Source organism: Siphateles boraxobius, unplaced genomic scaffold, assembly GCF_051911475.1.
Source record: "Siphateles boraxobius isolate OS27281-9 unplaced genomic scaffold, OSU_SipBor_1 12, whole genome shotgun sequence".
In the NCBI taxonomy this organism is placed as follows: Eukaryota; Metazoa; Chordata; class Actinopteri; order Cypriniformes; family Leuciscidae; genus Siphateles; species Siphateles boraxobius.
Genome location: NW_027508722.1, coordinates 831749 through 975927, shown reverse-complemented (window position 1 = coordinate 975927; position 144179 = coordinate 831749). Strand labels below are relative to the sequence as shown.

Below are 144179 nucleotides of genomic sequence, written 5' to 3'. Positions count from 1 at the left end.
GCTGCCTTTGTCTTGCTAGTTAGGGTTTAAAAGAAACTTAATTATTTCCCTGCCAGTATTTTCTAAAAAAGTTGACAGCCAGCACAAGCATAATTTTTTTTTTTTTTTAAGTATAGTCGTTCAACCACGTTGGTTGATGTCACGCAGGAGTTGGAATAATAACTACTTTTAATTAATCTATTTGAGATCGAATTAATGCTAGATCTTTTGCTATTAATTACTGACATGGCATCTGAGGACTATTTCTCATTTTTCTCAGTTATGTTGTTTTATTATCAGATTAAATCATAGGCTCGTTCTTAGGTAGCCTACTAGAACACTCAGCCACGCACTTGAATCATCCTCCATGTTGTAATTAATTTATTTTATACTGTATTGGAAAGAGAAGAAGTAGCATGTTGATCTGCCAGTCGCGGGCTTTTCATGTAAAGACTCTCCTCATATTTTTGAATAATGGTGCATATAAAACTTAATGGCCATCAGATCTTTATGAAAGTTCTCATTGTTGTTACAGATTAAATGTGACACGGGTAAGATTAAATACATATTTTATATCAGGTTAAATGTTTAGTATTTATCATAATAAATCGTAATAAATCACTCAAACCCCTTTATCTAAACCTCTCTACTTAACAGTTGGTCATGCACATCTGCCAAGTTTGTAGACTTTAACACTTTTTATTCGTGTTTGTAGTTCTGAACTGAATCCTCCAAAGCGCAATGGGTTATGGCCAATATTAGCTATGATAAGTGGCACGGATCTGCACTTTGAAAATCTACAGCAAATATTAAACGATCAAATATTAGTATGATACTCTTTTTTATCATACTATGCTTTGGGACACACTTTTTCCAATCTCACGTACTATTTAGGATGGATAGTATGGACATCAGGACGCAGATTAGTGTCATAATGACGGAAAATCTAGTCAGCGGAGGGGAAAGAGATATTTAGTAATATGATCGATTTGACTGAACTGACACCATCGGATAAGAACAAAACTTGAACTGAATTGAGTTGGATGATGACATTGCCTATTCTCTTCTGTAGAGCAGCTTTATGGCTGAATCAAATTTGTTTCATAATTGACGATTTGCAACTTCAACACTGTTCTTGAACTAAATGGAATCAACACTGACTTGAGCAGAACAAACTTGACCACAACAAACTCGACAAGAAACGTGTGTTGTTTCTAAGAGTTGCATGACAAAATGAAAGCAATATGTGTTCTAGAATCGGCTTAAAATATCAAATGTTCCTCTGACTGGAAAGATTCATTGCCTAAAGCTAAAAAGTCACTATGTGATTTTATGCTAAATATTTAAACTCAGACTGGCTCTGATTTTATGTCGACTCATCCAGACTGTATATGGGCCAAAAGTTGTATAGTATATTCCATCCTTAAGTCAGCTGGCATATTCAATCTGGGCCTGGTAATGACAAAGTGATTGACTGTAAACTTGTTGGTGCACTTAGCTGGTTATATTTGCATATTACCTTACACTGAGCGCATACTATCAGTGTTAGTGTAAACAAATGTAACCCTTTTTATATGCAATCAATGTGTTATTGAATGTATCTTATCATTTGATACACCATTGCCTGCTATATGTCCTGAGGAAATTCCTCTGGTCAGAGGAGGTCAAAAGACTGTAAAATGTCTCTGCAAATTCAATCATTCTCAGCAGTTTGCTGAGCTACACGACAACTTAATTAAACGAACACATTCAGATCCTCTGAAGAAAAACGTGTGTGCAGAATCGATCGTCTTACAAGGGCAGTGCTAGGACTTACAAAGACATCTCCCTAATAAAACCCAACTAAATGGGGAAAGCAGAAAGCTTGAAATGGCGAGACATATTGACGGCGTATTGATGACCTGGGTTATGAGGTCGCAGTGATTTCCCTGGGAAGACAGTGCTAAAGGTTAAACTATCCCTATTAATTGCTCCATCAGGGCATTTATTTATGGTCACGGCTACCTTGAACTGTGTATATAAAGGTGTTGATGTGGACATGTGAAGCTGTACGTGTTCTGATGTCGGCGGGAGTTACTACAACAAAGCTTTTGTTTGTCGGTTCTCTGCAGCTGAAAGTGCCATGAATATCCCGGGAGGCAGAGAGAGGCAACAGCCGTTAGAAACCTCTGTAGATTTGGTTCTCCATGAATAATATCACAGTGGGACTTTGCAATAGCACAAGCGTTGCATTTGCACATAAATGCACCTCTCTCATGAGAACCCTTACACAACCCAGCAAGTGCACGGCACCCTGAGTTTGTTTACTTCCAGTGATAGACGACCACCCACGGCCACTGAGTGTGGATTTTTATGTATATATAGAAATATATGGGGGAAAAATATGCATCTATAATATCACTGTGAAAACAGAGCAGATAGAGATAGGAGCAATGAGAAAATTCTGCTAGAGCATGACCTTCAATTTATACGCTCATAAAAACATTGCAAATAACACAGTGATTGCATAAACGAGTTAAATTGAGGGGTGTGTGTGTGTGTGTGTGTGTGTGTGTGTGTGTGTGTGTGTGTGTGTGTGTGTGTGTGTGTGTGTGTGTGTGTGTGTGTGTGTGTGTGTGTGTGTTCAATTAATTATTAAAGGATCATGAAGATGATCAAATGGAAGATGATAAAACACAATCTAGGGTAAAATTACTCTAAATGCTCTAGTTTTTTTTAAATAAGTACTAATAAAAAATGCAAAAAGCTGTGTATCTTTACAGAATGGCCTGCTTCTAGTCAACATTTTTCATTTCTAAACGTATGCTTAATTTATGGATACACAAAAATTAGCATAAATGATATCCAAAATCGTATGTTTTTAATCTGAAACAAGTTTATTCCCTATAAATGCCAATAAATCCTTGCCAATAAATGTAGTTTAATGAACATAAAAGATGCAGCAAATGTCAGAATCCATCAATGAGTGCAATTTTAATGCATATTAAAACACTTCAACTGGGTTTAATTCATTAAAAATGTTGACTCTGAAGTCATGTGTATATTTCAACAGAATTCGGCGATGTGGCTCTTGTGGAAAATGTGCCTGTTGCAACATTTCTGACAAATGATATGACATTGCTTCTTGGACATTTAGCGACACTTTCAAAGTGAATTGTGCCTAAAATGCTGTACTAGTTGAGCCACCAAGTTTACCATGTCAGAAAAGCCAAACATGTCAAGCACATGTCAAAATGCATTACATTTTAAAGCATGCATTAAACATGCTCTGAGGTCATAGCATAATATTATGCAAAGAACCACATGAGAATAAGTCTTTATTATTTAATCAATTAATAATCTGCCCTTCTAATCATAATTTGTGTGAAAAGGAATAAACGTTGTTGCTGTTTTACTGTCTCTAGTGTTCATTTCAACTGGAAACTGCAGTGAATCGAATATATACAGCAGGTACATTTTTGGAGTTTGGCGTTTGGCAGGTGCATTTTAGATAAATGAAGCTATGTTGAAGTTGTTTACGAGATGATGCAGTAAAGTGTCAGAGAGTTTTGTGAGATTTACCTAGTACCTAGTCTTTGCAAATAATTTATCTATGCTTGCTCAGTGCATTGAGGACTACAGTACATATTGCAAATATTTATTTTATTATAGTAATTTTTTAGTAACATAATTATGCATGGAGTGAATAACCTCTGGATAGTAGGATTGGTTTGGGAATATGTGTGTTTTGTGGCCATCGGCCAATCAGCATTGACTCCAGAGTGATTCGGCATATGGCTTTTACAGCTCAGGTAGCTCAAAAACGTTTATGGTCCCACAAGGCAGAATTCAGCAGGAGTACTGCAATTGAGATAAACTGAAATGCTAATGGTGTTTTCTCTCCAGGTATTGTAGAGCTCATTGATTAAAAAATAAAAAAATAAAAAAATTGGTCACAATATGCAGCTAATTTTGAATGGATGTCAATGAAAAAAAATGTGTTATACAGAAAGTAATATCTGCATCTACCAGCAGATGTTAACTGTCTGCACTAACCAGCCAAACCTTGACCTTCTGGGTAGGAATTAATTATACACCTCGGGCCTTATTTATAAAACACAAGCAGGACTGATTTCTTTGTAAATTATTCATAAATCCATTTCTATTGAACTGAACGCATCAATTTACGTTCGTCCTGCTTGTGTTTCATGAATGAGGCCACTCTGTGCTCTTTATTTTGTTCTAGTAGCACTAAAAAGCTTCCTGTCTTTGTTATTTCACTTCACTTCCCCAAAGCAAGAACGATTTTGGAAATTGCAAATTCACTTTATTCCAATTTGAACACATGGCATGTTATAATCACGACTTCCAAACTCCCCGGAGCACTTACAGTGTGGCAGCATCTCAAAGCATCATCACATAAATGTCAGAGCATTCAAAAGACAAAATCTGACCTTGAGGTAGCGATGGCCTCTACTGTACGCTCAACATCATAGATTGGCTTCACAGTCCATTAGAATTAATCTCTCCGCATTTTTGTCGAGACCTACTTGTTTGACACCTCCTCCCTGCAAACGTCCTGTATCCTTCCTTTCCTCTAACCCCTCCTTCACTATTATCAGCCTATTTCAATCTGTATTCTACTACTGTACACATGCAAGTCCTTGACTATTTTCCTCGGGAATATTACGTTTTCAGATTCAGAGCCCATTTCTTTCTTCCCCTCTCAAGGACGAGGAGCAGTCTGCCACCCGCCCCTCTCTGCGCTCCTGAAAGCATCCTGTGTTTGCTGCTTTACTCAATCTTGTGTTTGATTGTCAACAGCAGCAGGTCTATTCTCCGTTCTCAGATGTAAGATATCAAAATGTGCTCATTCATATGCTTAGTCTGCCACCATTTTGTTAGCCAAATGCTGCAAATGTGAAAATAAAATAAAAAAGACCACAGTTTCTCAGTATTGCTTCTGGTCTCTATTAAATCAGGGCATTAAAAACACCCAGAGCAATCCAAAAAATGTGGATAATGATGATTTTTGGTTTACTGCTTTACTGTTGGACACATGGTGGCTCGGTGGGCAGCACTGTCACGTCACAGCTGCAATGTCTCTGGTTTGAGTCCTGGCTTTGATTTCATACGTTTTTAGCTTACTGTTAAGATAAATTACTAAAACCTCTCTTTAAACTTTTTCTATAAAGTCTCGTCTCTATCAAGCCTCGTATGGTAAAGCAAAGGCATGGCACAACAACAGGTGACATCATTTTAACTATTTCTTAACTATTCATTCTTACAAATTGTAGAGCTGAATATATTCCTCAAGCGTAATCATTTTACCACAAATACTACTACTAATAATAATTTAGTTTATTATAAATATTTTTATTAAGTTAACAATTAACTACAAACCAAAATATGAAACCTATGCTACCGTTCAAATGTGAAAGGGTTACTACGACCTTTATTTTCATTTCTTTTTTAAAGAAATTAATACTTTTATTTTGCAAGGATGCACTAAATTGATCATACTTGACAGAAATCCTTTGTAACTTTCTATTCATCAAAGAATCCTGAAAAAAATGCATCACGGTTTCCACAAACATATGAAGCAGCACAACTGTTTTAAACATTGATAATAATAAGAAATGTTTATTGAGCAGTATTAGTTTCCATTTGAGGGAACTCAATGCTGCGTCAGTTGCTGACGCTGTGGGCACGTGTAAAAACACGCCGATTCATTGGCAGAGGCAGTCATGTGACCCTGGCATGAATATAAAGGCACGCCTATGATAGATGTGATAGAACAGCTTCTTTGTCTTCATGAAGCACTCTGTGTGTTATTAGTCTTATTTATCATTGTCTGTCCCAACAATTATATAAGATAAAGCAAGCAACCCTACATTTAGAAAGTGTGCATCGTTCATGCAATTAAAAACGAAAGGAAAAAAAATACAATGAGCCTCATTTATGAAACGAACGTATAACAGAAAAATGGGCGTTTCCACGCAAAACAATCAATATGGACGTGAGCGGTAGCTACGATCAAATCTCACATCAGGTCTCAGCTCGTGTACTCAAGTTTTTGAGTTAGCGTGAACTTGCGTGCAGCATAGTAAATCTGCTGGAGAATTTAAATGAGATTATTTTGTTCATTTAGATTATCTTCCTGACCAAAGACCGCAGCTCAATTGGTCATTAACCATTAAGATTAGAATGTCAAATAAAAAATAAATAAAAATAGAATAGATGGGTGTCTGTGACCCCTTTTTTCCCAGGACTTTATATTTATATGCTCTAATAGCATAAACAACAGAACATGAAGATTCTCACACATCATGGACCTGCAGCGCATAAGTGGTTGAAGATATTCCCACTTCCATATGTATAGGGCTTTGAGTACCTAGAAAAGCGCTATATAAATGTAACGAATGATTCTGTAAACCGATAAAAACAGAAATTAAGTAAATAAAAGGAATAAAATCAATAGGACAACACAAAATATATTTCACTTAAATAATTAACAGATTAACACAATAAGTGCAACTAGTAAAGGCTATACGCTTGTTTGTGAAAATCTAGCGCTGTTACAAATGGTGGTGCTAAGAAATACGCACAATGAGGAATAACTTTGAAAGGAAGACTTTACTAAACAAACACACTGAAACTTGGAGAAACTCTGGTGAAAAACACAACCACACATTAACCGACAATGAGGGAAGACAAGGTGAGTGTTTTATAGTGCTGTTGATGAGGGAGATTGCTGACAAGGAGGGTTATATTCCCGCATATGTGGCTGATCTGATCGGGGATAAAGGAGAAGGGGGAAACTTTTCTCCTTGATGCCACAATGTCACTCTCTGGCCTTTTCAGCACTGTCATTCATTTAGTTGGTGAGAGGTTTAGAGAGGCGAAAGTCCAGTCTTCTCACTGCATCCAGGGTCCGTCTTCCCCCTTAGCTCCCTCTGACTCACAGCCAGGGACCAGTTCCTGGCATGAGGGTCAGAAGGTGAGCGTGGCAGCCTGGAGTCCCCCTCAAGAGAGTCAGGGATCAAGGCGGTGCATCCAGAGGAGGCCTAGGCAGGACCTTAAAGAGGTAATTTCGGCAGGTCTGAGGACCTGAAGCCATGAGGTCCTGAATTGGATTGCATCAAGTGAGAGTGTTGGGACATAAGATTTAAGGGATTAAGTGAAAGAAATAGGTTTACAAAAAGAGAAGGGTGAACAAGGGTTTGAAACAATGGAGATGGTTGAAAATCGGTGATTGTGATTCACTCTATTGCCTGTTTTGCCTGTTGGTAAAGGCACATGGTTCTTCCCATAGGGGTAGTGGGTGTTTGATCAGGACTTAGCCACTCATACTCAAATTGATCAAGCTATCCATGTAGAGCTCAAGGAGATTTCACAGACCGGAGCCAAAGAGCAACCATCAGCCTAAGTGTTAAGGAGCATTACATTACAGAGTTGGACTAGGTCATTATGTGTAACCCACTCTTTCTGGGGCTCCCTCTGGTTCACATCATCGAAGGCAGAAACAATGTGCTTCCCCTGTGAACTGGCGGTAAAGGTATTCGAGAGAAGAGCAACTCCAGTTTTAAAATAAAGAACTGGAATGAGAGTGTCAACTCGGCCCCTGGAGGTCTGCGAGGATTAGTAGCGGGGTTGTAGTGGTCGAGTCGCTGTAGGCTTCCCATTCCCTTGTATGTCGTTTCCTCCGCAGAAAGCATCCTTGGTGTTGTACCTTTGCTATCCTCCTTCTAGGAGGAATGGTGTTGAGCAGGCTTTTGACAGTGTAGAAGAGATAGACTAAGGGTGTCCAACTTCCTAACCTGCCTAAAGAACTAGAGGTTGAAGTGCAGGTATGGCTGCATGCCCCCCTCTTGGGTTGATTTCTAAACGAACACAGTGCTGAGTTCCCTCGAAAAGGGAACATCTCAGGGTTACGTATGTAGCCAGGTTCCCTGAAACAGGGATGATATGCTGTGTCGACTTGCCAAACTTCAGGCATACCTGCACATCTTCCTTCCGTCAAATTAAAGTTGAGGATGATCTTTACAGTCATACCCAGAGCCATATAGAGTGAGAGTTGCGACAACTCCATAGACTTCAATGGAAAGTTTTTTTTTTACCGCAATGGCGGCCCGCGGAGCCTCTCAATAGTTCCCGGAAGTAGCAGCACCGCCGTAGAGTTACAGCAGACGAGACCGTTTGTGATGCACTTTTAAAAGGTAAGATGTTTGGTGGCTCAGTGGTTCATGTAGGTTGTCTACAAACCGAAAGGTTTGTGGTTCGATCCCCTGTTCCACCTGACCATGTGTCGAGGTGTCCATGAGCAAGACACCTAACCCCAGCTGCTCCCGACGAGCTGAGTGGCACCTTGCATGGCAGACACCGCCGTCGGTGAATGGGTGAATGAGAGGCATATATGTAAAGTGCTTTGGTGGCCATTGTGTCTGTGAAAGCGCTATAAAAATGCAGTCCATTTACATCTGAATCAAATTAACTTATGTATTAAAGCATGCTAGTTGATTATTGCTCTCTAAATTAGTAGTTTTAGGGGACGTTATCGGGTAAAATAAAGGTCATTGGATAAAGTTAATACCGCATAACAAACCACGAACAGCCTATTAATGGTTAAACCCGTTCTATTAATGCATGCTTATCCTTTGTTGTGTAATAAGAGGGAAAGACTTCTAAACAGGGGTTAAATATAACATTGGGGAGTGTGATAGTTGTAATTGATAAAATGAGAATATCGGTTTCATTCCATATTAAATGTGCAATAACCGGGAAAAAATCCTTATTTTAGATTTCATATTTGAGTAAGCAAAAGCGTATGGTTGGAGTTTACTTTATCTCTTTCAACACAAGAAGCACAAAGGGGATTCAGTGGATCCTGAAGACTCCTGCACTGACGCTGTACCCTCACCTTCAGTCTCAGATCCTTTGATTTAGCAAGACTTTACTTGATCCTTATTTTTAATAAACATTAAACTTCCCAGTGTTGGTCTTTGTGAAAAAGTGCAGATACACACAAGTATGATTAGCACAAAATGTTTAGTTCTATTTAGATTGCTCCTGACTTGCATATTTCTGCTCTCTGTGTCGGACAGTACAAGAACAACATAGAGGAAAGGACAGACAACATGCCTGACGTGCAGTTTATTAGACATTTATAAATCCCTTTGTGCTAAATCAGTGCAAAAGGGTATATAGTGTATTTTCAAATGCAAAAGTGCAAAAGTGTATTTTCAAAATGTTTTTTCATCAAAACTGATGTAATGTATATTTTTGTGTCATGAACAATGTATTTAAACAAGTTTCAGTTGTGAACATTTCTAAGTGTTTAAATTCACCTGAAAGTGTACCAACCTACTCATACTTGAAAGCAGTTTTTACCAGTATTTGATAGAGATCTACAAGGATCGTTAAGGCTCCTCTGGACAATGCATTATCATGCATACTGTAATTACTATAATAAGAGAGCCATGTTTGCAGTTGTGCCATTCTGACATGCAAATTGCTTGACAAAAGGTTTTCAATTATCTCAACAGCTATAAATCTACTGAAATGTATAAAATGTGTTTATATGAACGGTTAAAATGATGCCATAGAATTTCATTTTCATTTTTTTATTCTTAAAACACCATTTAAATTAGTATTTTAGTCTGTTCATTTGTGCGGACAGTTGCACAACCTGACATTTTGGGGGGGTTTAAGATATACCAGGACTATAAAATATATTATGTATTCATTTATATTGTAATAAGTGCATAAGCATATTGTAAACATTAAGATGAATGCAATTTTACATTTTACTTGTTTGCAATGGCTTTTTAAGACAATCACCTGTTTCCTGCAAGTCTCCTGTCCTTGTGAAACCATAGTGAACATTACGTGATAACCCTTAAATAACATACACGTTTAAGAACACAAAAATACATCAAAACAACTGCAAAACGGTCTTTAACCAAGGTAAAGTTAGCCAGAAAATATGTTAACAAAGGCAGGCAACGCTGGTTGACCACAATAAACATTAAATATTAGCAGATTTTTATCTTTTAAACACAATATTGCTGTAACTACATACACATACTACATCCAAATGTCAATGTATTATATACAAATTGTAAACCAACGCATTTATTGACTACAAACTACCAAAAATCAGAGTTCTGCTCTCTAACTCCATCGATTTAAATTGGCGCCGAAGCACTGCCTGGAACTATCTGAGGTCTACGCGAATCACGTGACAACCAAGCTTTTAGAACTTCCGTTGTCGCAACTCTCTCTCTATATGGCTCTGGTCATACTGACACACTGAGTGATGTCACATGACAGCCTCGGCCAATGAATTGGTATGTTTTTTACACGTGCTTCAGACACTGGCACACGCCGAAGGTATTCCCATAGTGTTAGCAACTGACGCAGCATCTCGTTCCCTTCTCAGGGAACCAGGTTACTTACATAAGCCTGAGTCATTTTTATTGTATATTTTATCAAGTATATGCAGCCTTGGTAAGCATAAGAGACTTCTTTCAAAAACATAAAAAAAAATAACTTTGGACTCCTTGTTTTATAGAAAGTGCCTACTGATCTAAGTTTGTTCCTCTGCTTCTGCATGAGAATATCTCATGAAGCCAGATCGGATCATTGTCTTGGAATTATTTATATAAATCCCCCTCCCCACAGAACATATTGTAGAAAACATGCTGGCCACTATGGATCGGCAAAACAACTTCTTATACAGTCTGTGTGCATATCTAGATAAAGCAAAGCCTGCTCCAGCCTGTGCTGTCAGTGCAACCCAGTCTTCTGTTCGGGTTACTGCTGGTTTTGACAGAAACCAGCAAGCAGTTTCTCTTGACTTCTCATTATTATTCTTATCTTCCCCTTCAAGAGCTGAAGGCAGTACTGTGTTGATGATTTCACCTGACAGAAAAGACAAAATTGGGGTTGACAAAATACAGCTGCTTTAAAGGATTAGTTTTGACTCAGTGCATAAGTGCAATGTATAATTGATGTCCTAACGTACAAAAGCACGCATATGAGCGATACCTTTTTTTCTGAAATCTTACTTTATAAGTTCTCAAAACTTAAACTATTATTTATTTTAAATATTTAGTGTGTAATGCATTCAATGCGTACATTCTGAATTAAATGTGTTTAATATGTATTTATTACTGATATTTATGACATTTATAAGTTGGATTTCTGTTAATGCACACTAATAGACTACATAATGCTAATTCATTTCTTTACTTTTATCATATGAAATTAATTTCCAGTATATAAACTATATTTTTGTACAGTCACATTTTAATGTGAAAGGGACATTTTTAGTGGGAAGTTTGGAAAAGGTAATTGAAATTAACTTAATATTGTGTTTTTGTGTTCTATTTTCTTTTTTCGAACAATATCTGTTGTTCTTTTCTTATTGCAAATTAAAAGAAAAATCATGTTCTCAATAAATTAAAAATCCATGTCCCAGCTTAAAGGGAAATGCATAGTGGAAATAAATAACAGTAAAATGAAATGATAAAAATGTAAAAGACTACTCATGTGAACAAAGGTAATCAACATTTCTACTAGTATATAATGTGAAAAAAAAAAAAATAAACCTTCCAGATTCAAGAACTTCTCCATACAGTTGTTCTGCTTTGTGCTTTTGACAGCAGAAAGGCATTATTACTGATTTATATTATATTATAATTTAAAATGGCAGGGGGTAATGTCACCACTCACCTCAGGATGTGGGCAGGAGACTGAAGCAGAAATGAGCAAGTCATTAAGCATGTCAAATCAAATCAACCCTGAAAGGAGGCATTATGTTCCCTAATGGAGATTTAAACCTCCAGCCGTCAGCAGTTCGTACAGCTATTTTACCTGGGCTCACCAGACTCCTTCCAGCCAAAGAACTTGTGGCATTTCCAGCCTCATTCTGCTGTTTCGCATTACTGGAGAAGCCAAGCAAAGGCAAACAGGCTCTGGTCTAGTGCCACACACCTCCCTCAAATACCCACATTTGTTTATTTAGTGTATTTCGGTCTTGTAAATACCAACCCTCCAGGCAAAGAAGCAAACCTACAACTAATTTTTCTTAACAAAAAAAGCATTTGGCATTTTGATTGATTTTGCTTTGAACTGATGAATCAGGGAATAGTGTTTTCTTGATATTCTCATTATAAACCTCAAACGCTCAGCATCCCTTCTAGTCTGTGGCTGTTTGCCTCTGTAGATCAAACTTCTCTTCCAAAACAGCATGACGGAAACTAAGATTCTTACTGTTCAATTATTTGTTTGTGATTACGCCATGTTAAAATGTCAATAAGTTACAGAGAGCCAAGCAAGCAGTCGTTTTAATGTGCTGTGTCTCATTGGAAGCTCATCAGAATGATAATTAAACACGTGATTGGAACGACATTATGAGGGCATAACAAACCCGTCCTTAAGCCTCAGATTACCATGATGGGTTCGATGAATCAAAGCGAGTTTATTACTTTGCATAACTTTGAAACCAGAACTTAAGCCAGTGTATACATCTATGTATTGATTTGTACTCCGCACTTTACCTTTCCTCTGTTGTCACAGTCCCTTATTCAAATCATCATTCACCTTCATTTGCCCTGAATTGAGGGTTAATGCCGATGAAAGCTCTCTAATTATCACCCTGTGCCACACATCAATCATGTTTCCCACAGACCTTGCAAAGCAACTGTGATGGAGGCGAGGAGAATCCATTTGACCTGTCCAAGAGTGAATTAATTATCCTATTACTCCTCTCCAACTGACTGTGCTGCCTTGATAACTTCAAAGCTGTTTACAACTGAATATCTCCTCCAAGATAACAAAAGACCTCTCTGCTTCATAATCACCCTGCAGACTGGCCAACCTGCGTCAGATCTTCCTTGTGCTGTTTTCAGGATACTCTGGGCATCAAAGATGAAAGAGAAATCGACAAAAATGTTTTTAGAGGAATAGTTCAGCCAACCATTATCAGTCGGTCACCCTTTACTCACCTTAATGTGGTTTCAAACCCATATGACTTTCTATCTCTCTTTTTGATCGAAAAATGACATTTAGCAGGACGTTTTGGTTGTTCTTTTCCATACGGTGAAAGTAAGTGGGGACTGCTGAGCTCAAAATAACAACAATCACCATAGAAATAACATAAAACAGACGATTGGTGAAACAGACTGAATTTAAGCTATCATTATGCATAATAATACATTCAGTTTAATGGCTCAGCTATTTGAAAGGTAAATGTATCGCACCGTTGTGTGCAAAACATGTCTGTTTTATGTCATTTCTATGGTGATTTTTGTTATTTTTTTAGCTCAGATTTCACTCAGAGCTCACAAGTTAGTAAGTAATAGTACTCAGTTGAATGTGCTAGTTCAATTTTAGCTAAGCAGTAACTAGTATTTTTTATACCTCCCAGATAACTAGTATATACAGGTTAATAAATAACATGAATAACGCATCATTTATAATAAAAGGTAACGGTAACCAGCTAGTAATGACTCAAGTTTTACTAAATCCTTCTAAAGGAACTATTAATTATTTGGATCAGTATTCTAAAGTTGAAAACACGATAACTCCCAAATATTGACTGAAGTCATTGTAAGCTTTTGAAATTTTTGTAAGATTTTGAATAGTAATTCCTTCCGATGGATTTGGTAACACTTTAGTCATTACTAGTGTGTTCCCATGATATTCACTTTAGAATACTGAACCAAATAATTAGTTCCTTTAAAAAGATGTAGTAACACTTGAGTCATTACTATCCAAAACCTTACAAAAACCTCAAAAGCTTACAATGTCTTCAGTCAATATTAGGTAGATGTCAGGCTTTTCACTCTAGAATACTGGTCCAAATTATTAGCAGTTCTTTTAGAAGGATGTAGTAACACTTGAGTTATTACTAATGGGTTACCATTACCTTATAGTATACATTATGCATTATTAATATTAATTTTAAACCTGTATATAGTAGTTCTTAGTAGTCCTCAGTGAGGTATGAAAAACAGTAGTTACTGATTAGCTAATAATGAACTACCACATTCAACTGAGCACTATTACTTACTAATTTGTTAATCAGAGTTTCTTGTTAGTTAATAGTAGTTACTAGAATATAAATAGTGCGTTACTCAATTGTTCCTAACAAATGAAAACGACTCGGTTACTAACGTAACCTCGGTTCCCTGAGAGGAGGGAACGAGTATTGCGTAAGTAGCTTACGCTATGGGAAAACTCCTTTTCTCGAGAATATTGAAGTCTTTATGTAAAACGCATTGCAGCTGCACAGCTGACAGCAATGAACGAAGGAAGCTCGGTCATTGGCTGTGCTGCGGCAACTTGCTCGAACCAATGACGGGGCGACTCTGAATGCGCAACCAATGAGCGCGCTTCGCGCCCGTGCGCGTCAGAGCTCGCCAAGATGGGCGTGGCCAAGAGCTATTTATTGGGCGCCCCGTCATGAGAGTTCTTTAGGTTAAAACGACTGAAGCGAACTAACCAAGCACAAGCACGGCAGCTTACGCAATACTCGTTCCCTCCTCTCAGGGAACCGAGGTTACGTTAGTAACCGAGTCGTTCCCTTTCGAGAGGTCTCTCCTATTGCGTAAGTAGCTTACGCTATGGGAACACCATGCAAAACGCCCGTGCGTGCTGAACTTCGCCTTATGATAGCCAGAGGCAGGTGCCTGAGCTGAAAAGTAAAGTTATCATCCAACTAGCTGGCAGAGGCGAGCTTTATATGTGGGAAAAATACAGAGCGGCTAGAAGGCGCTCAGTGTGACACAAGCACATACATAATCTAGATTCGAACTCGTAGTTCAACTAGTATTATGCTGATAGTACATTGGAATGCAATGTCGGGACCTGTAGGTTGTAGAACCTGATAAATGTGGACGGTGAGGCCCAGCCTGCCGCCGCACAAATATCCTCGATCGGTATCCCGCTCGACCATGCCCAGGAAGAAGCCACACTCCTGGTGGAGTGTGCTTTGACTCCCCAGGGGCATTGAAGTCCCTTAGCTTCATAAGCCAGCGCTATAGAAATAGCCAGCGCTATAGACGACACTACCGTCATGTTGTCCGTTCGGACCAGGACGTGTTCGTTTTTTTAGATGTGGAAGCAGGGCTCTGAGAGCCAAAGCGACCGCTTTCATCTCCAGACAGTTTATGTGTAGGCACTTCTCCGGGTTTGACCAAAAGCCGGAGACAGGCCTGCCCTCGTAAAGGGCCCCCCAACCTATTTTGGAGGCATCTGTCGTCATCATCTTTCTCCTTGTGTTCACACCCAGACTCATGCCTGACTGGTACCAGTCGGCGGCTTTCCAGTGCGTCAGGGCTTTTATACAGCCGTGGTTCGCTCTGATTAAAAAGTGGCCCGAATGCCACGCGTGAGTAGGGACGCGGCTCTTGAGCCAGCGTTGGAGAGGGCGCATATGCAACAATCCAAGCTGGAGTACGGCCGATGCTGAGGCCATGAGGCTGAGCATCTTCTGAAACCGCTTGACGGGGGCGCGCGCGCCCGCCCTGAATGATGTTGCAAGGCGCCGGATGGTGAGAGCGCGCTCTGATGAGAGCATCGAGTCATTTGCATCGAGTCTAGAACTATTCCCAGGAAAGAAATCCTCTGGCTGGGAGATAGTATGCTTTTTGCAAAATTGATTCTTAGACCCAGGCATTCTAAATGGCTGATAATCCAAGATCTGTGTGTTATTAACTGACTCTCTGATTGTGCTAGGACCAGCCAATCGTCGAGATAATTCAGTATTCGCACTCCCCTTCGTCTCAAGGGGGAAAGTGCTGCGTCCATACATTTCGTGAATGTACGGGGAGCCAGGGACAGGCCGAACGGAAGTACTGTGTACTGGTAAGACTGTCCCTCGAAAGCGAATCTCAGAAACGGCCTGTGATGAGGCGCTATTGGAATGTGAAAGTAAGCATCTTTCAGATCCACTGAGAGAAACCAATCTCCTGGGCGTACTTGCGCGAGGATATGCTTGGTTGTTAACATTCTGAACGAGCGAATCATTAGTGCTTTGTTCAGGTGTCTGAGATCTAGGATGGGGCGGAGACCACCATCCTTTTTCGGGACGACAAAATTGCGGCTGTAAAAACCTGCCTTGCTCATAGAGGGGGGAACAGTTTCCACAGCGCCCTTTTCTATTAGTTTGCGCACCTCGGTGCGTAGAACCTGTGAACACTCCTTTCTCACTTTCGTCTCGACCACAGTCGTAAAACGTGGTGGTCTGCGAGCGAACTGGAGCGAGTATCCGTGCTTTACTATATTCAATACCCATTTCGGCATATCTGGAATGTTTTCCCATGCCGCTGCGTGTACAGATATGGGCTGAATACAGGCTAGGGGCGGGCCGCTGTGACGTAGGGACCCGGCCAGCGAATCGCCTGAGCTCGTAGCTCTCAGAGGCGCGGGCGCGCGCTGAGCAGCTGAGTGAATGGGCGCGTGTGTGCTTACAACAGCGCGCGCTATGTCTGTAAAACTCGCAGCCTGAGCTGGGGTTGTGTTTGACACTGTAAGGACAGTGTTTATAAGTGGGGGTGCATAAACAGTGGTAGGAACACGCGTCACTTTTATAATGTTTCCCGCTTTTACTGGGGATGAATTCATAACTGTGTGAACAGTGCTTGTATGTAGTGGTGCGTACATGACCGTAGGCACGTGATCTACATTCATGGGGCGCGCAGCCTGAGCTGGGAATGAATTTGGCACTGTTTTGACAGTATCTGGGAATGCACACTTTCTGGACATGTGAACCCTTAGTGACACAGGCAGAAAAAGACTCTTTTTGTGTTTTCTGTGCGTCGCCGTAAAAACGGCGTTTGTTTGCAGGTGAGCGAGCTCTGTGACTGGCCCATTGACTGCTGTATGGACATTTCCAGCCGCCTGTAAGGGGACTGGGTAATGTTTGAGCTTTTGCAGAGAGAGTGGTCCGGCTTTTGCGAGACACGCACTCTCTCTTCTCATTCCTGTGGCTAGGACGGCTTTCGAGGCTCAGGGTTCAGCACAATCTTGGGCCGAGGACCCCGTCGCTCAGGAGGCGGCTTGCGTTTGTGGGAGCGCGAGCGGCGTCGAGCGTCAGCATGAGGCGCGGGCTGAGAGGCGGTGGGAGCTGTTCTAGCCCGCTGCGGCTGTGGCGGTCTCTGTCTGCTCTGCGATGAGCTGGAGCGCTTGGGCAGGAAATGGTGCATAGCTTGTGAAGCGTTCTGGGCCTCAGTGAAGCGTTCGGCGAAACCTTTAACCGCCGGTCCAAACAGCCCGCTGGTGGAGATAGGCGCGTCGAGAAACGGCGCCTTATCCGCGTCCTTCATCTCCGTCAGAGTCAGCCACAGATGGCGCTCGAGAACAGTCAAATTAGCCATGGCGCGGCCAATAGACTGGGCGGTGACCTTCGTGGCTCGCAGAGCCATATCAGTTGCGCCGCGTAGGTCCTTAAAGGCTTCGGGTTCGGGGCCAGACTCGTCCATAGAGCGGAGAAGCTTAGCTTGGAACACTTGATGTACCGCCATTGAGTGAAGCGCTGATGCAGCTTGGCCGGCGGCGGCGCGACCGGCGAGAGCAGAAGTAGTGCGGCAGGGCTTCGAGGGGTGGGAAGCTTTGGCTTTCCATCCGGTGGTGGAGGGCGGGCAGAGATGATTAGCCACGGCCTCCTCCTCCTGTGAGCGGTGCTTTTTCTTAGTGCGCGGCTCAAACAGAGGGGTGGGGGCGATGGGCTCGCTCACGGCGAAAGCGGCGAGGCGAGCCCGCAGTGCGGAGAGACCCAGGTCATCACATTCCGGGCATCCGCCCTTGGTCAAAGCAGCTTCTGCGTGGTCCCGGCCCAGGCAGCGAGCGCAGATGATGTGACGATCCCCGTCCGGGAGAAGGTCTCTGCACGACGCGCAGGAAGGCATTTGAAACAACGCCTCAGAAAATTACTCTTTTACAAGTGTCGCGGGGCAAACAGATGTAAAGATACTTGCGTGTGTGGCACGCCGGATGGCTCAGTAGGATGGCGTTCGAAGGCGGCTGAAGGTGCCGACGTCCTCGTATCAATCCCGCTGGTATGCTTTTCGACGGCGGCGAAGGCTTCAATAATCCGGAGGATCCAGCGAAGAAGGTGTTCGCTGAAGGAGATTAAATCTAAAGAACTCTCATGACGGGGCGCCCAATAAATAGCTCTTGGCCACGCCCATCTTGGCGGGCTCTGACGCGCGCGGGCGCGAAGCGCGCTCATTGGTCGCGCATTCAGAGTCGCCCCGTCATTGGTTCGAGCAAGTTGCCGCAGCACAGCCAATGACCGAGCTTCCTTCGTTCATTGCTGTCAGCTGTGCAGCTGCAATGCGTTTTACATAAAGACTTCAATATTCTCGAGAAAAGGAGTTTTCCCATAGCGTAAGCTACTTACGCAATAGGAGAGACCTCTCGAAAGGGAACTAACTTTATCGCGCCTCTATCGGTCGGGAGCATTTCTGTTGTGTTGTGGATTATTTCCGTTGTGTTGTAAATTATTTCTGTTGTGTTGTGGATTATTTCTGTTGTGTTATGGATTATTTCTGTTGTGTTGTGCACTACTGGACAACAAATTGTCTTAACAATTAGTTAATAGTCATGTGCCTCAACAAGTAAAGTTATAACATAATGATACCTGTGCAAATCATTAGTTAATGATTAATTAAAGCAGACAACTGGAAGTTGAAGTACATTGCTTTGACCTATTGTGATAATTAACACATTAATTTACACTATTAGTTAATAAAATATGTTATTAAGGAATTAATACACAATGACACATTTAAATAATTGCATTTAATGTATTACTTAATCTATTAATCATATAGACTCTTTATTAGTTGCTGATGCATTTATAAATCATTAATGGTTTAGTTCTTCATGAGTCATACATTAACTCATGATTATCTGTGCATTAGTTAAACATGAATTAATGCATATTACTGCACCCGTATTGTAAAGTTAACACTGGTCCAACACTGGTCCATATGGCTTGGTCCAGCGGAATTTCCATTCAAGACATTTGTGAGGCAGCAGGCTGGCCTCTTCGTCCACATTTGTTAGGTTTTATAACCTGGAAGTTCCCGCCTTGCAGGCTAGACTTCTGTCAGTGTGAGCGGTGTGTATATCCTGCCCAGATTATCATGCGCAGACTACTCTCACGTGACGTTAGCTCTCCTGGTTGAGCTGCACTGTATGGTGAATAGTTATATGGACCGGCGACGCTGCTCTGTATAGCCTGTATGTGTTTATAACATGTGCTGACCCGCATTGCTGGCCACCTGTTTCCCATTTATCTATGTTCCCCGGGAATCCCTGGGACTCATGAAGTGGAGGCTGGGCACGCACGCCGTTGACAATGGGTTCCTGTAGCGTAAGACAACTTACTCAATACGAGAGAACCTCTCGTAAGAGAACGTACTCGGTTAAATACTTAACCTCGGTTCTCTCTAGAAGAGGGAACAAGTATTGCGTAACCCGACCGTGCAGGTGCCACGAGCGATTTTCACTTCAGCTGATGAAATCAGTGACGCAGCCTCCCATTTTGGCGGGCTATGACGCGTAGAGGGCGCGACGTCACGCGCAAGGCTCAGTGGTAGGCTGCAGCAGTTGCCGCAGGGCAGCCAATGAGCACGCAAGATGGCCTGCTCTAGGTCTGCTGGCTGCTGCACTGTGTTGACAATAAATGCAAAATTAAGGATAATTTTTGGCTTCAATATCTCAAGAAAAGATTACTTTACCATAGCGTAAGCTAACTTACGCAATACGAGAGAACCTCTCGTAAGAGAACTCATCTTTCACAGCTTCGTTGAGTTTATAATCGCACTCCTGCAAACTACTGTTGTTGTTGTTGTTGTTGTTGTTGTTGTTTTTATTATTATTAATACTGAAAGAGTTGTCAGAAGCTTAATAGTGTTGACACTGAAGTCATGTGACCATGGTGAAGTTCATTTTTTAGCCTAATTTAGCTTTTTAATTTTGACGATTGTATTTAGGCTTCAAAATTCATCAAGTTGTGTTAATTTGTAAAGGTCATCATGATGAATAAAACATATAAGTATCAACTTTTGTTGGTCAGAGCTTATTTTCTGCAATAATCCAAAAGCCAATAAAATAAAATAAAGTTTTTGTTAAGAGAAACGGGATGATGCGAAGTTACAGGTTGGACTATAAAAATACGTCATTATTGGATCATTCTATTGGCAGACATTCCATTTATGGATAAACTATTCCTTTATGATCCAAATACAGTGGATTAAAAACACACCCCTGTTAAAACAGCTGTTTTTGTGATGTAAAATTAAATAATTCCCATTTTCAATGGGAAAGTGCCCAAGCAACAATCGCTCGGCAAGATTGACCAGCAACATTGTTCAAAAAGTTGCCCTGTGTATCATCACCTTTAGGTCATTTAAGTTGATTAACTAATTTATACGCATTATAGAAATGCTATGTTGTATAGTTCAGAAATAATAGGATATTTTATAAATAAATAAGGGGGAGGGGATTGTTGGAATTAAACTGCTGTAGGGTTTGAGCTACTTGTTGTGATGCGGCTTTGACCCATTGTGTGACCTCTGACCTCCACACAGCTGAGGGTGTCCGGCAGACATATCTTCCTCTGGTCTATAATAATTTAAGAGCATCAAAGTCTTTCATATGACATTTCTGCCCTGCACAACAAATCTCCCTCTGTGTTTCTGTTGTAAAAAAAAAACACATAAAACAGAGAAAATTTGTGTTTTATAAGGACCACAGAAGAGATCCCCCTTTTGTATAGATCTCTGTACAGTTTGAAACATCTTCCATAATTTGTTCTAGGACACCGCAGTTACACTGTATCATGAAACAAAAGCTGCTAAGTAAATGGATTTGTACTCCCAACTAAATGAACTCATCATGAATATGATTATGAATAATGCATGAATGCATTTAAGTGTTTCCCTGACATTAGTCACATCATTCTTAGTGATTCAGGTGACTGGCTCAAAATAATTGTGTCCAGTGGCTTTTACGTGGAAGCTAGTTAAGGTGGCAAGACAGGTACATTTTCAACATTGATAATAATAAAATGATTTTATACGTGGAGTTTGGAGTGTCTATTAGCCATCAAAATCAAAATTTGTTTATATTTACAAAACACAATTAAGTAACTTTGAAAATCCTTTCTTTGTACATTTGTCATTTATTGCATTTAACATAATGTCCAAACTTTTCTGGATTTGGTATAATAATGGCATTATACATGTATTCCCTATCTCTGTTGAAAAGAGCCTATTACTGTTCACTTTCGAGGGAACTCAACGCTGTGTCATAACATTGATGCTATAGGAACACTCCTTGTGTTACCGGTGTCTGAAGCATGTGTGAAAACAAGCCAATTGATTGGCAGATGGCAGCCCTATAACATCACATGGAGCGCCCGTGACTATAAAAGGGAGCCTGCCTTAGATGTCATAAGGCTTTTTAACTTCAGGATTTGCTTGTCTTAGTGTGTGTGTGTGTGTGTGTGTGTGTGTGTGTGTGTGTGTGTGTGTGTGTGTGTGTGTGTGTGTGTGTGCTGTCCGCTCTTGAGAGAGCTGTATATGCACGCACTGCGATGAGTCGTACTGGCGAAGGGCTGCTCTCGCATGATTCTTTTCTTGAGGGATTTAGTAGCTATACACTCTTTCCGTGTTTAATATTGTGCAATAATAATAATAATAATATTTCCTTACATTTATATAGCACTTTTCTGGGTACTCAAAGCGCTTCACATATGGAAGGGGGAATCTCCTCAACCACCACCGATGTGCAGCATCACCTGGATGATGCGACGGCAGCCATATTGCGCCAGAACGCCCACCACACACCAGCTTACCGGTGGAGAGGAGACAGTGATGAAGCCAATCATGACATGGGGATGATGAGGAGGCCGTGATGGACAGAGGCCAAGGGGCAAATTTGGCCAGGATGCCGGGGTTATACCCCTACTCTTTTTCAAAGGACATCCTAGGATTTTGAAGGACCATAGAGAGTCAGGACCTTAGTTTAACTTCTTCCAGCAGCAACCTGGTTTTCTCAGGAGTCTCCCATCCAGGTACTAACCAGGCTCAACCCTGCTTAGCTTCAGTGGGCAACCAGTCTTGGGCTACAGGGTGATATGGCTGCTGGCATCGGTAAGGAAAGATGGGCAATTCCGTTTCTCGAGTCTCACTTTCTCATATGCCACTTCTCCTTAATAAATACAGAGATGGAAGGGTATGATCCTTGAATATTTGCATATAAGGGTTGCTAGACATAGCTTAAAGAAGGTGGGCTACTCCGCTTTCTGCGTCCCACTTTATCAGCTGTTGTCTCTCCAGTGTGGACATAGTAGATCTATGTAACACGTTTTATAAGCACCGTGAGGAGTATGAAGACAGAGTATACAAGTTGCATCGCACTATGGCGGCTCACTCTCTATCTTCCTCGCTAGAGCTATGGGAATAGGCCACCATTAGCATATGAGGCTAAGGGTTAGAGCTTGGCCCTGCCCAAACATTTTTTGGGTGTTAAAGTGGGGTTTAGGCTCCTTTGGGTATGCGTTTCTGTTAATAATGCCCTTCCTCAAGGGGTTACAGTGATGAGCCTGAATGGACTTTCCAGTCCTTGTTTTTTGGTGCTAGATTACAATGATTGTTTGTTTTTGTTTGTTTGTTTATTTAAAAGGGACCATGTGCAATTAATAACATAAATGTAAACATTTGATGCATTACACCAGAGTTAGCCTTAGGCTAATTTACATCTGCTGTCCCCAGGTACAAATAAATACAAATACATAGAGTACAGATTAAAATATCAAAATTATTCAAGAATATGCGGCATATCAAACATAAAACATCAAACATTGTTCTAGAGCATATAACATGTACTTAATGCCCCTCACTGACACGCACACACACACACGCGCACACACACACACACACACACACACACACACACACACACACACACACACACACACACACACACACACACACACGCATACACACACACCATAATCACAACATACAGTGGTATGCCCACACACTGCCCCTTCTCAACCCTTACGGCAACCCTACAATAAAGATGTAAATGTGACTAGAGAAAAAGTAATATTACCCACTAACAAGTTAGTGGATGCATTGTTGTGAAAGTTTTAAATGTTTTTTTTTTTTTATATTATCTTTAAAGGCCCCAAACAAGTCACAAGCTTTTATATTATCTGGAATTGTATTCCATTGTATCGCAGCTTTGATTGAAAAGGCTGCCTGCCCAAATGCTGAATAGCGAAAGGGTACAGTGCAGCTATATACGGAAACTATTCTAGTGGTCCTCACAGAGCCACGATACCAAACACACTCACGCAAACAGGTGGGGGCCAGACCTTTTAAGATTTTATAAACTGTGCACAGTGGCGACATGCCCATTCAAAGTGAGGGGGCACGTGCCCCCTCAGATTTTTCCTCCCTGATATTTTTTTTGCCACAACTTTATTCCTATTATGCTCCATAATTACCAGAGCCTATAACGACTCAAATGTATTCTTCTGGATGTGTAATAAATCGGTCAGCATCAGCCCGCCCCTTTTTCCTAATATGGTGTCTGTGTATATCAAATCTAAAGCGCTACGCTTTAATAATCTTTGATGTGTATGTACAAGCAACTCACTCGCTGGCAATGTTTTACAGATGGTCTTGAAGTGGTAAGTGGGCAAAACAACAAATCAGCATTTAATTAGTTATCGGATGATATTAAAAGGTAGTGGGATGTTTTGTGGTTGACCTGGAAATTTTAACTTGATGAAAAAGTTATGGATTTGATATATTAGCTGCGAATTCAGTGCATTAACTTAAGTTGTGTCAGTGTAACGTTATCGATAGCTAGCCTAGTCTAACAGTAAACTAGTTGGCTAACGTTACTGCCTGCCATACAAAGCCAATAAGCCATAGTAGCCTAGGTTAAATGTACAAGTTACAAGTTACTAGCTTTTCTGTTAAATCATAAATTACTCTTTACAAGTTCCTAATTTAAAATATAATAATGAGCAGTATAACTACATTATTTCAATGATTTCACTAAAGTAATGTTACATATTACATTTCATTTGACTACTTTTTTACATTTCTGTCAAATATTAACCATTTTCAAATAAACGGGGTAGTGTTAACCTTATTCAGCACTGAAATCTGTCAAACTTCTTTCAAAGTCCTTCATCACATATTAATATTAAAATAACTTAATTTCAGAGCACCACAAAGTCAGATCTCAGCACCTACATTACATTTACATTTATTCATTTAGCTGACGCTTTTATCCAAAGCGACTTACAATTGCTATATTTCAGAGGTCGCACGCCTCTAGAGCAACTAGGGGTTAAGTGTCTTGCTCAGGGACACATTGGTATCTCGCAGTGAATCCGAACCCGGGTCTCTCACACCAAAGGCATGTGTCTTATCCACTGCACCATCACCACCCCATTTATGTACCTTTATGTACCTTTAATTTTAAGATCGTTCTTCGGTCACATACCAATTTAAAATCATAACATAAAAACTGCAATGGTACTGTTTTTAAAATCATGTGTAGTAGGCCTAAGTGTACAGTAAGTGTGTGTGTAAACATGCTTTAATGAAGTAGACTTCAAAAGCTTTTGAATTTGAGCTTACAGTTCTTTCATCAACCTGTCTTTTACATAAACTTACAAAATAGATACTTTAACTTAGTCCTCAGATAGAGGAGGGTTGCTAGCTCCGTAAAGGTATTTCTGTCCCTCCCAAACTGCATTGAAATAAAAAAAAAAAATTCAGGGGGAGAAACCCCCTGACCCCTCCCAACATGATCCATATCACCCGTCAGAAAACAATTGCAACGTCTCAGATTGTGCCCCCCCAGAATTTTGGCTTGCATGATGCCCCTGACTGTGCATAAATTTGAGAATATTCTAAAATTTTCAAAAGTTAGTAGATTGTACTTATGTAGTATGTCACAGTGATGGTGCCTGAGTGAATTTTTGTCAAGAATTTTCAGGCCCTGTTTGTACAGGGATTCTAAGGGCCTAATTGTTGTTTGGCTAGCCTGCCCCCAGCAGGTGATACAATATGCGATATGTGAGAAGATAAGGGCATGTAAAAATATCTTAGCAGCCTCTATTGATAGAGAGGATCTAATCTGTCTATATTTAGAGATATTTAATTTCAGTAACATTCTCAATCTGTTCACCTTTAAAGCAGATGTGTACGTCTAGGATGTTTAGTTTTGTTTTAGAGAAGAACATGCCTTTCGTCTTACCTATATTCATGGTAAGGCAGGATTGGTCTAACCACTCGGCCACTCCAACCAAGCCGTTGGTTAATTTAGTAGCAGCTTGTTGAGCTGATGTTGCGTGGGTGTACAAGACTGTATCATTAGCATAAAGTTGTACCTCTACATCGTGACAGTGCTGAGGTAGGTTATTAATGTACAAACTAAAGAGTAGTGGGCCTAACACAGATCCTTGAGGTACACCCGTGGTCATAACATCATCTGTTATCTTGTTTCGAACTGTGAGCCGAATATCCTCGGGATAATGGTGAGCTCTCCCTATTAAATTATTAATACTTTTCCATATTTGGCTACTATTACCGTTAGCATCTTTCAAAAGTTTGAGAAAAAATTGTGACTCGGCCAATCTCAATTCATTAACCACTTTGTTTCTCAAGCCTTTGCAAACCAAAATGTCTGCATCTCTTTTAGTCTTGATGGACTTTTTTAAAGCAGCATCTCTACTCTTCATCAGTTTCCATAAATTTCCACTGAACCAAGGCAGATTGACCTTGTTTCTGTTTTTTCTCTTAATTGTAACAGTGAATTTATCTCTGACAACATTAATTTTTGATGTAAATAACTGACAGCTCTGCTCCAGATTCTCAGAAGATAAAACATCTCCCCAATCCAAGTTATGTATCTATGTATCAAATGTCTCCTGTTTACATTTAGGTATACATAGAGCATTATTGCGGCAGGATGATGTATTATTCTTAAATCTATTTTTAGTTAATTTCCTTGCCACCAGAGTTAAGTTGTGGTCAGATAAACCAGTGATAAGATTGTAACTTTTTGTTATCCTTTCTGGTTTATTTAAAAAAAAAGGTCAAGTTGTGTACTTGAGCTTTTTGTGATTCTAGTTGGGCCTTTTATCAGCTGTTCTAAATGGAATTGATCTGTAATTACTTTTAACTTTCTCCTCTTTAACTTGTCTTCCCAGTTAAGATTAAAATCCCCCAAGAGAATAATATCTTTATTATGGTCACATTCTTTAAGAATGTCAATAAGTTCTGTATAAAATTGGCAGTTGGGGGTCTGTAGAGGCCTATAATAATAAATGACATTATCTGGGACAAGACGACTTTTAGTGCAACATACTCAAGGGAGATAGCTGGCTTAAAAAACATACGTTCGCATTTGATAGAGTCTTTTACATACATAAGTACCCCGCCCCCTTTTCCCATAGTCCTGTCTCGCCTAAAGCATTGAAAACCATTCATTGTAAATAAATTGATGGGAGTAGATTGTTGAGGCCATGTTTCAGATATACACAAGAAGTCCAAGTTTGAATTCGCTAATAGATGAGTCAACTGTTCGGTTTTGGAGATGATACTTCGGATGTTTATGTGACCACCCAAAAGCCCTCTTGGTTCCCGATTCGGGTCCCAAACGACCTTTGCATTATTAACAGTTTGAAAAGTTTTATAAGCGATATGTTTTTTAACAGCAGGATTGATGTATCCAACATCATTAGGAGCAGAAGTTTCAGGCTGACAATTCCCCGTTAGCACCGCCGTTGTACTGGCTAGCTTGTCAAAAACCAGGGCCGAGGCGTCTACTTCAGTTAAGGGGATACTCGGTACGGGTATTCCACAAAAACTCACCACCTCGGATGTTTTCGTCACAGTCGCCGCCGAAGAGCGTTTAGCACCACTGGCCTGTGATGCACTCCGAGTGACCACCGGTCCCGGGTTGAGTTGTACGTCCCCGGATAGTAGCAGTAGGAGGATTAGCACGCTGTGGACCTTCCGCACTGGTGAGGTAAATCCTCGCTGTTTTTTATGGTTAAAATGATCAATCGAGGCACAACCATTACGTAGAACAAATGAGTAGATGGCATAGAGTCCAGCCAGGTTGTGATGGTAGGAATTAGTCCGAATGATTGTGACACAGTTTGAGTGCAAAAGCCAGTGTTCTCCCATCCCAGTCACCAGTTCCACTTGTGTCTTCCAAGACAGGTAGACTCGTAGTAGTGGAGAACCGACCATGGTAAACAGCAACAAAGTTATAAACAGCACGTTGTAGATTTTCTGCCAAGTCGCGGTTTTGTTGTGCGAAAGCAGGTAGCATTGTTTTCGTGCCGTCGCCATTAGTGTGTGTGGGAAACACTGAAACAAATGGGAAGGTACACAAGAAACACGTAACTTGTAAAAGATTGTGCATCTCTTCACAGCTCAGTGAGGCAGGAACTTTCCAGCATGGCGAGTGGGTATTAACGATTGTGTTGTGTATCCCATTGTGTAAACGTTATGACACAGCGTTGAAATCCCTCAAAAGGTAACGTCTTGGTTATAAATATAACCCTGGTTCCCTGAGAGGGAACGAGACCCTGCTTCTCGCTGCCACAATTCAAGCATGCCTACACGTCTCCTTCAGACAACAAGCTGACGACGTCTAAGGCAGGCTCCCTTTTATACTCACGGGCGCTCCTTGTGACGTCATAGGGCTGCCATCTGCCAATCAATTTTCATGACATTATGACACAGCATCTCGTTCCCGAACCAGGGCTATATTCAAAACCTATACATTTATACAGACTTGGTTAGCATAAGAGACTTCTTTCAAAACATTGCTCTCAACATTATATTTAATTTTTAGGTAACCAATCACTTTAAACTTTAAATTAACTGGCCCTACAACATTCATTCTACACAAAATAATTAAAACCAGTGGTAACATCGAGAGTACACATGAAAGTGAGATTCTGTGACATTGAGTTGGAGGTATAGACTGACCTGATCAATATGTGAAGCAAACAGCAAAGCCCTTCAGAGGAATTCACAGCACAATATAAAGGGGGAAGTAGTGCGCAGCAGCCAGAGTAAAGAGTGCAATGCATCTGAGCCAATGTCAAACAGAGGTGAAGGGAATTCAAACTCACAAGCACATTTAACGCTTTGACACGCTGACCTGTAGACTCTGTGAAGCACTGATGTGTATTCATGAGTGATAGCAAGCCAAAGAGCTAGGAGAAAACTGTGATAATACATACATTTAAGAGCAACTACGCACACTCACATAGCAGTAAACCATTTCAATTATTTCACTGAAGTAGAAGAAAAATATGTAAATGTATACACACATACAGTTAAACACTGTTTATATGTACATATAGAGAACACATGTTGATTTATACTGCTGTTCACTTATTACGTGTGGGCTGACCTTGAATCTCATGCCCTCGGCTGCTGCATTTTACTCTGATCTAAAGGCCACGGGTCAACATGAATACAGTTTACACCCACAGAAAGACTCACCTCTGCTTTTCACTGGGATCTGAATCAGTGGTTCTCAAACGGTTTTACATCTGAAATCAAGTGGTCACCCAATACAGTAGCCAAATTGTTTATTGTATGGAATTTGCTACTTTCACCAAATGGGCAACCAATGTTTATTCATATAAATACAAGTTCACCAGTGTGGAGGTGGGAGAAGGGGACAGGATCCTATTGGGATTTATGCTTTAGTCGTCACTTAAACATTCACAATAGTGAGGAATAGTTTTTAGTATCACGAGTAATGAATAATACAAACATATAGTCACCTTTGGGGATTTTTAAAATATGTATTTGAAGAATATAATGATAATGAAAGTTGAAGCCGAACCGTCATTTTAGATTGAATATATCATGCAGGCTTAGCCTCCTACAGGGAAGCAAGGTCATGGACAAATCTCTCAGTGTGACTGATATAAATGGAACATATCTGTGTGTAGCATGTGTGTCCTAAACAAACAACCACTTTATTGGCTTCCATTAGTTGCATTTATAAAAAAAAAAAGAAATAAAAAAAGTTTTGAGTGAGATTTGTGTGTGAAGTGACCCTTGTTTAAATAAAAATGTGAGAATGTAAATTACTAGATGACAGAAGAAGATAGTATGGCAAAACATTCCAACAGCATGTCAAAAGCAATTCATGTAAGAGAGCGCACTCTGCATATTAAATGCTCTTTAAAACTATACAATCTGGCAATGCTTATTCTCGGCACCATCGTCCTCCCAGCTGCATGCGGGGAGAAGCAAGAGAATTAATGAGCGAGAGCAGCTCCTGTAACAAGAATGCCACAACATGTTACAACTGTTGTCCGATCCTGGTAACCGCCTGTGAGCACTGCAGTATGTGTGCTTTAGGGCATTGCTGTGAGGAGAGCCTGTGGACCTGCTGCTGGCTTGCTGTTTGTGGATATTTGTTTTGCATTAACATCGTAATTAACAACATAATTCAAATGAACTTTTAAAAACAATACATATTCTGTAGGTATATATAGAACTGGAAACCACTGAATTATGCTACATTAAATGCTATATATGCTACTTTTCTGTCATAATCCTTTGTTAACAAACAAGTATTCATTACTTCAATTAGCTCATTGTTTCTGCCTTAAATTATTACATAGTTTAAATGCATTTTTTGCATAAATTATTAAATTGTTAGTATATTTTTAGCTGTGACTTGTATATGTGCATTTCTGAAATACATAACTTAGACAGTAACCTCTGATAAACAGATCACTCTGTTGTAGATTGTAATGTGGACTCGATGAAATGATGTGTATTGTAAAAAGTGCCATACAAATAAATGTGAATTGAATGTAAATTAAATTCAACATGCAATGTTTTGAGGTCAAATGACAAATGTAGTTAAGTCATGTGATAAGCATACTAGTTTAAAATGTTTATATTGTTGAATAATGCCTTGGAAAATGTCACCAAAACCTCTTGTTTGTAGTTGAAGACTAGAATCACCCCTGATGTAGAAATTGTAACAAACTTGGCTTACAACTTAAGTAAACCAGTAGTCACTTAAGAGTTCAGGGCACACACAAGGCATGAATGAATAAAGGGAAAAACTGTATCAATGCTTGAAATCAGACAAAGAAAGGCATAAACAGATTACCCAACAAAGTATATTGATAACACAGCTATCAAATCAAGAAAAATAACACTTATCCCAAAGTCCTTGATCAAATAGTCCATGTGTGAGGACTATTATCCGGGTTTATGAATCCTTAGTCCTTGCGCCCCAGAAATGAACCACAAATATCCAGCAAAATTGATAATAATCCTCCAAATGTGATGCACAGGCAAAAATACCAAAAACAACCCAAGTCTTCTCTTTAACTTTGATGGGTCATCAATCCATAAATGTCCCCCAAGGAGAAGGCTAAAAAGCACCCATATCTTTGGTTCAAAACAGGTATATCTCCTTTCCTCTCCCCAAATGGCTTCCTCTTATAAGGTGCCCTCCTATCAAAATAAAAGTCCATTTTGCCAACTACAGGATGTTTCTACACCAAACATAAAGGTCCCACATACAAAAGACAAAACTTCAACTAGGGCCTGAAATCACTTAAATCATACCTTTACTTATTTTACAATGCTTTATCCACCTTTACATTTGTAAAACAAAGTATTACTAAAATAGTGTATTTTTCTTAGCCCTAATATAGAAGTGTCACAGAAGTGTTGCAAATCGAAACTCTGCCAGCCACATGTCCCACTCTCGGTGGTTCTCTCCCACATAAGAAGCCATCATGGTCTTCAAGGTCCTGTTCACTCTTTCAGTGAGGTTGGTCTGTGGGTGGTAACTGGTAGTTAATTTTTGAGTTACTCCCCAGTTTCTGCACAAATCAACCAAGAGCTGGCTGAGGAATTGTGGGCCTCGATCTGATAGGATGTACTTCGGGACACCCCAACGAGTGAAGATGTCGTCCTTTAAGATTCGACATATGCGTGGAGTCTTACTGTCTCTCAAAGGAAAAAGCTCAACCCATTTAGTAAAGTAGTCCACCACTACCAAAAGAAAGATATTGCCCTTTTTACTTTTAGGGAACGGTCCCATGAGGTCAAAACCAAGCATGTGACCAGGCTCATTCACCTCAGTCGATTGGAGGAAACCCAGAGGTTTTGAATTGGAAGGCTTGTATTGCTGACACACAACACACTCTTTAACATGTTGCCACACATCCTTTCTGACTTCGGGCCACCATGCCACCTCCAAAATTTTCAAAAGGGTCTTCATCTTCCCGAGATGAGCTCCTAAAGGATTGTTGTGAAAGTAGTCGATGAAAGGGAGGACAAGGGATTTTGGCACCACCAGCTGGTATTTGGCACCACCAGCGTACGGTATAACTCTGTATAACACGCCCTGCTGAATATCCCATCTTATCCGATCAATTTGTTCATTCTTCACTTCTACTTTACCCATCAACTCCTTTACCTGCTCGTCTTGGTCTTGAGCTTCTGCTATCTCAGCCAGAGAGGATGGCAACTCAAAGTTCCATGAGAAGGTTCTCTTTGCTACACAGGCAGCCACAATTGCTTGATCTTGGATTGACCTAGATAGGGCATCAGGTACCACGTTCATTCTACCTTTCCTATACTGAACTTGGAATTGGAATCGTTGTAGCCTCAGGGTCCATCTGGTGAGTCTGGATGTGGTCTTTGGAGCGTTAAAGGCCCACGTCAATGCTGCATGATCCGTGTAAACTACAAAGGGTACCCCCTCCAGGTAGTGGTGCCATTTTTCTACTGCCCAAACAACAGCTAGGCACTCTTTCTCCGAGGTTGAATAATTTAGTTCGGCTCCCCTTAGACTTCTCGAAGCATAAGCGATAACAAATTCTTCATTATCAATCTTTTGCGCGAGTACTGCTCCAAGTCCGATGGCACTGGCATCAGTTTGTACTTGAAATGAATGAAGAAAATTTGGTTGGGCCAGCACAGGGGCTTGTTGTAGGGCTACTTTCAGACTCTCCACACTCTGCTGACATTCTTTGGTCCAAGCCCAGGAAACATTTTTCCGCTGCAAATTATACAAGGGGGCAGCAAGCTCAGCAAAATGAGAAATGAACTTGTGGTACCATCCTATCAGGCCTACAAACCTCTGCAAGGAAAGAAGATTATGAGGTATGGGATAGTTGGAAATAGCAGCTGTCTTTTCCGGATCCACTTCCACCCCTTTTCCTGAGACTACATGGCCCAAGAATTTTAGCTCAGTCTTGAGAAAATGGCATTTCTTCAAATTCAAGGTCAAATTGGCCCTTTGAAGTCTACAAAGGACCGCTTCAAGATCCTGAAGATGCTGCTGTTCAGACGGAGAGTATACAATAATATCATCGATGTATACAAAACAGATGCTGCCTTTCAACCCCTCCAATACCCTCTCCATGAGACGCTGGAAAGAAGCTCCTGCATTTTTCAGACCAAACGGCATTGTCAAAAAATGATATAGGCCAAAGAGGGTGACAAAAGCAGTTTTTTCCTGGCTACTCTTCTCCATCTCCACCTGCCAGTACCCTGATTTCAAATCCAGCGTGCTGAAATATTTTGCTCCATGCATGGATTCTAGAATATCATGGATGAGGGGCATTGGATAAGCATCTTGAGGCGTTTTAGCATTTAAACGCCTATAATCAACACAGAACCGTAGGCTTTGATCAGGTTTAGGCACCAGTACCACTGGGGATGCCCAAGGAGATTGTGAACGCTCAATAATGCCATCTTGGAGCATCCTTTCAATCTCTTCCCGAATTATATCCTTCTTTAGAGGTGAGACACGATAGGCTTTGCACCTAACTGGGAGGTCATCTGTGGTTATGATCTGGTGGGTGGTTAGGTTTGTCTTCCCCAGCTTGTTGGAACAGACAGAAGCCCATGCATGCAACAGCTGTTGTATTACCTGAGGATAGCTCTGTATCAGATCATCCTTCAATGAAGATTCCACCACCGTTACTGACTCAGGTACTCCAGCCTCTAATGGCAGTGCCATAAACACATTGATAACCTGTTCCTCCTGCTGGCTCCATAATTCTTCCCCAAGGGGCTGGCAGAGAAAAGGAAACACAGTCATCCGTCCATTAATACACAGTTCATAACTATGTTCTCCCACATGTAAACGTACTCCCGTTTGACTTAAAAAATCCAGGCCTAATATAAGGGGAAAGCAAGCTGTTGGTCTGCCATCACATAAGTGTCAACTGTCCACATCATTCCATGCCACTCGTAGGTCACATGGACTCTGCCTTCTGAGGTTTGGGCCTTCCCATCCGCTAGCATGAAAGTCCTGTTGAAATGTTTCCTCAGTTGCTCACCTGGCTTAGCCAACACTTCCCACAGCTGTCTCTGCATTAAAGTGAATGTGGAACCAGTGTCTAGGATAGCTTCCACTAGCTTGCCCCGAATTCCCAAAACCGCTCGCAGCAACGGAGGGGTGGTAGCCTGCACTAAAGCTAGATGTTGAGTTGGTCCAGACAGGGGTTTGGAGACATTGACATGACGGGCTGTTGGATTCTTTTTCCCTTTTTCATTAGCTTTTATCTGATTTATTTTGGCCCAATATTCTCTTTTGGAATTGAGGTCTCTTTCCACCAATGACCCAACCTTGACCAATTGTTCCACTGTATGCACAGCACCCCTTAAGCTTCCTGCCAGAGAAGGGTTACAGTTATTTAGGATTCTTCTCACCACTTCTTCCTCAGGAAGATCAGTCTTCCACTTTAAGCATAATGCCCTGTAGTCATAAGCAAAATCTCTGATGCATTGATCGGGACCCTGGATCATAGCTTTAAGTTGTTCCTCTACCTCCGTGAGATAGTCAGTGGGAAGGAATGCTCCCAAAAAGGCTCCTTTAAACTCGTCCCAGTTATGGATCTTATTTCTTTCTGCCAGCCACCAACTCCTGGCAGGTCCAGAGAGAACAGCATTTAGGGTGGCTACAAGTTCGATGTCTGACAAGTGTCTGAGTGTCAAAAAAATTTCACATCGCTCCACAAACTCCACTACATCACTGGTTTCTCTGGTTTCTCCAAAACTAGGGAATTCTAAATGAATTGGGGGTTTGGGATAGGAAGCAGTTGGTATAGTTGAATGCATTCTCTCACTGTTTGAAGTGGCAGCCCCAAAGGAAAAACGGGTCATTGGAGTGCTGGTTTTCCTAATACGGTCAACTTCCTTTCGCCACTTTTCATCCCTTCTTTGAAGACAGTCTATAACTCCATTTTCTAGCTTAGCCAAAGAGCTTTGCATGAAATTTTCAATGTCATCGAACCGTTGATTCACCACATCTCTGAACACAGCTTCACGGTTCACGGCACTCTCACAGGATGTTCGAAGACCACCTTTCAAGGTTTCCATTTCAGCACGTAATTCTTGGACTGATTGAGAGAGATCTGATATTACTAAATCTGTTCCTCCAATCTCATTTCTTAACGGATTTACAACAGGCTGAGCCTCATCATCACTCTCTTCAGCTTGGCTGTCAATATACATTTCCCCCAACAGTGAGCTTATCTCTATTACAGATCCTGGATTCCTGTATACATTTCCAGGTGGAGCAGGATTGAAAGGAAGGGACTCAGCTACACCCACATCATCTACTGGAATTAACTCTGCCTCTGAATTAGAATTACCAGTTTCCATTGTAAGTATAAAACACTGTTTGACCAAAATGGGAAATAACAAATCAGATTACACAGTTAAATCAATTCATTTCATTACCACCATACACATGAGTGTTCCCCGTACGGGCCACCATCTGTAACAAACTTGGCTTACAACTTAAGTAAACCAGTAGTCACTTAAGAGTTCAGGGCACACACAAGGCATGAATGAATAAAGGGAAAAACTGTATCAATGCTTGAAATCAGACAAAGAAAGGCATAAACATATTACCCAACAAAGTTGATAACACAGCAATCAAATCAAGAAAAATAACACTTATCCCAAAGTCCTTGATCAAATAGTCCATGTGTGAGGAGTATTGTCCGGGTTTATGAATCCTTAGTCCTTGCGCCCCAGAAATGAACCACAAATATCCAGCAAAATTGATAATAATCCTCCAAATGTGATGCACAGGCAAAAATACCAAAAACAACCCAAGTCTTCTCTTTAACCTCGATGGGTCATCAATCCATAATGTCCCCCAAGGAGAAGGCTAAAAAGCACCCATATCTTTGGTTCAAAACAGGTATATCTCCTTTCCTCTCCCCAAATGGCTTCCTCTTATAAGGTGCCCTCCTATCAAAATAAAAGTCCATTTTGCCAACTACAGGATGTTTCTACACCAAACATAAAGGTCCCACATACAAAAGACAAAACTTCAACTAGGGCCTGAAATCACTTAAATCATACCTTTACTTATTTTACAATGCTTTATCCACCTTCACATTTGTAAAACAAAGTATTACTAAAATAGTGTATTTTTCTTAGCCCTAATATAGAAGTGTCACAGAGTCATTGAGTTATGCATAGCTACTGGTCCCAGTAGGAGGGAAACGAGGTACAACACGTGACTATGGACTATTGTGCTCTTGCGCCATTCATGAAGACACCTTTAGTTGCATGCCGCCGTGTGTAGACCTACCTGCCCAAAACATATGATTTCTCTTGTTCAGTCCAGCTGTTCACCGAGCCTCTGACTGTGAGGGGAGCATTCCCACCTTCTGGATCCAATTGGCAAAATCGAACAAACGTGTGTAGTGGCAGCACAAATATCTTCCACAGACACCCCTCTAAACAATGGCCATGGCGTCACCCTTTACTTTTAGATGCTATAGAAATAGCCTCCACAATCCAATGAGAAAGACACTGTTTCAATGGCGGCTTCCCACGGACTGGAGTTGGCATGCAGAAAGCTGGTAAGAAGAGTGAACAGACTGATTAAAGTATCTGTGTTAAACTCCTGTCTTAAAGACCTGCCATCAGATGAGCCCATAGAGACCACAGTTCCAGCTGAGGTGTGCAGATGAGTAATGTTTCTGAAACAGTCTTATAATGATTTCATAGTTAAAATACATTCTCGTAATGTTAAGAGGAAACATTCTAAGAAAAAACATTGCTGGGACGTCCTGTGATGGATTTTTTAATTAATCATAACTAACATTTCTTTCCCTTGCAGGAATAACATTCATATTCTTTGAAAACCTAAATGTTTCCAGACACTTTGGTCAAAGTCAGTCAGTCAGTGAATCATCTCTGAATATAACAAAAGGGGAAATGAAACTAGACAGATGTGTAAATATATAAACTCATGACTTTAAGTAACAAAGCTTCTACCTGGTAACAGAAGGGTTTGCTGAATTGTGCATTTAAAGAACCAATCTTATTGTAGGAAAATAATGTAATGAATTATGCCATTCTCCTATTGTATAAAACCGCTGTATTGTTTTTGCTGGAGGGATTCTCTCTGAAACTGGCCTGAGATCCTCCAGCCGTGAGTAAAGGATATTCTAAGGCATTGTCTGGAGACTGTCTGGTTACTGCTGCACATCAGGTTATAGGACACCGTATCTTGAGTGAAAACGTTCTTATAACAACATTTTCTGGAACGTTCTCACAACGTTATTTTTACTTGATGAACATTCTCATAACAGGGGGAGAAAACGTTCTTAGAACAACATTCTCAGACTGTCTTTATGATGTTATTAATATTTGCTAAATGTTTTTTGGAATGGTTTAGATGGCTGTTAACCTAACATTTTTTTACCGTTACTACTTGTTTGATCATTAAAGATACTTAAAGAGAACAAGTCACAAGACACATGCGTAAGGAACAAGCAATGAATGCAAATTGTATATAAAATATATGTTCATCCAACATTCACATAAAGCCTAGAAAAAAAAAAAAAAAACATTCTTATCACGTTAAAAACATTATGTTTTGAATATTCATAAAACTTTCAGAAATAAAATGATCATAACATTTTCAAAATGATAGCATGGAATGTTCCCATTAGCTAAGAAAAAAAACGTTCTTAATACATTTTTTAAAAACTGGATGTTTTCAAAGTTTAGAAAACATTCAGAAATAACGTTTTCATAACTCAATGGGAACGAAAGCAAAACTTTTGTTAGCTGGGATAGTATGACGCATTGTTGTAAAAACTAACTAGCTAGTCACGAATGGTTCTTGAAACCAGTCGCACTTATATCATTTGAACCACGTAGTTCAACAATAGACTCCAACCACCAGCCTGCGATCATAGTTGGCCAACCATGCTTTTGGGAAACGCACCCCAGGGTAGTAAAACCGAGTTGTGATGGCACCCTGCCAAGCAAGCTGAAATCCATTCTTCTGCCAGGCTTGGGAAACCACAGCATCTCACATGTCTGGACACTTCTCCGACTCCTGCCCAGTAAAAGCTGCCGATCACCAGTAGACAGTAGATAAGGCTCTCTGGGAGATTGTCTTTTCATGATATAGCTGTATTTTGCTCTTGTGGTTCTGGGGCATCCCTGGTTGGTAAAGCACATCCTCATATTTGTTGTTGTCAGTATTCTGTCAGTTTTCTGTGCCCTGCTGAAAGGGTACCCCTAGGCAGGAGTGTTGATACCCTGTACTCATGCCAACAAACCCAGAGAGAAAGGCATGGCTGGTCAGCTTTAGCTCAGCAGCACATCAGATCTCCAAAATGTGCCGTGAACAAGGTAGGCCTGCTAAACGCAAGATGTTACCCAGACAGCAACATAGTGTCGGCCTAGATCCGGCCCACATCTGGACCGTGTGGAATCCATGTGTACCGGATGTGGCCCAGATCTGGGCCGACACTATGTTGCGATCTGGGTAGATGCTGTTACCCTTGATCGATGGGACTGGCCTAGCTAAGATCTCTTTATTGTGTTGGAGAAAATGTTTCCAAGATGATGAAGCCTACAAACTACAGTGTGTACAAGTTTTACAAGTGATTTAGGAAATCTCTACTGTCACTGTCACAAAGGATCATCCCGGATAGTTGCATCATTCTTCACTCTAATAATTAAAGATCCCCAGTCCTCAATTATTATCCTTGTAACATTCATTCAACAGACAACATCTATAACAATAACTTTCTAAAACAATTAAGGCCGGTGAATAGACAATTGGCAAAGTGGAAACTGACTGTATATTGGAGTTTTTGGAGTTTTTAATTATTTCTATGCACAGGACAGAAAAAAGCCTTTAGGAACCCCGACTTTCACCTATAATGTGATAAAAGACCCCAACGACAAGGTGAGACTTAATAACAATTTATTCCTCCCAGGAGGGAATGTGCTGGCTTCAACAATAATTAAAAAAGGGACATATAATGGTGACCGACATAAATTATGTAATTTCCAACCACATGTAATTATTTTTTTTGGAACAAGTACTAGGAAGCCCTTGAAACCTCTACTTGGCAAGATAACATGTATTTAGTTATCTAAGACATGATTCCAGTGTCCAGGGCTGAGTGTCTGTAGGCAGATAAAATGGGTTAGTGTTGAGAAAGAGAGTTTCATCTTCCCTTATGTAACTTATTCAAACACTGTAGTTTACATCACAGTGAGACCTTTTTTATATGTTCAAAAGATGCAGTCATCAGATCATGCAGTTCAAACAACCCAACAGAAGGATTGCATTTCATAAATTGTAAAATATTTGTGTGCGGGATGCGGCAAGTTTTAAAAGCTTTGCTTAAATGTCTGATAGGAAAAATTAAAAAAGCAGATAGTTTATTGGGAACTGTAGGTTATTTTTGAACAATGGACAAAAGTGTTGGTTCTTGCATGTTATGTGACTTAACACTGTGACATGCTTAACACACATCATCACACAAGAACCAACAAGGTTGTGTGTTACTGACATTGCATTGTTGGACATGAGTAAGGGTGCTGGTTATTCGGATACTTAAAACCACTTAAATTTTACCCTGTTTATAAAATTATCATATTGCTTCATACTTCGATTAAATACTTACTTAATCGCCAAAATGAACACGGTAGAAGTGGCCGTTTATTTGCTTCTATAGTTTTTTACTTAAAGATTTAAAGTCCCCCTGTAGTCAATAATTGAATCCCGTAAAACTCATATTTTATCACCAAAATGATGTTTAAACGTTTTTTTGACTTGAAAAATAGATTTCGTCATGCCTTAAAATAGCTTGAATGTAAGTCTTGCCTCATATAGTATACGTGGCTCTATGAATATGCAAATGACCCCCGCCTCCACTCACTCACACTCAGAGATCCACTCGTTGACTTGATATGTGTATACTAAATGAGGCAAGGGTGTACGATTGCATTTAAGCTATTTTTTGAGTTTTAATGGACACAATTATTGACTACAGGGAGACTTTAAAAAGTTGATGTTACAATAGCTGGTAGCTTGATACAAAAAAAAGCATTAGGTGGGCCAACAGGGAACTCCGAGGAGACACCTTATATGTCGTAGTATTTGACTTTATATGCGTCGTCTTGGTTGCTCTCTGTAAGTTAGACCACTGGGTGTGCAGCTTCAGGGTTTGTGTGATGCATCAGAGAAATGTAAATCTGGAACCACCTGCAGGTTAATCAGATCTTATTAGGGTGAGAGCAATCATAAATTGTGTCAAATCCTGAGTGTGTTTTGATCCACAGATAATGATGGTCTCAAGAACACCAAATCTCCCACCCCACACAACACTTGTTAGTTTTCTGCCAAATTTGATTGAAGTGCTAATATAAATCTCGTTTTCAATGTGCCTAAGGAAACTGGAAGTCAGTCACCGCAAAACGTGTGTAAACAGCAACTCCATGTCATATTTGGTGTGTTAGGATGATTCAGCAGTTGATTACTGTATCACATGAGAATCAGAGTTTGACAGAGAAAGCGCTGTTAGGATGAAGGTGTCTCAGTGTGAAGCCAAAACTCCCCCTTCTTTCCAATTTCATGGACTGGAACTTCAGTTGAGCTGGAACAGATTGTAATGGAATGGGATGCAAGAGTCATACGTGTCACACAAGAGGGTGTGGACCGCCAAAACTTCCTGGAAAAGCACAATAGCATGAAAAGTACAAACTGTATTCCTTCCGTCTGTCCATTGAGGACAAAATAAACGGCACGCACATATACAATACGTATGTATATGTGACCCTGAACCACAAAACCTGTCATAAGTCACACGGGTATAATTGTGGCAATAGCCAACAATACTAGTATGGGTCAGAATTATTGATTTTTATTCTATGCCAAAAATCATTTGGATATTAAATAAAGATCATGTTCCATGAAGATATTTTGTACATTTCCTACCGTAAATATATACAATTTATTTTTGTGAGTGGATGCAGCAACTTCATTTGGACAACTGCAAATGAGACTTTCTCAATGTTTTGATTTTTATGCAACCCTCAGATTCCAGATGTTCAAATAGTTGTATCTCGGCCAAATATTGTCAAATCCCAACAAACCATACATCAATGGAAAGTTTATTTATTTAGCTTTCAGATGATATACAAGTCTCAATACAAATAAAAATAAAGTACCCTTACTGGTTTTGTGTTCCAGGGTCACATATTCTGTTCTATTCAAGCTTATTCTAGTTCTGTTTATTCTAATTCCTGCTTCTCTGACTCTTTCAATCTTGTTTTTTGCTCATCTGTCATGGTGACATATGTTTAGTTGGCATCTGTCCCAGCTCCCATGCTGAGTCGCTGTTGCTCTGGATGCTGCGTTGCCATGGAGAACAGCTTGCAATCACAATAGCTCTACCGTAGTGAGCAGGTGATTTCAAAACAGCACTTTCACCGACTGCCAAGGGCCTCATACACACTACGCTAACAGTGGGCAGAGATCGATGCGTGGCATGTTGTGAGGTGCTTGGTCCTGCTCAAGATGCTGAGAAAATTAAAGCTAAGATTGTGTTTATATTTTTGAGAGAATCCAGTGTCAAGTGTAGTTTTTATTGAAAGCTGTTTATTATCAGTGCCGTTGAATATTCATCACTGCTATGAAGCGCTGCAGGCGTGACGTATTTTTGCAGGCCAGAACCCAGACGGTTTGCATTTGAGCATTTCCGGTTCCATCGGGCTAAAATTCAATGGGTTTTTGTTTAAATGCCTGAAAGGTCAAGATATTTTTATGTATTATCCTACAACATAAAATACACCTTTTAACAACATTTTATCGTGCTCTTGCAAATTATAAGGGAAAATGTTATTTTTACGTAATTTTCTTTTTTAGGTAGCTGAATGATGGTGATGTTGAAGTCATGTGACCATGGTTTAGTTTGTTCATAGCCAACGTTTAGCTTTTTAATTCTGCCGAATCCGATTGTATATAGGCTTCAAACTTCATAAAAGTTTGTTCAAGATTATCATGATGAAAAAAAAAAAAAACCTTGTAAGAATCAAAAACATTTGTTGGTCACAGAGCTTAGTTTCTGCTATAATCCAAAAGATAATAAAAATACAAATATCCTTCTGGTTTGTCACTGAAGGAACCAGGTGATGCCGACTCCACGGTTGGCCTACAAAAATATGTCATCGATTGAATTATGCTTGTTGAAACCTGCTAAAATGGTTAAACACAAACAAATAATAGTTAGCTTCATTTGTAATAAAATCCATACTTTAATATTTTTGATGCCCACCTGTAATATCCAAAAGATTGTGCAGTATACTCTGTTATTACAAGTACAAAAACAAATTTGAATTCCAAATCATAATGATAAATTAGAATAAATAGATTTATAAATCTACATTTTTCACTTTAATTCACAACCAATAGTAAAGATATTGTACATTCCTAAAATGATCTGACTTCCCTTTTCAAAATCAAGAGGAAACTATATGATTTGTTGGTGAGAATATTTGGCACACCCCGAACACATTGTTTGATACTTTTACAGAATAACTTAATTGCACAGAAACGATTTAGACATAAATATAAAATAAAGAATAGTTGGTCTATGATGACAACCCCATATATAACTAAATACAATTGAGTACATGAAACATATATATATGGCACAATAATCATGAGAGTAAAAAACAGTCTAGAACACTAAGTGAAAGTGTGCCACAAGAGACAAATACATCACTGCAACAGAAAAACAAAACAGTGACTTTATCAGCTATAAATATTCAACCATCTCACATGCATCCACACACACACACACACACACACACACACAACTGAAGCATGGCGTGAGTTAAACAGCATCAAATAGCTGAAATAATACAGCCTGGAATACAGTTATCAACGTAAAATAAAACTGACTTTTGCATGAATGAATCCAACGTCAGAAAACATATGTGGGTCATATTTCACCAAAAAATTAAAAAAGAAATATTTAAATGCATAGCCTACTTTTTATGAAAAACTTGATTGTGTGGAAAAACAACAATAACAACAAACAAAAAGTCAAGTATTTATCTATCTTGGTAATTTATGCTGATTTTAATAAGAAAACAATGTATAATAGTAATGATCTTTGATGCAATACAGAAAACATGACTATTACAGCAATGGGAATATATAAAATAAATCTTAAAGGCCCTAAAAAGGCTTAATTTTCTTTATGCAAAATATAATTTCTTATTTCGAATTGATGGTGAAATGTGACCTGGACTTCTTTTCATGCATACAAATCAGCCTCAGTGCCTGGAGTGTCAAACTCATAAACTCGTGTCATTTTCCACTGATGTCCTTATCATAGACTCTAAATTTAAAGGCTTTTGAATTGTAGTGTTGAAGAATCCCTGAACTGAGTCATGTGTGCGTTGTGTGTCCATACAGCAGAAGTCTCAGCAAACGCAAAAGCCTTCGTCACGCCATGGTGTATCCGTAACTCCCACAATGCAGTGCAACCAGCAAACGATCACGCAGGACGTCCTTGCTGGGGTATTCTGGGAGTTTCAGCATGTTAATGCTGGGAGAACAGAGAGATAGGTAAGTGAGAGTCACACTGGTTTCATTACATGCATTTTTTGTTTGTTCCTCTGCCTGTAGTTCATCATTATGTTATAAAGCAGCTGAGAAACATGAGAAGAGGCACAGTGCCCTCTAGTGCTCCGGTCTGAACACTGTCCTCACCGCTCACCATGTGCTAGAGGTAGGCAGTAGGTTTGATGTGTAGGGCACAGCGGCGATAGTAAACTTCTGGAGACCACTGCCGCCCATCAGGAAAGCAAATCCTCCATGAGGGACTCTTGAACTGTTAGACAAAGAAAAGGATATTATATGTTGCTGTTTGAGCCTGAAAAAGCTCTGCAAAGTTTCTGAACTCCCTGAAACGCCTCCATTGAACTATTTAGATGAGGAACACACAATATTCCTTATTTGAATTAATCATATGCAGAATAAAGGGGCGGGGCCTGGTTGAGTTAGTTAGAAGTGTGTTGACACTGGCCGTTACTTAGATCAGTCTTAAATAGTGTAAATTCATAAATGATTTACATCATTTGTAATTATATAAGTGTTATTATTACTATTGTACATATGTGACTTTCCTCACAAAAAAGGTATTTGTAGTCTATAAAATATTTTAAGCAGAGAAAAAAAACTATATAACTAATCAGTAATTATGATTTTTTTCTGCTATAACAAGGTTCAATTGTTTTGTGGGATGGAAACGAAACACTAAAATACACTATTTTAACAGGAAAAAACTGAAATAGCTAATGCTGTCAATATTTCACAGTAATGTCAAGAAAATAACATATATGTAAAATGAAGGAGATTCTCTAAGATTCTCAATATAAGTGTTTCTGAACTCCCTGAAATAATGTGTTTAACATTCAAGAGCCCAAACACAACATCAAGAACATTCTGAAAAAAGGGCATAATAGGTCCCCTTTAAATATATAGGGAAAACAAATAATATATATATATATATATTTTTTTTTAAATGCATTACAAAATGGATTTACAAAACATGTAACCATACTTAAAATTGTGACAACAAAGAATTCTTCATTTTTCTCAGCCATTTTTTCTTTTAAGGCAGAAAATTTAGAGAGAGAGAGAGAGAGAGAGAGAGAGAGGGAGAGAGAGAGAGAGGAGAGAGAGAGAGAGAGAGAGAGAGAGAGAGAGAGAGAGAGAGAGAGAGAGAGAGAGAGAGAGAGACAGAGAGAGAGAGAGAGAGAGAGAGAGAGAGAGAGAGAGAGAGAGGGAGGGAGAGAGAGAGAGACAGAGAGAGAGAGAGAAGAGAGAGAGACAGAGAGAGAGAAGAGAGAGAGAGAGACAGAGAGAGAGAAGAGAGAGAGAGAGAGACAGAGAGAGAGAAGAGAGAGAGAGAGAGACAGAGAGAGAGAGAGAGAGAGAGAGAGAGAGAGAGAGAGAGAGAGAGAGAGAGAGAGAGAGAGAGAGACAGAGAGAGAGAGAGGAGAGAGAGAGAGAGAGAGAGAGAGAGAGAGAGAGAGAGAGAGAGAGAGAGAGAGGGAAAGAGAGAGAGAGAGAGAGAGAGAGAGAGAGAGAGAGAGAGAGAGAGAGAGAGAGAGAGAGAGAGAGAGAGAGAGAGAGAGAGAAAGAGAGAGAGAGAGAGAGACAGAGACAGAGAGAGAGAGAGAGAGACAGAGACAGAGAGAGAGAGAGAGAAACTTAGTTTCAGGAAGGAACTATTGTATCCTGTAAGTGTCACACGCTTAGAAATGCTCAATAGTTTCTTCCTGACACTATTTATGCCGTATTCAGGCACTTAATACGGGAATGCTGTATGTAAAATATCGATACGTACCTTCCTGTAACAAACTGTAGGAGAAGGACTCTTTCTTCTTGAGTGAGATTTTCAACCACTTCCCAAAACCACTGCAACAAAAACACAAGCAAGTCTGTAACCGTAGTCTGGCTGGGCTATACAATCACTGAAACTATAAAACAGCAGATATTTGGGAACTGATGCAGTTTTGTGTATTGTTTGTCATCAAAAAAAAAAAAAAGTGTCAAAATTACTTTGTTCAGCCATTTACTACTGTTGTTATCTCTGAAAAGTGCTCTCACTATTAATAAATGTGTATACTGTGATGTTGAAATTGATAATATACTGTGTTACAATTTTTGGCCTCTATCTTCCACCCCTTTGGAAGAGAATTAGAGGTGTGTATGTGCTGGTGCTGATGGGATACCTGTATCACAGGCTCCTGCAGGTCATATCCACTAGTGTACTCTGTGTTCCTCTTCCAGTCCATCACATCGATCTCAGGCATGCCTGACAACAGCAGCTCCTACACACACACACACACACACACACACACACACACACACACACACACACACACACACACACACACACACACACACACACACACACACACACACACAATACCATCAGGCATCTGCAGCAGATAAACACACACCGGCTCTGATTTAGGCATTCCTAACACGGCCTGAGACTTTAAAAAAAAGTGTTCTGTCAAAATATGAATATTCTGACAACGAGGGCGGGGCAACCTGTCACTCACATGAGATCCACCAATAGCAAACCACAACCATCCAATCAATTCCCCACAGACACAATCAAGCCACGCCCACATTTGTCCTTGTTTCAGAACCAGATTCACTCGGATATACAGAACAATAGAGAAGAAAATACCAGCGCAACTTCCCTTTCATGCCTACTTTAACAAAAATATGCAAAAATCATTAAGTGTCCAAATATTCAGAGAAAAATGTATAAACATTTATCAACATGTAAAATATTTATTAAAAAAAAAAGTCAACATGAAAAACCAACCTAGAGAAAACCTGAGTTCCTATAACAGCATATCATTATTTTGTTGTAGTTGTTTACTTACTGTGTTGTGAATTCTTCACACTTTAGATGTTATTTTTCTCTATTTTAGAGACTGTTTAGGATTTTGTAGTGTTGTTACGGCAACAGTGTATTCACAACGTTTTAAGTCCAAACCAGCCACGACGGCAATACGCGACATTTCTATTTTAGAAATGTAAAGTATAAAGTATGACGATGATAATGTCGCATACTGAATTTGTGCTTTATGTAATGTTAACAGAATTTAACGTGAGTTTGAATATCTCTCTCTGAAAGCTACAATGGATAATTTACCCTTAGATATTGAAAATAAATGAAACAAAACTGTTTAAACTGTAAACTCAGTGTGAACAAACGTGCATTCTTTGCCAAAGATTGTTTCAGTCACTCAATATGTATTTTTAATTTTTTAATGTTAAAATTATGTGGTTCCAAATGCTGTGCACTTGCAGGGAGACTCCGCCCACACACTATTCTCATTGGATGTGATTTTTGATTGATTTGTTACGAGTGCAGTGTGCTTGGAGAGGCTCCGCCCACACGCTCTTCTGATTGGCAATGGTTTTTGATAGATTTGTTCCGAGTGCAGTGTCCTTGGAGAGGCTCCGCCCACACGCTCTTCTGATTGGCTGTGATTTTTGATTGATTTGTTACGAGTGCAGTGCGCTTGAAGAGAGACTCCGCCCACACGCTCTTCTGATTGGCTGTGATTTTTGATTGATTTGTTACGAGTGCAGTGCGCTTGAAGAGGCTCCGCCCACACGCTCTTCTGATTGGCAATGGTTTTTGATAGATTTGTTGCGAGTGCAGTGTGCTTGGAGAGACTCCGCCCACACGCTCTTCTGATTGGCTGTGATTTTTGATTGATTTGTTACGAGTGCAGTGCGCTTGGAGAGGCTCCGCCCACACACTCCTCTGATTGGCTGTGATTTTTGATTGATTTGTTACGAGTGCAGTGTGCTTGGAGAGGCTCCGCCCACACGCTCTTCTGATTGGCAGTGGTTTTAGATTGATTTGTTAAGAATACAGTGTGCTTGCAGAGAGACTCCACCCACACGCTATTCTGATTGGCTGTGTTTTTTGATTGATTTTGTGGTGTCACATCTGGTGTAGACAGACAAATTGCAGGTCGCTGGAATATCATCGCGTCACGTCTGGTTAAGAAACCGTGTGTCTTGATTCCAGTTTACTTGTGCATTCACAGCAATAGTAGTGCAAATGCAAGTGGTAGTTTATGTTGTGGATTAATCTTATATATACATGATGTGTTTGAAAGAACTAATTAACCTGCTCATTTCACTGGTGCTCAGCTCTATCGTCTTAATCCATACTACAAAACATACTATGATTTTGTTTTTCCTTCAGTGAGCACAGGAGAGAAACTCCAAATGAAAAATGCAACATGAGAATATAAAGAGATCTTTGCAGGAGTTTCATGCAGAGATGAGACGAGAGATCCACTGACCAGCTCATATTCATCAAAGAGCTGTATGAGCGAGGGAAGGATGAAAGTGTGAAAGCCCTGCAGGAAAGCATTGATCTGAGGCTGAATGGCTCGGGTCATCCTGAGCTCCGTCACCAGCTGCACATACTCCTCCTGACACACACAGAAACACAAATCAAACCATCGTTTACTTCTTCACAACCATCCAGAGAGCACTTTGTACTCAGTCTAACAAAAAAAAAACTCATGTAAATGATTTAAACTGCTTTTTGAAAATTACAATTCATCTTTTTCTAAAGTACCTTTGATTTCATGTGTAAAAGTTTTTAATGAGGGAAATTAGTCAAAACATGATGGTTACAAAGAGATACAACCAGCTTCAAATGTAATGAATTTTAAAGGGGTCGTCGGATGCCCATTTTACACAAGTTGGTGTGATTCTTTAGGTTCTTCATGTAAAGTTTGTAACATACTTTGGTTAAAATTCCTCAATGGTTGTGTAAAACAACACCTTTTACCACCTCAAAAACAGCTCTGTTCACAGCGACCCGTTTCAGTGCATGTCTCTTTAAATGATAATGAGCAACAGCTGTTCATTGTTTGTTCGTGTTAGTTCACAGTGCATTAACTAATGTTAACAAATACAACCTTTGATTTAAAAACGTATTAGTAAATGTTGAAATTAATATTAACTAAGATTAATAAATGCTGTAGAAGTATTGTTCATTCTTAGTTCATGTTAACTAATTAACCTTATTGTAAAGCGTTACCATTTTAACCAAATGCTATTTTCTGCAAATAATGCTCTAAATGACAAATCAGGATTTCTATCAACTCACATATATACTGTATAAATATACATATAGTTTACCGTATTTTCCGGACTATAAGTCGCACTTTTTTTTCATACCTTGGCTGGTCCTGCGACTTATAGTCAGGTGCGACTTATATATCAAAATTACCAAGATTTACTCGTCACAGGATCGCTGACGGCCCCAGATTATTATTTGCGAGTTTTTGATGTATTTGTGGTATGACGTGAATGCATCATTTGCCGAAATTGGGGGTGACATTACCGTCTACAGCCACGAGAGAGCGCTCTATGCGCTCTAGACTACAGCTACAGACTACACTTCAGTGATGTGGAATAAGATCGCGGGAGCTTGGTGAAATTGCTTTACCGATAACTGTTGGACTCGCTGTCTTATGTTTTTTTTTTTTTATTTGATCCTATTCAGCCTCTCAGGTATGTTCTTTATGCTATTGTGTAGCTAACCGTTGATGTGTTACGTTAAAAACATACCGGACACATATTCAGCCTGTTGTTCTTTGTGCTATTGTGTGTAGCTGAATAACTTAAATGCCTTCTGTTTTAATGAATTACAGTCTGTTTAAATAACTTTTTCTTGGTCTTGGATTTTGTTAAATAAATTTCTAAATAAATGCGACTTATAGTCCAGTGCGACTTATATATGTTTTTTTCCTCGTCATGAAGCATTTTTGGGCTGATGCGACTTATACTCCGGAGCGACTTATAGTCCGGAAAATACGGTACTTGACTATAACAGAGAACTGAGACACTTCTAACTGAAAACACTGACAACACCTATATTATATATATATATATATATATATATATTACCTTGTTGTCTTGTGTGACCTGAATGACAGTTCCTCCTGGTTTGAGCGGGAACTCCTCCATGTTTCCGAACACATCCGTCTCCACGGAAAAGGTGAGCTCAAGGCCAAGATCACTGATGTCATTGTCCAGGATCCACTGAAGATTTTTAGCATACTCTGGGTCGATGGACGACACATCCTGATAGCTCACTGGGATGCCTGCAAACATCACACACAAAACATGTATCAGACACTCTTGTTTACATGCACATTATTTTCCCACTCTGCAAAGCGTAATACGAATCAGTTTGTGGCTTATTGGGGACATAATGAATATGACAATGTCTGATTCTTTTGCTTGTTATCACGCGCAATGACAATGACCATCAGGGTACTAAATGTTTAAGTTACCGGCCATTCAGAACTTCTACTAGCCCCTAAAAAAAAGAAAAGATATAAACCAAATTAACTACGTCACAGCTTATTTTATATATATATATATATATATATATATATATATATATATATATATATCATCCAGCATCTCCTCTCTTCCTCTTTCATCCTCATCACATATGCATGCACGAACAAGTTCAGCAAACAGTCAATGAAAAAAGAAACGTGCTGATACAGAATGACTCGTGGAGTGGAGTGTGTTACCCAGTATGTGCTTGTAAAAGGAGCGTGTGAAGTAGATGTTCACCAGCTGTCGATGATAGAGAGCCAGACCCAGGATTTGACCAGCAAATCGGAAGTAGTTCAGATGGTCTGGATTTACAGAAGAATTACTATTTGGTTGAAACGTGGTACCTGTAAATGAAAAAAAAAAATGCATACACATGCAAAACACATATATAAATATTTAAACACTACATAGTGTATCTGAGAAGAGAATGGACTGTTATCTATTTCTGCATAAATCCCAGAGGAGATGATTCTTCTGAAGGCGGATTCCCACTAGCCAATATCTCTGCTGATTTAAAGACTCAAGAGTCCGAGCCCATCCCTGCGTGTGCACATCTCTCAGCGGGTGATGATAACGTCCTCAGCGAATCCCAGACGTGTTCATGGCCCTGCAGACCCTCATCAAGCTGCCCTTTGACAGAGACCAATGAGCTTTCCCCACACTGAGAGAAGCCATCTCTGTCTGGTTAACTATAGACCCGATATAGTCCGGCTATGAGCAACACACTTCTAGCCAAAATAACCTTGAATTTGGTTGCAAGTCGTTTTTGCCAGAATAACTTGCGAGATGTATGATAATCCATCATGTAAACAAAGTCAACAGTGATTACAAGGTGTTTGGATTCATTTCTTCGCTCATTTCATTTCTTTGTGATCTAATTGATGACTGTATTTTATTCTTTGGATATGGTTTAGACTTCTATTAATTGTTCTCTTACAGCACGAATTTTGCCTTGTTTTAGCCTAGATGTCTGGGCTGTGTTTGAACGCTATTAGACGACTTTTAAACGCAGAATTGCATGCTGGGCCAGATCAGCTCCAAACGTTTCCCTCTTCAAGAGCTACATGGTAAAAGCAGACTCTTATATTGTGATTGTTCAATTCAGTGGATTTTCCTGCACTTACTGTATTTTTATCAACCTTATTTTTAACGTAAGAGCGGGAGCGGACATTTGTAACTTGAATTTATCAAAACTTCCGGTCTCATCGCTTCCAGTTATTTGAGCTGTACAAAAACTGTGTCATAATGCTTGCTATTGCAAACTGTTATTTGTTATATATTTTTAAATGTATTATTGTACATGCTGGTTTGTAGCGCAAATTATCTTTTCATTTAAATAAGTTTGTTATTCTTCCAGTTATTGAATAATGAAGGCTAATTAATCGAAAGTCACAGAAAATAGCTTCCACTTTGCAAAATGAGGTGGATAGAATGTAACAACATTTTAATTGAAACAAACATGTACACAGAATTTGTATTGTATGTCCGTAAAAAATCAAATCCATATCACACCCAAACAAAGGGGAACTTTATGAGTTGCATCCTTAATTTTTCCTTTACACTTTTTTGTCACTCTATTTCTATATCAATTGCTGAGTGTTACAGACAGAAGAGATGATATCTCAGAAGAGTAGCTGACCAATATAAAGTTGGCTAGTGGGATCCTGACATGGGAGACATACACTTGAACTACACTGCATTTTAGAGATGAGGTCATTTACCATCGGCCGATTGTGTAAACAGCGCATAGTCCGGGTTGATGATCTCATTGGACAGAATGTCAAACCACTCTCGGACCACACCCTGACCCTGAAAAAAAGACAGAACAAAGACATCCATGACATCAACCCTAGATCTTATGGAAGCTTGTTTCTGCCAGAGAAAAGAGAAGAAAAAAAACGGAAAAAAAAACAATACTTTTTCATCTCACAATTCTGACTTTTCTTCTCACAATTGTGAGTTTACATTTCGGAATAGTGTGTTATAAAGTCAGAATTGTGTGTTATAAAGTCAGAATTGTGTGTTATAAAGTCAGAATTGTGTGTTATGAAGTCAGAATTGTGTGTTATAAAGTCAGAAAAGTGTGATATAAAGTCAGAATTGTGTGTTATAAAGTCAGAATTGTGTGTTATGAAGTCAGAATTGTGTGTTATGAAGTCAGAATTGTGTGATATAAAGTCAGAAAAGTGTGTTATAAAGTCAGAATTGTGTGTTATAAAGTCAGAATTGTGTGTTATGAAGTCAGAATTGTGTGTTATAAAGTCAGAAAAGTGTGATATAAAGTCAGAATTGTGTGTTATAAAGTCAGAATTGTGTTATGAAGTCAGAATGGTGTTATGAAGTCAGAATTTTGTGTTATAAGGTCAGAATTGTGTGATATAAAGTCAGAATTGTGTGATATAAAGTCAGAAAAGTGTGATATAAAGTCAGAATTGTGTGATATAAAGTCAGAATTGTGTGATATAAAGTCAGAATTGTGTGATATAAAGTCAGAAAAGTGTGATATAAAGTCAGAATTGTGTGTTATAAAGTCAGAATTGTGTGATATAAAGTCAGAAAAGTGTGATATAAAGTCAGAATTGTGTGTTATAAAGTCAGAATTGTGTGTTATAAAGTCAGAATTGTGTGTTATGAAGTCAGAATTGTGTGTTATAAAGTCAGAATTGTGTGTTATTAAGTCAGAATTGTGTGTTATGAAGTCAGAATTGTGTGTTATAAAGTCAGAAAAGTGTGATATAAAGTCAGAATTGTGTGTTATAAAGTCAGAATTGTGTGTTATGAAGTCAGAATTGTGTGATATAAAGTCAGAAAAGTGTGATATAAAGTCAGAATTGTGTGTTATAAAGTCAGAATTGTGTGTTATGAAGTCAGAATTGTGTGATATAAAGTCAAAATTGTGTTATAAAGTCAGAATTGTGCGATATAAAGTCAGAATTGTGTTATGAAGTCAGAATTTTGTGTTATAAAGTCAGAATTGTGTGTTATAAAGTCAGAATTGTGTGTTATAAAGTCAGAATTGTGTGTTATGAAGTCAGAATTGTGTGTTATGAAGTCAGAATTGTGTGATATAAAGTCAAAATTGTGTTATAAAGTCAGAATTGTGCGATATAGTCAGAATTGTGTTATGAAGTCAGAAAAGTGTGATATAAAGTCAGAAAAGTGTGTTATAAAGTCAGAATTGTGTGATATAAAGTCAGAATTGTGTGATATAAAGTCAGAATTGTGTGATATAAAGTCAGAAAAGTGTGATATAAAGTCAGAATTGTGTGATATAAAGTCAGAAAAGTGTGATATAAAGTCAGAATTGTGTGTTATAACGTCAGAATTGTGTGATATAAAGTCAGAAAAGTGTGATATAAAGTCAGAATTGTGTGTTATAAAGTCAGAATTGTGTGTTATAAAGTCAAAATTGTGTGTTATAAAGTCAGAATAGTGTGTTATGAAGTCAGAATTGTGTGTTATAAAGTCAGAATTGTGTGTTATGAAGTCAGAATTGTGTGTTATAAAGTCAGAATTGTGTGTTATGAAGTCAGAATTGTGTGTTATGAAGTAAGAATTGTGTGTTATAAAGTCAGAAAAGTGTGATATAAAGTCAGAATTGTGTGTTATAAAGTCAGAATTGTGTGTTATGAAGTCAGAATTGTGTGATATAAAGTCAGAAAAGTGTGATATAAAGTCAGAATTGTGTGTTATGAAGTCAGAATTGTGTGTTATGAAGTCAAAATTGTGTTATAAAGTCAGAATTGTGTGATATAAAGTCAGAATTGTGATATAAAGTCAGAAAAGTGTGATATAAAGTCAGAATTGTGTTATAAAGTCAGAATTGTGTTATAAAGTCAGAATTGTGATATAAAGTCAGAATTGTGATATAAAGTCAGAATTGCGAGATATAAACTCACAATTGCGAGAAATAAAGTCAGATTTGCGAGATGTAAACTCACAATTGTGAGATAAAAAGGTCACAATTATCTTTTTAAATGTTATATTCTGTGGCGGAAACAAGCTTCCATAAGATCCTTGCATCGAGACGCCAGACATAAAGTAATCTAAAATCTTGTAAAATAGCCAATATACACACACATATACAACCGTTTGTGCGGTTCATTAGAATAAGTGTCATCTGAACCGTGGTACGCTGTAAACAAGCGGACCGCTTTCAAAAGAACTCTGGGGTTCTAGGATTGGGAAATGAAAATAGATCATAATTCTTAATTCGCAAATTAAGTTTTTGACATGACATTTTAGTGGAGTAAAATCTAGCAATAATATATTTGGGTCATAATGCCGTATTGAAAAGCCTTAAAGGGACAATCCACCCAAAAAATGTCAAAATCTGTCATCATTTACTCGCACTCAAGTTTTAAACCTGTAAGTTTCTTTGTTCTGCTAAACACAAAAGAAGATATTTTGAAGAAAGTTGGCAACCAAACAGATGATCCCCCCAGATGATGCCACACAACTGTTTGGATACAAACATTCTTCAAAACATCTTCTTTTGTGTTTTAGCAGAACAAAGAAACATATACAGGTTTGGAACAACTTTAGGGTGAGTTTTAAAATGTATTAATATTAAATGATGAGAGAATTTAAAACTTTTGGGCGAAATATCCACTTTAATGTAAAAACCTCAACCAATCTGATGTGCATGATCCGAATGAAATTTTGATTGGATTGGAGGGGTGATGTAGACCTGGAATAATCCGTTCCAGAGGAGGAAAAATGATTAGGCAAACACTCGACCCCGACTATCTTTTCAAACGGATACATTGCTTATGCGCAGTGCGGTGATGTCTATATGTACATACATTTGACATCTTATGAACATGCTTATGTTAATTTCCATCCAGTGGAGGAGACAGAATATTTACTAGATATTGGCTATAAAGTTCTTGTATTGTATTCGCTCAATACACTCATACCCTCACTCATCACTGTACGGCTTACTCACCTTTATATCTTTATATATAAGGGCATTATAGGCAGGCTACCATGTTACATATCTGAATTTCTTTCTTTTACCCAGAGTGCTAATGGTTCACGGTCCCAGAAAACGATTTAATTGAGTGTTCCTCAAGCCCGGACAGAGTTGTTCAAAAAGGATTTCACGTTTGTTGCAGAAAACCCTTAAACTACAGTGTCTAATTTCCTTAAATGATTTTAAAGGTTATGTTAAAACTATAGAACATGAGTCCATCCACACGTGCAAAAGTTTTAATTAATGGCACTTTCATTTAATTGAAATGCACTTGAGTTGTGTGATCTAATCTGTTCTGCTATCTCGGCCAGGTCTATCTTGAAAAAGAGATTTTATATCTCAATGAGACAAACCTGGTTAAATAAAGGTTGAATAAAAAAAATAAAAAAATTGTGTTGCTGCCATTATGATACTTTTACTACTTTGCATTGTGCCAATTAACACCACTTAACTGTGCAACGAGGCCTCGTTTGGTTTGCTCTTTACTCTCTTTTGACAGGGCTACATGTCTGAAAGTGCCAAAAGATTTAAGATAAAGATATTCCTGAGTGACATGAACAAGCTTACCATTCCCTCTTCACCGTGGAACCGCACGGCAATGCCTTGTTTGAGTTTCTCATTGGAGGACTTGGACACAACCTCACAGCTGCTGCGGAATATCGAGTCTGAAAGAAGAAGATAAAGAAATGAATAAAGGAAGTGGAGACAGAAATATGAAGGATCCTTTTAACAGATAATGTGGAAATTCTTCTACCTCTGTGAACAAGAAGAATATCATTTTCATTAACCGGCCGGTGAACCATATCTGAGTCAGGCTGTCCGGCCAGAAGATGTTCATAAAACCACTCACACCTGTCTTTAAATGGCTGAGGAAGAGAGATAAACAAAGGCCCGTTAGACATGATGGCGATCATTACGTCTTGATGCACTGCTGTGTCACAGATGAGTTCGTAGGCCAGAAACATACTTCACACAAGGGTGCAAATGCAGACCTGAATACTTGAACAATGCAATACAAGCACACATCAGGTCAAACTAGGGCTGCACGATAGACCCTTTTAGCATCTGTATCGCCGTGATGAAGAGTCACATGATCGCAGGATGTGCGATGTCAAGAAAAGGGATCGTAGCTAATCCGTAGAGACTAGGCACCATGGTTCGAAACGCACATGATTCTTGGTTTAATCGCAAAGTTTAACCATCATAGAGCGAAAGTTTATCATTTTCATGCGTTTTAGGTCCTGTCAGTTTAAACATTCAAGTGCTTTTAAACCATTCAAACACACAGAGAAACACGTAAACACCGAATTATCTTCTTTCGCATCTATTTGTAATTGAATGGACACATAGACGCAAACTTATGATAAAAATGCCCGTCTCGAGAGTATCCTCACAGTCGCTTATGGCTCACATGAACAAACAATTGAGAAAGAAAATGTATGCGTATCATTATATTGGATCCGTGCATTCGGTCTTAAAGTGACAGCAGCCTAATAAACCTGTTGCTGTCTGTGTCATTATTGTTAATCAAAGAACCACATACAAAGTCAAGTCAGTCACCTTCATTTTTTAGCGGTTTACAATACAGTTTGTTTCAAAGCAGCTTTACAGTGATTATAGGAAATTAATGCAACAAAGATTGTTTTGGCTGTACAGCAGATCTAGAAGAAAGTCATTGTCCAGCTTAAGTAAGTTTTGATTGATTGATTTCTTTTGAAAAAAATCTTTATTTACTAACTTGAGACCATTTTCAACTGAAAACAGAAAACTTTAATGCGTTCTGGCCGTTCATTTACACGATAACAGGGTTTTGGTGGCCTGAGAACGCACACTTTAAAGTAGATTTCAGAGTGCAAGTTTTTGAAAACGGGTTTTGAAAGCGATACCATTAACATCTCAGTGTAAACTTCAAAAATGTGAATCTTTCTTTCCAAAGTGATATTGCCAATTACTCGTCTGGCCTGCCGAATACAGCGTTTTTAGTCGTTTCCACGGATCCGTGTGAATGGGAATCATTTTGATAACGTTTTCAGAGGAAAAAACTTTTATCATGAAACAAAAAAAAAACTTTGAACAAAAAGAAAATCACTTTTGTAGCGGTAACTAAGATTAATTATATTTAATTTATACAGTGAAGACTATTCAGTGTTATTTATCAATTTCTGTACCTGAATACTGTTAGACTTCCCTAAAAAACATAAAGCACTTTATTTCATTTGTATCTTTGTTCTATTGCATTCATCTATGCTTGTAATTGGTTTGTTATTTTCTATGCAGATTCACTCCACCTACAAAATCACCCTAATCATTCTAGATTGATTAATTCTTTCCAAACAGAGCTTTATTCATATCATCTGGTGAACCTGTTTTCATATGACCCAAAGTTGTTCAGGCACACGATCTGGTTCAGGAGTCACGCTTACCTGGCCTTTGATAATATGCATGAAGCGAGACATGAGTTCAGGACATTCCAGCAGGAAGTGGAAGTGGTTGAAGATGATTTTGGGATTCCTGGGAATAATGAAAGAGCAATAGTAAGAAAGTGTTTTAAAAGTATAGGGCTACACATGCATACGTACACATATCCACACCGCTAACCATCCACTAAAGTTTAAAGGTATAGTCCACCTGAAAATGAAACTCTGCCATATTCACGCATATACAGTAAAGTGTAATTTATTCCTGTGATCAAAGCTGAATTTTCAGCATCATTACTCCAGTCTTCAGTGTCACATGATCCTTCAGAAATCACTCTAATATGATGATTTAATGCTTAAGAAATATGTATGCTGCTCCAGATTTTTTGGAAACTGATCTTTTTTTTTTTTTGTTCAGGATTCTGTAATGAATAGAAAGGCCAAAAGAACAACATCTATCTGAAATAGAATCTTTTGTATCATTATAAATGTCTTTAATGTCACTGATCAACTGAATGTGTCCTTGATGAATAAAATTAATATTTTCCTAAAAAAAAAAAAAAAATCCTGAACCCAAACTTTGGAAAGTCGTGTTGACTAGTTTTATGATGTTGCTTTTGTGTTTCTTTAGAGCTTGTCAGACGCTGTTACTATGAACATTCATTGTATAGAAAAAGAGATGCATGAAGATTATTTTACGCGTTCCTTTTTTCCTCATTAAACTATTCTTTAATACGCAATGTAACAGATTTATAAATGTATTAGATGCCCTTGACTTACCTTGTCACAAAACACTTGAGTACTTCATCATGTTTGCAGACAAACTCGATGAATCGAGGAGATGTCATGCTAGATATCAGAGAGGGAAAAAGAGTATGCAGGGTCTCAGACTTGGCGATGAGAGTACATAAATTATGCATAAATTAAAGAGCGATTTAACGATCTAATAACATTATCATTAGAGAAGCAGCCTGTGGTGTCGAGTGACGATTAAACCATATTATTAAACAATCATGTAGCAACTCATAACGTAATAACTGCACATAATGTAATAAGCGTTTCATTATTAATGCAATAAGCTTTTTAATAATGTAATAACTTTCTCAAAACGCAATAAAATCTTGAGTTCAGAATTTAATAACCGTCTTTCACATTATGTAATATGTTATAGTATGGAGACATTTATTACATCATGAACGCAGTGTAGCACAGGTGTTTACAACATAACTGTCTTTCAATATAATAAATTTGATCACAAAATAGGCTACATTGTGAACTCAACATTTTGATAAATATTGTACAAATTTTGTGATTATAACATATTCCATTTTTATACGTCATAATATCTCAGAAACACTTTTTTCTTTTAAAGGAATTATAAAAAATAAATCATTTTTTAAGAAATAGTCCTATAAACGGTGGTCATATAAACTTGTTTATATTCTACCAACATGTATAATGCTGTTTAAAAAAGCTGAAAAAAATATGAAAAATATGACGTTTTTGCAGAGATTATATTTCTCATAAAGTAAAAATTGTTTTTACATTATAAACTCAAGATTTGATTAAAAATGATTACATTATGAACATTTTATTAAATTAGTATAAACATTTTATTACATTAGTAATATAATACTTATTACATCATGAGTTGGTACATATCTCAGTTCTCCTTTATTCCCCATCAACTTTACTTATTCTACACTTTTGAAGCATTTCAGTCCACTTATAAAGTTCACATGTAAATGCGAGTTATTGACGGTTCTTTTATCCAAAGCCTACAGTGTATTCAAGATATACATTTTGTCAGTATGTGTGTTTTCCTGCCGGGTTTCGAACACATGGACTTGTTGTCCCTTTCTGCAGGTTATTTTGATCAAATGGTCTGTGTGGATTGGGGGAAGAAACTTCTGAGTTTTGAGGTGATGTTTCATGTGTGAAAATGATTCTTCATGCTTCATCACAACCTTTCTCTCACAATTTTAACCCTGATGAATCTTGACATTGTCATCCTGGAATATGGCCATGATGTGTTCCTACATGGTTGTTTAACCCTTGTGCATCCTTGTGGAGATTTTTGGGTTTGTTTTTTTGTTTTTATCACTTTGCCTGTGCTAATACTAACTGCATAACATTTGGCACAGGTGTGTATTTTTATTGGAATTTTACTATTTCACCGCCATTTCCTTTAAAAAATTAATTTGCACTAGGTAGACAAAATGCTCCCTCTCAGCACCTTTTGGACAAAAATGGCTCCATTGACACCCATTAAAACTGCAATTTTTTTTATCCCAGGGCCACTTAACTATAAAATGATGCAATCCTTGTTAAGAGGCTTTCATTCTGTTGGCAAGGCTTCAAAAATGTAATTTTTACTATTTTTTAACAGATGGTGGCATTTTTTCAGGTTTGGGCTATAAAGCAAATACTTTCTTTATTCCCGTTTTCTGCTTCGGCATATTATAGAGCCAACTGGATAAATTATGCAACGATATTTGTGTGGGTGTGTTGGTATGAATGTCAGAGTGTGGTTAGTATATGTGTTATAAAAAAAATGTGTGTGTATGTGTGTGTTTGTAATATTTTGATAGAGAAAAAACTCAACTGCAAATAACAAATCCAATCACTGTGTGACCAGTGGAGTTTTGCTGCACCCAATGGGGGAAATCTGTCTCTGCGCCCAAAGAAAATCTCACAGAAAAGCTCATTTTTTGAGATATCATCCTCAAATTTTGAAAACAACTTGTTTATATATATATAGCTTTGAATTTATATTAGTTTTAGAGTTCAACATGTTTCATAATATATATATATATATATATATATATATATATATATATATATATATATATATATATATATATATATATATATATATATATATATATTTTATATAAAATAATGTTCATAAATAATTTTCATAAACTTAAAACCATTTAACTTTTTTTTGGATTTACTTATTAATTTTGTCTGCCAAGGGTCTTCTTTAAAATGATTCCAAACTTAAGTCTGTGCTCCCAAGATTCAATGAAAATTTGTATGACAGTTTTTTGACATGGACATTTTTGTCCTCTATGTAGCTATGTGCAACTTTTTTTAATTGATGCACGAGGGTTAACCTAACAACATGACCTTTACTCTCTGTCACATTAAAGGAAGCTGTGCTTCTATATTTCATGGCCAAATCCAGGTTACAATAGATTGATAAACAACTAAAAACCTTTATAATATAGACACAACAAATGTTTCAGATATATTCTGTGAATGAACCGTGTGGCATCAAATGTAAAATCACTGGCTGGCACGATTATCATTATAGTATATACAGCTTTCATGCACTGGTTTTGTGTAGACTGGTTTGAGTTTGAGGTCAGTCTTACCCATGAGGCATCTGACAGGAACAGCACATGTAGAAGGCCTGGATCACGGCGCTCAGGCGATTGGCTATCATCGAGATGACGTCCTGACCGTCGGCATAACCCTCTGGCGTCTTCATCGCGGAGCTGGCGTCCAGTAACAGTGGGGCACTTCCGCTGGATCCCGAGGGGTCCACCTCCTGCTTTTTCAAGAAAAGTGAGGCGATGTCATTTCCTGAGGATGAGGTTGATGCGTCTGTGCTCTCCTTCTCCAGCTCAGTGGAGATGAGGACCAGCCATTCATCAAGAGAGTGCCACAACAGCTCCAGAGGCTAGACAGAAACATAAGACCAGAGAAATCATGTTCATGTGTGCAGCGCTCAACACTAGAGCCAAGTGATGTACTGAATATTTATAAAACGGTTAGATCCAGTCCTTGATTCCATTTACAGCACTAGCTTAGAGTACTTTACTGCTTTTATAAAATGGTTACCACACAATACCAATATTAAAGCCAAAAAATCAATGCAATGCAACTTTCATGAAGTAAAATCACTAAAAGCCTTCCTTACGCTGGAAAAAATAGTCCCTGATTGTGAACAGCAACAGAAGTTACATTATTTCACCTTTAGATGGCGGCAAAAATACTCTGGGCAGGAAAACCCCTTAACCGTTGAAAAGACAAGATATCACAGTGGACATTCAAACTGATATTTTATTACGAATATAGGACTGTCCTGAAGGAAAATGCTATATCTACTGTAAATGCATGTACACTCGCTCACGCCATCTCTCACAATACTCTACTCTATAAACTTCAATGAACAATATCAATGAGAACAAACATATGTTTACGTTGCTAAGAGTGGTTGCTAGGGGTTGTTGGGTAGTGATGCGTAGAACCGTTGGGTGAAGCGAATGATTGTCTTAATTTCATTACGAATTTTGGGAAGATGGTTGGCTCGTGTTGCAAATGATAAGCGACTCAAACACACAGAGAAACATTTACTGGGAATCGAAAGTGAAAATGACAGAACATTACTTTCTTTAAGCATCTTAACATTGGAAGTAAGATGTGTTTGCCATGTAAAGCCCACTGACCTTGAACACCTGGCTACGGGGCGTCTTGTTTCCGTTGTAGCACATGTCACTCCCGTTGTTTGGGGAGGACGGTCCCAGGCAGAACACATGACAGAAGATCCGGATAATCCGGAGAAAACTCTTCGTTTGGACCTCAAAGTTACTGGACAAGCTGAATGTAAACAGATTGAGAAACGGATTTGAGTAAAGGAAGGTCGAAATAAAAATGTTGAAAATTATGGGTAACGCAGACGCACCTCAGCAGTTTATGTCCATTTGTGGTGGCCACGTCAGCCAAGCTGGTCAGGATCCTTTGGTAGTTAGAGTCATTTTGCTGAGAAACATATTCGAGAACCTGCCGTAGCTTAGAAAAAATTGTACCACTTTACAATAAGGTTTTATTAGTTAACAACATTAGTTAGCATGAACTAATAATGTAATAACTTCTACAGCATTCATTAATCTCTGTTTACGTTAATTTCAACATTTACTATTACATTATTAAAATATTATTAATAAAAGTTGTACATCTTAACATTAGTTAATGCACTGTGTACTAGCATGAACTAACAATGAACAGTTGTATTTGTATTAACTGACATAAAAGATGAACAAATACAGTAACAAACGTATTGCTCATGTTAGTTCATACATTAACTAATGAACCTTTGTAAAGTGTTATCGATACAATACTCAACATGTTAAAAGCATTAAGGTACATAAACTTGTGAATAAAGATAGATGAGGAAAGAAGAGGCGTACCATGTTTTCTTTAATGTCGTCGTTCTGGGTCATCTGTATCAGCGTCTGAAAGAGTCTGCTGTGGTGCTGGATGAGAATCTCACACGTTTCACCATAACCACCCTACAATTACACACACACACGCTTTAGTGTCCTGCATACGAGTACCGGAGGCATTATCCTCAGCTAAAACTAAAACTAGGGGTGTAGCGATGATGTAAACCATATGATTCGAGTCTTACTGTATTTATAAGGTATAATTCACCAAAAAAAAATGTATTCTGTCATCATGTACTCACTCTCATGTCGTTTCAAACCTATAAGATTTTCGTTTAACTTCCAAACACACATGAAGATATTTTTTATGAAACCTGAGAGATTTCTGTCCCGCCATTTAAAGCCCATTCCTCTAAAAAACTTAACAGATCACAAAAAATGTCATAAATGCATCATAAAAATCAATTGAGTGATTTAATCTAATTGAAGTCTTCTGAAGAGACACGACAGCTTTATATGATGTAGATTCACAACGACACACAGACTGTAGTAAACACACACATTCACAGGCTTGTGTGACGGCAAAACAACATGAGAGTGAGTTTCAGTGACAATACTAAATAAAACTACTTTATCAACATAATGTATAATATAATGCAATGGGAGAATATTTTTGGGTCATGATGATAAAAAAAAAAAAAATATTTGAATAATATAATTATAAAAAAAAAAACACTCCTCTTTATTTTAGCATCAAATATCGCAATAATATCGTATCGTGAGTTCAGTCTCGTGATGTGTATCGAATCGTGACATGAGTATATCGTCACACAACCCTAATAAAAACTATTAAAAACATTAAGACATTATTTCACTGTAAACTGATAATAAACATTTGTTGAAAAACTTAAACTAAAACTAAAATTTGAAAATTTGCCTTGGCAATAAATAATAAGTTTAAGATGAAACACTAAAATTGTTACCTGGAAATAAACTGAAACTAAAACTGAAATAAAACTTAAATAGCAATATATATATATATATATATATATATATATATATATATATATATATATTAGGGGTGTAATGATAACCATATTTGTATTGAACCATTCAGTACGGTATGAATTTCAAAGCGAACGATTCGGTGCGACCAACATTGTGTTAGCAGTCGCGACCAACAAGCGGTAGGAAACTGCGCTACTCATTATTTTGTGCTTCACGGACCGTTCATCAGTTTGGACCATCGAGTGCAGCGCGAGCCGATCTTCATCAAGCGACACTGTTTCTACAGCGCTGAGAGATCCAGTAAACAAAGCATTTGAATTTGCCACTGAAGTAATAACGAGATCTAGTGAGACGCATTCACATTTATCCATTATTAACCGTAGATCTCTATTAGGTCAAACAGCGCTGACCTGGAAACCAGGAGAAACATTGTGCCATGAATGACCTAGTTACAGGCTTTACGTCCACAGATCTGCAACATTCACCATGGATTTACCGTAGTAACACTCACTGTAACCATGGACGTTTGGCAGGAATAGTGAAATGCTTTCAAGTACGTCACACATCTTTTTCCAGCACTTCAAAACTCAAATATTATCATATAATGTTATTTTTAATGTGATGACCAAAACATTTTTTGGTCATCCTTCAAACATTACCCCCATTTATAAAACTAAAAGTTTCAAGATGTAGGAAAACTCACACTTATTTAAAATGTAAATATATATATAATTTTTTTTTTATAAATAAAAAAAATCAAGGAAATTTCTCTGGCATTTCTTTCTTATTACTGTATCGAAAACGTACCAAACCGTGACACCACATGTTAAACCGAACCGTGAATTTTGTGAACCGTTACACCCCTAATATATATATATATATATATATATACATACATATATATATATATATAGTGGTTAAAGTGGGATTTGGTAGGTGGGGGAACCCTCAAATTTTGTGTAGGTGCAACAGGGAAAAATGACTCGCCGTGGGACAACATATTGAGTTTCGTGGTGTAGCAATACTTTTTGGGACAAGAGTGTCACTGTGGCACCTCATATCACAATACTTATTTACTTGATATTTTAATGGTTTTATTTTGGTCCATCAACACTGATATGATGACGATATTATATTAAAATTGCTGAACACTGGGCCAAAAATTGAGCCCTGGCATTGTAGCCACATCAGCCCACATAACCCCCCACCCCCCACAGCCATGTGCATGTAAATGTGAGGTAGTTAGGGGGGTTCGGGGGCATATGCTCCCCTGAGAAAATTTTGATTTCTCTGACCTACATATGTGAAATTTAAGACTCCTGAAGGCCAAAAAAATTGACAATAAATAGCTTTAAAACCATGTCAGTGTGCATTAGATTATTTGTCAATACCTGCTCTCTCATCTTAATCTTTCTTTTTCTCTCAGTCTCCTTATCCTGCCGTATTTCTTCCCCTCCTAAAGCTGAACTTTGATTTTTCATTTCTTTTCATTTTCGTCTGTCAGTGAAGAAAGTAAACGTAGGCTCAACTGATGAGTTTTATGAATAATTTTCTTAGATAAGTTAATTTACTCAAGGCTACCAGATCAGCATTGCCAATAGGAACCTTCTACAAGCTTTAGAATTTAAAAAGTAATTTTAAATAATACAAATTATAGGCTACGTTTAACGCAGTTGGTGGAATTGGCAGACGTTCCCTCAGGCATGCGTTGTGGAAATGCGTCAAAGCATTCTAAGGTATAAATATGCAGCATTAATGCACGGACCGGTGACTTTGAACGAATATTTAATGTTGATAATGTTTACATAATATTAAAACTAATCCTGCTATTGATATCTTTGTAAGACTGCCGACCCTATAGAACAGTGGCAAGGGAAAGCAATGTCCGCCGAAATATCGAACATTAAACTAACTTTAACGCGCTCAACCACCGTGAGCATTTATAATCGCTCGTGTTTATAGGAAGGGAGGTTGGTCGGCCAGTCGGTCCATCTCGGGAGCAGCGAGATTCGTTGAGATAATTTATCTGAGGTGCCGGAACCAGGTTCCGGACCGTTCCGGCCCACTTCAACCCCTATATATATATATATATATATATATATATATATATATATATATACTAATTAAATGACAAAAGCACATAACAAAATCTATAAAAATTAAACAAAACTAAAAATCTAAGATTGAGAGCTGATGTAAGATATGAATGAAGCTGTAATGAGGCTGCAGCAGGAGTGTGTTCACCTGCACACACAGGTCCAGTGGCGTGACCCCGCTGTTGTCGGGCAGATACTTGGCTCCCCTGAGCAGCAGAATCTGAGCCGTGTCCCTCTGACCGTGACTGAAACACAATGACAATATCAATATCTTCCTTCCATGTAAAAAAGCTTCCATCCCTCCTCATTTTTCTATGATGTTTTGCAATTTATTCACTGCAAGTAAACAAAGAAGTTCTTATCTTGAGTGTAAAATGAACACAGCAGATTTAGGCGCAACAAAAAAGTTACGCACTCCGAAATATTTTTGTATTGCACCGTTAAACTTGAAACATATAAACGTAATATTTAGGGAAGCCTCTGATCAGGAGTAATGGTGGGAATAAAACGGCAGACTGACTGAACTGTATAAAAAAGCTCTTTAATTCTTAATTCTTTAGCCATATACTGTATGATAAAGCTGACATTTACACATTTAAGAGAGAGAACATTATGACTTTTTATCGGACCCGAACCCGTTCTCAACAGCGTGCCGCTGCATACATGATCAAATAAACTCAGTCATAATAAATAATTATGAGTAATTTCTTATGTTTTTGTACCAGTATTTATTTATTGATCCTTAAAAATGTTTAATACCGTTTCTGAATGTTATTTGCATGTAAAACTACTTACTACCTTGTAACCAATCAGATCAACGTGTGATCGTCAACGAGTGGATCTCTGAGCTGTGCGAGTGAGTGGAGGCGGGGCTCATTTGCATAGTCATAGAATTGTGTATACTAAATGAGGCAAGGGTGTCGAGTTACATTCAAGATATTTTAAGGCATGAAGAATTTGAAGGAAAAAAATTAAATGCGTAATTCTGGTGATCAAAAATGAGTTTTAAGGGATACAATTATTGACTGCAGGGGGACTTTAAATATTTCAATGGAAACTTATCTTTACGTATAGTTATATGAGGCAAATCAGTTAGAATCAAGGTTAAACTGAAATTCACAGCTTTTCAACAACTTCTGCTCACGTATTTGGTATTTGAAGGCTGCTATTGGATTATTGAGGGTAAATGTCATATTATGAGACTACGCATTACTTTACGGAGAGCTTACGACCTACTAGCTACAGCCAGAGAACAAACGGTGCAAACAAATGGTAAACGTGTTTGCTAGCTAGTCGTTACAAAGTCTCTAGTGTGGACTTTACAAATCATGCCATGTTGCAAAGCATTCCCATCTCTTGTGTTTTTATTAACGACGTCATCAGCGATTAGTCGGCTCAGATGAAACAGATGCGTATGGTTCATTTACAATACACGAGATTCAGAAAAGCCGCAAGCGAGTATGAAATTATCCACAGAGCAGACCCGGAATTCATGTTTTAAAACCGATCATCCGCACGTTTAATTACTCTTTCTAATTATGTGTTGTGAGGCATGTTAGTGTTGATCTCATCATCATCAGCCTTGAGTGGACTGATATCAGTAATCAAAACAAGAGACGGATGAGTGCTGTTGCTCGGCAACCAAAGCAACGTTTCCTTATCAGGGCGATTCTTATTAGTCAGTCATTACAGCAAAGCAAGCTCAAAATCTCTTGTTATCAAATCTCTTAAACTCACAAGAAAGCCGTGTGTTAAAATGTTACATACAGGAAAGATATCCGTTTAAACCGCTAATTACCCTAATTATGTTTCTTGTGCGGTCAGAAAACTGTCCAGATTCAGTCACTGAAAGGAAGTTGATTTTCTTAAAAGGAGTCCTATAATGCCCTTTTCACAAGATGTAAAAAAAAGTTTCTGATGTCCGCAGAGTGTGTATGTGAAGTTTTAGCTCAAAATACCCCACAAATCTTTTTTTTTTGTTAAAATTGTGCCGTTTTAGTGTGTGTGTTCCTTTAAATGCAAATGAGCTGCTGCTCCCGGCACAGAGGGCAAGCTTCAAGAGCGTGTGTGTGTGTGTGTGTGTGTGTGTGTGTGTGTGTGTGTGTTATCAGTTCTGATTAACTCACACAGACACACTCTGAACATTTTAAAAAACCTTTAACCTTTTATGTTCAAACTGGAGTCAGACAAAGATGGAGAGACTCAGGAAGTGACAACATGTAGGAGCAACAGACGTTTCCGAATGGTTAGTTGATGAATTTATGAAGCTGATGTGGAGTTAACTATCTTCAAGTCATTAAAAACCCCTTACCAGTCGCCCCCCTTTTTGGCAATCGAGTGCAAAATGACATACCCATAATAAAATGGTTGTTGCTAAGGAGTCCTTCTGACTATACACAAAACCAAGGTATCATTTAAAAGCTAACACTTGACAGTTTACTGTGAAAAACTCAGAATTGCTCTAGCAATTACTAATAGAGAGATAAAGCAGCTCAAAAACAATGCACAATTTTTTTGAATGTAAAATTCGGGATCACCAGGGATCCCTGCGGCTCAAGGGGTTAATTAGCATATTCTGTCATGATAATCAATTATTTGCGTTCCCGGGGGCGGGGTTTATGTAAATTTTAGGGTTAGTAATGTCACTATCCCATGAAGAGGTTAATTGTAGTCCCTACCAGCCGTTTGTCGTAGTCCTTAAAGGGCTAGTTCACCCAAAAATGAAAATTATGTCATTAATGACTCACCCTCATGTCGTTCCAAGCCCGTAAGATCTCCGTTCATCTTCGGAACACAGTTTAAGATATTTTTGATTCAGTCCGAGAGCTTTCTGTCCCTCCATTGAAAATCTATGTATGGTATACTGTCCTAGTCCAGAAAGGCAATAAAGACATCATCAAAGTAGTCCATGTGACCTCAGTGGGTTAGACAGAATTTTTTGAAGCATCGAAAATACATTTTGTTCCAAAAATAACAAAAACGACGACTTTAATCAGCATTGTATTCTCTTTCGGTTCTGTTGGGGATCCGCGTTCATGAGTCCGCTGACGTAAGGCGAGCTGACGTGTGTCTGGTGCGCCCGAGCTTCGTTTACAGTCTAAGGGAGACGCACGCTGGAAACAAAACAATCTTTGCAAACATGTCTAAGGATTTCGACACAGGGGAAGACTTGCATTTTTTTTTACCAGACATATTTAGTTGAACCCGAAAACACGGACGCACCAGATAACACGTCAGCTCGTCTTACGTCATCAGCGTCACTGGCCTCGTGAAAGCGGATTGACAACAGAACCGGAAGAGAATACAATGCTGAATAAAGTCATCGTTTTTGTTATTTTTGGAGCAAAATGTATTTTCGATGCTTCAAAAAATTCTGACTAACCCACTGAGGTCACATGGACTACTTTGATGATGTCTTTATTGCCTTTCTGGACAAGGACAGTATACCGTACATAGATTTTCAATGGAGGGACAAAAAGCTCTCGGACTGAATCTAAAATATCTTAAACTGTGTTCCGAAGATGAACGGAGGTCTTACAGGCTTGGAACGACATGAGGGTGAGTCAATAATGACATAATTTTCATTTTTGGGTGAACTAACCCTTTAAAAAGTGATTTCTGTAAGAGAAAAGATCTCCCTTTGCATTGAGCTTTGAGCGTTGTAACTTTGCAGATGTTGTTTATGCTCAAACAGCAACATTACACACTAATTACAGTTAAATAAAGGGAAATCATAATCAACCACCCCTTTAAGGGGCCACATTCGAACTGTTGACCGGGCGTGCCACGCTGCGGCCGGATTGAAACAGACAGTGATCATGGTAAACGCTGGTAGTTGTGTGAATATGATCACCTGCAGGCGAAATAGAGAGGAGTCGCTCCGGACACATTGGGCCTGTTGATGTCCGCTCCACTGTCCAAAAGACACTGCACCGTCTGTGGGAAACATCACTTCATACCGTTAGTAAAAGGACTCTTAGTTCTAGTGTGCAAACTGTGGTAGACAGACAGTTAGTTTTCGTACAGTCTTGTGTCCGTTCTGGCAGGCCACGTGTAAGGCTGTCTGGCCCATGGCGTCCTCCACGTCCACATTAGAGACGTGCTGGACCAGGTCATGAAGAAGCTCAGTCCTTCCGTTCACTGCCAGCCAATGGATCTAAAAACACGAGAGGAAGAACTTAATATCAGTAAATAATATTATAGGGTCATTCCGAGTCAACTCAACCAGAGTTTTGACTAGGGCTGCACGATTTGGGGAAAATGTCGCGATTACTGAGGTCAATATTGCGATTGAGTTATAATAAACAAATGGTTTTATGAGTCAACTTGCTTGGTCCTAAAGCAAAATGCTCACACAGATTAGTGATAATTCTGAAATGTTTATTTCTTTACTCAAACTAGCAACGATAACTAAATGATTGATAACAGCTATAATGATCAATAAGCCGTTTTCCGTCATTACAATTGAAAGCTATCGATTTTTTTTAAACATTTATTAGGCTTCAAAAAATATAACAGCTTTTAATTTAAGTGAACTTCAAACAATCCTCACATAAACCCATAATAAATGTCATATTTACCTTTGCCCTTCCTGTCTAACAGGTAGCACACATACAGAAATTGAATAAAGTTATCAAACAGTCTGCGCTGCATAAATGATAAATTATATATATACACTAATCCTTATTAAAGCTACAAAAGTTCTTTAGTCAAGAGCAGTGAGTAATTTTCTGTGTTCCCGTTGTTCTTTGATTAACTTTACTGACAGAAAGCTTTATTGGCTGCTGGCCCTTTAAGAGCAGCCGCTGCTGACAGAGACGCGGATCTCACACGCGCGTCATTCTCTCACAACTCTTTACGTCCATCATAAGACTGCTCTTATGTTATGCAGATACTCGACAAAACGACATTGTGGCATAATTGTGTGTGTTATTGTTCGTTAAAGCGCGAAAGAGAACTGTATTCTGGCGCGCGGTCTGTGCTTGCGCATGATACTGGCGCGCGTCTTTCTGTGAGTCACGGTCAGGACATTCACAGGCAGCGCGCTCTCTTTTGACTTGTCGCGCATTAATGGTTATAGGCATTTGCATGAATAAGAGCGGGATCATGTAACACTAGCCAAAGGATGACAAAAAATAACAGATACTGCGTTAATTGCGTTAACAGCCCTGATTTGTTTGTTTCAAATAAAATCGCAGCATTTTGCGTCATATAATCACATAGGCTTGACATCGCGATTGCTATATGATTAATCCTTCTGCACTAATTTTGACTTTCTTTTTTTTGTCCGGTGAAATAAATACATCAATTCAGAAGAAAAGAAACATATTAAATGTCATGGATGTATATTTCCGGAGTATAACCCACTGTTTTGTAGGAGAGGCTCAAAAGAGATTTGGAGCCAGATTACAGCGGGTAAAACTAACTTTAGAAAGATGCAGCATCATTATTTTATTTTTACACAAATATTGGTAGGTATATTAGTAACATTTCGAATTCTAATTCTATTAGAATTTTGGCTTTCGTCACTATTTCTGTGTGTCTTTCTTGAGAAAAAATATAAACCAACTTAAATATTTGAGCTGGGGAAATTTCTGAAATTTGGTTGATTTGACACAGAATGACACAATATTGGTTACTAAAACACACATACACATAAACATATATACATACATACATACACATACATATACATTATATATATATATATATATATATACACAGTATATATACAGTATCGCACAAAAGTGACAAAATGTGTGTATATGTATGTATTTATGTATGTGTATATATATATATATATATATATATATATATATATATATATATATATACACAGTATCTCACAAAACTGAGTACACCCCTCACATTTCAGCAAACATTTTAGTATATCTTCTCAAGTGACAATACTATAGATATGAAACTTATATATATTTTAGAGTAGTCAATGTGCTGCTTGTATAGCATTATATATTTACTGTCCTCTGAAAATACCTCAACATGCAGCAGTTATCGTCAAAATAGCTGGCAACAAAAGTGAGTACACCCTAAGTGATAATAGCAGTATGTCGTTTAACCATGCAAACCCACATGTCCTATTCATCATGTTCATGTTTTTGTGAGTTACAGTACAGTATTCATTTGTTAACATGAGTTAATGTATAGACTAACATGAACTAACAAAGAGCAATACATTTGTTACAGTATGTAATAATCTGTTAGTTAATAAAAATCCAGTTGTTCATTGTTTGTCCATGTTAGCTCACAGTGAATTAACTAATGTTAACAAATACAACTTTTGATTTTAACAACGTATTAGTAAATGTTAAAAATTAATATAAAGTGCTGTAGAAGTATTGTTCATTTTAGTTCATGTGAACTAAGGTAGTTAACTAATGTTAACTAAGAAATCTTATTGTAAAGCATTGCATATATTTATATATATATAGTTTACACATATACGATATTGCACATATTAAAACTATACAAATGTTATAATATAAACCCTAAAAATGTTTTCTTTTAATAATATTTGAATAATTATATATTACAATTATATATTAAATATATTAATTGATAGTGAAGGAGTGAGGATAATAATAATATGTTTTGTTGTTATTGTTGTTACTTCTGTCTCAACAGTGCAGATGTATCACCATACTCACAGCAGTGAGACCTTCATTATTGCAGATATTAACATCAGCATTGAACTCTAACAGTCTGCCCATACACTTCTTCTGTCTGTGAAAATATAAGACAACATGGGAAAATTATCATGGGTCTCAACGTAAATTTATTAAAAATGACTGATCGGTTACCACTTATTGCATGCAATACACACAAATGCTAAGGCTATATAAACAAGGGGTTACTAATAATGCATGTGAACTGCAGGAGTTTATTAACCCTCGGTTTACCCGTTTCTAGCAGCCAGATGCAGAGGTGTGCAGCCCGAGATGTCCTGATAGTTCGGATTCGCTCCACGCTTTAACAGCAGGACAAGACACTCTACTGATCCACAACTGAAACAACAACAACAACAAATACATCTCAGAAAAACATATTAAATCTGCACTCAAAACAGTAAGCTGTTGAACCAACTTAATTAAATTAAGGAAAACCTTTTCCACGAAATTGAATTACATTTTTCCAACAAAATCTAATTTGTTTGAAATTATTTGTTGTAATCTTGCTGTATGAACTTAAATGAATTTAGTCAAGACTACTAAAATAATTGTGTCATTCCTACTTGATAAAGTTTTGTCAAGTTAACTATACATTTCATTTTTGTCCTGCCTAATATCGCCAACATTATAATTTTAGCTAGTTTGACTCTACGGTTACATCCAATGAAAGAAGCTACTTGCATTCAATTTAATAACAACAACTTTTTACATAGTAATATTAGTTTAATGCATATGTAGTGTGAGGGAAGTTTAATACATATGTAGTGTATACTGAGTGCCCACAAAATTCAAAAACATTACAGAAAATCCTCTAAGTTTCTAACATAACTGAACATTAAATACTAACATTAGCTAACAACATCTTTCCATTTACTGAAAAACACATACAATAACACTTTAATCCCTAAATTTACCCTCCTAATGCAGTCCCTTGCAAAGCATGCTGGGAACTACAGATCCACTGCACAGTTAGTTGTCAACAAAAATGATTAATGTAGTTTTCACACAAATGAATTAAGTAAACTTCAGTTTTAAATATATTAGGTTGATTGAACACAATTAAATTAAGTTTTGACAAAATATTAAACTATCATGTTACTTTTGCTAAATTAATTAAATTTAATAAGAGGAAAAAATTATTTTTTTGAGTGTGGGTGATTAGAAAACGCTTACACTACTGGAAACCGCTTAAACAGGACCTATTTTTATAAGAGGAAAATATAAGTCTCAGTGTCCCCAGAATGTGTCTGTGAAGTTTCAGCCCACAGATCATTTAATGTCATATGTTCCTTTTTGTCATAACATCATATTTGTAAACGGCAATTTTTGAGCCAAAGCAAAAACAAGCTGTGCATGTATCTTTAAATGCAAAATGAGCTGTTGCAAAGATTAACCATCATAGAGTGGATGTGTATCATGTTCATGTGTTTTTAAGTCCTGTCAGTTTAAGCATCAAGCCCAAGAAGACTGAGCTCTGTTTTCTGTGCGCGCACGCACGCACACACACACACACACACACACACACACACACACACACACACACACACACACACACACACACACACACACACACACACACACACACACACACACACACACACACACACACACACACACAGAGACAGCACGTGAACACAGAGTTCACTTCTCTTTCTAGTCTATTTGTGCTTGAACGGACATGTGCACGGAAAGTCAAAATGCCCGGCTCGACGAGTTTACCCGTAAACGCAGTCGGCTATGTGTAGTAAACAGAAAGAAAACGGATGCGTATCATTACATTGGGTCTGTGCATTCGTCTTACATTTATGCATTTGACAGACGCTTTTATCCAAAGCGACTTACATTGCATTTCAAGGTACACATTTACATTCTTAACAGTTCTTGCTTTCCCTGGAAATCGAACCCATGACCTTGGCGTTGCAAGCGCCAACGCTCTAATGTTTGAGCTACAGGAAAGCCATAAAACTAGTCGTAAAGTGACAGCAGCCTAATATACACACAAAATAGAAAGAGAAAATCACTTTCGTAACTTTAACAAAGATAAACGGAACTAATTATTTAAAAAATATAGTTTTATTTCATTTAAATAGAGAAGACTATGCAGTATTATTTTTTTTTTATTTGATTATTCAATTTCTGTACCTGAATACTGTTAGACGTACCTGAAAAACATGAAGCTCTTTATTTCATTTGTATCTTTGTTCTATTGTATTTATCTATGCTTTTAATTTGTTTGTTATTATCTATGCAGATTCACTCCCCAACAAAATAACCCCAATCATTCTAGATTGATTAATTCTTTAAAGAATAGAGCTATTCAAATCATCTGGTGAAATTGTTTTCATATATCGTAGAAAAACAAAATATTGCAAGGTCAGTTTTCTCCAATTTCATGCAGCCGTACTATATGTGCTGTTAATATGAATCAAACAACAAAAGAAAATCAGAAAATCATTCACTGCTCTTGACTAAATAACTTTAGTAGCTTTAATAAGAATACATTTCTTTATTGAATGCCGCAATTAAATGCAGTGGCGAGGAGATAAACATGGCGGACTGTGTGCAGCTCACTGAGGGGCGGAGCTAAGCTAATAGGGCAGATCATGTGCCAGTTGTGGGCGGGGCCTAAGCATTTGTGATGTCATACTGGAACACATTCCTGATTTACATTCCTGGAACACATTCCTGATTTCCTGATCCACATTTCGATTTATGTGGAAAATAAACGTGAATGGATGTTTACCACAATAGTGTGGTTGTGTACACACACTGCAGACACATGATTATGTTCAAAAACAATATAAAAATGTATTTTGCATAATAGGTCCCCTTTAATTAGACTTTATTAGGATGTAATTAAACAGTCCAGGCAGGACAGGGAATACGTATAAAAAATGTGCTTGTGTCAATTCTATAATTTTGTGAGAATGTGAAAGGAACGAAATGACTTACTTGGCAGCAATGTGTAAAAGGCTTCTTTTAACACGTCCAAAGGCGTAGTTGACATCAAACTTTGAGTTCAAAAGCAATTCAGAAACTGACCTATAAACATAAATAAATAAATAATGGCAATAATCATGTATAGTTTTGGGCATTCAGTAGTGTGTCCCGAGAGATAGAGGAGTTTAATGATGTTCCAGGTTGTTGTATTCTCACCGTAGTCAGGAGAAAAACACATCGTGACACTCACCTGTGCTGGTCAGCCATGACCATGGGCATGAGTGTGTACACAGCGGTTTCACTGTCTACAAGAACAGAAAGACAGATTTTCTGTCAAACAAAGACAGACCCACAATGGTGCACTTGGAAGATGGAATATCTTATGTTAAATATAAAACACATCAGGGTAGAATCCTGGCTGCACCACCTTTCATTTATGTATTAAAATAATGAGAATATACTGAAAATCGACATCAAGAACAAAGACAAAAGTATAATATCCAGAGCCAGACGCATTAGAGTTATGAGAGCCAATCTACAATTAAGGCCAGATTTCATTGATGTCCGTTGGTGATAATGATATTTTTAAAACAAATTAAGGGAATGCATTTTATAACCTCAATCAAATTGTGTGCAGTGCTCCTTATTTTGTCTGTTTGTTTGAAATTGCCTTCATGTCCCTTAAATTACAGTTTTTGCAGAGTCCTTTTTTTAAGTGAGTGGGTCTTATACACATTTATTTTTTTGTGTGTGTTAGTTTGATTTTAAATTTAATTTAGGAACATCGTATAATGTTATTTTCTAATGTAGTGGATATTTTGAACACATTACTGTAAGTGTCCTCTCTCGCTCTCTCTTTAATATGTTATCTACAATAACCAATTATCAAGGAGTATATTAATTGATCATCAAATTTTTGGGGTATGTTGTTAAGATTTATAATATTTTTATGATTTCAGTTGAAATATGCATTCAGATTTGAGGTTAACCTCATTAAGACAATAGCATGTGGTTGGCCAGACCAGGCCTGGCATTGAAATAATGCGAACTCAAAGAAATTGTCAACTATGTTGTTATCGCTCAACTAAGTTGCAAAATAATTGCAATTATTGGATAACATACTGTGTGACTGTCATAAGACAATATATTGCCTATATTAAATTATGAATAACTAGAATGGTTATTCTCCTATCCTTTCATTGTATAATTTCGTTGTTGTTGTTTTTTTCTTCTTCTTTATTGTTTAACTGTGAGGCAAAATATATCCTGAGATGAGAATCATCCAAATACACCTTTGGGTGTTTGGTAGTAATTGACCATATATGGATAAACACGAATGAATGTGTGTGGCCGTGCTGGAATCCTTCCCGGAAGCAGAGGTGATTACAATATATCCAGGGTTGCCTTGACAACTTCAGAAGTCTTCAGTAATTCGAATGTTTGTGAATAGAATGTAATGCGTGACGTCTCACCTTCGGGGAGTTCCACGGTCCTCGCGCGACGCAGGGAACGCGTCAGTCGATTCAGCTGTACATTAAAATGCTCCATCGCCCGTTCCATCATATGAGACGAACAACACAGGAATCAGCTCATCGAACTCTTATTCTCTCTCTCTTTCTCTCTGAAAAGCCAACGCCTCGATCTCTTCCATCGGCTGTCGGCTGATTCGCTGTGTCCACGACTCATTCCACCGCACAATATCCCTCCATCGCTCTATGATTCATTTTGGGACAATATTTCCTCATGGTGTCTTTCTTCCTGTTTTCATTGCAATGCCTTATGGGAAGTGTAGTCTTGCTCGGGACAGACACGCATGTAGACGTAAGGGGTCAACGACGTGACGCCATTCCATTAATCAGTCTTTAAGCGTTTCATTCATTTATTCTTTCTTTTTTTAACCAGGTTAAAAAAAAAATCAGATTTTAAGATCTTTCTTTATTAATTAAATATTATAAAACAGTTAATATTTACAACTTAAAGGTAGCCTGTTTAATCCCTTTTTATGCATCACATTATAGTGTTGTGATCAGTGTTGGGAGTAACGCGTTACAAAAGTAATGCATTACAGTAACATATTACTTTTGCTGTAATGCAGTAGTGTAAGGCATTATTACTAATCAATATATTACATGTTCGGTTACGCTTGCGTTACAACACACTTTTAGTTTTAATTGTAAAAAAACAACAACAAAAAAAACACCAAGACCGCGAGACATAAACAAATGAAAAATGCAAGTAGGCTAAGTTACCTGTTCGTGGTCCGTCAATAGCCGCGTGTGGTGTCCAAGTCTGTAAATAAAGACTAAATGGCAGTGTCTGATATATTTTGTATAGCGATTTATTTTTTACAGGAGTGCCGAGTCATGATTTCGGCCTCTGTGCTCACGCTGGCCAGTGGAAAAGCAGCTAATGGGTGAAGAAGAAGACTGTATTCGCGAGATGGACGTATGCGCATTAGGCTACTCCATTTGTTCTGTGTTTTCGTTCTAAAAAGTTAGGCTTTGTTTAGGTGTTATTTTTCTTGTTTTCATCACGCAATAATTTTTGATGCGGTGGTTCATGTAACATGATGTAAGGAAAGCAACTAAAAGCTGCTATTCATAATCAAAAGCAATGATTATGAATAGATGTCAAATATAGCAAGGAGACATTTAAATTGTTTATTAATAAAGATGAAGTTGACGTTGCTGACTCGCGATCTTCGCAGTAGTGAATGCGCCAGAGAGAAATGCACATTTCATACAGATAAGCAGAGAGCAGTCCGTTTTCTTTCGTTTTGAATTGTTCTGTTTACAAGTAGACATTTCAATATAGATATATTTTTCAGGTCTGTGAAGTAGGCTACCTTATACACTGAGTTTCGGTTCATTTATGAAACCCGCTCCAGTTCACGCGCAGGCGCCTCCGTGTCGTGATTATCTATTGTCTGCTATATTTACTTCTTAATTATGAACTCCAGGCAATTGGTTGATTAAACATTGATTAAAATTAAGATACAATTAGTACAAATCGAAATTCACTTTAAAGAAAGGCTTTGTGTCTTCTGTTTGAGGTCTCTGTGAAAGTTTTTAAAACAGTCTTTTAGTGCCGCTTCAGAGCGGTCGCGTCCGTAATGGAGAACTTTCACGTACATTGTTTTTTCCTCATAAATGCCAACACGAAAAATAAAATAAAATGAATATTTTATGTTCTGTGGAGAGCGAACCCTTCTTCGTCCGGTGGGTAGTATTACTTTTTTTTGCGCTGTGTAATTCACAGAATAATTTGTTACGCATGAATGCGTGTATTTCCCTCATATTAAATATAATAACTAATGTCTGGACTCCTTTAAGGGGGTAGCCTATGGATGAACAGACGTTTCAATATATTAAATGCATTTTCTGAGTATAACAATATACCGGAGGTGATCGCTAGATCACCGGGCTCTCCGTGGATCGTTGTCAACACAAACAGGCGACGGAGGCGGAGAAGATATCGTAAGAAAAAGCGAGGATGTCGATTGATACATACTGCTCCCCTGATTTGGAGTACTTGACGATTAAATGCAGGCCGTTTTATCTTCCGCGGGAGTTCCCGGTGGTGATGGTCACTGCCGTTTATATACCACCAGATGCTAATGCTAACATTGTTTTTTTTTGTTTAGACATTCTGTATGGCTATATTAGTGCACAACAGGACAAATACCCTGATGCTGCCCACATAATAACCGGGGATTTCAACCATGTAGATCTAAAACGGGCTCTCCCCAAGCTCACACAACACATTAAATGCGCCACAAGGGGAGTTAACATACTCGATAAAGCCTATTCTAATATCAAGAGAGGCTTCAGGTCAACACCATTACCACACTTAGGACAGTCAGACCACTTGTCCATACTACTTACCCCAGCATACATCCCCCTCAGAAGGAAAGTTCAAGTCACCTCAAAGACTGTTAAAACGTGGCCTGAGGGAGCCTCATTACAGCTGCAGGATTGGTTCGATAGAACCAACTGGGACATCTTTGAGGACGAGGACCTGGAGGTTTATACCACCACAGTACTTTCCTACATAAACACATGTGTTGACAATGTTACAATCAGCAAACAGGTTCGGATGTACCCTAACCAAAAGCCCTGGTGCACGGGAGTGGTTCGTAATCTCCTCAAAGAGCGCAACATCGCCTTCAGGTTCGGCGACAGAGCACTGTATAGCTCTGCAAGAACCAGCCTGAAGAGAGGCATCAGAGATGCCAAAGCAGCTCACAAGAGGAGGATTGAGGATCACTTTAACAACAACAGCCCACGGAGGGCCTGGCAGGGCATCCAGCAGCTTACTAATTATAGAAGTAACAAGACTACCGCAGATGGCGACATTGCTCTGGCAGAGAAACTAAACTATTACTTTGTCCGCTTTGAGGAGAGGAGCACAGCCACCCGTGCATCTCCTTCACCTGACGGCAACAACAGCTACACACTCACTGTGCAGGAGCATGAGGTGAGGCGGGTGCTCAGTAGAGTAAACCCGCGGAAAGCTGCAGGTCCAGATGGGGTTACAGGCAGGGTACTAAAGGACTGTGCACCACAGCTCTCAGCGGTCTTCACTAGACTATTCAATCTGTCCCTGTCCAAATCTATTGTTCCATCATGTCTAAAATCTGCTACAATTATTCCTCTGCCCAAAAAATCGACCATAAGCAGCTTAAATGACTACCGCCCAGTGGCACTTACACCAGTGATCACTAAGTGCTTTGAACGGTTGGTCCAGCAGAATATTATAGCTAACCTACCAACCACCTTGGATCCATATCAGTTTGCTTACAGAGCGAACAGGTCTACAGAAGATGCTATTAACACCGCCCTTCATAATGCAATATCCCATTTCGAACATCGGGGGGGGGGGGGGGGGGGGCTATGTGAGGATGCTCTTTGCAGACTTTAGCTCTGCTTTTAATACAATAATTCCTGGGAGACTTCACACCAAACTTATTGATTTAGGACTCCCCCGATCCATCTGCCAATGGATTATGGACTTCCTGACTAACCGACCTCAAACTGTAAGAATAGGCCCACACATCTCCACCCAACTCACACTCAGCACCGGCTCTCCCCAGGGCTGTGTGTTGAGTCCTTTGCTTTACTCTCTTTACACATACGACTGTACCACAATCCATTCTACCAACACTATAATTAAGTATGCAGACGACACAACTGTGGTTGGTCTCATCTCAGGGGGAGACGAGTCAGCCTATCGGGAGGAGGTCCAAAGACTGGTTGAGTGGTGCAAGGACAATAACCTTATCTTGAACACATCCAAGACAAAGGAATTAATCGTTGACTTTCGTAGGAAAAAGGCAGATATGGAACCACTCCACATTAATGGGGAATGTGTAGAAAGGGTTCCTGTCTTCAAGTTCCTAGGCACACACATCACAGAGGATTTTTCATGGAGCACCAATACCCATCACATGGTCAAGAAGGCCCAGCAGCGACTCCACTTCCTAAGAATCCTCCGAAGAAACCGTCTGGAGGAGAAGCTGCCGGTGTCGTTCTACCGCTGCTCCATTGAAAGCGTGCTGGCCTACTGTATATCTACGTGGTATGCCAGCTGTTCAGCAGCGGATAGGAGGGCCCTCCAGAAGGTCATTAATACAGCGCAAAAGATTATCGGCTGCACTCTGTGCTCCCTGCAGGACATCTTCAGTTCTCGCTGCCTCACCAGATCTGCCAATATTCTAAGAGACCCCTCACATCCCGGACACCATTTGTTTGCATGGTTGCCTTCTGGCAAACGTTTCAGGTCAATCAAATCCCGAACAAATAGACTCAAAGACAGTTTTTACCCCACTGCCATACGGACAATGAACACTATCACCTTTAACACCTTTACATACCATCTGCAACAACTGGCTCCAGCACTCCAGGACTTTAGGGACTAGCCCTTCTGAGTGTCGAAATGTATGCACTATAAGCACCTGCTTACCATCTATAGTATTTTACTGTTTTTAAGTATGCACTGGAGATTGTGGTAGGGTATGTGGGAGGGTGGGGGGGGGGGGGGGGTTAATAGACTGGTTGGATACCATATTGATATATATTTATTGCTCTTATTTCTATTTATTGTAAAGCACTGAGAGGAATGTGATCTAATTTCGTTGTACCTTGTACAATGACAATAAAGAAAGTAAAGTAAAGTTAAAAAAAAAACTTTTTTTGTGAAGCGTAAAAACAATCGTAGTGTTATGGTATGTGGGGAGATGAACCCAATTGCAGACAGTATTTCCAGTTTTCCCAGAAGATTTGATTATTATTAACCTGAAAAGATGTATAAAAATATAAGATGACTGTTAAGAACAATCTGCATTTACTCCACACTTTCACCATGGAACATGACAAACTTTGCCACATAATTTTTGGCCAGGCTGCCATACAATGAAATTATGATCAAATGCAAAAATAACAGAGAACCAACCAAATATTAATAACTGTTTATGTTGTGGTCATTCTGTGCTTTTTCCTGTCAGGTTCTTGTTTTTCTATGTTTTTTTGTGTGTTTTTTTGGCGTAGTAAAAAAACAAACAACCTATTTTTAGTTTTTCTTTTTTGCAAAATCATTTTGTCAGATAAATACCTTAAACAAGATTAGTGTGTTTTGTTCTTCCCTCATATTTAAAATATTAAAAAAAAACAAAAAACATTTTCCTCATATTTTAATTGTTTAATCGAACGCATAGGGCCATTAAATATCAAATATCCCCTCCAGACATCACTTTTGGACACTTCTACATATATGAGGTCACAAATGTTAAATATAAAAGTATTGTTTTGCATGCGCTAAAAGCACAGGTTGGGCTTCCCACTGATGCCGCAGTCGCGAAGATTCTACTAGACAGGTAAAGTTTGTCATGCTATTCGGAGAAATCCATTTAAAATCACAGCTAGTAAAAGTTAATGTAAGCTATGATTAGCGATGCTAGCCCTGGCACAAGTCATGCACCGCGTAGACACGTTAAACATCTCAATTTGTCTAAAGTAGCCTTGTGACCAAATGGTAGGTATCACGCTGAAATATTCTAAAACCTTGTGTGTTCATTTTCGATAATTACAATGTGTTCACCATAGTATTTATTAAACAATGCAACAAGCTACTTCTCCATTGCATATCATGTCTTGAGTCCTCGGTCACTCAACACGTTTCGTGTTGAACTTCTCAGTCAACTTCTCTAAAATTCGGAAAGATCCTCCGCTATACCTTTAAGACCACTATTTGCATTTGTGCATGTAGTATTTTGCCAGGAAAATAATAGTATAATATTGTCGTTCACTTTTTCAATGTTTGAGTAATCAAGCATTCAACAACAACAAAAGACATCTTTAAAACTAAAATAGAAGTCACGTACTACATGAGACTAAAATAACCCATTTTCTGACCCAGTTTTCTGTGGATAGGCATCAGTGCTAAAACAACTGCGAAATATTTTCCACTGACAAGCACTTGATATCAATACTGTCTGATTTATCTTGCAGAAATCTGACACGACTTTGGCACAGCTGAGTCACCAAATGAAGAGGAGAGGGATCTATATCAGTGATTCTTTTAATAAACCCAACAATGAAGATATAAGGTAGCTGAACTATCAATAACAATAGCAGGGAACACATGGGGAAAACAACACAACGACAATTAAACAGAAATATACTGAGCAGAACCATTACAACCTGCTGGAAAGGTGAGATTTAAAAAGAAATGCTGCTAATTAGCTGGATATTCAGATTTACATCACTAATATAGCCTAATAATCTGAACAATAAGCCATGATTTTGAAAAGACATCACTTAATTTGATCTTTTTCTCTCGCTGTACCGTTTTATTTTCTTGTTTTATACTAAAGCCATGTTAATTTGAAAGATAACACACATATGCTGACTGCGTGAGAGAGATAGAGTCCATCCTGATGGATAAAGCAGTCGAGTGAGGAAAAGAGCATGTTCAGCTCATCGAGGAAGTTGCCCTATTGACCCGGAGAAGAAACAGATTTAGTAGGATATAATATAACAGTCGTCACACGTCACAGGATGTGTGATAGCAGAGAGAAGAGAGACGTTCATTTCTCTTCAGACTCCATGAGGTATTGAAGAATATTAATCACTTGAACAGTGCTGGGGGGAAAAAAGCAGGAAATCAAACATTTGCTTACTTATTTTCTTACATAACTCAAGGGAAAACATTATATCAACGGTTTCTGTCATTTTTTCATTTCAGCTAATTACATTCAAGCTAATCATAAAACTGTCCAGGCTGAATGTCTGTGTGTAACGCACGAGGGCAGCAGAGCATCACTCACTGCTCTCAAGACCCAGATCATAAAACACCTCTCAATTACACAGTTCAATAACATGTATGAAAATGATTGGGTATATGTATGTTGTGTATGTGTTCCACGCATCTTTTTTCCCAGTTTCAATTTGTCAGTCATAATATGAGAAGTTAATAATGACATTGTATCATCTCAAGCTAAATTATTAAATGGATGTTTCCTGGGATATACAGTAATTGCTCCATCAGAAAAGTAATGTGATTCATTGCCATTAAAGTTCAAGCGCCTTAGAAAGATAATTTAATGTTGAACTTGTCTTGTTGTGGGCCAGTTGTTTATCATGGTTGTGTTAATAAGAGGTGCTTGTTCTTGAGGTTACTTGCTGAAAATTGTTTGATTTATGATGTATCTCATTACTAAAGAAATAAACCCACACATGCTTAGGTTATTCCCATTTATTGATTAGAAAGTCGCCATGAAATAAAAATTGATTTTTTTTAATTTAATTTTTTATGGAATATTATTATACATAATTTATTCATGCACATTTTTTTATATTCAGGTTCCTGGAAATCTTGAGTCAGAATAACTTCCCATCCCTCGACATCTCTCCAATCTCTTCTCTGATGACGAGGGCGGGGCAACCTGTCACTCACATGAGATCCACCAATAGCAAACCACAACCATCCAATCAATTCCCCACAGACACAATCAAGCCCCGCCCACATTTGTTCTTGTTCCAGAAGTGTTAAACTCAGATATATACGACACAATAGAGAAGAAAAGACCAGCACAACTTCACTTTCGCAAAAACTTTAAAATCTAAGTTCACAAAGTTCTTTAGCAGGGGTGCAGAACCAAATATTTTTTATCAAATGCAGACTTTGAACGAGTAATCCACACCTTATTCTAGCGCAGATTGTAACAAGGTTAGATGTTACGGGAAGAAGGAGGCGGGAACCGGCAAACATTCAAAAACTTTAATAAACGTAACAAACAAATACAAAATGAAAATAAAGACAGTAGCCCCTAACGGTAGCCTGGGAAAACCCAGACAACTTCCGGCAAAATTAGATTTGCTTTGAAAGTTAGTCTGGCAAAGAGCTCATTCAAGCCCTTTTCCAATCCGCCGAAATCGAGGCACCAATCAGAAACGTTGGGGCGGGCTTTACACGATGACGACAGCACTGGGATTTTGAACCAGATTTTGTAGCTTACATTACAAAGATGGATGCCGCCGTCGAGTATCACTCGTTCGAATCAGCTATCGCGTCTGTTTTACGCGATTTGATTTTGAACGTTTCCTTTTTGTTAAAATCGAGCAAAGAACAACACTCGGAGTCTGCATACGTCATCTCCTTCATCGCTCTGATTGGGTTTAGGTCTATCCGTGACGTCCGTTGGTGACGCCCCTCTGGAAATGATTTGTCTATGACGCTTTGCCAGACCATAACTCAGTTACAACTGAGAATGGTCTGGTTTTAAAATGAAAAATTAGCCCATGATTTACTCACCCTGAAGCCAGGTGTATATTTACATTTACATTCAATCATTTAGCAGACACTTTTATCAAAAGCCACTTACAGACGAGAACAATAGAAGCAGTTAAACTAGCAAGGACAATGCAAGTGCTATGACACTTCACAGTTTTATCTAACGCAGTACCTATTTTTTTTATTTTTTAAGATAATAGATGTAGAATAGAAGAGAAAGTGTTAGTATTAATGGATCAATTAATGTGTTGCCGAAAAAGATGCGTCTTCAGACGTTTCTTGAAAATGGCTTTCTTTCAGACGAATACAATCTGAGTTATGTTAAAAAATGTCCTGGCTCTTCCAAGCTTTATAATGGGAGTGAATGAGTGTCTGTCTTTGGAAGTCCATCAAAACGCATGTGTTTTTATATGTTGTCGTTTTATTGGTCAATGCATGTCCTTATTTTAGAATTTTTATGTAAAGCATATTCAACTTTAGTTGGTTTAAACAGTGTTAAATAAAGAAATAAACATGACAAGACAATGCAAAATTCCCAGTTTTAGCCTTTATCTTCAGATCTGTGAGAAAACTATCGAAAGCGTCTCCTTCATGCTGCATTCATGTTGGAAGAACATCTCTCACATGTCTCATTCTGTGCAGATTGAACACCAAATAGTTCTGTGACTGCAAAAAGTAAAAGATAATAATAACCAGGATGGCATTTCCCACAGCAAAACATAGAAACTAGAAACCATCATCTCCGATCTACTTAAAGGTACAATATGTAGGATTTTTGCAGTAAAATATCCAAAAACCACTAGGCCAATGTTATATATTTTGTTTAGTTGATTACTTACAATGTCCCAAATGTTTCAAACAATTTGTAAATCGTGAGAAAATTGCGATTTTAACCAAGGAAACGGGACGTGTGAGCAGGGGTGAGGAGTCGCCAGTCAATGACGTCATATCCGCGTTACCCTCGGTTTCCGCCAGGTTTGACCTCGTACTGCCATAGTAACCATGGCGACAGACGTTGACAACTGGGTTGTGCCCGTTATGCCTAGCAGGACGCTCACGCTGTTGTTGTTTTGTTCAAACATATTGGACCATGGCAAGCAGACTTTGAGACAAAAAGAGGACTAAAACGAAGATCAACATCTATCGAGATGCCGAGAGCTCCACGTCCGCGACTAACTTCGACTTGACAGAGACGCGAGTGTTGCATGTACTTTATTAGACAGGTGAGCAAATGTACATAAAACAAATGTTATCAATGTTATTTAGTTCAACTTGATGAAATGTTAGAATATGATCTGTATGTTATTCTAATGTTGATCTAGCTTAACATACTTAGTCTCATACAGCCAACACACAACCTAACTAACAACATTCAACACACTCAAATGCCGTTTAGTGTGATAGTGTAACTGTTAGAGCAAGTGAAACAGCGCTGCGTTACCTCAAGTTTAATTCGACTAATAAACTGACCTGTGTGAGTATTAATTCGGCACTTGCGTGTAGTTCGGTAGAATCAAATGTCCTTATTCTTTTATATCCGCGGGACTCGCTGTGGCGTGTGGCGCTGGTATACGTCTAGCAATCGTGCCCTGCTTCAAACCACAGTCATGTTAAAAACATCAATGTATTCACTCATCCATAAAAGATACATCAGCTTGACGACAAGATCCATAATTCAGCTTAATGTGGAATATACGTCATCAGTTTACGCCTTTGTTATTGTAAGAGGTTAGCGACCCCTGGTGGCGAAAAATCCTGCATATTGTACCTTTAAGCTTGCAGTGTTTTTTGGGAAAAGCAGAACAGATCAATGCACTTTTACCGCATTAGGAAATAATGATATTTTTCATGATGATTGATAAAAAAATTTTATCAGTTATTGAGAATGCATCACACTGAATCGATTCCATTTGAATAGAGATCTTCTTTAAAATTTGTATTTTTAGTCCATGACTTTTTTGAGGCCATCTATATTGTGTCAGAATCAGAGAAATTAAGTGTCCAATAGAACGAGTTATTATTCTCTCTCTCAGTGAATGAACTGATAACTGAATCCCTTCATGTAAAGGTGCATGAAGATCACTTGATCAAATAATTTATTAAAAGTAGCCTTACATTTTGCCCAATGCAAAAAATTTACAAAAAAAGTTGTTTTTCTTCTGCGTCCTATTTATACAAAATATCAGTGTTTGATTAAAATTGGAAGAACATAAGAGGATGTTTGAGGTCTCACAATGGCATTAGAGCAAATTTTAAACTTTGATTCTTTCTTTAGGATCAAGACTTTTATTTTGAAGTCTTAACTCCTTTGAAGTCTTGTGTCATTCAGTATAATCTCTACCAGTTCCTATTGGTGGGATTAAACAGATTAGCCTATAATAAAAATCATGCAAGATCCGCATTTGCCTCCTGTCAAAATATAAAGACATGCATTTGTTAGATCTGACTGATAATTAGTTGTAATATTTAAAAACAAACAAAACAAAAAAACACTGATCGTAAAAATTATATCACTGGAATGGTAAAGGAAGATGGAGAGGACTTTGAGGAAGAGGAGGAGGAAGATTATAGAGTTGAAAACAGAGGGAACATTTCAACAGTCTTTTCTGTAATCTCCAGTGTTTTGTCTGGTGAGTTTTTAAATAGATAATAACCACGTTTAAGAAAGAGTCTGTATGTGGAGACAGTAGCAGTTGCTCTTGGTTTCAAACACTGTCACCTGTTTGCATTAGGCTAAAGATCAGCTGAAATAATGATCATAGGCCTACTTATTTTAACTTCATTAACATACATTATTTATACATCGCAACAGATTTTGTTTCTGAATGTTTAGTTTAGTTAGAATATAAAAATATAAATGTCTGAGAGACATCTGGTAGATGTCATAATTAAGACATGTATGTCAATTCAAATATGACACAGACAAAGTCACTGATAGACGCATAACTGCTTAATAAAAATAAATAAAATATATGCACAAGTTCAAAAGAACACAATAAGACCAATATCAATGAGATCAAGATCAACACTGGGGGAATTAAGAAAATATTATAAAATTAATTAATATAAATAAATAAAATATATTTATCAACTAAATCCAGCAAAATCCCCCTTTTTTTGACAGGGATTTGTCATAGATTCGACTTTTATTATGAAATCTTTATGATCGCCCGAGCACAACAGTAACGTCATATTTCCGCGACAGTTTCTCGAGTGGTGGGGAAGTGCTGCTGTAGGTGCTATGACAGCAGTGTCATCGGTACTGCTTATACTTTTCTCTTTTATATGTGTGTGTTTTAGATCAGCTGAATTGTACTAGCTTGTCATGTTTGATAGGTCAAAAAAAGAATAATAATAAAGTCACCTGCCAAAATGAGGAAGTCGCATCTCATTATAGCAATAACACTTCCTCCTCCTCCATACAAATAAACTCCCACGATCAGTGGCACTCAGTGTACTTTTGCCAGTTTTTATTGATCTATGTTTAGCTCCTGATTAGTGATATCGAGTGTGTTCGGGCAGGTTTTGTCAGGAACTGGGGTTGTTTTAGAGCATCAGAGATGTTGAACGTGCCGTCGCAGAGTTTCCCATCAGCCGAATCCCAGCAGAGAGTCTCACCAGCCGGACAGTCCAGGAATAAGGTTAGATCCTGCGCTATTGTCATTAATACTGATTTAAGGGGTGATTTAAATGCGTCTGTGTCTGAATCCAGTTGTAAATATGCTCTCTCTCTCTCTCTCTCTCTCTGTGTGTGTGTGTGTGTGTGTGTGTGTGTGTGTGTGTGTGTGTGTGTGTGTGTGTGTGTGTGATGAATCCAGGTCGCACTGAAGCCCGGGCACAGTCTGCTGGACTGGATCCGACTGACGAAGAGTGGCCGCGACCTGACCGGACTGAGAGGAAGACTGATCGAGGTGACCGAAGACGAGCTGAAGAAACACAACACCAGGAGTGACTGCTGGACCTGCATTAGAGGTACAACCGCAAATATGACAATAATCATAAATGTTTCTTGAGCACTGCAGCAAATCAGCATATTAGAATGATTTCTGAAGAATCATGTGACACCGAAGATTGGAGTAATGATGCTGAAAATTCAGCTTTGATCACAGGAATAAATTAGTTTAATAACATAGAAAATATTACTATTTTTATTTTTTAAATGCAACCTTGGTGATCACAAGATACTGTGTGTGTATAGAATATATTTACATGATCACACATGCAAGTTTGTATACTTTCATACAGAAAAGCACTCAACTTTTGTAAATATAGTATTTTGATATCGTATTAAAGTCCCCATGAAATCAAAATAGACTATTCTTACTTTTAATGGAATATTGTAGTGTTTATTATAAATTATTTATCCAGATCATTTTTATAATTTTTTATTCATGTGATGATCTCTTCTCTGATGATGAGGGCGGGGAAACCTGTCACTCACATGAGATCCACCAATAGCAAACCACAACCATCCAATCAATTCCCCACAGACACAATCAAGCCCCGCCCACATTTGTTCTTGTTCCAGAATCGTTTCACTCTGAAATACGGCAAAACGGTATCATTTAATGCTGATTTGAATGCAAGTGTTGCATTTTTCATCTTGTTGGCACTGTCTTGTCTCAGTATTTCTTTTTGCGAGTATTTATTTATTTATTTTTAGAATGGTCTCATTTTCGAATGCTTCGTCAATCCAATAACAAGAGATCACATCTCCATCAATCCCTATCGTTCTCATGCACACATGACTCCTTGTGTTTGTGTGTTTGCTGTAGGAATGGTCTATAACGTGAGTGCGTACATGGATTTCCATCCCGGTGGGGAGGCGGAGTTAATGAGGGCTGCTGGGATTGATAGCACTGACCTGTTTGACCAGGTAAATTCAGCATTTAAAACTTGCATGCTGGTTTCAGAAAATAGTCTGTTTTAATCTCGAATGCTTACAGCGATAAAGTACTTGCAAGTCATTACACTATTTATAGTTAGATGATAGTTTATAAATTGAAGTCTCTAGATTGTTAATACATAAATTGGCTATATACAAACATTTAGTTCTTCATTTATTGTCATTTTAATTTTCAAATGATCATTATTTAATTAGCGTAGCTCATATGTAAAGAACCTGTTTTTGTACATGTTTCATACAAATATGTACGTATAAACAGTGAGGCCAAACCAGAGTTGCTAGTAGTTCATGAAAAGTTCATTTAAAAGTTATTCAATTTATAGTAATAAATAACAAGTGTAAAGACATTTTTATGTATAAAGTGACTTTATGCTTAATGTATTTGTAAACATTTTAAGAACCATTAATGTCCTTTAAAGTTGCACATACGTTTGCATAGGTACAAAAACATACAGTTTTGACAGCATCTAAAACATAAATAATTTATGTATGAACAGCTTTACTGATGTACAAATGTTTATCTATGATCATTGAATTCATGGAATTAATCAGTGCATTCTATGTAATTTGTGATCAATGACAATAGTTTCAGTTGACTCAATTACTTTATTTTAACATTAATTTCTGTGCTCAAAATATCTATTTTTACAGTATATTATAACTAGAAATTATTGTCACTGTAAATGTTTCTGCCTATTACTTTTTATATAAAAATTGTTATGTTTAGCTTTGATGACAGGGTTAAGGAGTATAATGGTATAAATCATTTGTAAATATTTTTTATTTCTTTTGCTGTATTGCAAATTTTGGCATGTATCCATCCAACAAAAAACTTAGTTGTATACGCATATCTACATATAATCAATAAGGCCAGTCTTATTTTAAACCAGAGTTGTTAATAGTTAATGAAAACTTTAAGAAGCTAAATGAATAGTAAAGAAATGTTTATGTATAAAAGTGAATTAATGCACATTTTAGGAACCATTAATGTCCGATCAAGGTTAGTTTTAGTATTTCCCATGAACTAATCTAAAGTGAGGACTATTTACTCCTAATAATTCACAAATCCTTTACTATTGGTTTAAAATACTGTACATCTGTTAGGTATGGTTAACAAGTTGTTAACAAAGGATAAAACACATTATCTAACTCTTTACATATGAGCTAATTAAACAATAATAATTACAGTGACACTGAATGAAGACCTCACTATTTTTATACAGTCTATTAATGTATTAAGACTGCAATTGATAAACTATGAATCAAATGAAAGCTAATAGTTTGTAGCTGGTTAATAAGGGCGGTGTTACTGTACTTCTGTCCACTGAAGGTGCACCGCTGGGTGAATTACGAGTCCATGTTGAAGGAGTGTCTGGTGGGACGGATGGCAGTGAAGCTCAGTCCCGCTCCTCAAGGTTCTGTCAGCACTTTTAGCAGTAGAAAAGACTTCACCGAGATGGAAACATCATTATTTTCATACAAACATATTGTTAATGACCTGGAAATCAAATAATCAGTCGTTTCTGGGCTGAAATAATTTTCAGAATACCCTACCAACCACCTAGAAACACCATAGCAACCACCCAGAACACCCTAGCAACGCCCTAGCAACAACCTGAACAACATGAATAAGCCATATCTCAGCACCAGAGCATCGTGCAGTCATGTTTTTTGGCTCGTATGCAATCATCTACCACACCCTAGCAACCGAGTGGCGAGCTTTGCCACTGCATGCACCACTCACATTTTCTTCAGGAAATGTACATTCTAGTTAACAGATGCTGTTGTTTGATTTAACCTGAAATGTATCAAACCCAAAATAAGCTTTTTTTAATGTTTTTATTCCTTGTTACATGGTTCTTTGGTTATTACAGCTCAGACGGAGAAGACTGAGAGCACTCATGTGAACGGTATGACAGCAAAGCCATGTGGATTTCTTGTTATAAATGCTGAGTATGTATGCCAATACTTCCTGAGTTCTATGACTCATGAGGAGTAATGGTGTGTTTGATACTCTTCACACCAGGTTTGTCTGCTCCTCCACCCTTACGACTGGAGCCTTTATCTGCTCCTCTCCCTGCCAAAGATCATCGCCCTCGGTATGTTTGACTTTCATTATATCACTATTTTACAGTGGCAGTGTTTCACAGAAACCTAGAGTATGGCATGATTCCTTCTGGCGGTACAACAACGAAATTCCCAAGTATTCATATTATATCTAAACAAAATGTGGACAAAAATTCATCTTACTAAAAAGTGTCCACGGACATGCACAGACTTAAAGGGATTGTTCACCCTGGTTATTTTAGTTGATAAAGTTATAAGTATGGATATTTTTCTTACACAACCGCATTGCTTTGCTTCAGAAGGCCTTTATTAATCCCCATGGAGCCGTATGGATTACTTTTATGATGGACTGATGCACTTTTTTGGGCTTCAAAGTGAGAGTTTATTGTGCTGTAAGTCTTACAGCACTTTAAAAATATCAGTATTTTATTCAAATTAAATAGCATTTTTTTTTCATCTTTAGGTATGATTGGTTCCAGACAGATGCCACTGTCAATATTGTTGTTTACACCAAGCGAAAGGTTGGTAAAGTGCAGTGGTTATGTGGTTGGAAAAGAATAAAGTTAAGTAAACTCAAACACTTGTTTTCCCTCTCCAGATTCCCAGCTCCGGCTGTGCGGTCGTGGATCTACAGGGAGAGACTCTTCGGGTGGAGATGCTCTTGGGGAAGATGTCGTACCTTCTCTACTGGCGTGAGTCTTTCACCAGCCACACAGAACATTGATGTGTATCCGCTAAAATGGTTATCAAGTTGATAACACTGTATCTTTTTCAGGCCTGTACAGTGAAGTTCAAGGACGTGTTGATGGTGAGTAGTATGTTAAATTAGACATCCTTTTTTTGTTGAATCTAGAACTGTATTGAAAATGATCTATACAAGACAAAACCCACTATGGCGGTACCATGATACATTGAAGGAATCAGCTAATATCACTGTGGTCCTTTGAAATTTACAGTTCCACGATGATGAATCATTATATTTACATGGTACTCCAGGGTACTTCAAGTAATACCATGGTGTTACAATGAGACATATCCTACAAACATGGTAATGCCATGGTGCTTTTTGTTACTTTTTTTTGTTTGTAAAATACAGAAATAGCCCTGAGGTAAAGTAAAGGCAAAAAGAAAAAGACAATTTTAATGCTGCTTATGAATTATGAAAAAAAAATTCTCATTCTAAATAAGTGTTTCTTTATTTTTCTCTGCTTATAGTCCAGACGGCCCACTCTGTAGGAAAAGTACAGGTGTGTCTGCACAAATCTGTTAAAGACAAGTGGACGAAAGTGGGGCAACCACTGGAGCTCCATGACACATTTACTCAGTGTAAAGATCGTGGTGAGTAACAAACATGTGAACTTAATTGTCAAACAAAGATCTAAATTAGGTTTGTAAAGATAAAGGTATAGAGGAACACATTTGAGAAATTACATTGTTTTGTAACATAGCACAGACTAAAGGGGTACCACAAGGCTCGGTGTTGGGCCCCTTATTATTTGTCTTTTATATTTATTTATGACACAGTGTTAATGAAAATCCAATTTTTTATGTTGATGTATTACTATGGGGTGAGAATTGTTCCATTATTCCAAATAAATAAATTAAGATCCACTAATAAATGTAAAGAGTTTCACAAAAAAATTATAAAACTCACAAATAAATAAAATGAGATTTGCAAATAAAAATATATATTTACAAATGTGTTTTATGCCACAAACACAGCTCTGCCTGGCATTTATTTGTGAATCGGTTCCTGTGCATTTGTAAACCCCCTCACGCATTTGTGGATTTTGAAACACTTCTAGAATCGACGTGCAGACAAATCCACAATTATGTGGACTCCACCCACCGTTTACCTAAGCCAATCAGATAACGGCCACATTGAGCTGACCAATCGTAGCACGTTCTCGCTACAACCAATCACGTTAGGCTTTACACTCGGGGCAAGAATTGGATCTGATTAGTTTTGCAGATATTTGCACCCCTGAAAGCAGCTGTAATGGGAGCTTCATTCAAATTAGCTGTTTGTGTGGTTAAAACACCCCGTTTCCAAAAGATTCTTGGAGTTTAAGGCTTCTTTATATTTATTATTCTTTATTATTAAGTCAGGATTACACACAAATTATGATCATCACAGATCCCGAGCATCATAACACCCTCTCTTCCGGACTCAAGCGGCGTGTCAAAAGCAAATAGCAGATTATCTTCCCTGCCGTAGCAGTTTCAAATCATGTAAAACTAACATGTTTGCAATGTTCACACATTTTGCCCATGACCTCTGTTTTCTTACCTGAAGATAAATGACGTATAATCTTCTTTATTGACTCTGCTGGCTACATGAAAATTCATAATTCGTGATAGAGTTTACTGGAGCGGCGCAGGGCGATACGATGATTCACTGATAGTAAACTGATGCCCGTTCTTCTTCTGACGTAGCGGCTACTACACGCAACTACGGAGGACACATCATTTGCACATTTGCTTTGTCCAATGTAGAAAGCCTCGCACGGGGTAGACACAATGTAAGAAATTACAAAACTGATGATTTTGTCTTTTAAAACACAATTGTTGTGACAAATAGCTAGCTATAGGACATAAATATTATGTAGAGTACAAAATATCAGTCCAAATGACCATCATTGAAGATGTAACAGCGTGTTGGCTAATGCGGTTTTGAGTGGATAATGCAATGCTGAAAAAATACATATTTGCATTTATTTTGGATGCTGTGAGTAACTTTTACAATACAATATTATTAAGTCTGATTCATATGAAATATTATGAAAAGTGTTTTAACGGATGAATTCAAATCACTTATCTGCTGGGCATTTCACTTTTAAATGCATGTTATATATTTAATCATTAGATCCACGGACCTGCTATTTAAAACTTGACTGAAGAAGTGGGGAAAGCTGTTGTGACAGTAATTTCCCCAATATTACACAAACTCGCGTATTTATCACGAGGTTGAAACTAGTTATGCCTTAACTTAGTCAGCAACGTATTGATGCTTTTCTGTTTTATCATGAATAACGTGACACTTCCATAACGTAAGCGCTGTTTCTCTGGGATTTTCACAGGCTCATAAAAATGTGTCTTGGCTTGATACACAGTCTAATGGTCTAACTCTAATGAAATCCAAATTTTAAACATATTTTACTGAAGCAATATTATGGGTCTTAACCTTACACTTCCTATTTGAGACAATGCAGATGAACGAGCAAAGTTATTTCAGGGCAAGACCACTCTGATTGTAAAGCCTAACGTGATTGGTTGTAGCGAGAACGTGCTACGATTGGTCAGCTCAATGTGGCCGTTATCTGATTGGCTTAGGTAAACGGTGGGTGGAGTCCACTTATTTGTGGATTTGACTGCACATCGATACTAGAAGTGTTTCAAAATCCACAAATGCGTGAGGGGATTTACAAATGCACAGGAGCCAATTCACCAATAAATGTCAGGCAGAGCTGTGTTTGTGGCATAAAACAAATTTATAAATATATTTTTTTATTTACAAATCTCATTTTATTTATTTGTGAGTTTTAATTTTTTTGTGAAACTCTTTACATTTATTTGTGGATCATAATCTATTTATTTGGAATAATGGAACAATTCTCCCCCCATATATTACTGCTGTGCTTCTACATTAGCGATTTTCTTAGAATGTTCACAAATAGCTTTTGGAATATAACACAACTTCAGAATTTTAAATGAGATCTAAATACAAAGAAATAATGATTTTTACCATTTAAGGTGTTCATATTCAATCAAATATTCATGACTACTCAGAATATGAGCGTTTATTATGTGCATCAGTACCTAAAACGAGGACTGAGTTCAGAAAGAAAGTGTTTGTTTCTGCTGCTCCTTCTTAGAAAACTCTTAAACTCTAAAATTACAATTTGATAAACAGTTCTAAGACGGAGTAAAAGACAATTTAAACAGATATTTTGGCTGATACCAATAATTTAATAAAAAGTTAGAAAGTACATTTGCCTGTTTGTTTACCCAATTTCCTAATCATTGCAATTTTTTTTCACATTTATTTTGTGTTTTATGTGAAATTTCTTTATTGTTGGAATATTCTGCTAGGTCTCTCTCTCACTCTCAAATAAATTACTTAATTAAAAAAATCAAATAAATAACTTGGTAAAACATAAAAATGATTATGTGTTTCATCACAGGGCTCTTCTACAGGGAATGTGTGTTGGTTTCAAAAACAGAAGTCACACATGACACGCAGGTCTTGCGTTTACAGCTTCCTCCAGGGTCACGTATGCAAGTTCCTGTGGGGAGACACGTCTACCTCAAAGCGTCTGTCCAGGGTAATAATTCACTTTATGCCACACATCAAAGGCTCATCTAATCTGAAATAACCGGATAGAAGGGGACCTGTGTGTGGAGTGTTCAGCGGGCTGGTTTTGTGTGTTTGGTGAACAGGTACAGATGTTGTGAAACCCTACACACCAGTGGATCAGACACTAATACCTCCTGCACAATCCAGTGCTGAAATGGGCTCAGACGTACATCTCATGATAAAGATCTATCCTGATGGAGTGTTGACCTCACACCTCGCTAACCTTCCTATTGGTTAGTATTTATCATATCTATTTTTTTTTACCTGGAAGGAAAGAGTATTATGTGCTTTTGCATCAAGGCTGGGCGAAATTCATCCTTTCAGTTAATGAATTGGGATAACTGGAAGTGGATTTACCGAATTCAAATATATATTTAATAAGTCTTCTGGGATATTCCACACTCATCAATAAATATTCCTGTGTGACCTATAAAATCTCAAAATAAATGAACAAATAGATAAATAAATGATAAAAAAATGTATGCAAAAATATGCAAATTATGCATAGATTTTCCCACCGACTTTTGTCACCAAACAAAAATTATGCCATTTTTTATTATTTTTACTTCAGTTCACTTTAAGTCTCGTATATTTCAATTCTATTTCCCATTTTGTACTTCAATTGATTTCCATTACACGAGAGTAGGTGTTAAAACTTCATGATGATTTGTACTCGGCTTTCGCCAAGATAAGCACCAACTGAGACATAGCTTTACAGTAACCTATGCTTCTCCATCCATTTACGCTTCTTTCCATATGGTGATGTAAATCTCCTGTCTAGTGTTAACACGCGTCAGCACACACAACGGCTGCAACCACAGTGCGGTCCCCCCATGACAACCCTCTGGATTGAGCGGAGTAGGGAACATCTCTAGGGTCTTCAAGTGGGCACCTTCCGTCCTCAGTGTTTCGTTGACTAGCCCACGACACCTCAAGAGGGCTCGACAGTGACTCTGGCATCCCAGAGTCACCCCCTCCGTCCCCCACTCAACTCAGCCCAGCTTACTGACCTCTACTTCCCTCTTGCTGCTGAGACCTAACCACAATCTCACAATCTCTCCGCAACCCAACCATACGCGCCAACCCGTTTGACTTAGGCTGTCGAGCCCCACTGATGCGTTAATATGCAGTTTCAGTGGCAACGGTTCCGTATGGCATACCACCTACCGCAAAACACAATATCTGCCCAACTACCCGTCATTCACGCGATATACACAGGAACGTAATGACTGTAAATACTATACAACCTATACAAATAAACCAACAGACTCTTCAAGTTTTCAAGAATCCTACGAAACCGTAGCATGGCGGCCTGTACACAGCCAGCTTGAATCTTTCCGTCTCAACCACAGCCAGTTGCTGCTCCTTCCTGCTGCTTCAGATAAGTTCTTTACTGTGTGACGCAACTCCTGGCCACTGAATATGACGTCTCTGAGGAACCGGGTTGTAGAGTGTGCCACAAAACCTCGACAACCCACTTCCACTGGATAAACCTGGACTCTCCATCCTCGCTGTTCTGCTTCTGTGGCCAGATGAGCATACCGCAGTTTCTTCCTCTCATATGCCTCATCTACCGCATCCTCCCATGGCACTGTTAACTCTATCAGTTGAACAATGCGTGCTGATCCAGACCACAAAACAATATCTGGTTGTAGGTTAGTGGTGGCAATCTCAGGTGGAAAAATAAGCCGTTGATCAAGATCAGCCAGTATCTTCCAGTCCCTAGCAGCTTCCAGTTGTCCTGGGCGAGAATTGGTGTTAGCACCTTTTCTTGGTGGTTGCTCGCCTGGGCGGAGGAATATTGTCTTCTGCGTGTAATGTTTTGCTAGAACAGGCGGCAACTTATTGGTCATACTACGCTTGCCTTCCAATGCTAAAGCCAAACATCGCAATACTTGGTCATGGCGCCAAGTAAACCGACCTTGGCTAAGAGCCACCTTACATCCTTTCAAAATGTGCCTTAATGTGGCAGGTGATGGACACAAAGGACAAGAGGTATCCTCTCCTACCCAGAGGTTTAGGTTCTGCGGTGATGGGAGAACATCATATGTTGACCTAATAAGGAAACTGATCCTACTCTCTTCCATTGACCAAAGATCTTGCCAGCCCATCTTGCGTTGTTCCACACTCCCCCATCTCATCCACTCTCCCTGCTTGGCCTGGGAAATGGCCTTTATACATCTCATCCTCTCCTCCTGCTTTCGCACCTCGTTGACTACCAGCTTCCTCCTTTGAGCTGGGCCTGCCTTGTGCCATTTAGGAGGAGCTAAACTGAGCCTAAAACCCCCTCTTCCATGCTGTACCTGTCCCACGATATCCCCAATTTGAAGGTCAGCCTTTGCCTCTTCCACAGATTTCTTTGCTGACCACTTTCTACCAGTTTTTACCACAGGGGCTGCCTCCCTTACACATTTGTCGCGTGACTCTGCTAAAGTCATTTCCAGTCTGACCTTGGCACACTTAAACTCCTCGGTTAAAGCAGAGACTGGCAGCTGCAATACTCCTTTACTATAAAGTCCCACTCTGCTGAGGCAGTGTGGAACTCCCAACCATTTCCTGATCTATGAACTTATTAACGCTTCCAGCTTATCCACTGTTTTCAAAGAAACCTCATACACAGTCAGTGGCCACAGCAACCTTGGCAGTAGACCAAACTGAAAGCACCAGAGTTTTAGTTTGCCTGGTAGAGCACAGCTGTTTATGCTCTTCAACCCTTCCACTGCTGGTCGTCTAACTTCTCCCACTCGAACTGTGTCCTTTAGATCCCCATCGTACCATCTCCCTAAACTCTTCACTGGCTTCTCAGAAACTGTTGGTATTGCCTCACCATTAATGAAGAATGTTTTATCTACTACCTTTCCTTTAACTATCGAGATGCTCCTTGATTTAGAGGGCTTAAATTGCATTCGTGTCCATTCAATATTATCTGTTAACTTCCCCAATAACCGATTAGTGCAGGCTACTGTTATAGTCATGGTTGTCATGTCATCCATGTATGCTCTGATTGGTGGTAGTCGCATCCCAGAAGCCAAGAGCTCTCCCCCTACTACCCATTTTGATGCCCTAATGATTACTTCCATTGCCATGGTAAAAGCCAGTGGAGAAATGGTGCATCCTCTCATTATTCAAACCTCTAAGCATTGCCATGCGGTGCTGAATTTTGGAGTTGAGAAACTAAATTGCAAATCTCCAAAATAGGCTTTCACTAAATTTGTTATTGACATTGGCACTCTAAAAAAATCAAATGCTGCACAAAGAAGCTCATGTGGCACTGAACCATATGCATTAGCCAAATCCAGGAATGTCACATTATAAATGGCACTTAACCCTGTTTTTCACATACAGAAAAAACAAAAGTGCAAATAAATAGTACATTCATATACTGACAGTTTCACTTTCAGTGACTGTTTTGTGATATAACATAACATTGTATTGTACGTATATTATAATATCATAAATTCACTTGTCAGTTGAATTTGATCTATTTTTATCTATTACCTTTTGGATGAAACATCACTTCTAATAATTGTATGTGCCAGATCATTTGCACCTGGTATCAAAGTTCCTTATAATTTTTCTAAAACATATTTATTGAACTGTGATGGTTGACATTTTTTGAATAATTTATTTTATTTGGCCCACACTTTTGAAAATATTTTTTTCACAGTACATTTCTTATTACATTTGAAGCTGTTTTCTTGTTTGAAAATAGCCATGAAAGCTGGAATTGCATTAAATCACAAGCAAACCCTTGTAGCTCATGTGCTGTTTTCTGTTCCAGGAGCCGCTCTGTCAGTGGGCGGCCCTGAGGGCTCCTTCACCACGCGTGTCCTGCGGGACGTCACTCATCTCTACATGTTAGCAGCCGGCACAGGATTCACACCGATGGCTCGCCTCATACGACTGGCCCTACAGGACCTCACATCAATCAGGTCTGCCCATACAAATCTGAAAAACTCAAGAAAGATACAGCATATTTCACATAAGTCACCATTTAAATGAAAAAATCCAATTATCCTTAAGTTCACACAGGTTTCCTAGCAGAGCATCCATATGCGTAGTTTGTCACATTGAGTACTCAATTTTAAAATTTCCTTGATTGCAATTTACCCATGTTGAGTAACCGGCAAGATACCAGAGACGAGAATCCATGAACCGCATTATCAGACCGTTTTCTAAGGCTGCACAATGTATTAAAACCATTTAAAAACCATACTATAGCATAGTGCTATTGTGAATTCACATCGGCTGCAATTCAGTTAAATAAATAGATGGCCTGCAGGTTTAATATGCATGTGCTTTAAAGGGGTCGTCGGATGCAGAATTCACTTTTATATGGTGTTTGCATATAAAAGTGTCTTTGCAGTGTGTAGACACAACCACCATACAATGAAAACAATCCATTCACTTATTTTTTTAATTCTCATTAAAGCCTGAACACACTCAATAATCAAGCCATTTGGATTTTCTGAGCAATATGATGTCATATTGCTCATGCTCCGCCCAATGACGGACTGTCCCGTATTAGCATATTCCCTGTATTAGCATATTTCCCTATTAGCATATTTCCGCCCACATCCATTTGTATACTGTCCACCAAGGCATCACTTTACACAAGGTGTCCGCGGATCCTTAAAAAGACTTAAAAAGTCTTAAATTATAATTTTTAAATTTAAGGCCATAAAAAGCCTTAAAAAGTCTTATTTTCACTATTGAAAGGTCTTAAATTTTCGATGTCAATTTGACTTAGACATATCTAAATGTTTTCCAAATTAAAACTATCTAATTAGCGTACTTTTTTATTTATTATACGTTCTTTGTGGATTTGCTCGTTCACGTGACATTTCTGTTACATTCGCGCCAGCATTACGTCTGACATCGAATTTGTCTCTCATGCTTGCTTTCACTGCGTGATGTGTCAGCGCAGTTCCCTAAATGAGTTTTTGTCTTATATTTATAACATATTATGTTTTTATCATCCAATATCACATCAGCAAGAGGGCCGTTTTCCCCGTGCACAATAGCAAATGTGATATTTATTTTATATAAAAGTTAAATGAACAATTAATGAACAATGTGTGTTACATAAAACAATATTGTTAATATTGTTTGTTTTCCCTTTATTTCGCAGACGAGCATTTAAAAATGAAACCATAGCAGAGTCTCAATGCAACAGACAGCGTTGATTTTTTTTCTTTTGCACTGCAAAGATGGATTTTGATTTAAAGATTTAATTTAACTGGTAACAGTGGTACTGTGTTATTATTTTAATATAATTTATTTTGAATGTTAGAATTTGACATAAAAGGCAGGGCTGCCAACTCTCACGCATTGAGCGTGAGACTCACGCAATTGACCCTATTATCACACTCTCACGCCACACCCCCAATTTCTCACGCTGAAGTGTCAACCGGTCGGTCAAATGCCTGAAAGATGAGTTTATCTATATATCTACCTGTTGAGCCACTCGTGATCGACTAGTTATACTGCAAATTAGTTAAAATATCCTGTAATCTATGTAGAGCGAGCGTGCATGCGAAACAGATATTGTGCTTCAAACCGCGCGCGTGCACGGCAGAGACGTAAGCGAGCGAGAGACCTTGCTGTGTGTGCAGACCCCCCCCCCCCCCCCCCCCATTTGGAGTAGTCTCACGCCAAGCTAAAGTTGAAAGTTGGCAGCTCTGAAAAGGTGATGCATACCTCTCAGTTAAAAAAAAAAAAAGTTCATATATAGGTGAAAATGCCCCTTGGAATCAATTGAAGGTTGCAAATATTGCCGTTAATAAAAACATTAAATTTCTGTCACTGCTGTGAACTGACCACTGCATAGAATATGAAAAATATGAATATCTTTGTGAGTCAGCTGTCAACAACAGGCCTAAACCAGCCATGGTACCAGTACACAAACACAATCAGTAAAATATCATGTACAAATTATATATTATCAACAAAACTTTGAAAATAGAGACATTGTTGTCAATAATGCGCACCGCTAATGTAAGGTATTAATTTTGATTTCTTCGGGTCTTAAAAAGGTCTTAAAAAGCCTTAAATTTGACTTTAAAAAGTGTGCAGATACCCTGTTTACATGTCTTGTGTCGACAGCCCCCACGGAAGGTTGTATCAGTTGCTTATTATCATTTAAAGAGACATACACCGAAACGGGTCGCTGTGAACAGAGCTGTTTTTGAGGAGGTAAAAGGCTGTTGTTTTACACAACCATTGAGGAATTTTAACCAAAGTACGTTACAAACTTTACATGAAGACCCTAAAGAATCCAGAAAGCGGGCATTCGACAACCCCTTTAAATGATTTAAATGCGTGTAGGTTACGTGCGTCTCAAAGCGTTCACAGTAAATGCTGCTCAACATCAACTGTTATCTTTTACATGCGTGGAGCGTATCAAACTCCATCTCTGCATACGCTGTGAGTTTGAGTTGCTTATAACGTTAATCTGGGAATGCAATGTGCGCCTTTTCATCAGATTTGTAACGTTAATCATTCATAAACCTACTGCAACTCAATGGAGAATACATCAACGTGTTTTTAAATATGCTAAATGTTCATCGGCATTTAAAAAAAAAGTTTAACTCTTTTTTTTCCTTTTTTTTTACCGCTGTAAGTTTGCATGTTTTGGCGTCCACATGTTCTTGTTTTTATTTTTACAGCGGCTGTAAAAAAAGAATAAGTGGACATTTGAATTAAATGTCGTTTGGCCAGTATTAAACAAGGATTTGATTTTGTCAGTTTGTTCTATAAATATGATTATTTTGATACTTTATTTGAACCAAACATTATTTCCTCATTGTAAATATATATGCATTTTAAGTCATTTTAAAGGCTTAGCTCTTAATCACTTGATTAATCATCAAAATAATTGCTCGATTACCTAAATAATCATTAGTGACAGCCTTATTAAAGCATTATTCTGTCATCCTTCACTCACACTCATGTTCCAAAACACATTCTTTTAGGTAACACAAATGAAGATATTTTTAATAAAATCTGAGAGATTTCTGTGTTTATCCAAAACTATGACAGTTTGAAACATACATGAAGACATTGCAAAAGAAATCCATATGATCTCGTTCATCTTTACTTCGCCCCAAACGATCCTGTGCTGCATGTGGAGCCTGAAACTGATCCTCCATGTGATGGTGATAGTCAGAAACTACTGCACTGTCCCTCACAGGCTCACATGCGTAACACATGCCGTTAAAATTACTAATTTTCGTGTGTGTATATAGGACCTGCAGCTGTTGCCGATACACCTTCGCGGGTCCTACCATGCCAGTGCGTCATCGAAATTGCCAGCGTTCTTATACTAACAAGCGCAATTTTGTTGCTTAAAAAAAGCTATATTGATATTTTTAATTACAATTTTTAGTGTAATTTACTTTTAATTGTCATAAACAACACATTATCAACGTCGATTTTTTTCAGTTCAGTTCATCTTTAAGCATTTTATGCATTGATTCCATTTATATTTAGTATTTCCCTCCAAACTGTTTGATTTTAATTTAATGAATTAATTGTCTACAACATGGAATATAATGCGTGAATGTCATTCACAAACTCCACTGTAACACACAGTTTTAACTGATCCTAAAGTTTAAATGCGTTCCATAATTTAAGCATTAATGCTAAACTCATCATTTGTGTGTGTGTGTGTGTGTGTGTGTGTGTGTGCATTCAAGCAGGCAGGTTTGTTTATGTTAGTATGTCTTTTCAGAAAAGCCAGGCTGCTGTTCTTTAACCGTCAGGAGAGGGACGTTCTGTGGCGCTCTCAGCTGGAGGAACTCTGTGCGAGAGAGGAGAGGTATGTTTATCACAGTGACTGTTTGAGAAGGATCACATTTTTGGCTACTTTGTGGGATCGGTCACATTTAGCCTTGGCGGTGAAGTACAGTCATCTCAGCGGGAATCTGTATTTTTCCTTCTGGAGTATCGCTGGGACCGAACCGTTATTTATAATAGCGCTTTATACATGACAGATCGTTTCTAAGCAGCATTACGGTAAAAATGATTGTTGCAAAATTCCTCCGTTTTGAAACGCCTGTGGTTTGAGCTGTAAAGCAGAAGACAGTAGTGTCATTATTCAGCTCACTGTTAGTCATGTGTGTGTGTTAGGTTTGAGGTGGAGAGTGTTCTGTCCGAGCCTGCAGACTCGTGGGAAGGCAGAAGAGGGCGGATAGATGCGTGTGCGCTGCAGAACCTCCTCGAGAGACCAGAACACTCCAAGTGTTTAGTGTGTGTGTGCGGCCCGACTGGGTTCACCGAGCTAGCAGTGCAGTGAGTCATTTAATGGGTTACACACACACGCACACACACACACACACACACACTCACTCGCTCACTCACTCGCTGTTTAAAGTTTAGAAGTGCCTTGTTTCATTTAACCCATGTGTGTTATTTAAAAAAAGTTACACAGAGTTCCTAGAGGAGAAAAAAGGTCATAAAATATTATATATATATATATATATATATATATATTCAAATTTGTGTCCACTTTTTGATAGTCCTGATCATAACTTCCAAAACATACAAACATTCTTTGTATTTTAACCCTTTAAATACCACTTTGTTTACATAATGCCACTAAAACTATATTCTTTTACATATACTACATGCTAAGTAAAATTCTTTGGGGGGATTTTTACAGTCCCGGACCAGTCTATCACTCACACACGATTTCCACACATGTATAAGGCGCTTCATTTATTGGCGAGTATTTGCTTCATTGACCAAACCTGAGAAATGGCACCATCTAATAGAAAATAGCAAACATTTCAATTTAGAAGCCTTGCATACAAACAAAAAATGCATGATTTTATGCTTAAATGGCACTACCATCAAATTTTGTCTGGATTTTGCTCATTTTTAAATGGGTTTAAATGGGGACATTTTTGGGTACCTAGTGTAACAGATTTATGAAAAGAAATGGGTGAAATATTAAAATTCCAATAAAAATACACACGTTTGCCAAAATTATGCTGTTTGCAGACCACCAAAAATGAAAAAGACAAACATGTCTCTAAGGACACATAAGTGTTAATTTATGGGTTCATTTACTGTTTGGTTAATGAATTGCTTGTTTCTCTCATTGTTTGCAGATTGCTCAGACAGCTGGACTTCAGTGAAGAGGAAATTCACATTTTTCAGGGCTGATTGAGACATTGGTAGTGTGACATGGATTTCTGATACACATACTTGCAGACTATTTCTATGCATATAAAATGCACTTTCCAGTTATAATGAAGCTGCGACAACCATTCTACCACAATGTCTTTTCATTTGTGGAAATCCAGTGTACAGTCAAATGCGTGCACTTATAGATTCTCGTATAACACCGACATCACCACAGAAGAATTTGCTTTCTAACATTTCTATAAGCAGATTTCCCCCCACCCACTTCTGTCACCAAACCAGTCAAATACCAGACAGTTTCAGACCTTAAGCAGGATCATTCTGCTGGTTTTGTTCTTGCGTTGAAATTGAGGATCAGTCGTGAGGTCAATGCTTTTGGCCATACACACGGTCGATGTGTAATGCAACTAAAGCATAACTTACTTTTAACTAGTTTTGTTGCTGTGTCTCCATATAGAAAATTGAAATGTCAGTAAATCAGGATGAAATACATCAGTAATTTTACAGTGAGAAAGTATAGTTGTATCTGTTTGGAAATGCTATTCTGACTGCCAAATGAATAAGGATTCTTGGTAACCATTTACTTAATGCCTTTACGTATGATGCATTATAAAGGCCGTCGCAATGCACATTATAATGCATGATTTTTGTTTTTTTATTAATAATTGTAACCAAAGTTAAAATGCATTATAATATTTTTAGATAGATCTGAAATTGGTTGTTTGTCATGCATTTCATACTTTTATTAAGGTATAACAATGCATAGAGGAGTATAATAATGTATTATAACTGGTTACAATTATTCATGAGACCATACAATGCATTTTAAGGCATAATTAATGCATTAAACATACTGTTATAATGCATTATATATATATAGGCTATAAGTAAAGCGTTACCCGTTCCTTTATCTCAGAATATGTGCAGATAATATTGTTCTAATATGTTAAATGGAGTGAAATTTCCCTTCACAAATGTAAACTCCTTGAATATGTGTTGTGCCTCTGCTGAAATCTGCGGGTCCCCCGTTTATCTGCGCTGTAAACTCGTATCACAGCTCTGGTGTCATGAAAGTCCACTGCTTTCATGGGATGAAAACCATTATAGCAAAGCACTTTCTGTTGTAAGCAGACCATGTTGTTCTGGAAGTATCTGATCATGCAATGTGTTTATTGTATGTTACTTAGGATGAAATGTGTCCAAATATTTATTTTTAGAAGAAGGCTCTGAAATTTGAATGACTGTATAAAACTGATAATTATTGGACTCCGCTGTCATCTTTTTACAAACCACTGATGGCTTCCAGTAGGAAGCTTTTCACAGGATTCCCTTTCTATCGGTTCTCACATGTGAAGTGGAGAATGGCATATGTGGCATTAAACTGTCAGGAATACAGTGAATTAAATGGTTTTAAAAATGTTAATTGTGTCTTGAGACTGTTTGATTGAATGAAACGCTCCTTTAGAGTATTGATACTGCGGTCTGACACGAGTCTTCTCTCCTGCAGGAAGGACCATACATTACAGGCCAAGTTATTCAGTCAAATCATCAAATAAAAGTAAACACTATAGTTGGAGTTTTATAACATTCATACTTTAAGGTAATTACCAGCTAACAAAATATATTCTTACAATGTTTTTCATACGTTCCTATTAAGTAATGAAAACATTATCTTCAAAACACCCATACAAAACATTAAGTGAACATTCCAGTTGTTCATTCCCTAAACATGGGAATGTTACTTTTGAATGTTCTCTTACAATTCTGAAACCAGTAACATTTTAAATATCTCAGATGAACATCCACCAATAACATTTCAGGAAAAAAAATGATCCATGAACGATGTATAAATAATGTTTTTGTGCTGATGTTTTGAGAACGTTATTAAAGACCAGATAACTTTAAACAAACATTATATTAACGTTGTCAGAACATTAGCTGAAGTTCTGAGCATGTTCCCGGTTAGCCGGATAATACCTTAATACATTTGTTTATCTTAATTTTATTCAGGAACATATTTGGTCCGTAGATTGATTATTATTCTGAGTACTGAGCAGATCTAGTTTCTCTATGGGTATAAACTGCCCTCAAAAAAAATACTAATATTTAATTGGTAAATGCACAAAATCAACAACACTATGTACTAATACACCCTCACAGTTTTCTATTGACTGTAATGCAAAATTAAACTGCCACCTGAATTTGATGTAAGGCCATGAAAAAAAAAGTATGACAAAACAATGGCAAGAAAATGAAATAAAAAATGTAAGGAACTTGTTCTTTTAATGAATCATTCAAGATGACTCACAAACTCTTATCAGTCTGAGGAATACTAAACGAAATGAATTCATCTGGGCTTTTTTCCTAAAAGACTCGTAAAAGGCATTAGACTATTGGTGCCAATGGTTTCTACAGTCTACGTAGGCTTATGATGCTTTTGGGAAATGAATCCCACAGTGGTTACAGAATCTGCATCGGCCTCACTTAATGAACTCAATGTTAGGATGTCCGTCTCGAAACGAATGTTGTATAATGTTTGAAAAACTTAAGGGTAATTACTGCTTGTTCATGTGAATGTTTAAAACACATTAACAATTACATTTTTGTTTTATATATATATATATATATATATATATATATATATAAAAGTAACTTAAAACATCGGTTCCAGTCTTCGAATTTGACTCTCCAGTATGTCTTTCAAAAGTGCAGATATAAAACAGTCCAGATGATCATCGGTCACCGGAGAGATATAGGACTGTTGGGACGTCTCACTGTTTGTGTCTTTGTTTGAGTGTTTCATACAGGACTGTCAGTGCTTTAGTAGTGGGGCACTTTAAGATTTTAGACTATGTCTGCAGTTTATATAGTGACTGTCTTTACGAGTGAGTCATTGAATCATTCATTCAACCCGTTTGTTCAAACTGCTGATTCATTCGACTGTCTTTATGAATGTGTAATTGAATCGGTCACACAACCAGTTTATTCAGCACACTGAATCATTCAGGATTCGGTATATACTAAAGAACTTATTGCCATTGCCTTAAAACATCTGCAAGACACAATTCATTGTTAATATTTAGTATAAGAGATTGAAGCCATGAAGCTACACACTCCGGTTCAGTAGGTGGCAGTATATTTTCATCAGTATGTAAACAAAGTTTATGTTGAGCTTCTAGAAAAGTTTCTACTAAACGTTACATGCTGAAAACAATGCACCATCACACATAACATGAATTGCCAAATCATGTCAATATTTTATTTTATCCTTCCAGAGGAGGTGTTGCTACATTGCCAGATGTAACCACAATTTGTACTCTTTAAAAATGTTCAAATGCTTATAAAATACTCAATTTAAAGCACCATACAGACAGGAGGTGAATGTATATAGGAAAACATGTGTCAAACATAACGAAACAATCTGTAATTATGAAGTAAATCAACACTATTTTTCACTTTCTTTTCTTTCTTTTTTTTTCTTTTACAAAAATAAAAACCTATAGATACAATTCAGACATATGTGTGTACAAATACAGCCACAGAAATTAACACATCAGTTCTGGCCAGCATTTTTTTTTTATGTCTTATTTACTCCCACATTGCCATCAATTAGATGCATCATCTCTTCATTGACAACAAAACAGAAATATGTTTCTTTTAACTCATACTGGATATCATGAATAGCATTATTCTTAATATTTTTGATTAAGAAATACTTAAATTTGCTGCAGTTTCTCAATGCTAAGAACACAAGTATAGACATTCTTGTTTAGGTAAATTATTGTCTAGTTGTATCTGGCTACCTTGAAAAAATGAAACTTTATTAAATGCATCTATGTGAAAAGTTTATATTAAAGGTTCCTCTTTCTCCCATTTGTTATAATACCAGCGGTCTGTTTTATGGAAATACAGTCCCTGGCAATATTAAAGACAGTTCAGATAATGAACTTAGTGGCAGTGGTCCAGATTGTTATTTTTGATGATCACACTGTCATTCATAAAACAGATTTGTGTGGGACAACAATCGTGTTATGAGCACATACAGCCTCAGTGTGAACGCAGACTCTTTGGCAACTAAGGCTCATTGGGAAACCCTGCCTGTGGAAACATTTTTACACAATGATATTACATTGCGTCTTGTACATTTTGCAAAACTTTCAAAGTGAAATGTCCAGTGAGTGGCTCTAAAAGCACATTCGTCTTTTTCTTCCAAAAACGATGAACGTGAATCTGGCAAAGTTTTATTGTGTAGTATCACAGCAGTTCTGAATTGAATTGTCTGGTCAGTGGCACTCAAAGGTTAATGCTCTGTCATGTTTGTTAATAATGAACCACCTACACTAAACCCTAAACATGCCTGATAGCGTTAACAAAAGCAAACGTGAGAGAAAAACCCATTTGCTAAAGGAACGGTGCCATTTAAGCTGCTTCTACAAGTCTTTGAGCTCTTTTATTGTGTTTCGTGTCGCGCGGGACTCGTACTCGAGCGCTTCACATCACGAGTGCACTGCTGTATCAGGTGAGCGACTGAGTAAGTTTACTATCAGAGAAGACACACACATGAGCTGGTCATGTGATGCAAACGTCAAAATGTATAAGTTTACATATCTTGCACTATGGTAAAAGTGTTTTGAGGTCATGACATAATATTCTGCAAGGAACTGCATGAAAATAAGTCTATTATTCAATAATGTGCAATTATTTTGTGTGAAAATGATTAAAAGTTGGTGTTTTTCTACTTCAGTGTTAATTTAAGCTGGAAATGGCAGTGATTTGTGTGTACATTTTTTGGGTTTTGCAAAAATGTAGGTAGAGGCACGTTTTTCCAATGAGCCTGTGCTGTTTTTTGGAGCGCCTGCATGTTTCTATATAGACCCAAATTCAGTTTAGTTATGATCAGTATCCCTGATCTCTAAGGATCTGAGCATAGGAAATTCTCTCCAAAGTTCTTCGTTGTCCTCACTTCCTGTGGAGTTCTGAGGAAAAGCAGTGAAGTGTTCTGCTTTAGAAACACATCTGCCTAGCGGCACGTTCTCATACGGTGGAGGGCTGCCGGGCTCGTCCCCTCCTAACAGGGGCTGTGTGGACTCAGAGCGCACGTAGGGGGGCAGAGGGGTCGGGTGGCTTTGATACGAACCACCGAAAACCACAGTGGCGTAAGGGACTGAGTCCCTGTCCTGCTCCGAGTCGTAACTGCAGGCCTGGAAAGAGCTGCGACTCGCGTCACGACTCTGCATATCATATGACCACTGAGTCTCCTTGACGTAGCCACTCTTCAACGGCTCTTTCTCAGAGAGATCAAGAAGACTGAAGCGGGACAGGAACACCAACACAGGATCTTTGTCTTCTTTAAAGGGAGGCATGCCCTTGGACAAAAACATGTTAAGATATGAAATTACTGAACAGTTTGATTAACTATTTCTAATTGACTATTTTTTTCACATATTCAGTAATAGGACACTTGACACACTTTTTATTGCCTTTTTTTCTCTATGACATATTTTAGTAATCATCACAACTTAGGTATCATTGGAAAGCTTAAACACTCGTAGATAACCATTTTGAAATTGGACATTGCGTTACCATGGAATCGGTACTTTAAAACCTTTTAGCATTATTTTAGAATCAAATCTTGTTCTAAACTTTTACCAAAATATATCATTGGAAAGGCCATTATTTTGTGGTAGAAGAGATACTTTTACAGAATTGTGTTAATTTGTGAGGACGCATACAAAATAATTCAGTTGAATATGGATGTCGCTTTTTATGGAAGCTTGTTTCCGCCACAGAATAAAGAGTAATTGCGACTTTTTATCTCGCAATTCTGACATTTCTTCACAGAATTACAAGTTGGAAAGTAAGAATTATGAGATATAAACACACACACAAAAAAGTTGTTTTATAACAAGCTTTCATACTTTTCAGTAAAACACCTAAAGAAAATCTTACAGGAACCTCATTTTTTGCGATATCAATTAATCCAAATTTGGAACACAACTTAGCTATATATGTGCCTTTAGTCTTATAACAAATTTAGAGTCAAAATAATCTAGTTAAACTTCTGTAACTTCTTCATTTGTTTGAAGTGCAATAATCTGCCGAAGGAGACCGGAGCTTTAAAAGGAGACCTTAGGTCTGTATTCCAAAGCATTCATGAATTATAACCATTTAAGTTTGGATAGTGCATTATTATTATTATTATTACTATTATTATTAACTACAGCTTCTCCAGCAGTTCATCATACAGTACCTGCAGTGAGTCAGTGGTGGTCCACCTCTTAATGCTGCTGTTGGCAGGGTCGGGAATTATAGGCCACAAACACATCTTCAGCCTGTGACAACCACACATAAACTAAGTTATAGTACTAATACACTGTAAAAATGATTTCTAGAAGTTGCAAATAAAGATTATAATTCTTGTATGTTTACAAGAAAATACTCGTTTTTTTTTAAAGTCTACTGAAAAATGTCACATTTAATTAAATGTATCACTTGCCGTTTCTTTGTAATGCATTTTAAAATTTACGAGCAATTTCTAAGAAAAAAAAAAAATTCTACATTTTTTTCCAGTGTACTTAACAAGCCTGTGGATGCTCACCGTTCATGTTTCCCCAAACAGGTAAGCACAACAAAGATGACTAGAAGGGATAACCCAATGCATGCTGGGATAACAAAGAGCACCATGTCAAATCCATCTGAAAAGACATTTTCAATAATCAAACCAAAAATGAAAATAAATCTTCAAACTTTCCCTCTACACAGAATATAATAAATAAAATGTCAAATTTGTTTGTCTGATGAACTGCATCACGCTTAGATTTACAATATGTTCAATATGATTTATAATAAGTATACAAGCAAAGGAAACATTGCTAAAGCATGAGGCCACAAGAGCTATGATGTTTTAAATATGCTGTGGAATAGTTGTAGAATGTTAAGGAGTGCATTCATAATACACTAATGCACTTAGTGATTATGGTTTGTAAAAGTTATTATTGAAATCTTACACACATATTTTAATAGTATAGGTCTTATAACATGTATTATTAATAAAGGAGCATTGTGGTCATAAATAGTCACCAATATGTCCAGTTGTCAGGTTCTCAACTGATCCGTTTAAACTTCCACCCATTGTAATAATCGATACTAATGCATGATATTTGGTAAGCGGTTGAAGATTTTCCACCACAACATTGGTCTTCTCAGTTTCTATAACTTGAAAAAGAATAGAAACATTATGGTTAATTAGATAGTTATAAAATCTGAAAACCTGTTATGAACTTATTTGAATCCTTGAATACCTTGGGTAAAATTACTATCATCCCAAAAGTAAATAGTATATCCTCGAATGATCCCATTTCTCTGTTCAAGGGGAATTTCATCCCAGCGAAGTTTGACCTGTGAATGATGGATTTCCACAACTTCCAATTTTGGTGCCTCAGAGGGTGCTGTGAGAATATATGAAACATTTGTCAGCATGCTAGAATTATACATCTAGGGAAATGTGAGCCCACTAGATGGAAGTCTTGTATCATTCTCCGGCTTTGCTCTATTGCACATCGCTTCCCCAGTTTATAGAAAGCCCTCAGATGTCCACTACTTTCATGCACTACACACCTCTCTCACGGCTATACGCCATTACGGTAACAGGACGTCCAACCCCATCAGCGTATTTGGGAAAAACGGAGATCTCATAGGGCTTGTAAGGCCTTAACCCTGGAATAAAACAAACATGATTAGATTTGCATGGACTTTGTCAGCAACAAATAAGAAAATATTGGCTTTTAATGTAAATTTTTAAAGCAACTTAAACCCTTTTTAACCAAATATAATTTGACACTTTTTTCATTATTATTATTATTATTATTATTACTACAGTACTGGTCAAATGTTTGGAATAATTAAGATTTCTGCTCATTTGATCAAAAATATAGTAAAAACGGTAATATTGTGAAATAGTATTACAATTTAAAATAAAATAACAGAATTGTATTATATAATAAAATGCAATTATAAAATAACTTTCTATTTTATCACATTTTAAAATGCAATTTATTTATATGAAGGCAAATCTGCCTTCAGTGTCACAGAAGTCCTTCAGGAGATCATTCTAATAAGCTGATTTGATGTGATAAACTACCATTTAAAAGTTTGGGGTAAGTAAGATAATAATTTTATTCAGCAAGATGTCATTATGTGTTTATTTACAAGAACACGACTCAGGGGCCTTACTCAACACCATTTTCAACTAAAAATGTAAACTTTTTATGTGTTTTGCCATTCATGTACACGACAACAGCGTTTTGGGGGCATGAAAACACAAAAGTGAAAACAAGTTTCAAGTTAAGTTTTTGAAAGCAATACAAAAACAATGTGAATATGTGAAAACCGTGACGTCATGCACATGCGTGTTACATGTTCAGTCTATAGACGTGTAGTGTTTCTTTACAAAGTGACATTGTCAACTACTGGCTCTGGCAGCAGAATACAGCGGTTTTAGACATTTTTACAGATCTGTGTCAACGGGGATCGTTTTACAATGGTGTCATCTGTACACGCAAAATGCGAAGGAAAAACGTTTCCGTTTTTAGTACATCGTTGTTATGTAAACGTACCCTAAGAAGGCACTCTAGAAGGCAGAAAACAACATAATAGATTCATTAATGTAAAGACAAAACAAGACAAAAAGAAGAACCAAACTGTGGGCTTAAATACAGAGCTAAACAAGAAACCAAACAAGACTCAGGTGAACATAATCAATCAAGGAGTAACCATAGAAACCATCTAGAAAAGGTGGTAATCGTTAAAAAAAACGTGACAAAATGATGCATTAATTGGATCAGAAGTTACAGTAAAAATATTTATAATAATGTTACAATAGATTTCTATTTCAAACTAATGATGTTCTTTTGAACTTTCTATTCATTAAAGAAAATAAAAGAATAATTTCTTCCACAAAAAATATTGAGCAGCAAACACTGTTATTAAAATATTAATTGAGCACCAATGATAATTGATAATAATTGAACAGCAAATGGTCATATACTGATTTCTGAAAGATCATGTGACACTGAAGAATAGAGTAATGATGCTGAAAATTCATGAATAAATTACACTTTACTATATACTCACATAGAAAACAATTTAAAATGGTAATATTTCACAACTTTTACTGCATTTTTGTTCAAATGAAAGAAAAATTGTGATCAATCCAAACTTCTGACCGCTTGTTCATATAGTTGTTATTATTATTTGCAATAATAGTAAATACCTGTTACTAAGGTACTGGAGCTGTTTTTGTCCATCAGAATGAAGGTCAGGGGAGCTGCCGGTGTCTCACTCAGAGATCTCCACTCGAGTGTGTACCCCGTGACATCGGACGCCTCAGGGCTTTCCCACACTATGAGCACAGACGTCTGCGACTGGGGATGCACACTGACATTAGACACAGAGTCCAGCCCTAAAACCAGACAAGAACAAGTCATCAGACATCATTGAGACAACATCTGTCAGAAATATGGTCTACGGTGGGAATTGAATACTTTTCTTGTGGTACACTGGTACTTGGGTATGATTCGAGCTCCCCACTGCATTCGTGGCTCTCAGGTAGACCTTTTTAATCCGCTTGTTGAGATTGAAAGAGCAGTGGCTTTCTTGAGTTACACACAACGTCGTTTTAGACTCCTTTAATTCGACTGTGTATAACAAATCCCAGCCATTGGCACGGAAATGTTTTGAGGGCTAAAATGAGACAAGGCAGTGGTTAATGGGAAGTTTCAGGTTCAATACATCTGCAACATGCTGTCAGCTATCGCAGAAAAAAAGATTTTGAATTTGTAAAAACAAGCTAAAGTTTTGGTTTAGTTGAAAAACTGGACGTAACTTAATATTAATAACTGAATATTTATCCTGCTGCAGTGCCTTGTCCCATAAACTTTCAGTGCTTTCATTTGAATTCAACATTCAACTTTCATTTGAATTCAGCGTAAGGTCACAGGTAGGGATAGGGTTAGGGGTAGGGATAGGGATAGGGTTAGGTCTACGTTTTTGGACATGAATGTTGTTTGTTTTGTATTGGCCACATCCCAGGGATCATCAGAAAGACTCTCACCTTCCAGTAGAGCTGTGCGACCTGATCATTCACTTTAAGCCATGTGTCCAAACTTCCAGCCGGAGCTGAAAATACAACAACTAGTTCTGAGTGTCGACAAGTCATACAACAAAGAGGCAAATATACAATAGTGGCCAAAAGTAATGTAACGGGAAATTGACATCTTCACCCTTTATTCAAATATTATTAAAAATGTGTTAGCATATTGCATGGTTGTCCTTGGAGTCGATTGATTTATTTTGACTGAATGAAACATTGTCTGGACAGTTTTTGGCCAGGATGTCATAGAAAGAAATGATGAACACATGCAAAAGCCCCCCCCCAAAAAAAAAACCAAGAGAGAACCGGCAAAATATTAATAACTGATTATGTTGTAGTCAATGCATGCTTTTTCCTGTCAGCCTTATGTTTTTTCTATACAGTTTTTGTTTTGTTTTGCATAGTAAAATAATATGTGCAGCTGTACATTTTTTTGCCAAATAATTTTCTCAGATAAATATCTTAACCAACTTAAGTGTTTTGTTCTTCCCTCATATTTCAAATATTTCAAATATATAAAATATTTTTCATGTTGATGGTTGTTTCGTATTATTATAATCTTAACAAGATTATAACAATACAACAAGATATTATAATCTCTTGTATATTTGCACAGTATTGTAATGTGCACAGTACATTTTGGTCCCCATAGGTTCCCAGAATGCACTGCGACATAAACTAATCATGCTGTTGCATTTGCGGTCAACACCGATCACCAGACACTATTATTCCACAACGCAGTACAATTAGGTTATTATAATTATAGTAATTATTTGTACAGTCATTTGCAAAATTCTGAAAACAGCATTTTATTGTAAGTTAGTGAAGACATATAACTTGTTACCCCTCATAAGTGTGGGTGTTGTTTTGGGATTACTCCATTCACTCCATTCACTCCGGTACCTCACTCGCATTGTGCTGCGGTAATTTGTCCCATGAAGGAGGCCACATTTTTTTATTTTGTTTCCTTGTCGTTCACTGAAGTTGGAAAACTATAATAGAAGGATTATTTAAAACACTGTTTGGATAACTTGCAAACTGTTTCACCTTTCAGCTGATCAAACAATATTATCATAAAAAGCAATCACTTACCAACTCTTTGTCAAGCTGGTTGTTCAGTGTTGTCAGTCTCAGCTCTACACTGAGAGTAACAAGCACCCATGTCGGAGAAAGTCTCCAGCTGTACTGTAAGCAGCCCGGCGTATCTGCTTCAACACGCGTAATCTCTGGAGCGTTGAATTTTGCTGTAAAACAATACATTACATACATAGGCTATATATATATATTTTTTTTTTTTTTATCACAACACATACGTTAAGACAGGCCCAATATTCTTCAAAATGCAACCACTTATGCCATGGCCTTCATGATTATGAAAGGTCTACTTCAAAGGTAGAGTTTGACTGATACAACCAGAAGCAGAATTGTGCAAAAAAATTACAGAATTTAAGAATTGGTGCACCTGAAATTTACTTTAATGTTTAAAGATGTTAAATTCCAAATGACTGAATTGCAATTCAGAGAACTTTTAATTGTATTAGTCCCATAAAAGATTTGTGACAAAACAATGGTAAATAATTTGGGCTAAATATTTTATTCAGTAATGAAACTCTAGAGGGCGCAGGCTGATCGGTCCAGACATGCTGTCTGCAAGAAATCACATCATTACGGCATGGCACAAGCTGATTGGCCTCTGCTGATCCTGCAACCAATGAGTTTCTTGCTCAACATTTATGCTGCGTTCCAGGCAGGTTTTTGAGCACGTAAATCACGACTTCAAACCACGACTCACGACTTTGTAGCGTTCCAGGCCAGTCACGCCAAACTACCTGAGCGCAATATATACATACTTAATGTTTCAGAGACACATAACATTGTAATACATAATCGTGTGTGTATTATTATCATTATTATATTAATATTAATTTGACTCAAACGTTATATTGTCCTAAAGTGTATTCTCACCGTGTACCGGCTGCAGAAACACTGCATCCGTAGGGGCTGCCATTGTTGTTTTGTATGGTTTCGCGGGCTAAGTGACGTCAGAGCTCGTAACTGGGAGTACATCGATCTAGTACGAGTTCACAGGTGGGAAGTCACGGGTTTGACTGCCGTTCCAGTGCACTTTCACGGGTGTAAGGTTGGAAAAACACGGGTTACAGGTTGCCTGGAACGCGGCATTAAATAGTCTGGTTCATTGTTAGCTGTGCGCTAGTCCTGCAGTGCTATCAAGCTGTGTTTACACTGCAAGTCTTAATGTACAGATCTGATCTTTTGACTATATCCGTTATTTTGTCCCGCCTGTTTACATTTACTGTAGACACGAATGGTACCCGGTATATGTTCCCGCCCACAATTATTCTGTTGCATCTATTTACTATGCAACATGGTTGACCCTTGGGTTTTGAATGGCCATGCTATTAAAATGATTCATATAACTCATGTAACTGTTGGGTGTTACATGTAACTGTTGGGTGGTTAGACTATATGCAAGGATGAATATGTTAATGGTCATTGATGGTAATTTTATTTGTTAATTTATCTATGGCTCGTGTAGATCTAAAATTCCGAGGTGACAAACTATTGTGATATAGATTACATTTATTTGAATGATTTCGAATAAATTAATGAAACGGGGAGAGAGTGGGTTTCTGTGTCTGTACAGCGTCTCTATGTGATAGATGTTTTTGTAATTAAACTCTCAGCAAGTTATTACCTTGTTGCTGAGAAATATAATGTAGCTTTCAGTAGCGATGCTGTTTTATGTTTAAAATTAAAGCGGTAGAGGTTGAAAACACGTTTCCATGCTCCTGAATGTGTGTGTGCTCAATCTCTTATGAATTTTCCACCTCAAAAGTGCGAGCTCCAACAGGAACGTCTGCTTCATAATACAACATTAAAACGCTATTTTTGTAGGCAAACGTGTCTTGTGCCCTTGGCTTGTGGTAGCTTGGATCCAAGGAGGATCGGATATACTGTACGTGTTTAGATGTAGTTAAGATGTCCAGATATCGGATATGTATCTAATTAAAAAAAACACATTTGGAAGTTGCTCAGAACGATGCGGAAAACTAGGATCTCATGTGGATTTTTTGTTTACATGTGTGCAACAAATTGCGATCTGTGTCAGATTGAGAGTTCCTCTGAAACCCTCCCACCTCCCCCAGCTCCACCTGCCGAGATCTGCTACGGGATTTATGTATGTCTATTCATGCAGCGGCAGCATATCTTACATCTGTGTATATGTTAGCAGTAGCAAGTCCTTACTAGCTCAGCAACAGCAACCGTGTAGCAGATCTAGTCCGCCAAGACCAAATACATTAACATTGCCATATTCAATAACATGACCATTCCAAGAATTGTCATGACTGAATTATGCTTATTCATGTCAGGACAATGTCCACCATACTGTAGTCAGACAACTTGATAAAACTTAATATTGACACCAACATTTAAATCTAATGATTAAATAACATTTAGAAATACAATGTAAAAACTTTCAGGATCCCTCAAATCAAAATGTTTTATTTTCAAGTTTTTGTTTTTCTGTTCTATTGCTCCATTTTGAATAAGAGCATACAAATAAAGTATACTATGGTGCGCTATGATTTATTTGTATTAAGTATAATGAAATAAATTAAATCCAAATTTCCATTGTTTATTTGTATCATCTATTGTTTCTGATACGCTTATATGTTTCGTCTATGGCAGCCGGTTTATGAGTAATGAATAAACAATAATACAATTGCATAAAACTATTTAAAAAAACATATTTTTCATTCCATTTTAATTTGTTCTATTTAAATTAGTACTGCTTAGTTATTTACATATTTATTTATATGTTCAGCAATTAAATAAATTGAGTAAAAACATTCTACATTAAATTCTGCATAGAGCACAATCCTGGTATGAAGGCACCAATTTATTTATTCTTAATTCTTGACAGAGGAATAAAGCTGATTTTACCTGTTTCCATTGGGATCAGTTCCAGAAGAGCAGAAGTGGCATTTCCAAAGTCATTCACTGCTGTCACATAAACCTCCAACTCAAAATGTACACTATAAGCATCTCGCGGAATCAAGTAGAAATGCTGTCCAGATGGGATCTCAAATTGAGCCTTTCCTGATTTGGCCCTGGATAAATTAACAATTTATAAAACCTTTCACCATAACTATAAATTAAATTGAATTTACTCTAAACCAGAAGAGTGTATCTCACTAAGTCACAATATCCAAGTCATATTTAACCACAAAAAGTGATTGGAAATAGTAAATGTATATTTTGCTGACTCTTACATTATTTTCAAAACAATGAAACACATTTCCCCCCATTCCTGTTACTGTAATGCAAAACATCACATTATTGTACACTCTTGGAACTCTTAAAAGGGTTCAATAGGGTTCTAAATAGAACACTAGTGTTCTTAACTCAATTTTAAAGAACCCTTTATGCTAAAGAGGTTCTATATAAGGAGAAAGAATACTGTCATGTTTGACGGGTTATTTAGAGTTTTCTAGTGATAAGTTATGTTTACAAGCTCTTTATGTCACAGTTTAAAAGTCCAATGAAAGATGAAAGGAGTCCAAAATTGTTCTAATAACAAAAAGTATTTATGTTAAACAAACTGTAATCAGTAGAACCTAGGCAACGTAACAACGTGTAGCACACAAACAACGTGACAATACCAGACAACTGAACTGAAAACAAGGAGGAACTTAAATATACTATGATACCAAACTCAAGTGTAAAGAGGTGTGCTGATTGAATGAGTAACTATAGTAACTAAAGACTGGCGGGAAAAAATGGAACAAATGAACATGGGAAAATCTAAATTCTAAATTCTAAAATGTAACTAAAACAGACAAAACTGATTGTGATTGTGACAGAACCCCCTGTATGTGTGAATGAAGACCAAGGTGGAGCCGGAGGGATACGGGAGCCTGGTGGAGCCGTGAGGATGATGCATTTCCAAAAAGCATCAAAACCCTAAGAAGATCGTTGAACCATTGCCACCGATGCTCTCTATGATTAACTTATTCATGATGCTTTTGGGAAACGCAGCCTAGGAAACGGTTCTATTGTCTCACTATTTGAGGGGACAGCCATTTGTAGTGGTGTCCGAAACCCTAGTGGATGTTATCAAGTGCACTCATTAAATCCCATAATGCATAACGGATGTACAATTAACGGCCAGAGAATACCCATAATGCACTGTGAGGGTCGTGTCTAATGAATTCCCGCGTAATATATGTTGACCCCCCAGAAGATGCGGGCCCCCCAAAAATTTTACGCTTAGTGTACACTACAGACATTTTCTTTGGAAAACAGTCTCGACCAGTCGAACCCCGAATGCTGTGCTACGCGAGCTGAACTGTGAATATCGACCAGCAAGTAGCACAGCGTTCGTGGTTCGACTGGTCGAGACTGTTTTCCGAAGATGGCTCCTGCCTATATACGCGAAGTGAACTGCCTTTATAAAGTATCTACTTATTAAACTGTCTGTAAACTTACAAACTCCTCAATGCTCGGTTTGCAGGTAGAGACCCTCATTATGCTAGCGTGTTAGTGTGGGGCTATTCTGAGCCTTGTTAGTGGTATTAACTAGCGATTTTTATTCGTACTTATTCGATACCCCATACACTAGCGTTATAAGCTAATCTGTGGTTAAACTAAAAATAACGTTAAAACGGGGTACATTCGATTATCATGAAAACGCATCCCATAGAACGGTCGACTCGGTACCCATGTGTTATTTAGCCCTAGGTTCATTTTTGGCTGGAATTGTACTTTAATTTCATAATGTCCTTAAATATAACAATATTGTTGACCACAAACTGACAATAGAATTTGCGTGTCTGGTGTGCGATACCTGTGAGTTGCCCTAGACGGCATAGGCGAAAGACTGTCCATCATTTTTCTTAGCAATGTTATTTCCGGGGTAGGTTGCCAGGTCTTTCCCTAACTCTCCCCATTACATGGCTTGGGACTCACATACACACATTCACACCCATGGCATGTCCAATCCACCTAATCTGCATGTCTGCTGCTCTCTAGATGCACTATGGTAAAGCACATTTGTCAGGGGAAATGCACTTGATTGTCATGAAACTGTCATGCAAAAAAATCACAATGATCCTAAAAGTCAGCTTTGTTCGTTTTTAATATCCTTTATCCCCTTTATTTAGATTTTTAGAGTGAATTGTGACCTTTGTGAGATTGATCCATAAACAAGCTACAGTTTTGAAAACGTCAGCAGAAATTAGTACCTCAATGTGTGAAGAGTATATTTTGAAGTACGGCTGGCTGTTTCCTCACCAGGATCCCATTGACACACGAGTCCGGATGACTCCGTTACATTCAAAACACAGCTCAGGTTTCGAGGAATGGGTGGAAGATCTTTAAAGATATAAGGAAGATTATAAGTCTGGTGAACTTTGGCCTGGAATGACAATAATGAAAAGTCTTGATGATTAAATTTCTGAAAATATTATATTCTTCAAATACAATTTCTTGATGTGAATGTAAAAACTGACCTTTCAGAGCAGAAACCATATGTAATTTGGTATGAATGGAAACTAGGCTGTGAAAGATGGAAATACAGTGTGTATAAGAGAAGCTTTGCTGGATGAACGATCAGTACCAACATCAAAGCCTCGTTTTCATTCATGCCAGATTAGATATGGAATGGACCCTGATTAAGATCTATAACTGCAGTTAGTAATTAGCAACAGGGTACTTAATCATGGACCCTTTTCACAGACTCTGATGATGCGTGTTCACAGTTATCAACATATCAACAATATTATTTTTGACAAGACTTTCAATCATTTATGGCACAACGCTTACCCTGCCATTGATGAGTTTGTAAATTCAAATGCAGTCACTACTCTGACAGTATGTAATTCTGGATTGCACAGAATTTCTCTATATTTTTTCCCCTTTTTTTTTGGAAAGCCGTGGAAATGCTATAATGTATTTTTTCTTTTGCTATTGGAGGAAATGGGAATGCAAAAATTGTTGTTGCTGTCCTGTTCACCACTACCCAAGTTGGTAGCACTTTATAATAACTGCACGCTATTAATCATTAGTTAAGCATTAGTAAACAGTTAATTAATCATTTATAAAGCATTAATAGACATTAATAAGCAGTTTAAAAATACAGCTATAAATGCTTTATTATTGATTTAAAAGCATATCTATAATGTGTTTAATAATTGTATTTTCATACTTTATTTATGATAAACTTATAATTTCTTGCATTATTTATAAATCAGTTATTTAAGAGTTGTCAGTGGTTCATAAGATTGCTTAGAAAGTGTAAGTAAATGATTAATAAACTATTTATATGTGCATTCATAGATCTTATTATCAGACATATAGGAATAGTTACTTAGTGTGTTGATAAATGCTTTATTAACACGTATTTCTACTGTAATTCTGGGTTAATTTGGGTAGTTATAAAGCATTTAGTAGTGGTCAGTTAACTATTTTTGTGAGCTCATCTAAAGTGAGGACTAGTTATGCCTCGTAAAGCATTTATAATGAAATTTAAAGTCTGTTAAATATTTATATGTCCTGTATCACTGTGTTGTGCTTGTTTCATGTTTCTGTTTAGAAGATAACAGTCTTTAAAACTCCTTTATAAATGCTTTACAAGGCATAACTAGTCCTCACTTTAGATGAGCTCACAAAAATAGTTAACTGACCACTACTAAATGCTTTATGACTACCTGAATTAACTCCATTTACTTACACTTTCTAAGTGATCTTATGAACCACCGACAACTCTTAAATAACTGGTTTGTAAATAATGCTATACTTCACTTAGAAATGATAAAGTGATCATTAATAAAGTATGAAAATACAACTATTAAACACATTATAGATATGCTTATAAATCAAGAAAAAAACATTTATAGCTGTATTTATAAACGGCGTATTAATGTCTATTAATGCTTTATAAATGAGAATTAACTGTTTACTCATGCTTAACTAATGATTAATAGCGTGCAGTTATTATAAAGCGTTACCCATAAGTTTAACCAGCTATGACTAATACAGCTTTTGAGAAACCCTGGAAATGTAAAAAGGGGCCATTATCATAAACAAAAAAAGATCCTCACATCCCACTTTTACTGTCACTCCATCGACTATCTGGCAGTTTTCTTCCGCTACACACATTAAACAAACGATTACTGCTGTGCGTGGTAGGCTGGGGACGCGTAGGCCATATGTCCTGTTATTCTCCTGGTAAGAGAGATTGCTGGGGGCAAAATCCTTGTCAATCTTCCACGCCACACGAAAGTCTTTTCCCTTGGTCAGCAAGCAGTCGTCCTCGAGGGAGCAGGACACTGACACGGGTGAGCCAGCGAGCACCTCAGGAGCTGGAGTGTGGACCTTAGCACACGATGCCTGAACCGCTGCGGATAATACATGTATATCAGTGTTTTAAATCATACTCATACAGTAGTGGCCAAACGTGATGTCTGGTAAATTGACATCTTCATCCTTTATTCAAATATTATTAAAAATGTGTTAATGATTTCGTAAGCATATTGCACATTTGTGTTTGGAGTCGATTGTTTTATTTGTAATGACGCAATGAAACATCATTTTTGGCCAGGCTGTCATACAAACAAATACAAAAAAAAGAGCGCATGCAAAAACAAAAGAGAACCAACAAAATTGTAATGATTGATTTTGTAGTCAATGTATGCTTTTCCCCGTCATCTTTTGGTTTTTCTAAGCATTGTTTTTCTATTGTAAAATAAAGCCTGTAGCTGTAGTTTGCCTTTTTTTTGCCAAATAATTTTGTGAGATAAATAGCTTAACCAAGATTAGTGATTGGTTCTTCCCTGGATCTAAAATATTTTTGGTTTAATCAAACTTGTAGGGTCAATAAAAACAAAAAGCCCCTCTGGATATCACTTTTGGGCTCTACATGATCTCAGGAAGAGAAGTTGGGCTCTAATAATGAATTAACTAGTAACACACAGATCCACTTCGCTAGTCTTGTGACTTTGCATTGCGTGACACATTCCCGACAACAAACCTATTTCAAAATGTGTGGGTTGTTGCACGACATCAGAGAAACCTTACCTTGGTGTGTCTAAACAAAAAAATGGCAAATTATTGAATTGCATGTATTTGATGCATATTTGAGATTGTAATAAAATAATTTACTGTATACCCAATGTTGTTGCTATGAGCAATACATTTTTACAGCATTTATTAACCTTTGTTTGTTTAGTTAATACAAATATAGCAGTTCATTGTTTGTTCATGTTAGTTCACAATTCATTAACTAATGTTAACAAATACATCTTTTGATTTTAATGTAATAGTAAATGTTGAAATTAACATTAACTAATACATGCATTAGAAGTATTGTTTATTGTTAGTTCATGTTAACTAATGTTCTTAACTAATGTTAAGTGTTACACTAACTGTTGCCCAATTTTCTAAGCAAATGATGATTTTTTTCCCCCTGCTTAAAGAACAATACATTTTAAATAAATTAAACAAGTTTAAAGTGATAGAAAAATAACATAAAGGGTCTCGTAATCAAAATGTAATGGGTAAAAAAAATGTATTTACCTTTTATCCAGGCATTAATATATATCCACAGCACAAGCACGAGCCGGACTGATGCCATGGTTATGATGTCTGAAAGAAAAAGTGAAATCTTGTTACTATTCCAGAGAAATCTTACAAAACTTTAAAAAAGAAAGAAAAAGAAAAAGGGGGAGAAGGATATAAAAGATAAATGAAAGAAAATTATAAATACATTAAACCATTTGCTTACAAATAAAAATAAATCTTATAATACCCTATAACAATAACATTATAATATAACATTAAATACAATGCATCACTAATATACAATTATAGATAAAAATGTACTTTTATTTTTAATTTCTTTTAATTCAAACATTATTTGAATGTGCTTGACCTGTTTAAAGCATTGTATAATGCTCATAAATTACTTACTAATAAAAGCTAAAGAATTACCGGTTATTCTAATTAAATAACAGAAATGCAATACATACTTTAAATTGTTTAAAAGCATCTGTATGTGGTGAAGGTCACATTTAAACTCCGGTGAAGTTACTGCCCGATGCTCACTGTAAAAAATAATAATAAAATATAACGAAAAGTTTTTGAAATGAGCCTATCCAGCTTCTGAGAAAGATTCCTGTGCTGTAAGTAAAGAGTCAGTGCTATCGTATCGTTCTTTCCATCCTGAACCACAAGAGCAAGGAAGTGTCAGGCTCTTGTGAAACCCCAGCACACGTGTCCTTTCTGCTCACGCTTTATACTGGAAACTTTAACCGTTAAAGTCAATTTAGTACAATTAATTATGTTGAAAAATTGCATTAATCATGGACTCAGTCAAGAGCGCAAGGTTGAACACGAAACGAAACCCTAAAATTATGGCACGCATGATATGGGACAACAAAAAAAATGCATTAACGGTTTTTAACTGTGAAAACGGAGGTATATGAAAACGATGACGTAAGTTTAGTCATGTGACACATATTGAACCAATAGATGTTCATGTTTATATCGGTATTGTGCCTGTTATGTGCTATTCCCTTTCACACTGTTGCTGAAATACGTAACTTTGCACACCCTTCATATCACAGTCCTGCAAAGATGACAGAAAATTCACTCCCATTTGTTGACCTTCGGCAAAACATGAGAGCGGTCGTGTTTCAGACCAAACAGATAACTGTGAGTGAGAGCGACATGAACACATCAGTGAATGCTGAGATATTTCGCTAAATAAAATAATCCTGCCAGAAGAATTGTGCCATAACTTGATTATGTCTTGTTCTGTCTGTATCATCTCAGTGAGCTTTTATGAGGGGTTTACACATGCTCAGTGATGTGAATTTAATATTTTCCAGCATTTCAGTGTTGATGAGAAACTTTTGGAAAGCGCCTAAAAACGCTAGTGTGGACGGAGAGCGTCTTGAAACAAAAACTCAGTTTTCATATCTATCCGGATGAATGTAGACGTAGCCTGAAAGTGGGTGTGCAGCGAGTGTTGTATTTCATACACACACTATACAAAATCACTTTTGGCCAATACTGTATATTGACTTAGAGTTTGTAATGTATGTTCAATCTTTGTTTCTCAGGAGGTATTGATATATGTGATTATTTTGAATAACTAATAAGCTAATGGTGTAATTCAATTTAATTAAACACATTTTATAATTGTCCGACAGGCTTAAAGGAATCTAATCATTTTGTGCAAATAAACTGTAATGTTACAGTATATGTTCAATTTGATCATAATGATATTGAAAGAGGCCTATATATGATTTCTACTTAGCTGGCAAGCTAATTCAGCTGTTTTCCAGTTTAAATCTAATACTTATTACAACACACAATTGGGTCAAACCAATGCAATCGAGCTCAGAGGTGTCGGATTCTGCCAATCTCAGAGCGCACAGCAAACACAAGAAAGCCCAAAGCATTAAAGTTCTGCTCCATTCTCAGCTTATCAGCGGCTCACATAAAGGCCTTCACTTCAGAGCGACGGCCGCCCAGTATTTCTGCTCTCGCCCAGGATAATTGCCTGTGGTTCTGTACAGCCCGCCTGCTAGAGAGCAGTTATCATATTTATACTGATTTCTTTTGTCACTGTCTGGCATGTTGATTTAGCTGCATGATTTAATATACCTGTGAACACAGCTTGCCAATTTCTCCTTTTTCATGTATGTACGTCTGTCGTGGGACCAACAAAATAAAGAGTTAGCAGATTTTAAGTAGAAAGTCTACTAATACTCTAATGAGAGTTAGTTGACATGTAGTTGCAAAGTTATTGTTAGTAAAATGTCTATAGTGGACCTTCAAAATAAAGTGTACAGTTATTTAGATTCTGTTGGACAATCAATCTATTTTCTTATCAAACCTCAGTTTAGGGGTTTTCTAAAGAATCGAAATAAAGTGTTACCATGTTTTTTTCTTTCACAGAATTGTTGGTGTCACTTCTTGATGTGTGTCTACAAATGGATATAAAAATATCTCATGCATCTTTATAACTCATATGGCCCAATAAAACTGAGGTTTTGGCCTCTCAGATGCGTCACGTATTGTCAAGCATCCTTTCCTCAAACCATACATGATGGTAATTCTTGTTATTTATCTTTATATATGTTATTTGAATATTAAATACTTTCGTGTAAATAAACAATTCCAAAATCATCTCTTGTCTTCCATTGTTGTGAAATCGAGTGTTGTTGCACAATGACAAAAGAGGAAGGGGCAGATTTCTCCAATCTTTCATGTCCTCTTTACAAGACTAAGATGATTTCTTAGATCATCCATCTGAGAAACAGACTAAACAAACAGAATAAATTGTGTTCTTCATTTTTAATTTCACAGTGACAGAGTACAGACACATAATGTTGTCCTTTTAGTAAAATAAAAATCCTATGTCAAATTTCTGTTTTATTTTTCTGTGGATTTCTGTTGCAATACTGTTGTAATAACTCAGCTAAAGAGATGTGGGACAATGATCACATTCTTGTAAATCTTTTGTGGTAAATCATTGTTTGTACTGGTTAGATCATATCATAATTCTGACAACAAACAAACACAATTGACCAAAACGACCATATGAGTGATGTGGCCTCACAGCTATTGTAATAAACAACTATTGTGGAGAAATAAACAACTTTCTGTAACATTTTCTTTTTACTGTAGGGAGTGAAATGGGTTAAAATGGTCTAAATAATCACGCTGATTACAAATAATCTCTCAGATGGATAAAGATAGCTTTCATTCTTAGAACATGAAGTATTTTCTGTAGATTGTTGGGAAAGGAAGCTGGACACAGATGTGTGTTTGAAACAGGAAGTGTTGTAAGAGCAGGGGTCCATGTGTGCTAAAACAAAGATGAGTGTGTGATTTTGTGTTGACTTCCTATTGTCTTAAAGGTGAAGTGTGTCCTTTCTGTGAGACTATAGTGGCAGCAAAAAGAGCCCAGGTCTCGTCACAAAAGCAAAGCAAACTATTTTTTTTTTACTTTACAAAAGACAAATGTTTAAGACATTTTGGCCAAAAAAATGATTAGCAGAAAGTTTTTTCATATTTAATAATTCAAATATTAGGTCGCAAGCTAATTTCCAGTGATCTGATTAAAGAAGAATCTGAATTCAAACAAATTCAAATAAATGAAGTGATTTCTCACAATAGAAATGTGTCGTTTAGCCAGAAGCTTCTCTTTTTGTTTCAATGAAAGAGCAGCTTTCGCTGATGGACAACTGTTCACCTGAATGTGTGTATGGAGCCCCTAAAGAGGAAAAGTAAAAAAAAAAGATGAAAGGAAAGATTATATTTCAATGATTTTGCGTTCCCTTGTAAAACTTGCATTCCCCTTAGACACTTTACATTTGCTTGCACAACTTTTGTGATAGGAATAATATGAAGTAGGAGGAACAATTTTATTTCAGAGCTTTGCAAGGGAACGCCATATTTTTGTGTTAAAACGCAAAATCTTATATCTCATTTTTGTCCCCCATCACCAGGTCCATTAGCCTGGCAAGCCAGACCTATCAAGATGTTAGGTCTGGGAACTCACAATTGGCATACCTCAATCCGAGGGGCGGGATAAACAGTTGTCTTTCAAATTCCCTCTGCACGCAATAGGCCAGCGCTACAACCAACCAGAGCAAGGAACGGATGTGGCTGAGTGAGTCCCATGGGTTTTTCTACTAGCGGATAGTTGATAGGCCTATATTAAACTTTTGCCGTATCCAGTCGTCAAAACTCTGAACACATCTTCCTCTTTTTAAGATTTACTTAAGTGACGTTCTCTGAACTCCAAGTCATCCAGAGTCGCGGCCAAAGCCGATTCGAAAGACCGCTGTTCGCCAGCAGCATCTTCTTTGTTTTCAAGTAGCAGGGAAATCACCTATGGAAATCACGCGGAACCGTCACAACTCTGCCGTCATTATGTTAAGCCCGCCCACCAACTCTATACACGATGTGATTGGCCTGACCAGAGTTTGGTTTTTCCAGCTCGAATGCCAACGGAGAGTTGCTAGACCACACTTTGCTTCAAAATAATTTTTGCTGCCGCTAGGGTGCGTCTAGATTTCTAGGCTACAGGTCCATGACTCTGTACTTGTCAAATAAATAAATAAATAAAAACTGCTACGCTCACCACTTTAATGTTAGAGTATATGTTGATTTTATATCAAACCACATAATTTCAATGTCGCTGACTTCATACATATGATATTTTTCCAACTGGAAATGTTAATGTTGGATCATCTTTAAACCATCCAATATCTGTGAGTGAACACTGAGACTGAGAAACTGTGCGCTTGACGGGTGTCTTGATGAGAACAGACCGAGACAGTGGAGGAGGAGGGTCAGATAAGCTCAGACTCACGCTCTTGCTACTTACAAGCATCCAATCCACTCCTATCTAATAGCTGTCAGAGGCAGGCCACAAAATGGAATTGACTATTGATCTCCTGCTTAGCACAGGTCAGTGGCGATGGCAGGGATGCATGCTGGGAAGGGGGACAGCCGGCGGAGAACACGAAAGAGTGAGAGTGAGGAAACAATAGAGTTTTATTAACCGTGGCAGATCTGCAAAGCACTGTAGCAGAGAGAGAGAGAGAGAGAGAGAGAGAGAGAGAGAGAGAGAGAGAGAGAGAGAGGCCGACACTATGTTGCTGTATGGGTGAATATTTGTAATATTCTAGGAATTCACCAAGCATGAATTGTTGTTTTTTTGCACATGGTTTTCTCATCAGTATTGTTGTTTGATTAGTAAATACCATTAATTAATGTAAATAACATCTAAGGCTCTCCGGTAAATAACATTTGTAAGCTTCATGCAAATAGATATTAACCCTCATAACGTCTGTTCTAAAAAAAAAAACATAAAAATGAACCATTCAGGATGTTTTGTTATATCAACTATTGGAGAGTCCCCCACAATATTAGAAATGGCCAAATACCAAATACAATAAATGGTTGTAGATGTAAATATTTGACAACTATTTTACGATAGAAATGTTAAACAGCCAATATCCAGTGATGCAAACTACTATTACAATCCGTCTAGGTTAAATCGTAACGAAGGAAAGTAGACATGACTCCGATGCCCAGCCGTCAGACCAAATGATGCCAATGAGTCCAAAATTCAAGAAAAACGATAAACATTTTATTAAGATGAAGAAAATAAACATATGTAAAATATTTCCAGAGTAACATAAACCAGTGGGTGTGTAATCTTCAGGAAGACTCAAGGCCTAAAATAACAAACAAAACAGATAATAAACAAAATATCAATCTAACTTCCCTCAAAGTATCCAAATCAAAATCCAGCAAATTACCCTAAATACACTAACAAAACAGAACGAGAGTGATTTCAAAGAAAAGGGCAGGTCAACCCTACAAAACACCATCACTGAAAATAAACAACAATAAAAAAAACACACACACAGAAATATCAATAATGGAGAATTCAAACAATATACAGAATCAAAACATTTTATACGTAATTTCACATAATTCCGTAACACTACTCAACTTTTTTTTTATGAAATGTCACTGTTTTTAATTGAAAATATGCTATCATTTACATGATCCATGTAATTGTCACAGTCACTAGCTAGTCACCACCTCTTCACTACATTTCCCATCATCCTCCCTGGCCCTCGCCTGCATGCACGTCCCAATCACAGAGATCCCTGTCGCCTGTCACTGATCATCATCCAGCACTATATAACTCTTCCCACTGCAGTTCACCGTTGTCTGGTCTCGTAGTTCTCAAAAGAACATTTACCTGACTCCTTACCCGCATGATACCTACCAGAACGACTTGTCTTCAGTCATCGGCCTCGATCTCCATTTCTGAACCTGGGACAGATAAGACCTGGATTACTCATCCAGATATCCATCCTGAACACTATATTCATCAGTTACTCCCCTGCTTCCATCGTTACGATCACATACTTCTGCAAATAAACCTGTTGATCCCTTCACGTGTGAATCCTTCTGTTCCATGACAGTAATTCAAAACAGAATGTAACGAGATAAGAGGCGTTTTGCTTTTTTGACATACGAATACGAGTGAATGTCTACAAAATTTAAAATAAAGTATTATTTGCAAATAGTTAAGTTATTTTAATTAAATTGAACAAGAGGTAAAACTTTTTTTTGAGTGTAAAACAAGAGCCCAGATAAGTATAACATTGTTTAGGTCAAAACATTTTTTAACATTATAATTGTTATAATGCATTGTTGTAGTTTAACATTAAAGTATGGATTTGGGACAAGGATAACACAGTACCCAGACAGCAACATTGCGTCGGCCCCGGTCCAGGCCATATCTGGTGCATGTGGATTCCAGATGTGGCCCGGATCAGGGCTGACACTATGTTGCTGTCTGGTTGGAATCTATACATAAAAAGACATTTGAAAAGTATAAAAAAAAATTTAAACAAATGATGCGACCCTCATATGTTGTTTCAATTAAAAACAACAGTTTTGAACAAACACTGTTTTACAGATGTGTGGTCCTTGTAACATTTTCACAGCAGAATAACTCATTTTATGTAGCAAGGTTTGGTAATACTGCAATCCAGCACGGAGGTTAAGCTATTCTATTAATAGTAGCATTAAGTTATGACAATCTCTCATTTTCTACCCGTCCTTTCCCCACATTGTTCCATATTGTGGTGATGTAACAATGAAACAATTCAGCTTACCTTTGCGATTCATGACACGCCATAATCTCACATGGTACAAAAACTGTCAGACATTCCAATATATGCTTAATGTCCAAGATCACAAAGTTCACAATAGGGTTTTGTGTTTTTGATTAATTAAAGCAGGTTTTATTCCTGTGCCTCACACCTCTCCAGACGTGTACATCTCCACCTGAAAGGCCCTTTCAGAATAAAGAAAGAAAAAAACCCCGATACATTTGGTGAATGAAAAAGGTTATGCTGAGCAGTTCATAAATCAATTGCCTTGAAAAAGAGCTGGTTTTAAGCCTTTCTCCTGAGCGCAAATGGAACAGTAATTGACAGAACAAAGTGAGGCAATTAACTTTTCTTAAAGGAGTGAATATGGAACAGAATGGCCATTCATCACCATATGTCGGACTGGCGGTTCTGTGAGAAAGCATGGAAAGTGGGGGGAATTATTATTATCAGCAAGCTTGGTGTTTTATTTGGCTGTGATAGTTGATGAAAGGAGTGGGTGCTTGTCTCATTGTCTCAGTGAGATTAACTAGTTTAAGAATCCTTTTTTATTGGAATTTTGCTTTTTATAAAAAAAAATTCTTCTCCCTAATACGCAAAGTCAGATTCAAACAGAACCTTAACTTTTGCAACTGTCACAGAGATTCTACAAAACCTTTATAGGTTAAGGACACAATGTACAACTAAATGAATGCAAAAGTTCTATAAAACAGTAGAACACTTAAAGCTATCTTTAGTCTGGCCTAACAAAGGTCTTAATTTTGGATTGTTTGTGTGAAAAGATACTGTACCTTCTAAGAACTTCGAATCTTGATAGCTTTATTGTGCTGTCAAAAAGGTAGCAAATCTAAAGCCTTGATGAACATCATATTGACAGGGAAGATTGTTTTTCTTTACACTTTAGGACAGAAGACCATAATCACTAATGGAGTGAAAGTTGAGTACATCCATCTGACATTATAAGGATATGTTTTATTGCACACTAGGTCTGGATAGATGTGGTTAGGTTTAGCACAATATAGCCTTCTGCAAAACACAATCAGATTTTTTTTTCCCCTAAAAAATGAGATGGAAAAGTTATTTTTTTAAGAGTTTAATCGGTAACAGACTATTCACGCATCAATAACAAAATACCGGTAAACTCTGATGTCATTTACCGGAAGTTTATGGCTTGTTCCTGAAGAAGGCTAGTTATTTTATCATAAGTGACAGAATCGCTAATTGTTGTTGATAAATCTCTTCATCCGCCTGGACGAGGAGATGAGCTTTAGTTTCGGTATCACTCCAATTTGAAGACATTTGTTAACAGTGCTGAGTAAACGAGTCATCATTTTATGAATGGCCCAGAGCCTTTGCTCTTTAACACGGCTTATGATTGGCCCAAATCACTTCTTACGTCAGTGCGTTCTGACCTCGTACGTGAAAAATACTGGTAATCTTCATTAATCTTCATCTTGTTACAACTTTGCTTACTGGTAAATTGCCAGAACCAATTTACCGGTATATTTGAAAAGCTCCTGTTAACACAAGATATGTTTTTACAGGTATTTACCAGTAAAGACTGTATGTGTGAAAGGGGCTATTGGCAAAATTATCTTTAAAGTGATGGCCAATCAAATCAAAGGCGGCAGCTTTACTGTTCACAGATACCAAACATAAATTCCAGCGTGACACTTCAGTTTTTAATGGTGAAAGAGTGTGAGGAAAATATTTAATATTTGACAGTTGATTATTGGTAGAAAAGTTTCCTAGTGTGTGCCACTTTGTTCCCTTGATTAGTGATTCTGTTCACCTGATGTTCATTTAAATGAACCAATTTAGTCTGTGTTTGTATACTCTCTTCAAAGTATAGTGGTTGTGTTTCCTGAGTTTCTCTGGCTTGTTTTGTGCATCATTGGATTAAAGACCCTTGAACTGTTTGTTTTTGTGTGCTTAAACGGACCTAAAACAAAGGATTATTTGTGACATTTTCTACCCCATTTTTGTTTTCTTTTTTCCCCTGATGAACCTTCCTGCAGTTTTCCTGTTACACCTTCAAGCAACCGGTCCTCATGAGGACTTCACCACGTTTGTAGAGTGGCTGCTGATGTACAAAGAGTCAGTACTCGACACCAGCCCCACTCTATATCTAGAGCCCAGTCACCTCACCACAGACGTGGATCCAGAGCCTGCCGCAGACAACAAGCCAGAGGATCCTGAGCCGTACCCTGTCCCGGAGCCTGAGGATATGTCTGACCAGGTAAACAAGCTGGCCGCCCCGAGGTAATTCTGGTGGAAGATCGAAAGCATGGATCCGCGCCCAAACTCCTGCCACTGGCCTCTGTTGACTTTGAACTGGATTTGATAGAGATTATTCCCCAGAATCCCCATTCCTCGTTGGTCCCACCCAACTCAGTGTTTCCTATGCCCCAGCTGGTTCCACCCATCTCAAAGTTTCCTGTGTCCCAGCTGGTTCCACATAGCTCAGAATCTCCTGTGTCCTCGCTGGTTCTGTCCAGCTCGAAGTCGACAGAGATCCCTCCCTTCTCCCACCTCCTTTACCAAAGCCAGCCAGTTCCCCAGCCCTGGTTCCTGTCAGTCCCTCGGCTCATCCTCAGTTGGCTCTCTGCAGTGTAGTGGATCCTCATTGGATTCCACCCCATCTCTGCCTCCAGCCACCAAGCCCCGGACTCCACCTTAATCCTCCGACCCATCTCCGCCTTGGCTTCATGCTCCCTCATCTCCACTGTGGCCATCATCCCACCAGTCCCGCCGGGCTCCCTCGTCCCCCTGTCGCTGCCTTGGTCAGGCTTCACCCTGGTTCCACCACAGGATTCCTGGCTTCTGGTTACACCTCTGCCCTCCATCCCTTCGGCTTCACCAGGCTTCAGCTTCCCTCCGGCTCCACCCTTGTCCTCTGTCACACCAGCTTCAAGGCAGTCTTCTGGATCCCTGCCGCCGCCTATAGCTAGTTTTCTAGTGTGTGCCAGTTTTTTCCCTTGATTAATGATTCTGTTCACCTGTCATTCACTTATATTAACTCATTTAGTCTGTCTGTGTGTGTGTGTGTGTGTGTGTGTTTGTGTGTGTGTGTGTGTGTTTATATATATTTTCCCTTTTTTGTTCAGTTCTTTGTGCTGTCTTGTCTAAGTGTAATGGTTGTTTCTCCTGAATTTGTCCTGCTTGTTTAGTGCATCATTGGATTAAAGACTGCTTCCCTTCTATTCATCTTTGTGTGCTTAGACAGCCAACCATGACAGATATATAGTACTTTTTCGTCTAATGTGGTATGCTATACAAGAAACCGTCAGCTACATTATTATTAAAGGTTAAAATTAACAACAGATTTGAATATAATTGCATATAATGCCGTTTTACATTTTAATGACATAAGAGTAAAAATATAATGAATATATATTTTTTTTTTTTGCAAAATACTCCTCACTAGAGTACATTTTTCTTGACAACTATAGAGTTTACGGACACTAAATGGCTTTCCTGAAGTAAATGTAATGTTACGTGACATATTGTTTTATTGACTTCTTTCCTCGATTGAAACACGAATTGACCCTTCACTAAGCCATGCCCGAACACCGCCACTGGCCAATCGTGTCTTAGCAACCGTAACTAGGCGCGGGAGGTCTGGCAAGCTTTCGAGCGAGGGAAACATGCCAAAGCATAGTACGTACGGATTGTGCAAATCTACCCGGTTGTATCCTAAAAGTTTGGACAGGAGTGAATTTTTTTTTCCTTTCTGAAAATCTAAAAGCCAAGGGAAGAAATAATGGGCATGGATCAAGCAGAGTGTGAGACCCCATTCACAACTAAATGTCAACAGGATTAACAAAAACACCTATTGCTTGAAAGTTGGAAATAATGAAGGTTATTTGTTCATAATGCATATATTTTAACGTAAAATAAGACGATTAAAGACAAGACGGAGGCTCACTGACATGCTTTAAAACATATTTCAGTATTTTGTTAATCAACGGCCTGCTACCCCTGACTGAGTAACTTTAACGCAATCCGATTGCGGCTCTCCCGGTGTTAGTGTTATTCCACAGGATTTATGGATAAACTGTTTGATTTATAATTATTCGATTATTTTCATATTTCACTCACCCTGCTGTGCACGAACATAGCTGTTCCTCAATTTGTGTGTTTCCCATTTGAATGATCAGCGTATGAGGCAGATAGCTGCTGCTGCGCTGGGACTATAGGCTTTAGCTTCAATTTTTATGAAATTATTCTCTAATCGGTTGCATATTATGTCGTGGATATATCCCTCGAATGCATACTGCAGTCCCTTTTGTCTTGCTCTTTCAGCTATTTCACATGTTCGCCAAAAATGACTAATCTCATTGGGAATGTCTGACACCGGTGCATAGATACTGTAATAGACGTGCCAGGCGCGAAAGCTTGACAGGCGTAGCAACAGTAACTAGGGAGGGCGGGGCTTAGTAAAGGGTCAATACATGAGACATGGGGGAGGAGTGTTAATTTATTACAGTTTTTTACAATTGCTATGACAATTTTTTCAATACTTTTAACAAATTTCCTAAACTCTTAAAGGGGTGGTTTACTGCTTTTTTTCTTTGCATGATTGTGTTTCTGGGGTGCAATATAACATGTCTAAGTGTGTGTGTGTTTTTTTTTTTAAAGCCTTATTTTTCATAAATTTCATCTTTATTGTTAGCCGCTTTCTCTTCTGTTATTTGAACGACCGGTTGACTTCCGGATTCTATGAAACCACTCCCTCAGAAACAGGCAATGGGCTCAGATTGGTTAGTTGGGCTGGTGTGTTGTAATTGGCTAAACTGTCCGGAAACTTCACGGCCATTACCTTTACAGGCGAATGCTGCATGTGCTCCGGTCAAATGTAAGTGTCAATAGCCTACTGCCGTATCAGTTTGAGCCAGAATCAGACCCAGAAAGAACATCCCACGGCTCTTACAAAACGTTTCTGAATGGTACATTGTATTATTATTATTATTATTATTATTATATTATATTCTATATTATTATGTAAGAATTTCGATACAATGTTTCTTGAAAATGCTATTGCTGCTTATAGCTTTTGAGATACGGTTTTCTCCTGATTAAACATTTAATATAACTGAATAAATGACAGAGTAATACCGTTTTTAAAGTTATTGTTTTATCGATATAATGAACAACCGTTTATCTATTCACAGAACTTAGTTTACTCAGTGTATCGTTTTCTTTAGGTACACGTTTGTCTTACACACACAAAATAGCATCGAACTAACTGGCTACATAAACAGCTTTGGCATTGGTTTACGTTCTTGATCAAATCGAAAAATTAGGTCATAAATTATACATGGAAAATACATTTACAAAATTAGTACATAATTATAAATTCAGGTCCAAAATGTTTGTACGCGTTTGTCATAGACACACGAAATAGCATAACTAAGTGGCTACTAAAGCCAGTGCTGGCATTTGTTTACGTCCTTGATAAAACCAAAACATTACGTCTGAAATTATACATGCAAAAACATTTAAAATGATTAAGTCTTACTTACAGGTTGTGGCCCAACAACTGCTGCCTCTGGTTTTAAAGTTGGAACGGCTTCATGCTTTAGTAACAGTTTGTTGTTGAATCCGGCATTGAATTTGTGGAGATTCTGGAAGCTGTTTTCCGTAAAATGCGCAGCACAGAGAGCTTAATTACGATTGTAATTTTCAGAAACATAATCAAACAGAAATTGTAGCCATTGTTGACGAACTACAGCGTCCGTAGGAAGCCCGAACACAGAAGACCTGACAGCTGGGTTAAAATAACACACTTTCGACGCCATGGCTACAGCTCTCCACTATAACTCTTCCTCTTTGACAAAGCAGCAGAAATATGGCCATGCCCCCTTATTTGCATATTCCGGAGAGAGGGTTTGTTTATGGGTTAGTTACGTATAAAACCCGGGAGTATGTCGTTGTAGTCCCATTTGAGTCATTTTTGTAGGCATTAAACTTCCTGAGTTTTAAAAGACGATATCTCTGCTTACATTGAACTTTCAGTGCAGCAACTTTGCAGATACTGTGCAATCACCAACAGCAACATTACACACTATTTAAAATGAAAAAAGTGAAATCGCAATCAACCACCCCTTTAACAAACCAGCACACCTACAAAACACAATATGTGAAACAATTAATTTCATGCTCAAAATTACACATTTTAAACGAAACTCCAACACTAATTTTCGAAATACCATAATACACTGGCAACAATACACTATGCCTACCAAAACACTGCAAACATGTCTTAAAATCAAATATTTTTTCAAAACACTAACATATGTTCTCGATTTAGTCAGATTTAGTCAATCACAGCACAATGTCATAACAACACTAACATCAGATGGAATTACAGAAACTGCATTATTTTATATGTGTCAGATATGCCCTTATACAACAGACTGAATATTGTATTGATCATGGATTGTGTTTTGCACTGCAGTTTCTTTTGAAACCTCTCTACATTTTTGTTTTGTTGGGTTTAGGTCTTTTGCTGCAGAAATTCAATAAAAAAAGACCCATCTCAGAGTGCTTTATAGAATGTACAGTTAATGAAAAAACTAAGACAGGGACAGAATTGCTGCAATAAAGACTTTATTTGCAAAAGGTCATTACTGCAAGATAACAAAAATATGCAATATAGCTGTCATTTATTATGTGAAAATACAAAATATACGAAGAGAGAAAGCACCAGAAGAAGAAAAAGAAGAAAAAAGAGAGCCACTTCTTATCTGCCCGGTCTTCTGCATTTGGCCACATGTTCTCATCCACATCACACCTGATGTCTTCTCTGGCAAGGCATCGTGGGAAGAATCTTTTGGCATGCCTTATCCACCCCTGGCAGTGTTCAGCTGTGATGTCTTGGCATACAGCATTCATGGGAATGGTGTAGTGCCACATTGTCCAATGTGATCATGTATATTGGCAAGTGGTCTCTCATCTGTCCCCTTTCTACCTCTGGCAAAAGTCTTTTGTGCAGGTCTTCTGAAGACAGGAGAAGGCGGTTGGTGTTGTAGGGGCCAATCTCACATTTATGCAGGAGTTCACCACCGTTGGAGATTGCTGCGCACATGGTGATGTTGGCTCCTCTCTGGCCCGGCACAGTAACTGTGGCCCTTTTGCCAAATATGTTTCTTCCGCGCCGACGCCTTTTCAATAAGTTAAAGCCAGCCTCATCAACGTAGATCATTACATGTGGGACTTGATTGGCCTCCAACTCCATTATTTTCTGAAAGTAATCAGACACAGTGTATGTAAATGCTTTGCTGTATATCTGCTGTATGTCCTAATGTACTCCAAGTGTATAGAGTAGTTTACTGCAAAACACACAATGTATAGTACAGTAATGACTTTATGGCATAACCTTACCTGGACGTATTGGTGACGGAGTTCTTTGATGTGCTCACCGTTCCTTTCAAAAGGAACTTTGTATAATTGTTTCATTTGGACTCTGTATTTAGCTAGAGTCCGAGAAATGGATGTTGTGCTGATTGCTGCAATGTTCCTAAAGACAAGGTTGTCCGCGAACAACTCTGGACTGAATGTCCTTCAGTTTTATTTCATTGTCAGCAATCACCATGTTGACAATAGCAAGTTCCTGTTCTTCATTCAGGAGCTTTACTCTGCCCCCTGAGGGAGGTAGACGTTGAATCCTTAGAGGGACAAAATACAGTTACATATTAGAGACCGGAGGCACACAGTCACTGTAATACATGGTACAAATATTTACACTTTGCAGTAGGAGAAGCAATATCCTACCTGTTGGTTTCTCTAAAAATCTGAACAATTGATGCCACCGTGTCCCGGCTGAGATTTGGCTGTACTCGTTCACCAGCCTCTCTTCTTTCTTTCTTTACCCTTGTAAGGAACTCAGCTTTTTGGAAATATTAATAATCAATAATATCTTGTTATTATTAATTATAAATATTTGGGTCAGTTAATTGGATTAACTTGATGTGGCTGAATTAATATTACAATCAATTAATCAGTTCTTCCAACGAACTATTTTGATTATTAATTTATTCTAATAAAGGGTATCTTCCATGGCCACCGAAGAATAATTATTTCTTCGCCTGTACAGTACTTTGAGTCAGTAGCAAAAAGCTGAGTTCCTTACATAATGGTGGAGAATTTTAAGGCATCGTATTAAACATTGTATGCAAGCAGACAGTAATCAATCATATGTTGTCCCATAAGTTTTATTAACATCTCATACATGCACGTACAAGTTTCTGAGTAAATCAGCAAAACTATAGCTTGAATATGCCTTCCTACGAATGGCAGAAAGTTCACAAATGCTATAATGCATATTTAAATCGTACGATAAGAAACTCCTGATATTAGCGAAGAAAGCCTAATTTCAGATATAAATCGAGCATAAGCCTTCTCTGACGAAGAAATCTCAGATTAGCCGCGCGCATAAATGGTACCAGAACTAATTAACCTGATATGGACGAAGAAATCTCCATTTTCAGCATTTTTGAATGTGATCTGAGCGATGTTCCTCAATCACCGATTAAGGCCTTATTATGCGTTACGTCATTGTATTCATATTAAACCGCTGAAGCGCTCATATGAAACAATCGCGTCGAATTAGTGGTATAAATTCTAGCTTAGCTAACTAGTAATTTGCCATTGTCTGTGAAAGAACGGTGCTGTTTTGATTTGTTAAAAAGAGTCACTCACACGCAACGTCGTGTCTAAGCGAGAGACTCAGTGCAAACTGTCAGCACAGCTCGATCGCTGCTCCGAACGATCTGTGTTGTTGGTTGGCATTGCGTCCGGAACGCGAGCAGGCGTTCCTATCTAGTTTTTCTGACAACAGCACCAATCTCACAGACCCTCGTGTAAACAAGCGACGGTTGTAGCCAATAGCTCCCTCAATCCTAACTTACACGCATGACTTACAAGTAAAACCCTCTACCTCGAGTGATAGTTTTAGCACCGCCTAAAAACTTAGACACGTTAGAGCGTAAAGTGTAACCTTAAACCAAAGACTATAGATTTTGCGTGATTTGAACTGAGTGATTTGAACACGAGTAATGAGAGTCAAAGCTCTTCGAGGCTTTGAATCAAAGGAGTCAACTGAGTCACAAATGACTCTTTGTTTGAAGCGCCCTCGCTGGCGACCCCTGCTGGTCAAAACAGTGGAAGTGTAGCGGAAACTCAAATCAACGGAACACCTTTTACAAACCAATCGCAAAGGTTTTATCAAAAGGTGTAATCAGGTAATGGCAATCCGCGAGCTACCTAATATCGTTTAATATGAGGTGTCTTTCAAGGCATAATATCTTAGTAAACCGTAGGGCTCGTTTTATGAAAGCTTGACTTGAAAGTCAATCAGACCCTTTATCAAATGCGTCATTAAATGTGTACGAATCTATAAAGTGATACGAGATCACATAGAGACCAGAAACACAATGGTTCACGAACCGTTGAAATTTAAAACAATTTCGAAACAGCTATGACGCGTAACGAAGCCCAGTTTAATAAAATCACGTGACCTTAGCAGTGATACACTCCGAATGATTTGAGACGAATGATTCACCCTGGTGTCAGAGCTTCACGAAGCACGTCTCATAAGAGGGTTAAACCACCCTCTTCTCTCTCTCTTTCTCTCTCTCGACCCCTTCCTCTTGGTTTCACTTTCAGATTGAAACCCAGATACTTTGGGTTTTTATTTGTGTTTCTTTTATTTTTACTTAAATCTACCCCTATTTTATTTTGTGTATTTACACCTGTTGAGCCTGAATAGTCCTATTCAGTTAAATTGAATTTAATTAAATTGGGAATTTAATTAAATCAATTTGCTTAGTCAAGTTCCCCTCTAGTTACCAGAGCTATGAGAACACACAATGTTTACATACATTTTTTTATTTTTTTTTTATTTTATTTCAATTTAGTTATTTACGTTTGTTTCAGCCTGAATTCTTATATTCAGCTAAAGAAAAAAAGAAGGGCTTAACTAAATTTGAAATTTAATTAAATTACTTGACACGCTTCCCTTTCCTTTTAGTTTTCTTAGAGCTATAAGGACGTTCTAACTTTACCTTTACCTTATTTTAGATCACTAGTCACTATCCTCATCTTCTCTCTCTCTATAGGATTACAATATCTAGCGACTGTTGTTTCCATAGCGAGTTACACAGGTCATTAATATCCTACTTCCTGTCTGTGTTTTACCCATCCTCACTCCTTAGCACCAAGCTAAGTACATGAAGTACGGCTAAACACAAACGCACAGTAGGCCCCAGACAGAACTGGAAACACTTCCCATTGTTTCTTCTTCTTCTTTTGGACCTTGAGATGTCTGATGTGTCCCTGGTAGCTTAGTCTAACAGCAGCATAACCCATAAGTGACTCCTGTTTACCTATGTCTCCTAGCTAAACCTAAATAGGTAAAACACTCCTTTCTTCCTCTTCTTTTCTGGTTTCATCCCATTGTTTTATTTTGGTTTTGCTCTATCTGTTACTCTCGTAGCACAACATGTGAGAAGAACCATCAGCATTTTTGAGTAATAGGTTATGACATGTAAGAGCCCAGTCATCAGTCGATGCTGCTTAAAGCACGTCAACTAAGATACTCAAAACTTTTTTTTTGTTGTGTGTGCTCACCAACACTAAATTTTAGCTGCTCCACATAGCCATTCTCCCACACAGATAGCTCACCACCTCTGTAGAAACTTGCATTTGCCTTTGCCATTTCTCTCTCGTGTTCCCACAAGTGTTCCAGTAGGCCTCAGACACCCAGCCCTGCCACCAGGACCACCTGAAGACCCGGCAGAGCAGTGTCATGGACATCCTTCAGCCTGAAGCAGGCAACGACCTGCCAAGGCAGAGGAAGGAACAGTTAGGCAACAATGAAAGCAGACGTCTGACACCCAGCCTGAGCCACTAAGAGCTGACCAGCATTATCTTCTCCTTGGCCATGCTCCCGCAGGCCTCAAACAGGAGGTAAATGAACTAACGCTGCCAGCCACTGGACTCCACAGAGAACGAACCCTGCTCAACGGGAGAAGGCACAGGACAGATGCAAGGACCCTGACAGAGCAGAGCAACTGAAAGAGATCATCAGTTTTCAGGCGGACGACAGCTCTGAGCACCTGCAAACCGACGGGTAAAGAACTGTTTCACTCAAAGAACTTAAAGAAATGGTTGAACTCAAAGAGAGCTAAAGCCATCAATGTGCAGCGGAAGTCCGAACACTGACTTAGCGATGCTGTAACATTATTGACGCACTCCATGTGGTCCAAAGAGAGCTGCAACAGTCCAACCCACTGCAAATGGACCACACAAGAAAGATGGACCCTGCTGACCTTCACATTAGCAGCGTAAGCTTCCCCAGCCCTGCACAAAGGGGGGAGGAGCCAAAGCCCTCGGCTTAACACTTCACCAGACAGTGCCCTGAGAGCCCCTGCAGCTGCAGGAGGAAAAGGTAAATCAGACAAACCCTGAAATGGCACATGAAGTGACACTCAACAATCTCAAGTGAAAGGTCAGAAACATCCCTGCCAATCTACGAGACATTGATTTTCACCTGCAGTCTCCAACCGGTATGGCACACCGAGACAGACTCCATCTGATCTGGACACATCCAGCCCAGCTGGGCCCTGCCCAAACACCAAGCAGGACAGACCTAGAAGGCCCTGTGCTACCACCACCAACTCCGAACGAGTTTTCTGTGGAACTTACAACGAACCTGTGACGGAGGAGGACACCAGCTTCAAGAAACTTTTCCTCCAAAACCAGTTAGTCACCATATTTTCACCTGCCCCCACGCAATGCCCACTCAACGATGTGTGACCTGATGCGGAAGGCCTCTAACACAGAAGGCCTCCCCAGAAAGGGTTCCTAAGACCCCATTGATCCTGAACTGCAAAACCAGAAGCCACACAGCATGAACACAATGCAAGACTCTGCTAAAAAGTCCCTGGTCAGCATAGGACATAAAACTTTTAAAGTAGATGAAAATGGGTGCTCAAAGAGCAGCAAGACTCTGCATTAGTAAAAATAGAATTTTACTGATACAAAGAAAATCTTGAATGGACGTGTAAGCCTCACCTGCCAACAGACTATGCACAACTCTTTTGAAACAAACATTTGCTACATGCTGGTTGAATTGGCACTGCTACATTAGTTTCCATGACAATGAAGGGTTACAGGAAACACTAGCTCCAAATAGGGCATACCTTGACGCCATAGTGTAGGAAAACCACCTGAGTTTTAAACTACTGTTAACCTACAGGTGTGCATTTGACCATTGCGGTCCAACTGGAACACAACATGCTATACGCATTTTGATCACTGGTTGCTGGCTTGTCTAAATGCAGATAAAACGATAGCGGGAATTGACATCTCTACTGTAAGTGAAAGAGTCTTAGATTTCCAACTGGTATCAGTAAGTTCAGCATTAAA

At 38.0% G+C, this 144179-nt stretch overlaps 3 protein-coding genes across 6 annotated transcripts; 1 reads left to right on the top strand and 2 right to left on the bottom strand.

Moving 5' to 3' along the window:
* Window positions 1–41604: 41604 nt before the first annotated feature.
* On the bottom strand, window positions 41605–76380 carry hace1 (HECT domain and ankyrin repeat containing E3 ubiquitin protein ligase 1). Its single transcript, XM_077205824.1, has 24 exons — window positions 76065–76380; window positions 74843–74897; window positions 74605–74694; window positions 71884–71988; window positions 71632–71707; window positions 68991–69122; window positions 68820–68902; window positions 65115–65211; window positions 61887–61988; window positions 61382–61488; window positions 61146–61296; window positions 60069–60376; window positions 57469–57537; window positions 56695–56782; window positions 55026–55137; window positions 54839–54936; window positions 51018–51105; window positions 49491–49640; window positions 48853–49049; window positions 47232–47363; window positions 45120–45218; window positions 44732–44802; window positions 43097–43210; window positions 41605–42925 (listed from the first exon to the last, which is right to left on the bottom strand). Exons 1-24 carry the CDS (start codon window positions 76153–76155, stop codon window positions 42823–42825), a joined length of 2718 nt encoding a protein of 905 aa, XP_077061939.1. The 5' UTR covers window positions 76156–76380; the 3' UTR covers window positions 41605–42822.
* Window positions 76381–86794: 10414 nt separating this feature from the next.
* cyb5r4 (cytochrome b5 reductase 4) lies at window positions 86795–106281 on the top strand. Of its 3 annotated transcripts, none has more exons than XM_077205797.1 (17): window positions 86795–87011; window positions 87904–88022; window positions 88200–88353; window positions 89157–89257; window positions 90618–90702; window positions 91162–91197; window positions 91314–91386; window positions 91818–91875; window positions 91953–92046; window positions 92130–92162; window positions 92570–92692; window positions 95539–95679; window positions 95795–95944; window positions 99493–99643; window positions 103444–103530; window positions 103842–104003; window positions 104825–106281. In XM_077205797.1, the coding sequence occupies exons 1-17, from the start codon at window positions 86900–86902 to the stop codon at window positions 104877–104879; spliced, it is 1734 nt and encodes a 577-aa protein (XP_077061912.1). In that variant the 5' UTR covers window positions 86795–86899; the 3' UTR covers window positions 104880–106281. The 3 variants fall into 3 exon arrangements, with proteins under 3 accessions (XP_077061912.1, XP_077061918.1, XP_077061925.1); XM_077205803.1 differs by lacking the exon at window positions 86795–87011 and adding an exon at window positions 87554–87640; XM_077205810.1 differs by lacking the exon at window positions 86795–87011 and adding an exon at window positions 87589–87633 and having other exon boundaries at window positions 87891–88022.
* A 1810-nt stretch (window positions 106282–108091) lies between these two features.
* Window positions 108092–125479, bottom strand: csf3r (colony stimulating factor 3 receptor). Of its 2 annotated transcripts, XM_077206071.1 has the most exons (16): window positions 125058–125479; window positions 124606–124674; window positions 123132–123428; window positions 121275–121404; window positions 118975–119141; window positions 116101–116252; window positions 115853–116000; window positions 114970–115034; window positions 114401–114599; window positions 114130–114318; window positions 112476–112574; window positions 112160–112306; window positions 111939–112073; window positions 111457–111553; window positions 111109–111190; window positions 108092–110224 (listed from the first exon to the last, which is right to left on the bottom strand). In XM_077206071.1, exons 2-16 carry the CDS (start codon window positions 124661–124663, stop codon window positions 109745–109747), a joined length of 2445 nt encoding a protein of 814 aa, XP_077062186.1. In that variant the 5' UTR covers window positions 124664–124674; window positions 125058–125479; the 3' UTR covers window positions 108092–109744. The 2 variants fall into 2 exon arrangements, with proteins under 2 accessions (XP_077062186.1, XP_077062198.1); XM_077206083.1 differs by lacking the exons at window positions 123132–123428; window positions 124606–124674; window positions 125058–125479 and adding an exon at window positions 121542–121655.
* Between the last annotated feature and the right edge of the window lie 18700 nt (window positions 125480–144179).

Coding starts and splice junctions, on each gene's coding strand:
- hace1 (XM_077205824.1), bottom strand. CDS start 76,155: ATGATGGAACGGGCGATGGAGCATTTTAATGTACAGCTGAATCGACTG. Junction 74,695..74,842: donor GTCATGGCTGACCAGCACAG/GTGAGTGTCACG, acceptor TTATGTTTATAG/GTCAGTTTCTGAATTGCTTT. Junction 71,989..74,604: donor CTTTTACACATTGCTGCCAA/GTAAGTCATTTC, acceptor TTGTTGTTTCAG/TTGTGGATCAGTAGAGTGTC.
- cyb5r4 (XM_077205797.1), top strand. CDS start 86,900: ATGGTAAAGGAAGATGGAGAGGACTTTGAGGAAGAGGAGGAGGAAGAT. Junction 95,945..99,492: donor CCTCGCTAACCTTCCTATTG/GTTAGTATTTAT, acceptor TTTCTGTTCCAG/GAGCCGCTCTGTCAGTGGGC. Junction 104,004..104,824: donor TTCACCGAGCTAGCAGTGCA/GTGAGTCATTTA, acceptor CATTGTTTGCAG/ATTGCTCAGACAGCTGGACT.
- csf3r (XM_077206071.1), bottom strand. CDS start 124,663: ATGGCATCAGTCCGGCTCGTGCTTGTGCTGTGGATATATATTAATGCC. Junction 121,405..123,131: donor AGTGACAGTAAAAGTGGGAT/GTGAGGATCTTT, acceptor ATATCTTTAAAG/ATCTTCCACCCATTCCTCGA. Junction 114,600..114,969: donor TCGCACAGCTCTACTGGAAG/GTGAGAGTCTTT, acceptor GTCTCATTTTAG/CCCTCAAAACATTTCCGTGC.